The following is a 119286-nucleotide window of genomic DNA, read 5'->3' on the forward strand; positions in this document are numbered from 1 at the left end:
GTATCCCACGAATTAAAACAGACCCCCTGCTTAGTATCTCCCTTGACTGAGTCCTGGCCCCAGGACTGTAAGTCACCTTGGAATGCACAAGATATCGTACCCCTGTTCTGACAACTGCTCAACCCCACAAGTCTCTCTCTCTCTCTCTCTCTCTCTGTTTCACACACACACACACACCCCCCCCATGGCCTCCTGTGTTGTATTATTTCCATGTGATTCTAAGTCCCAGCCTCACAGATTACACCAGAATGGGTAATTTAATGATATCAACAGAGATAAATAATTAAAATTTTAAAGACTTAAATAAAATAAAATGCATAATATTCTTAGAATATTTTAACACATTTTGATTCTCATTTATTATTGTGGAATGAATAAAAAATTTGTTTTCAATATATATTGACATTTACAATATGGCAAAATTAGATTTCAATTAAGGTGGGAAAGTGCGTATTTTTGAATGGCTATCTCTCTGGGAGAATATGAAATTGGTCCCCTCACTCTGACATCGTACAAAAAACAGGGGTATTACATGCACCTTCAATGTAAGAGTAACCAATGAATTTTACATGGACATCTAGAGAACCACATATACAATTTAAAGGTGGCAAAACCATCTCCAATAAAGTAAGGACCTCGGAAGCAAAGATAGATATATTTAAATAAAATTAAAAATTGTTATATTAAAAAACTCCTCCAAATTTAATTGAGAAATAATGATCTGTAGAAATATTTTGAAATGCTGAAAACTTCAGAAAAATGGGCAAATAGTATATGGGCATATAATAATAATAGGCAAATGAAAATGGTGACCAACTATGTAAAGTTTGCTGAAACTGAGCAATAGTTTAAGAAAGCAAGGAATGCCTTTCACACCCATCAGCCTGGGAAAAAGTCTTAAAGAGCAGTCATACTGGTTGGAACTTTTAAACTAGTAGCAAAAGCTGTGCTCTAATTTTACTGGCAGAAACAGAAAGTGTTAACAAGATTGGAAAACCACCCAAAGACAGCTATAAATAAATACAAATAACTTTATTCTTTAACCTAGGTTTTCTCAGTCTTAATACTATTGATTTCCTGGACTAGATCATTTTCTGTTGCATGCTCCGTCCTGTGTATTGAAGGATGTTTACAGCATCCGTGGTCGCCACTCATCCAACACCAGCATGGAGGCAAAAATGTCCCTGGGCACTGCTTAGTGTGTCCCCTGGGGGAAAACTCCTCCCTGATTAGAACCACAGATTGAATTTAAGAATCTCAACATATGTTTCTAGCATTGACTTAACAGCAATTTAACAGTAAATAATAGGAAAGACAATCAAAAGTGAGAATAGCACAGTTACACTGTAAAATATGTAACCATTGAAATAAAAACGGTTAATTAATCAAGCAGATGAACAAACAACAAACTCTTGCCTCTGGGCTGAGATGAACTGGCCCTCAGGTAATGATAGGTAAATGTTCTTGGCTTCCTTCCTCTCTGACCTTCTCACGCAGTCAAGTGGGTTACTGGACTTCCCTGGATGGGAACTCGGAGAGGAAGGTCTCTGAGAGGGGAGTCTGGATTCTTCCCTGGATGGCTGATGATGGAGACTAAGGCTCTGTCCTCAGACAAGACAGCAGGAAAGGATGAAACATCAGTCCCCTAGCCAGAATTAGGAGAACCAACCAACCAACGAAAAATCAGATCTGTGCCCCTTCCAGCCCAAGTTTACACCGGCTGAGAGACTGTAGACGTAGAGATATTTATAGCTCCTTACATCTGCTCATTAGGCACATTTCTTTCTTGTGTTTTCAACCTCTAAGACATAACTCCCTTGTGGGAAACTCTTCTGGAAAGAAGAAAATTTTTTCTAATGATTCTCTGCTCACAAGAGACCAGGGTAAGGTAAAATGAATCCAGGTCTTTACTCATTTTACTCCTTCCCCACGAAATTGCCTCCCCTTCAGGTCTCTACATCTCCTATCACCCAGTCTCAACTCTGAAGTAGAGTTTTCCCCAAGTCTAAGACTGAGGAACCTGTCTGGATTAGGTCTCTTGTATCTTCAAAGTATTGACTTGTGGTGGGGACACAGGCCCTGCACGTCTAGACAATTTTTATTCTTCTTTTTAAACAAGAGAATTGAGTTCTTTTGATAATAAATCTTGGGCACCGCATGCATTGTCAGTGTGAAACTTTTGCCATAACAAATAAGAAATTAGGAATTTTATACTTATGTCTCTGGTTTAGAGCTGTCATTTAGTCCTTCATTATTAAATGTTTGTTTACATTTATCAAGAGATATATTTAGGTGTTTTTTGTACCAAAACATGGGCTTCACACCTCATAGGGCTCATTTGTTTTACTTTTTATAAACGTCTTATCCATGAGGAAGTACCTTCAGGAACTCCATTATCCATTGTAGGAATGGGGCTTCAAGAGGTCTAGTGATTTACCCAAAGTTAGTACCTGAGAACACGATGGGCTTTGATTGCATTCTCTCAAGATGCTTCTAGTTCTCAAAATGGAAGCCACTGGTTTTGAAACAGAAATGTTTTTTCCCCCAAGAATGCCTGGCTTATCTAAAGCAATGCTGCCTATAATCCGCAGGAAGCACCCACAACAATTATCTGCCCAAATGTCGACAGTAAAGGGCGAGGAAACCTATTCTACACCAACATTTCTTCCACTTCAGTGTCTCTGTGGCTCAACAAAAATCCTACCACAAACGCAGAGTCTGAATCAGCGGTTCTTGGTGAGCCGAGAGGTTCTGTATTTCTAACAAGCCCCTGGGTGATATGGATGCTGCAGGTCCTTGTCTGTGGACCACTGTGAGCAGCAAGGCTGGATCCTGTGATAGAGTTAGGGGCAGGTGGTTAAGGTCTTCTGCACCAAACACCTCCTTTGCATAGAAGTTTCAAGGACAAGCATATTCGTTAATTCCAGAGGCTCTGGTAAATCCTGTGTTTAGTTCTTTGTATGACAGTCCTTGAATGACACAAAATCAAACATACCTGAGAAAGATTTTTGTAACAGACAGAATAGGTCCTCCAACATACGAACCTCAACCACCAGAATATGTTACTTTTATTTGAAACCAGGGAGGGTTAAGATAGCAGCTTGAACAGGGTTGCTAATCAGCTGACTTTTAGATAAGAATATTAGCCATGATTATCTAAGTGGCACTAAAGTAACCACAGCAGTCCTCTACCTGCTGATGAGGGACACGAAAGATTTGGTGTTAGAGAGATTTTGAAGATGGAAAGAGGACCAGGAGCCAAGGTATGCAGAAATACAGTTGGAAATTGGAAAGGAAATAGATTCTCTCATGAGTTTTTTGGGAAAATTCAGCCCAGCACACATCACTTTACAAGTTGAGGTGAAACTGGTACATGACATAATTTTAGTTTCAGGTGTAACGCAAATGACTTCAATCATTGTGCACACTCCAAGGTATAGAGGCATGCTGGAGCACAGTAGAGGGAGGGTGTGAGGAGAGTACCCACCTTCCAAGGTATCTGGAAATATTTACAGTCAGCGCACTGATGTGTGTTCACTTAGAAGCCTGCCCCTGAGGCTGCAGGGATGATGATAAGGGTATAAGCCTATTTCACTGGAAAACTGAGCTTCTGGGTCTGTTATGTCTTGCTGTGCCCTGAAGGTGGTCGCTGTTTAAGAACTCTTCCTCCTTTGGTTATAGTCCTGTGGGGCCTCTGAACAGAAGCCCCACTGTCGTACTGAGCCAGGTGATGTAAGGTTGGACCTGGACCTGCACGCAGCTGCGAAAATCAAGAGGGCAGACGAAGGGCGTAAGCGCCTTTGTGGGAGGTACCAGCAAGCTGGAGCGAGGCAGAGGAGAGTGCAAAGACTGCACCCAGCAATCCCCGTTCCCTGAGATCACCTCCTTAGGCCTTTAGGAGGAACACGCCAGACCAGAAGCCTGCCCCTCAGGCCAGCGCTCCTGGACAAGCAAACAGGCCTCTTCTGTTCACGAAGACTGGAGTGTGATTCAGTCTGCTGCCCGTGCAGTGCCCTGGGGATGGGAGTCTGGAAACAACTGTTTTTCTGATTTTTGTGATCCAGTTAGGAATGCCAGTCCCCCTGGCCTCCAGCATAGGGATCCACAGGGTGTCCCCTGGACTGCCGCCAGATAAGCTGGTGCACCTGATGTGTGCAAAGCTCCCCTATTGTTTTCAAATATTCATGTTTTTTGCTTGTATCCTCTCCAATGTTCTCTCAAGTTTTCTTTCTACATGAAAGATAGACCCTTAAGTGCATCAGTGTGTGTACACATGTAGTTATGAGTATGCTGATGTGAAGGAAATGTGTATGCAGATAAGCACACACATGTGAATGCACACAGCTTTACATCTGAACGTTTTCTCTGGATTCTCATTTCTATTATTTCTTGCAGCGTTCCTCGGGAGTTGTGTTCATTATTCCACATTACCTACAAAACAAGGATTGAGGTTCAGGGAGATTAAAGTTTCCACAATTACATTAAGAAGCCTTTAGGGTTATTGTGCACTTTCTTGAATTATACACAGATGGGAACATGCAGTATGGAGTGTAATTTTTGTACAGTTCATTTGATTCATCATTTCAAAATGTGCAGTGTATAGTGTGTAATTATTTTCCAGTGAATCACTTTGAAGTCTAAGGGTGCATTGGTCAGAGTAGGATCTAGAACACAGCTGATTCACACTGAGCAGTGACAGGAGATATCTCTTCTACCTGAGGAGAAAGAAAAATGTTATAGAAATAGTCGAAGCAAATTAAAGGAATTCTAACTTGGCACTCTTTTTCTGTAAAATAGAAGATGAACCTAGACAGAGAAATAGAGTAAACGGATCACAGTGGATCAAGTGGGAAGGGCACCTGCCACGCACATCACGGATGAGCCTTAGAGAAACAATGTAGGGTTTCATAGCTGAGTGTCCACTCGTTAGGAGCTCAGCGGAGCTCAGAACTACTCCCCACCTTGCAATCTCATTTGGAAATAAAGGCATCATATTAAATCATTTGCTTTTAGGATGACTTGCTAAGCAGAAATAGCTAACTGATACAAAAACCAAAGTGAACAGAATGAGGACAGTCATAAGCACCACTGATTATTTTTGGCATCTCTTCCTTCATTTGGAAAGAGCTTTCATGGTCACTCTGTTGGTTGAGTTCTTTCAGACAGATGTGTTTGAAAGCTCTCATTGGGGTTCACTTCCAGGTAAACAGAAGAGGTCGAAGGACATGCATGTTTGTGCAGAAAAATTGGCGATTCTGATTTACATGACTAGACAGGAATTCAAGGTCTCTTTGATCGTGAGCATTAACAGAGCTGTTTAATGTAAGATAAATGTAATGATCATTCACCATCCCGCTCCTGGTTATGACAAAAGTGTAGAAAGGGGGCTACACTTCCATTAGAGCAATGAAAGGAGTCATGTTATAGGTAGCAGTGGAAGTTTTCAAGCAGACACAGGAAGATAATTCAATAAAAAATGGAAAAAGACAATTTTTCACTAATATGTATGAAGCTCTCCTTACACATGGACATCTATCCTCCATCCTCCAGTAAATATACAGCATGGAAAATCAATATTTGGCATAGTAATACAATGTATCAGTTACAATTTAGCTTCATGTTGAAGGTTATCTGTGATTCTAAGGTCATCTTAGGTCAATCTATTTATTAAAGTTTGTCACTTAATGGGGACTCCTCTTGCAGACGTGTATCTGATAATCATTTTGAGAGTGGGTAAGGCAGGCATTGTGGACACTAAGCTAAGAAAGACCACGATCCCAATGAGGAGGATAAGAACTAATGATCCCCTGTAAATCACACCAGTATGTTACAGTCCAAACTGTGAGAAAGAGCAGTTAAGGTAGTGACATACAAAGGAATATTGGACATAGTAGTGAAAATAGTGCCTCAGATTTTCCTCTGGTATAAAATTACACAGATTGCCTCAGTCTTCAAATATATCGAGTTTTTAAAAAATAGGATTACTACAACTCAACGGTTCTTTTCAAAAACTAATGAAAAAAATATTTGGTATGACCTATGTGATTTGAGAAGTTATTGTTAAAAAAAGAAATCCATGTTGTCACATTAGGTAAATAGGAGTGTCCAAATATTTCTGATACATTGTTGAAGTAAATTTGGGAAAGTAGGAATAAAACAAGGAGAAGCCGTTGGGTGTCAGAGGCAGCAGAAGGCTTACTAAAGAGAGTCACGTAAACTGAAGAGAGAAGTTACAGTCACAGAAATGGAAATTCCAGGAATTTAATTTATTTAAAAAGAGAGCAAGTTCTGCTTCCACTGTCTGATCAAATAGTCACAATTGCCATCTCTGCGGCTTTGACCTATTCAGTCACGGGTTTTCCATCCCTTTGGTGACGATTGGCCCTTATACAGTTCCCTTCACAAACAGCGCTTTCAGAGCTCTCTTCATGTCTTTATTCCTCAGACTGTAGATGAAGGGGTTCAGCATGGGTGTGACCACGGTGTACATCACTGAGGCTGTTGCACTTGAGTGTGCGCTGTGGGAAGCAGCAGAGCTAAGGTACACTCCTAGCATCGTGCAATAAAATAAGGAGACAACGGAGAGGTGAGACGCACAGGTGGAAAATGCTTTATACTTCCCCTGAGCTGATGAGATCCCACGTATGCAAGAAACTATTTTAGAGTAAGAGTACATGATACCAGCAAAAGGACCACCACCCAGCAGGACAGCTGCAAAGTACATCAGTATGTTATTGAGAAAGGTGTCAGAACAGGCAAGTCGGACCATATGATTGAGTTCACAGAAAAAGTGTGGGATTTCCAAGTTTGTGCAGAAGGACAGTCGCAACATCATCAAGCTTTGCAAAGAGGAATGCAGGATATTTATGATCCAGGACAGGAGAACCAGCAGTCCACAGAGCCGGGGGTTCATGATGACCATGTAGTGCAGGGGGTGACAGATGGCCACAAACCGGTCACAGGCCATCACGGTCAGGAGGAAGATGTCCAGCACTGCAAAGAGTATGAGAAAATAAATCTGAGTGATGCAGCCTTCATAGGTGATGACTTTGCTCTGGGTCTGGATGTTCCACAGCATCTTTGGGATGGTGGTGGAGGTGAAACAGATGTCTACAAAGGACAGGTTGGAGAGGAAGAAGTACATGGGTGTGTGGAGGTGAAAGTTTGAAGTGATGGCCAAGATGATGAGCAAGTTTCCAAACACAGTGATCAGGTACATGGAGAGGAAAAGCCCAAATATTATGGGCTGCAGTTCTGTTTTCTCTGAAAATCCAAGAAGTAGAAATTCTGAAAGTCGTGTAACATTGCCTGGTTTCATGTGGTAGAGGTGACTTCTAGGAAAGAGGAAAATAACATGACTAATTTTCACAGCCATGTGCTTTACTCACATGTTTGAAATGCTATGACTTATATTTTGCAGTTGTGAAATTAAATGAAATATTTTGTGTATGAATATCATCTACTTTAGGAGATTCCCCTTTGTCATCGCTGATACAACATTTTTGTCCCAATCAACTCTTTCCCTAAGGGGTAATGTATTCTATAGTTTTCATTAGAAAAGTTTCATGCATTTCAGGAATATAAACTGAGGCAGTGTAGGCAATTAAGTTATTGCTGAAAAACAAAATAGGGCCCTACCATTCAATGGTGGAGAAAGAAAATATAAGCAAATAAGAAAATCATAACATTTTATTTAGTGACAGATAGTATGTAGAAAGGGTAAGGCAAGTATAAAGGAGAAGGTGAACAGGGCATTCTATTTTTCTTGGATATCCAGGCAAGACCTGCAAACAAGGTGACATTTGAACAGTGACAACAAGCAAGAGCGGGAGGGAGACGCAGGTTATGTGAGGAAGTGTATGCCTGCCAGAGGCAGTGCCAGTGCAAAGGCCTTGAGGAAGGTGCTTGTTTCAAATGCTCAAGTCAAAAAAAAAAAGTGAAGCCAGTCACAAGGTGAATGAACATGAGAAAGAGTGATGAGAGGTAATACCACACGTGCTGAGGCGGGAAGTGGCCTCTGTACTACTGCTGAAACCCAAGGCACAGGGATTTCCATGTCCTTACTAAATCTTACAGTTTATTAATATTGTTGCAAAGGTGTCCCATGAATTGAAACAGACCCCCTGCTTAGCACCTCCCTTGATTGAGTTCTGGCCTGGGGGTTGTTAGAGTCGCCTTGGAAAATACGAGACCTGTTACCCCTGTTCTGAGAACTGCTCACACCCCACAAGTAACAAATACACACAGAGCACAGTATGGCTTCCTGCACTGTGTTACTTCCATGTCCTTCTCAGCCCCAGCCTTACTGATCACACCAGGAATGCATAAACCCAAGTGGACTCAATCAATGATCTTCCCCCTGTGTAATGTAGAAAAGGTTCCCGGAAATCCCAATTCTTAAGCATCCCTTGGACAAGTAAAACTGGGGCTCTAAATGAGATGGCCTTTTTCTGGTGTGTATTAAAACAAACATTTAAAAAATCTGCTCAGTATATTGGGGTTGGGAGGAGAGGGAGAGAGAGAGAATAAGAGAGAGAGAGAGAGAGGAGGAATGATGTGGGGAATAAAGATCTAATAAGCTCAATTGGTCCCTGAGAGGCTGTAAGGAAGAGGAATCTCCCCTGATTCTGGCAGCTTTCCAACCCTGATTACGTTTGCTTTATGTCCAACAAAGATAATAAAAGAACAAAAAGAAGTTTGTCCAACAGACAAAAGTAGTGGTATTTTTACGGTGTCAAACACCTTACATAATGTACATCCAAGAGAGAATGAACGGAGGGATAAATCAACACTTTCCGAAAGAAAATATATAACATGTAACAAAAGTTGGGCATTTCTGGTATCAAGCAATAGAAGACTTTTCCCCTGTGCCTATCCCATAGTTATTTAACCAATTAGTTTTTATATGGTCCAGTAGGGGATGAAGTTGGCCTCTTTGTCACTTTTCTGATGTGAAGTCTTTCCTTCGTTGCTCTTGGGCTCTGGGTTTTAATCTCTTTTTGGACAAACCCACACTCTAATCCTGGTTCTGGACTTCGCACAACATGCATAGCTCTCCCCAGACCATGCCCTATAAATCCTGTCTACACCATGAGAATTCTGCGTTTTTATGCTGAATCCCTTTCTTCATATGGTTATGCCTGAAAACGTCATGCCATAACACATTTATTTCATTGTACTCTGTCCTCATTATCAGGCTGCATGTTCCAGAAGGGCAGGGGCTTCACCTGCTTTGATCACTGTCGTAGTTTTCACAAACGTGTGTGAATACATGTGCACTTATACAAAAACTCATCTAAGAGTAGGAAAAGTTATAAAATTAAAGACAAGAATAATGACAACAGGTTAAAATGAGTAGCTTCAAAAACTGTAGTGAGCAAAACTGAATGAAGAATCAAACACAAACTCAAATATAATATAAAAATAACAATTTAATTATATCAACATGAATTCATATTTAGCTTAGTCAAGACCTTGACATAAGATAAGATAGCATGTAATGTACCTGGAACTTTCTGGTACATAGCAGGTGTTCTATTTTTGCTGTTGTTGTTGAATGATCAGGAATTAGGTCACAGTAGATATGAACTTTTACCAGATGGCAAAGTGTGTTTCCATTTAATTGGAAAAGTCTGGATTGTTTAAAAAACCTGGCATAAACGGTTATTTGTCTGGAAGACAAATTGGTCTCTTTGTTTACCCATCTTACAAAAAAACCGGGGTAATACAACATCAGTGTAAGAGTAACCAACAAGCAACACATTTTAGATGAATGTCTAGAACACAATGTATACAATTTACAGGTGGCAAAACAATCTCCAATAAAGCAAGAAACTCAGAGGTAGGAAGATAGATATATTTAAATAAAATTTTTTAATTTTACTGTCAGAAAATATCCTCCAAGATCAATTGGGAAGCAATGATTTGTAGAAATCTTTTGAAATGCTGAATATTGTAGAAAAATGGGCAAATAATATATGGGCATATAATAACAATAGGCAAATTAATACAGCGATCAAATATGTAAAGTTTGTGGAAACTGAGCAGTAGTTTAAGAAAACAAGAAACATCTTTCACATTCATAAGCCTGGAGGAAAAAAGACTTAAAGAGCTGTCACACTGGTTGGGGTTGGAAACTTCAAACTGATAGCAAAAGCTGTACCCTAATTTTGCTGGCAGAAACATAATATGTTACAAGACTGGAAAACAACTTGAATATATTGTTATTGCTATAAATATTACAAATAATTGTATTCTTTAACCCAGGTTTTCAGTCTCAGTACTATTGACATTCTGGGCTGGATGATTCTCTGTTGTGCGGTCTGTCCTGTGCACTGAATGATGTTTACAGCACCCTAGACCTCCACCCACCCCTCTCCAGTCTGACAGTCAAAATGTCTCTGAACATTGCTCAGTGTCTTCTAGGGGAAAAACCCCTCACCTTCCCCATTTGAACCACAGTTGGAACTTAAAATCTCAACATATTTTTCTAGCATTGTTGTAATAGCGATTTAATGATAGCGAATATGAAAGATCATCAAACGTGTGAGTAGCACAGCCACACTGTGAAATATTATGTGGCCCCTGATAGAAATACATTAATTAGTTAATCAAGCAAACTAACAAAAACAGCAATGTCTTGCCTCTGGGCTAAGTTGAATTGGTTTCCATTCTCTCACCTTCTTATGCACGGTCAGCTGGGTTGTTGGACTCACCTGGATGGGAATTCTGAGAGGGAGGTCTCCATGTGGGGGTCTGAATTCTTCCCTAAACGGTGGATGATGGATTAATACCTTCTCCCCAGACAAGACAGCAGGAAGGAGTGAAGTCCCCCAGACAGAGTTAGGACTCCAAAGAAAGAAAGAAAAAAGAAGACCCTTCCAGCCCAATATTACTCACACCGAGAGACTGCAGATGTGGAGATGTTTATAGCTCCCTCTATCTGCTCATTAGCACATTTCTCTCTTGTTATTTCAACTTCTAAGCACACAATCCCCCTGTGGAAAATTGTTTTGGAAGGAAGGAAATTTTTCCTAATGATTCTCTATTCACAAGGGGCAAGGGTAGAAGTCAAGTGAATCTAGTTCTCTTTTGTTTTTTTCATTCCTTCCTGGCCAAATTGCCTCCCTCCTAGATCTTTAAATCACCTAGCACCTTATCTCAGCTCTGAGTTAGTCCAAGTCTAAGACTGAGGAAAACTCTGGATTAGGTCTCTTGTATCATCAAAGCATTGACTTGTAGTGGGGACACAGCCCTTGAATCTCCAGAAAATTTCTGTTCAACAAGGGGGATAACTGAGTTCTTTCAGCAATAAACCCTGGGCATTACATGCATTATTTTCATGAGGATTTTGCCAAAACATTTAAGAACTTAATACCAATAAGTACATACAGTATTGCTGTCTATTTCTCCCTTTTGCTCTGGGAATAGCTGGCTTATATATTCAGTTGCTTTTATGCTGGATGCATATATATTTTTAAATCCTGTTTTTGGATTGACCCTTTTTACCATTATGTAAAGCCATTCTTTGTCTTTTATTACAGTCTTTGTCTTCAAGGCTACTTATTGTGATGTGATATACCTACTCCAGCTTTCTTGTTGTTTCCATTTGCATGGAAAAAATTCTTCCATTCATTTACTTTCAGTCTGTGTGTCCTCATATCAAAAGTGAGTCTCTTGGAGGAAGTACATAGATGGGACTTTTTATAAAAAGTCCGTTTAGCCAATCTGTTTCTTTTGCTGGGAGAATTTAGTCCATTTACGTATAAAGTAATGATTGTTAGGTATGTGCTAATTGCCATTTTGTTACTTGTTTCATTGTAGTTCCTCTCTGCTCCTTTCTTCTTCTTTTGCTTTCTTCTCTTGTGGTTTGATGACTTTCTTTATTGTTATGCTTAGAATCCTTGTTCATTATCTTTTCTATATCTACTATAGGTTTTTGCTTGGGGCTACCATGAAGCTTACATATAACACTCTATAATTGTAATAGTCTATTTTATGTTGTTAACAACTGAAGTTTGAACACATTCTAAAACTCCACATTTTTACTCTTCTCACACATTTATTTTGTTTATCCTTTAATTATTATAGTTAGTTATTTTTACTACTTTAGCTTTTACCATTTGTACTGGCTTATATGTAGTTTATCCACCACCTTATTATATATTTACCTTTACCAGTGAGACTTACACTTTCACGTGTCATATGCCTTCTGGGCTGGGGTGGGGCAAGAGCATATGGTGGTGGGGCAAACCCACCTGCAGCAGGGCTGTGGATGGGCACACGAGTAGGGCAAGCCCACTGACTTCAGAGGGGCTGCAGGGTTGTCTGAACCAGGGAGGGCCTCCGGCTGCATCAGGGTCATGGAAGAGCATGTAAGCCTTCTGGCTCCGGTGGGGCTGTGATGAAGTCCAGAGCCAGGCCAAGTTTGATGGCTGTTGTGGGCCTGTGGATAGTCATGGGTGAGGGATCTCTGCAGCTTGCAGGGTCATGGGAGAGGCAAGCCCATGAGCTGGGCAAGCCCAGTGGCCATAGCATTGACGTGAGAGAGTGTGGGAATGGGGCAAACTCTCCAGTTGTAGTGTGACACAGGAGATTGCAAGGGTGGAGCCAGCCAGCTGGCTGCACAAGGATGTGGGGAAGCATGGGGGTAGGGCACTGCCATGTCTACTAGCAAGGTAGAGGGAGTGTAGTCATGGCACCTGCCAGTGGCAGTACTAGTAAGGTGACTGGAGAGCATGAAAATGATGCCTGCCAGTCTGTGCCTCTGCACCCAGAGAAACCACTGCAGGCCCAGCAAGTGCTTTAATTAGATAATGAGTCTCCTTAATGTGGGGTCTAGGCACTTTTCAAATTGCTGTTTTTGTGCCAGGTCCTGGGATGAGTGAATCTGTGCATGAGCTCTTTAAGAGAAAACTTTACCTTCCTCACTGACTTTTGGGTCTCCTGGACTTAAGTCTTACTGGTTTTCAAAGTTGATTTTGATAACTTGTCTCTCTGGTGCAGGTCCCAAGGGTTGGTATGCTTGATGTAAGACACAAACCAATTGTCCCTTAGGGGAAATCTCTGTCGATGTGATACCCTACCCATTTGTGGGCCACCAATGCCAGGGGTGGAGTTTTTAGAGAGACCACTTCTCTGTTTCTCCTATCACTTTGATGTGGCCATTTTATCCTTTGTTGTAGAAGAGATGTTCAGATAGCTTTCAGGTTTGTTTTTTTTTTTTGAGAGGAAATTTGAGGTTCCCTTCTAGGTAACTAGGAGATGTGGAAGGACATGGGTTTGTGCAGAAAAACTGTAATCCATGTATCATTCCCTGGTTCCAAGTGGTAGAAGCAACTATCAGGAAACAAAAAAATAACATGACGAGTTTATCAAAAAATTGGCATTGCAAACATCGTTGAAAGTCTACAATTGGTATTTTGCATTCAAAAAATTAATATCCATAATTTTTGTATGGAAACTTCCCCTGTAAGTGATCCCCTGTGCCGTCTCTGAATAGGAATTCCTATTCCACCTTCAGCATTCCCCCAAGTGATCATGTATTGTACACTTTCAATGAGGAATTGTGTCATGCATTGGGGAATATAAACTGAGGACTGATCGACTTCCAGACAAAGAGTATAGGGTGCTGAGAGACAACAGTTCCTATAGTCCAATGATGGAGAAAGAATATAAGCAAATGAAAAACCATACAAATTTTCAGATGGTGACAGATGCTGTGAAGAAAAAGTAATCAGTTATAAAGAAGAGAGTTAATGGGCTTATTATTTTTTATTGGGTGTTCAGGTAGAATGGCAAACATTTGAACAGAGGTTTCAAGGAAGAGAGGGCAGGACACACTACCTGGGGGAAGTGTGTGCTGGTCAGAGGGAATGGCCACTCGTTTCAGAAGATCAAGGCTCGGAAGGAAGCTGTTGTGTCCAGTGGAAAGTGCAAGAGGGAGGATGGTGATAGATAGTGTCAGAGAAGTCTGGTTCCATGTAGAGGAGTGTCTGCCAAAAGAGAGGAAGAAGCATGACTGAATCAGCTACCAACAGGAATTCCAGAAGTGTGGTCACCTTTAGCTTGACCCAATGTATTGATGAGACAATGCGTTTGTTTAACGGACTTTTCTCTTCTGCCAATTTGGGATTTCCAAATGCAGCCGTCTTCTCTTGTATTGCCACCATTCGCTGTAAAACCTACACATAAAAACTAATTTTGTCCCCCAAGCAGACCTCATTTTTTTCAACAGCCCTGACACCTGATCAGCCAGTCTCTCATGTGTACTTTCTTTTTTCCAATGGAGAAGCAAACTTTATTAATAGATTAATTAAATGTAATATATACAACACTACAAAGATTTCAGATGAGTCCATTATGTTTTGCCTAATCTACTATGATATAATGCTAATACTACATTTTGCAATTTTACAATTATTTTTTATTTTTTATTGAAGTGTAGTTGATTTACAATGTTAGTTTCATGTGTACAGCAAATTGATCCAGTTATACATATACATACATATATATTTTTTAAAGATTCTTTTCCATTACAGCTCATTACAAGAGATTGAATATAGTTCCCTGTGCTACATAGTAGGTCCTTGTTGTTTATCTATTTTATATAGAGTAATGTGTGTATATGTACTTTTAATTACTATTGTGACATATCTTTTAAATTATTTTTGTACTTTTCCTTTAAATACCTTTGTAATAGTTTTAAAATAAAAATAAATATTATTATCTTAATAAAAATGATGCCTCTATGTATATCCATAAGTTATGAGAATATCATGATATTGTCTACACACTTGATTAATTTAAAAGTATTGTGGACAAATCATCAGAGACGAAATTGAATCATCAACCACATTTACCTCCAGGAAAGGCACGGTGCTACATTTTGAATCTTAAAAGTCTATTTGCAGTGCATTAATATAATACATGACATATAATACAATAGCAGCTACACAACAAAAGTCAACTCCATAAGATGAGTGGAATCTGTATACCAAGTTTATAGAGAAAGAACCAAAAACCTACATATGAAGAACCAAACGCCTTAAAGTTTTATTTTTCTGTCATGAGGAAAACACTCAAGAGGCACGTGTAAATTAGAGCATGCAGAAATTGAACTACTGAGTCCCACATTTTACCACCTAACATCAGACTTGACATGGCAGGAGGATACTTGGTGGAGAAGGCTTCAAAATACTTACACCTGACTCTAATACTGGACCATAGCATTGGTACTCAAAGAATGGCTCACAGACCAACCTGCAGAATCAGTATTAACTGGGAGCTCGTTATCAATGCAGAATCTCTGGGCCCATGTTAGATCTCTTATGGCAGAATCTGCCTCTGAACAAGATTCCCAAGTGATTCCTATGAATCTCCTATTGACGTTGGAGTTGTCATGATTTGTTTGTCATCTCCTCACTGTTGACAATTGTGCTGGGTAATTCTTTGTGGTGGGGACCACCCTGCGCATGGCAGGATGTTGACTGACATCCCTGGCTCAATTCGCTGGGTGGCAGTAACACCAGTTGTGACAACCAAAAGTTTCTCTAGACAGTGTCAATATTCTTTGAAGGCAGATCATCCCATTTGAGACTCACTGGCCTAGAGCATGAGAACTGGAAAACTTGAAGGAGTTCCCATCAAAGCCAGTCCCTTTCTCAGTTCAAAACTTATGGCAGATCACCTAACCCTTCTGAGCCCTGATTCTGCAAATGTAAAGTGAGATTCATAGTAGTACTGACCACGCAGAATGGATTTTTATAAAAAATAAAATAAGACAATCCGAATAAAATTCTAATCTCAGTTCATGGTGCATAAAAAGATCTAGATTTATCTTATAATTAAGCTTTTTAAAAAAGAGAATGAATAAATGACAGCTCTAAATTAGAGTTACAAGCATGAATCTCCTAAGTGATTTGTCAGAAGTCACATGAAGCCAAGGAATATGTATATATATTTTGTAGCAAACAAACACACCTTCTCTCTCTTGTTCAAGTAGGTTCACCAATGTTATGGGGTATCAGGAGCTATACTCCCTGGAGAAAGACAATAATTTGGAAGACCATGGAACCTAATCAAGACAGGTTCCTCAGCTGCAGATAGGAGAAAATATTAACTCAAGGTCAGGACAAAGTGCAAGACTTGTGAATGGCAGGCGAGTTCATTAGAAGAAGTAATAGAAACTGGATTCTCCTGACTTCTATCCTGGTCTCCTGGGAACAGAATAAAGCAGGAAAAATTGTCTTTGTTTCCAGTGTCCCACAGGGAAGTGATGCACTCAGGGGTGAGAGTAGCAACGGAAATTTTGCCTAATGAGCAGACATGGAAAGTGGTAAATATCTCCCCTGCTGCAGTCTCTCAGGCTGGACTATCTTGGGCTGAACAGGACCTGGTTGTTGTGTTTTGGGGTCCTAAATCTGACTGAGGGACCAATGCTTCACTCCTTCCTTCTGACCTACCTGGGAACAGAGCTTCAGTCTACATCATCAACCACCCACAGAGGAACTCAGATATCTGCACAGAGATTTCCCACACATAGACCCCATCCAGGTGAGTCTGAGAGTTCAACAGGTACTTCAGAAAAGATTCAGAGAGAACGGAAGTGGCAAACTCTTATCTGAAGTCACCTCTGAGCCTAATCAATCTGCCCCAGACCCAAGATATTTGCCATATTTGTTGGTCAAGGTTACTAATGAACATACAGTTCATTTGTTTAATATGTTAAAAAGAGAAGTGTCTGTTGGACTCTGCAATGCCAGGGTCGTTGTTGACAATTAAGTGATGGGAATGGAAGCCCAGTTGAATGAAAATGAGAAAGGAATTGGAAGTGTAAAGTGTTTCCCGTAAAATTAGAACCTATTAGAGGAGTTCTGCAGTTAAGGGGAGTAAGAAAATAGAGTACTGGACTTGGAGGCATGTGCAGTGACCTAAAGGCATTTTTTTCCCCCAACTTTTTAGGAAGGGATGTATTTAAGCATGTTCTGTATCTATCAGAAAGACCCAGACTCATGGAGGTCGATACTAACATGCAAGTGTTCTTGAGACATACATTTCACAGTATCTTCTCTCACCTTGGGTATTCATATGAAAAAACTGTATTTAATATGCAAAATGGATATGCTAAGGAGATTTACTTTGTAACTCTTCATTACCCAAGAGGCAGGGAAGCAATGGAGACATTTTCCAGGTAGAAGAAAAAAAAAATCAGCCAAATCTCATCACCAGTGACAATCATTCACTTAGTAACATGAAAACACTATGCTACGTTTTTCACATATATTGACTAAATTTGTCTGCCAACCTAGGAAGATGGATATCACTAACCCCACTATTTGAGTACGGATATTAACATTTACAATGGATCTGTAGTCTCACTAAATTCAAACAGCTAATATATGGTAGATCTGAGATTCAAAAATTGGTTTTATGATTCAAAAGTATTTTTGTATTTAAGATCATTTACAAAAGTCTTTTACCATTTACATTTTAAAGTCTCATCTGTTTTTGTACATTGTATATTTTCTGTTGTTAATTTTTCTAACATAATGATGTCTAATAATTTCTAATAATTTTCTAACAATAATTGTTAGTTTTTCTGGTGCCATGTTCAACCAGTAAGATGTCTTGATTTTGTAAAGAAATGGCTCCTTTCTCCTTCAATAAATTGTTTTAGGCAGCTCTATTAAGTATTCTGGGCGTCAAGGAGATATAACTGAGGTTGGACTCCAGCCAGAACCAGTGGAGCTTTCTCCTCATCGCAATTTCTCAGGTACCACCTGAGCTTATTAGATCTTGTTTTGTAGATGGAGGGGTTCAGCATGGGGGGGACCATGTATGTAACACCCAGGCCGTCAGACTTCTAGAGGGTGAAGTGCCTGCAGAAATGAGGTAGACATACTCCAAGTCCTGTGCACTGTAACAAGGCAGCCACCAAGAGATGTGACCCACAGCTGGACCTTGTTTTCCTCCACATATCCTTTTCTTTCTTGTCTCTCTAATTTTTTTGACTGGTTTTTTTTTCCAGTTTATTTTTTAATACAGGGCACAAAATGGTCATATTAAAATGAAGCTTCACAGGAGGCTTACCAACTTGAATTTGGGTTTCTACATTCTCTAGGATAAAAACAATTTGATGTTGGCAACTTGCCTGGTATCATTCCTTTCCTAATGCTTGTGGCTGGAAGTGAGAAGAGCCAGGGAATAACAAGCCCTGTAAGTCATAATGTGCTGTACGTGTGTGTGTGTGTGTGTGTGTGTATGTGTGTGTACATGCATGTGTGTGTGTGTGTGTTGTGGGGAATAAGCAGTTCTCTGGGCAGTGGTACTAAGTTTACATACTCCAAAATGTGACCCTTAAAAGGCAGACACCGTGATGTTAACCAACATAAGGAAATAAAGATAGGGCCCATTTCTATTCACAGGAATCATTTAAAACAAAATAAAAAATGTGAAAAGAACGACACGTGAGTGAGGGACTCCCTGTGTCTTGAAGGTTCAGCCGCAGCAGGGAGGCCACCTTGCTCTTCAACCCTCTCTGACACCGTCTCTCCTCACTCTTCCTCTTGCTCGTTCCCATGGACACGTTGGTTTCCTTTGGAGTCTTGAATATTTGAAACAAGTTCCATCCTCAGGACCTTTGCACTGAGTCTTCCCCCAACAGGGCGCACTCGTCCCCCAGATAACCTAGTGTCTCCCGCTTTGTCTTCTGTCAGATCTCTGTTCAAATTTCTCCTTGTTTTCAGGTCTTCCTGAACCTCCAGTAAAATATAAAGGCTCCAGTAGCTCTATTTCATACCTACTTGTATTTTCATAGCACCTGTCACCTTAAGACCTGGTATATGGTTTTTATTTGCTAATTTATATTCTTTCTTCATCATTGGATTGCAAAGAGTTTTGTTGTCAGCATCCCACACTTCTACTGTAGAAGGTGGTCAGTACTCAACATAAATCCCCAAAATGCATGAAAGAATTTTGCTTTAAAAGTGTGTCATACATGACCTCTTGGGGGAAACGCTGAGTGTCAGACAGGAATTTATAGTCATGGACATCACAGAAGATTCCGTATGACTGAAAAATATAATTCACAGCCTTTCACTAGGTGAATGCCCACATGTGTAGAAATTAATCAGGTAATTTTTTTCTTTCCTGGTAGTGATCACCACCACATGGTACCAAGCAATGGTACAGGGATTTCACTATTTCTTCTTCTGGGATTTTCAGAGGAGCCAGCATTGCAGCCCCTCATATTTGGGCTTTTCCTCTCCATGTACCTGATCACTGTGTTTGGAAACCTGCTCATCTTCCTGGCCATCAGCTCTGACTCCCACCTCCACACCCCCATGTACTTCTTCCTCTCCAACCTGTCCTTTGTAGACATCTGTTTCACGTCCACCACCATCCCAAAGATGCTGTGGAACATCCAGACCCAGAGCAAGTTTATAACATATGAAGGCTGCATCAGCCAGATATACTTTTTAGTACTCTTTGCAGGACTGGATGACTTCCTTCTGACAGTAATGGCCTTTGACCGCTTTGTGGCCATCTGCCGCCCCCTGCACTACACAGTCCTCATGAACCCCAGGCTCTGTGGGCTGCTGGTTCTGATGTCCTGGACGATGAGTGCCCTGAATTCTTTGGTACATACTTTAATGATGTTGCGGCTGTCCTGTAGAGTCCTGGAGATCCCCCACTTTTCCTGTGAACTCAATCAGGTGGTCCGGGGTTCCTGTTCTGACAATTTCCTTAATTATGTGACTGTGTATGTTGTATCTGGGCTGCTGGGTGGTGGTCCATTTGCTGGAATACTTTACTCTTACTCTAAGATAGTTTCCTCCATACGAAGAATCTCATCAGCTCAGGGGAAGTATAAAGCGTTTTCCACCTGTGTGTCTCACCTCTCCGCGGTTGCCTTATTTTATTGTACAGCCCTAGGAGTGTACCTTAGCCCTGCTGATTCCCACAGCTCGTATTCAGGTGTAACAGCCTCAGTGATGTACAATGTGGTCACACCCATGCTGAATCCCTTCATCTACAGTCTACGGAATAAAGACATAAAGGGGGCTCTGAAAAGATTCATTGGGCTTTAAAAGGGCCAACTCTTCTGGGGCAAAGTTGTGCTCATGATTGCAGGGCTCAAATAAATGGAGACAAGTTATTCTTTGAATATATTGTGGGTGTAAAATTTGCTCTTTCTATGATTTACTGAAATTTCTATTTCTTTGACTTCAACTTCTCTCTACACAATTTACAAGATTTCTGCTCTAATATAGACATTTTTTTCCATTTGTGCCATTTTCTTGCTTTCACACATTTCCTCCCAAACTTATATGAGAAATATTTGCAAATTCTCTTTTATTTCTTGGGTCTCTGTGGATTTCTTAAGAATAGTATCATCTCAAATGACATATATCATTCCAAGTTTTTCTTTTATCTTGCTAAAAAATTAGTCATAAGTTGTATTACTCATATGGAATAAACTCTACTTGGCAACTTCTCTATGCAGTTTAGGTAACTCACTTCATTAGGCTTTTCTCCTGTCATATATAGACAGTTATTTTTCCCCCCTATTTTCACAAAGTTTTTCCAAAGATCATTTAAGATAAATTTGGATAATTCCCTTTTTTTCCATAGGACTACATGCCTTTCTCAAGAATAATTTATTTTCAAGTGACATATATTACCCCAATTGTTTTCCCTTTGTTTATTGAAAGAAGAGTCATGAGCTATATTACTCATATGAATAAAAACTGCATTGACAACTTAGGCAACTATATTAAATACTGCTTGTGTCCCATCCATATCACCTTGATTCCTATCATTTCTGACTGTTTCCAGTCCAATTTCCAACTGCCAGATCCTGGGTCTCTTTACCTGAGGGATTTAAGTGGTCAGTGCAACCCTCTCTATTCACCTGCATGGTTATCTGAGAGTTATAGAGAAATAATAGTAAACCTAGCAATATCAGTTCTCTGTTCTCATAGTAGCCAATTCACACTTGACTTTTAGATATTCTTTAAGATTTTTACCCAAAACTTTGCCTGATAAATGTCAGCAATACCTTCTTCCCCTGATCTTCCCCCAGGCAAGCTCTGCCCCACAGCCTTGTCTCTTACTGGAATCTACTGACTTTCCTTAGATTTCAGAATAATAGGTTGATCTGTGACCTCAGCTCTCCAATGGATTTGAGAAAATATATCATTTTGTAGAATACTCATCTTTTCCTGTGCTGGTGGAATGGAAGTACATTCCAGATTTTTACATTCCAGGCTGAGAACCTGAAATTTACAACCCTCTCTAACCTTTTTGGGGGAGAGAAAAAGAAAATGTGAATGAGGATTTCTTTAATGTCTAATAGAAGGTATAGTACAAGTAACTTCTCAGGATCCAAATTGATTTGATTTCTGAATTTTGGAAAGCAACTCAGGAACAATTTGAGTTCAGAGAACAAGATATGCACATAATTCTTTTATTATAATTCTATAAATTAGTAATCAAATCAGTGGAACATAGGTGAGAGTACCAATATTTATATTTTAGAATATTTTTAAAGCCTCAGGCTTTAATTTCTATTTTGGAGATTTTATCCCACATGCATATCTCCTGGGAATACATACTTGAACAAATCAGTATCCTGCAGTGTCCATTTAGCTGGTAGATAAATATTAACTTTTATTAAATATCATGTAAAGGGATGTAGTAGTCAGCTTTGCTGTGGTAACAAGTAACTCCCCAAGTCACAGTGTCTTAAAATAATGAAAGTTATTTATGATCACATTAGACACATGCTGCAAGATGTCTACGGCTCTGTCCCAACTGTGCTAGACCACATGCACGTCTTCATCTGGGAGCCACGCCAATGGAACAGCTCCTATGTGAGAGGTACCCATGCTCATAAGAGAGGGGAAAAGTAAGAGAAAGGGTAGAATCTCACAAAGCCTCTTACAGCTTCTTCTTAGGCATTGAGCTTGTCAAGTCTGCCCACATTCTATCCACCAAAGCTTGTCACATGTTCAAGTTCAAAGCCAAGCAGTGAGGTCATGACTCCTCCCACTTGAGGCACAGTCAAGACTCAAAGCAATGGCCGAGGATGTACAGTCCTCCTAAGAGAAGGAGGGACAGAACAAGAATTGTGAAAAATAAATTCTAATTTGGGGCAGAAACAAACACACAAGCATTTCATACTTTTGTTGACATCAAACGTTTATGAATTATATGTTATAGACTAGAAACAGAGGAAGATAAGAAGAATTGAAAGAAACTATGATTCACTGAGAAACAGCAATTCTACACATTCCAGAGTAATCATAGAAACACAGTAAAAATAGCTCAAAAGAGTCTAAAAATTCTTACTCAAGTGATAGAGAGCCACCATAAGGGGTCGGAGTTTACGTCCCTTCATAGATTAGAACACAGAATCGTGGCCTCTCAAGCACTTTGCTCCCCTGGGTGGGGTCCTGGGAGGAGATCTTCAATATCAAATCTCACTGTCTCCCAGGATCAGGTAATCCCGGACTCACTTCCTATTCCAAGAGATTCTCTGGAGTCCCAATGAGCTTAGTAAATGTGGAACTCACACATAGTTGTAATAACTGCTATGGAGTGAGCATCTATCACTGCAAAGTAACTTCCTATGAGCTCTAAATATGATCTATTTCTCACCCCAGCTCCCTACATGGTATTTCCCCAGTGGTAGATGTGGAAACAAAGGAAAAAAAAGTTTTATTTCCTATCAAGAGGGAAATACTCTTAAGACGCACTTGTAACCTTGTGAATGCAGAAACTGAATGACTGGGTCCCACATTTGACCACCTTACATCAGACCTGAGGTGGAAATGAAGATTCTTAATGGATAAGACTTAAAAATACCCATATCTGACTCTAACACTGGGTACAGTCTTGACACAGTGTGGTTCACAGAGCAGGACCTGCAACATCAACAACATATGAGAGTTTCTTACAAACCCAGAACCTCTAGGTCACCCTAGTCCTGCCAAATCAGAAACTATTTAAACAAGATCCCCTAGTGATTTAAACACACCTTGATGTTGGGAGAAGTGCTTGTTTAGGATAGTGTTTCTCAACCTCACCACTACTGACATTTGTGCTGAATAAGTCCTTGTGGTGGGGGCTGTCCTGGGCTTTGTAGTTTGCTGAATTGCATCCTGACCTCAACTGGGGAATATCAGTAGCACTTTCCCAGATATGACTGTCAAAAATTTCTCCAGATATTGCCAAGTGTTCTCTGGAGGCAAAATCATCTCTGATTGAGAATCACTAGCTTAGACCGTGAGAACTAAAAATATCCTTTGTACTATATGAAACACATCCCTTACTCAGTTCATATTTTGGGCCAATCACCTAACACTTCTGAACCACAATTCTGCAAACTTAGAATGAGGCTAATATTTGTACAGTCCACAAAGGACAGAATTTTAGAAAAAAATGAATGAGACAATACATATAAAAATTCTAAGTTCAACCCAAGGTACATTAAAAGATCTAAATGTATCCCTTATAATTACCAAATGTTTAATAAATAAAGGACTAAATACCAGCTCTTCACTTGTATTAAAAGAATGAAAATTTTAATTGATGTTCAAAAGCATTATGAAACCAAGAATTATTTTACCCATGGCTTTATAGCAAAAGAACACAGATTACTCCCTTACTGAAGGAGAAATAGCAATTTTCTGGAGGTATCAGAAGCTATATTTTCATCACAAGTCAGTGCCTTTGACAGTCAAGGGACCTAGTCAAGATGGCTTCACTTCCTCAGGATTAGATTTGGAGAAATCTTTGACTCAAGGCTATAAAAAGTTTCAATATTAGACCTCTGGAAGCCAGGACAGTTCATGGAGTAGTAATGAGAATTGGATACACATGACTTCTAGCCTGGTCTCTTAGGAACAAAGAGAACAAACCTGGTCTCTCCAGCGTATCAGCTGGAAATTTTCTATTCTGTCCAGACAAGTTCCCCTGGGGAAATGGTGTATTCAGGGGTTGTAGTAATCTTGGAAAATGTGTTAATGAGCACATGTAGTGAGTAGATACAGCCAATATATGGAGCTGTAAATATCTCCACTGCTGCAGTTCCTGAGCAGTTCAACCTTGAGTGGAAGGGGAGCCGTTTTTTATTTGGACTCCTAAGTCTGGCCCAGGGACCCATGCATCATTTCCTCCTTCTCCCTTGGCTGGGGACAGAGCTTCAGTCTCCATCATCAACCATCCAGGGAGGAGCCTGGGCTTCCACACAAAGGCCTTCCTCTCAGACTTCCCATCTCGGTGAGTGCAAGAGCCCAACAGACACTGCAGGAGAATGTCAGAAAGGATGAAACCCAAGAACATTTAGCTGAGGCCACCCAAAGACCTAAACAGCTGGACCAGAGCCTCATGTTTGTTTGCTTGATTGGCTAATAATTTACAATCAACTTATTCCATATGTTAGAAAGAGAAGTGTCTATTGGATTCAGCAATACAACGATTATTGTTGACAACTAAGTGATGGGAACAAAAATACAGTTGGAGGAGATTCAAGAAGAAAAGAGACTTAGTGATGTCAGTAAAATTTGAACGTTTCCAAGGAGCTTTGCAGTTTGGGGGAGTAGGGTAACAGACTATGCGATGAGGAAGGATTTGCAGTGACGTGAGGACATTTTGCTTATTTATTTTTAGCTTTTAAGGTGAGGTATATTTGAGCATGTTCTGTATTCATTACAAAGATCCAGATCAGTGGAGGTAGCTACTCACTTGTGACTACAGTTTGTGAGTTTCTACACGTTTCACAGAATCTCTCACACTGATTATTCACTCGAAAAAAAAATGCATTTAATATGCCAACAGGCAGAAAGTAAAGGGCTTTACTTTGCAATTATTTTATTACCTAGGAGACTGAATATATTTTTTATCTTGTTAGCTATTGCAAACTGTCTATGCATGTTCTTTGCTTTATGTACTAGCTTCTGCATTTTTAAACTTTCTTTTTTGTATCATTTCCTTTACAATTATTTCATGTTCAGCTCAGAGAGCAAAGGTTAGGAACTACACTCCAACATGTGAGAGAAGGGGAGAATGAGATATATTTGTAATACTGTGACAAGTCTTCTATGCTGAAAATACAGACACACACAGCTTCTCTCTCCCCACTCTTCCCCTCTCCCACATAGGGGTGCCAGGCACCACTTCTGTGCCACCGTTTCACCCAACACTGCTCTAAGCTGCAACCACTTCCTCTTCTCCAAATTCCCTATTCCAGTCTCTCTTTATTCTTGTTTCTTATTGCATTCTTTCAAACAAAGAATAACAACTTTTAAAAGAAGTTTGCTATTCATTATTTAAATATTTTATGCATGTATACTGTCTCTGTTAGGTTGAGTGAGAGTTTATACATTTTGAGTGGTCAAATCTGTCTGTTGGCCACATTTTATTCTCCCTCCCATTGTTTTTCAAACGTTAAAAACTTCTTCTGCATCCTTAGCAGTAATAAACCACCTTTTATATGCATTGCCATTGTATTTCACATGTTTTTTCTTACTGCCACCTTTTGCCTTTTGTGATTAGATCTATTTTATTTTTTAATGAAGTATAGTTAATTTACAATATTGTGTTTGAGTCAAGTGTACAGCAAAGTGATTCGGCTTTATATATACATATTCTTTTTTAATCTTTTTAAACCTTTTTTCTATTATTTTCCATTATAGTTTATTACAAGATATTGAATATAGCTCCCTGTGCTATACAGCTAATCCTTCTTGTTTGCTTATTTTATATATAGCAGTGTGCGTCTGTTAATCTATGTTCCTAATTTATCCCTCCCCTATCTTTCCCCTTTGTTAACTATAGTTTGTTTATATGTCTGTGAGTCTGTTTCTGTTTTGTAAATAAGTTCATTTGTACTACTTTTTGACTCCACATATAAGTATTATCATGTAATATTTGTCTTTCTCCCTCTGACTTGCTCCACTTAGTATGGTAATTTCTAGGTCCATCCACGATTCTGCAAATGGCATTATTTCATTCTTTTTGATGGCAGAGTAATATTCCATTATATATTATATATACATATATCACATTTCCTTTATTCATATATCAATGGACATTTAGGTTGCTTCCAGGTCTTAGCTTTATAAATAGTGATGCTGTGAACATTGGGGTGCATGTAACTTTTTGAATTAGCATTCATCTTTTCCAAATATATGCCCAGGAGTGGGATTGCTAGATCATGTGGTAACTCTTGGTTTTTACAAGGATCTTCCACACTGTTTTCCATAGTGGCTGCATCCATTTCCATTCCCACCAACAGTGTAGCAGGGGTCCTTTTTCTCCACACCCTCTCCAGCATTTATTATTTGTAGCCTTTTTAATGATGGCCATTCTGAGCAGTGTGAGGTGATATCTCATTGCAGTTTGGGGTTGCAATTCTCTTATAATTAGTGATGCTGAGCATCTTTTCACATGCCTGTTAGCCATGATTAGGTCTATTTTTAAAAAACAATAATTTGCTGCCATCTTGTGGAATACATGCTTTTGAATTCAACTAAAGTTTACTTATATCTTTTTCATAAGCATTTTTGAATCCATTTGTCCTTGTATAGATTAAAATTATAATTTTTGATACCACTTCCTGTACTATGTTTTAAATTACATTTTCTAATTTTTAAGTTTTACCCATTTCTTTTATATTTAAAGCCTGTGTTAATGTGACTATGGTTATTTTATGTTTTTCTTTCAAGTTCATCGTATTGTTTTATTCTGTTCTGTTTAATAAAGTTGCTTTGAATTCACTATATTTAATCTAGCTTTATTTTCCTTGCTATTCTTTTTATTTTATAAATTCCATTTTCTAAAAAAAACCGTTTCTGTATGAAAGCAAACCATTATGAAAACACAGAAGAAACAAAGCAGGTAAGGTCCCTGCCCATTTGAATCTCACATTTTCACGGAGAGAAGAAGAATAAAATAAAATAAATGCAAGTATGACAAAATGTCCTCAGGTATAAATCAAATGAGTAAGGGGTAGGTTTTTGTGGGGTGTTTATTAATTTATGGAGTGTATTGTGGGGAGGCCTTCGCACATGGGACAAGAATCAGAAACAGAAGCAGTTTCTATTTTTCTTTACAATATTAAAATGTATGTTAGCAAAGATGGGTGGATTTTCAAATAAAATGCGGCTTCCACACACACACACACACACAAAGTGCCTAGTGGATTGTCAAACAAAGAGCAAAGCTCAAAGCCCAAGAAAGATGCTGCATAAGAAAAGTGACAGAAGGAACATCGCATCCAGTACTGGACCATATGAAAACAACTGAAGTTAAATACATAGGAATAAATATGGAATAAAAATTCCATCAGGGGGCTGATGTGGATACTGTAAAGAGGCAAGTGGAGGAGGGGACGTGCTGTCTGCGTGTGGCCCCCTGAGTCCGAGGCCACTTCGGCATCCACGCTGTTGACTGTTCTCTCTGCAACCTGCCTCTTCTGTTGAACTCAATGTATATTGCTTTACCCTTAGCTGGAATGAGCCTTTATAAAAAGTATTCTTGCATTTACTACAGTGGATAAGAAACGTTTTAGAATGTGTCCGAGAGTAAAATATGCCCTTTATGTGTGATCAAGCACGTGTGCACAGGCAAGCAAGAAATCCACACGCATGCATGTGCACTCACACATACACACACGCACACACTACACACACACACACGGATACACACACACAGCTGAATGAAGAGAACCAAAAAAAAAACCCTTATATGTGCAATACATCCTTATATTTCCCTTTCTGTTTAATTTATTCTGTTCTATTTTATTCTTGAAACCATAGTTTGACCCTCTAAGAAATCTGAATCTCAGAATATGGAAAACATTCCTCCAGCATGTCTTCCATACCTATGTAAGCGTTTCCCTGCTTTTTGTTCTCTCATCAGCAGCAATTTCTGTGAGAACACACTTTTTCATTCCTTTATGCAATATACGTTCATTCAGCTACTGTTCCCAAATAAACTAAGTTTGAGGGTTGAGGGGTATGTATTGACACCTGCCTCAAGGCACTCACAGTCAAGCAAGGGAGAATATGGAATTAAACAACGTAAATGTGTCATGCTTTTTCTCTTTTGCATAAAATGCTTTTTTGCTGCTTTGCGATTCTGGGAATCATGGGGCTATCACTGGGGTTGGAATGCAGCCAGAACCAAGGAAGACTGATCTTCATCACAAACTCTAGGGACTCCCAGAGTTATTAAATCTTTTTCCCCTACGTATCCTTTCCCCCTTCTCTCTGTTTTTTTTTTTCAACTGATCCTTTGTTTTTCTTTAGATACTGGATATTAAATGGTCATATTAAAAAGGAGCTCTGTGTTTACATGTCCAGGAGAGACTTAACAACTAGAATTTAGGTACTATTTCTACATTTTTAGGGGAAAGATAATCTAATGTTGATAGCTTGCCAGGTAATAGCATTGTTTTCCTAATTATTGTGACTGAGGGTGAGAAAAGCCTGGTAGTAGCATGGCCCCAGGGTTTCATAGTGTGTGTGTGTGTGTGTGTGTGTGTGTGTTTGTGCACGCGAGCGCTGTGGAGCATGAGCAGTTCTCAAGGCAGGGAGGAGATACGTGAGCCCGTATTCTCCAATATGAGAACCTTAAAATACAGGTGCTAGAATATTAACCAACGTATAAAAACATGGAGGTGGCCCATTTCTAATCATAGGATTTCTTGCACACAAAACTATTAAAGTGCAAGGAACAACATGTGGACGTTGACTCCCTGTGACTTGAAGTTTAGCTTTAGCAGGGAGGACACTTTGTTCCTCCAAATTCTCTGACACCAGCTAGCATCACTGTCCCTCTTGCACATTCCCCTGGACACACTGGCTTACTTTTGAGCCTTGATTTTCTGAAACGAAGACCTTCTCAGAGTCCTTGCCTTGGCTGTTCCCTCTGTTCAGCACACACTTCCCCCAGATAACCTGATGTGTCCCACCCTCTCTTCCATGAGGTCTCTATTCAAATGTTAGCCAGTCTACCTAATGACCAAGTTAAAAATAACGCCCCCATTAACTGTCTTCTTATTTCCCATTTCTTTTCTTCATAGCTCCTGTTACCATTTGATAATTCGTATGATTTTTTCCTATTATCCTTTCTCCATCATTGAACTATAGTAACGATTGTCTCTCAGCACAGTATACTCTTTGCCTAGAGGTTGTTCAGATCCCAATTTATATTCTTCAAATTTGTGACATAACTTCTCATTAAAAATGTAGAATGCATGACCACTTGGACAAAAGGTTGAACGTGGGACAGGAATTCCAATTCAGAGATGGCACAAGGATCTCTTGAAGGCGAAAGTTCCATACAAAATTTACAAGTATTGGTTGTTTGGTTGAAAAATATAAATTGTAGACTTTTGATTACGTTTGTAATGCCAATTTTTGGGAAAAATTGTCATACTACTTTTTGTTTCCTGGTAGTCACCTCCACCACATTGGAACCAGGAAATGATACATGGATTTCAGAATTTCTTCTTCTGGGAATTTCACAGGACCCAGAACTGCAGCCCCTCATACTGGGGCTTTTCCTCTCCATGTACCTGATCACAGTGTTTGGAAACCTGCTCATCATCCTGGCCATCAGCTCAGACTCCCACCTCCACACCCCCATGTACTTCTTCCTCTCCAACCTGTCCTTTGTAGACATCTGTTTCACCTCCACCACCATCCCAAAGATGCTGTGGAACATCCAGACCCAGAGCAAAGTCATCACCTATGAAGGCTGCATCACACAGATCTACTTTTTCTTACTCTTTGCTGCACTGGAAAACTTTCTTCTTGCTGTAATGGCCTATGACCGCTTCGTGGCCATCTGCCGCCCCCTGCACTACACAGTCCTCATGAACCCCAGGCTCTGTGGACTGCTGGTTCTGGTGTCCTGGATGATGAGTGTCCTGAATTCCTTGTTACAAAGCTTAATGGTATTGTGGCTGTCCTTCTGTATGGAACTGGAAATCCCCCACTTTTTCTGTGAAATCAATCAGGTGGTTTGGCTTTCTTGTTCTGACACTTTTCTTAATGACATGGTGATGAATCTTGCAGCTGGGATGCTGGGCGGTGCTTCCCTCTCTGGGATCCTTTACTCTTACTCTAAGATAGTTTCCTCCATACAGGGAATCTCTTCAGCTCGGGGGAAGTATAAAGCATTTTCCACCTGTGCATCTCACCTCTCAGTTGTCTCCTTGTTTTACTGTACAGTGTTAGGAGTGTACCTTAGCTCTGCTGGAACCCACAGCTCACAGTCAAGTGCAACCGCCTCAGTGATGTACACCGTGGTCACCCCCACGCTGAACCCCTTCATCTACAGTCTGAGGAACAAAGACATAAAGAGGGCTCTGAAAAGAATCATCAGGGTGCCAGTTATGTAAAGGTCAATTTTCCTGGGACTGAGGAAGTACCAATGATGGCAGGGTGCAAAGCCTCAGAGCCAGAGATTGCTTTTCTTTGATCAGATCGTTGAAGTAGAAGTTGCTCCTGTTTCCTCACTGGAATTCCCATTTCTTTGAATTCAACTCCTCTACACGATTTAAGTGACTCACTTTATTATGGTTCTGTTCTATCTGATAGGTAGTGTTTCCTTTGTCCATATTTGTACATTCCCAAAGTTTTTCCCAAGCTTGAATCAGAAACATTTGAAAATGTCTATATCTTACATTGGTCAACTTGGATTTCGTAAGAATAACTTCTTCTCAAATGACGTATCATGCCAAGTAATTTCCCCCTAGTTTTCCTAAAGGAATAATTATGAATTGTATTACTGATGTGGGGGAAAAAACTACACTCATCAATTAAGCTTATTTATATAATTTCATGGTAAAAGAAAATATGAATAGATTTTACTTTAGTCCACGATTTTTTTCATTTGTGTCATTTTGTGTTATTCAAGGACCCTTACACAAAAGAAACAAACACAGAGTTTACCACTGCCTCTGGAATGAGTGAATGCACTATTCCTTCAAACTTGCACGCAAAGACAGTCTTTGGTGCAGAAGACCTAAAACTGTCTACAACCAACTTTCACAGGATCACAGCCTTGCTACTCAAAGAGTGGTCCACACTCCAGGACCTGCAGCATCCATATCACCCAGGGGCTTGTCAAACACGCAGAATCTCTGGGCTCACCTAGACCTGCTGAGTCAGGTTCTGCACTTGTAGTCGATTGTCGTTGCTTTGCAGGTTCACTGAAGTTACAGAACAGTTGGTCTAGAATAAGTTTTCCCGCCCTTTACTGTTGACATTTGGGGCAGGATTGTTATTTTGGGGTGCTTTCTAAGGCTTTTAGATGTTTAGCAGTATCCCTTCGACATTGCCGAACATCCCAGGGGGAAATAATCCTTTCTGGTTGAAAACCTGGAGTTTGAAAACACAGGCACCCTGACAGATTTACAATCAAGGCCCACCACGCACTCAGATAATTACTTTGGGCTCCAAGCCCCTTTCTACACTTGAGAATGGTGTTCCTGAAAGTACTTCCTCATGGATAAGACATTTATAAATATTAAATCAAACACTCCCTTAAAGGTAGCAAGCTCAGGTTTTAGTACATAAAAATATGTAAATATATCTCTTCTCCCAACAAACATTTTATAATGAGGGGCTGAATGACTGATCTGATCTAGAGATGTAAGTATTTGTTATGGCAAAAGTCTCATAAAGACAATGCATTTAGTGCCCAAGGTTTATTATCAAAAGAACTCAGTTCTCCTCCTTGTGAAAAGGAGAATAGAGACTTTCCGGAGATTCAGGGGCTGTGTCCCCACCATAAAGCAAAGCTTGGAGATACAAGAGACCTAATCCAGACAGATTCTTCAGTCTTAGACTTGGAGTAAACTCTAACTCAGAGCTGAGGTGCTAGGTGATTTAGAGACATAAGAGGGAGGCGGTTTCATGGAAAAGGAGTAAAAATAATAAAACTAGATTCATTTGACTTCTACCCTGGTCCCTTGTGGATACAGAATCATTAGGAAAAACTTCCTTCCTTCTAGAACAATTTCCCACAGGGAAATTTTGTGCCTAGAGGTTGAAATAACAAGAGATAAATGTGCCTAATGAGCAGATATAGGAAGCTATGAATATCTCTGTGTCTGCAGTCTTCCAGCCTGTGTAAACTTGGGCTGGAAAGGCATGGTTTTTTTTCTTTGTTTGTTCGGAGTCCTAACTTTGTCTAGGGGACTAAGCTTCATTCCTTCCTGCTGTCTTGTCAGGGGAAAGGGCTTTAGTCTCCAACATCAGCCATCTAGGGAAGAATTCAGACTCCCCCACAGAGACCTTCCTCTCAGAATTCCCATCCAGGTGAGTCCAACAACGCAGTTGACTGTGCATGAGATCAGAGAGAATGGAAGCCAGTTCAGCTTAGCCCAGAGGCAAGAGATTGCTGTCTTTGTTTGCTTGATGAATTAATTGATGTGTTTATTTCAGTGGTTACGTAATTTACCAGTGTGTCTGTGCTAGTCACACTTTTGATGGCCTTTCATATTCTTTATCATTAAATTGCTATTATGTCAATGCTAGAAATATATGTTGAGATTGCTACACTCAAACTGTTGTTCCTGTCAGGGGCAGTTCCCCGCCCAGGGGACACACTGAGCAATGCCCAGGGGCATTTTTGGTTGTCACACTAGAGAAGGGTGGGTGGAAACCACGGATGCTGTAAACCTCCTTCAACGCACAGGAAAGAGCACGCAACAGAGAATGATCTGGAGCAGAAAATTGTCAGTGCTGAGACTGAGAAACCCTGGGGTAAAGAATATCATTATCTGTAATATTTATAGCTATCTTCAGGTTGTTTTCCAATCTTGTAACACTTTGTGTTTCTGGCAGCAAAAAAAAGAATACAGCTTTCAGAACCAGTTTAAAAGTTCCAGCTGCAACCAGTATGACAAATCTTTGTCTTTTTCAGAGGCCGATGGGTGTGAAAGATAGTTCTTGTTTTCCTAAACTATCTCTCAGTTTCAGCAAACTTTGCATATTTGATCACTGTTTGGCTTTGCCTATTATTATTATTATTATTAATTATATGCTTTTATACTATTTGCCCATTTTTTCCTACAGTTTTTGGCATTTCATAAGATTTCTACAGATCATTGTTTCTCAATGGACTTTTGGTGGTTGTACATAGTACCTCTGTTGTTTCATACGATGTCTGTCAATTTTATATACTTCTAGATAGATGGCCATTTATGCCATGTTTTGTTTAACAATCCAACCTTTTTCCCAACTAAGCTGAAATACAACCTTACCGTATGGTAAATGTCCATATACACTGAGACCTAATTTTGTGTGGTCAGTTCTATCCGTTGGTCATATTGGGTCCTCTCCCACTACATTTTAAACATGGGAAGTTTATCTGCACCCTTATTAGTAGTAATATCCTTTTATATGTATTGTGTTCTTATTTCACATCTGTGTTTCCTTATTGCTAACTTTTTGCCTTTTGTGGTTAGATCTGATTTTTTTAAATTGAAGTATAGTTGACTTACTTACTATATTGTGTTAGTTTCAGGTGTATAGCAAAATGACTCAGTTATACATATATATTCTTTTCCAGATTCTTTTCCATTATAGATCTTTTTTTTTAAATAGCAATCATCTTGTCCCCTCTTGTGGGAGACATTCTTTTGCGTTTAACTAACTATGGTCTCTTTTTCATTGGAATCCACTTATGTTTATATAGGTAGAAGGTATAACTTGAGATACTGCTTCTTTGGTTTTTCAAAAAGTAAATTTTTATTTTTTCATTTTTAGCTCTTTGCCATTTTACTCTTTAATTAGTTACCTGTGTTGATGTGATTAAAATTTTATTTTACATGTTTTATTTCCTTAAACAGTCTTAGTTTTTATTAAATGTCATTTAGTACAATCATTTGACTCCACTGGGCTTATTTTTATTTCCCTTATCATTTTTTAATGAATTCTTATTTCTCTACATTTTTTCCCGTATAAATGCCCATATTTTGAAATAACAAAAATGAGGAAAATGTGGGGTCTCTCTTTTGGGGATCTTAAATCATAATGGAAAAGGGCAAGTACAATAAAATAAATGTGTATATTTCCCTGTGCTATACAGTGTAATCTTGTTTATCTTGACACAACATTGTAAAATGATAATAAATCAATAAAAAATGTTAAAAAAATAAATAAAATAAATGCACGAAGGTGACATACTGTCTTCAGAGACAAATTATGTAATACTATGAAGTTTCATAGCCTGTGTAGGTTTTATGGCGTATGGTCTGGGGAGGCCATTGCATGTTGGACAAGGAACAGAACCAGGTCTAAAGTGTACCCATCGGATGTGTCAAAAAAGAAATCAAAAGCCAAAGCTTCAGAATAACACAGAAAAGAGTTCCCCAAAGGAAAATGAGAAAAGGGCCGGCACAGCCGCCATCGCACCGCAGTATAACACCTGTGGTCAAGCAAACATGGATGGCTACGGGAACAGCCATTAGACCAGGGCACAAGGTGGATTCTGTGATGAGGCAAGGGGCGCAATAAAGGCTCAGTCCGTGCGTGGTCCCATGAGTCTGAGGTTCTCCCTGCAGCCTGGCCCTTCTGTCGGGCCCCTCATTCGTGTTCTTTTCCCTCATTAGCAGGACCTCCCTTTTTAAATTGTTCTTGCCTTTACTGCAGTGGATTCTAAATGTTTTTTGACTATGTATCAAATCCATGCCTTATTTTGTCGTCCAGCAGGCTTGCACACAGAAATACAAACATACGCGCATATGTGCACAACTGAACCCAGAGAACCAGGAAACGATTTTGTACGTTACCCTTACTACGTATGATGTGCCCTGAGTTTTCCTGTTGTGCCCTATTGATTCTACTCTATTGAATTCTTACAAACCATATTCTGAAAGTCTAATGGGTCCCAATCTCAGAATATGGAAAACATTCCTCTGGCATACCCAATGTTAGGACTGTTGGCTCTTCGTACCTAAGGGTCTGCATCTGTGGGTTCACCCAGCTGCAGATCAAAAATATTCCAAAATTCCAGCAAGTTCCAAGAAGCAAAATTTGAATTTGTCATGCAACAGCAGCTATTTATATAGCATTTATATTGCATTAGGTACTATAAGCCATGTGGAGATGACTTGAAGTGTATAGGAGGATGTATGTGGGTTAAATGCAAATACTACACCATTTTATATAAGGGACTTAAGCATCCACAGATTTTGGTATCCACAGGGAGGCCTGGAGCCAACCCCCCATGGATACAGAGGGACAACTGTATTTCCATGCTTCTGTACTTTTCTTTCTTCATTGGCAATTTCTTCTGAAAACATGTTCTCTCATTCCCTCATGCAATGTGCATTTATTTAGCTATGTTTCCAAGTAAACTAAATCTGGGTGGAGGAGTGTGATGAGTATGTGTAAATTGCTACATGCTTCCAGGCATGCACAGTCTGACAATGAAAAAAAAAGATGGACTTAAATAAAAAGTGCACAGTGATAGCCCTTATGTCTAAATTAAGTGCATGAAGAAGTGCCCTTTTTCTGTGGAAATGTTAAGAAAAACAAGAAAGTGTCGTGAAAGAGATGAGTCCTGGCAGTCAGAAAGAGGAGCTACAGATCTGAATATGAAAAAGGGGTAAAATTTTCCAAATAGACCTGTGGGTGAGACTCCAAGCAGAGGGAAGCGGGTGTGTAAAGGCCCTGAACACTGAAGCTGGCAGTCAAGTTCAATGTTTGGAGAACCATGTGTGTGAGGGCAGGGCCGTGTGAGGGGGCAGCTAGCAGGTGGGTCACAGAGAGTCAAGCCTCATGCTTGACGCTAAGGGATTTTGCCTTTGTTCTCTATTAGGAAGTCACGGAGAGGAGGGAATTTTAATTCAGGAAGTTCGTTCAATGATCAGATTTGTAATATAGAAAATTTCTCTGGATCAGTGTGAGTGTAAGTCTAGAGGAGTGCCAGTCAGTGATAGATGGAAGGGACAACCAGGAACAGAAATAAGGCTGTGGAATTGGGGACCAAGAGGTGAAGAAATAGACACTGGAGAGGTAGGAAAAAAATCAGACTCATCTTTTCACCAGCGATGACCATTTACTAACAGGAAGGAACTATACTAAGCTGATTGGGACAGAAATTTCGTATCAGAAGTAGCACAGGGGATCCACTAGAGAAAATCAGATCCATACAACAAATATTAAAATTAATTTATTGACTGCAAAGTATGTGTTGTAACATTTTGAATATGTGAGTAAAGCAAGTTTGTCTGAATATTAATCATTTTATTTCCTTCTCCCCTGACAGTCACCTCCACCACATGGAACCAGGCAATGATACATGGATTTCAGAATTTCTGCTTCTAGGATTTTCACAGGACCCAGAACAGCAGCCCCTCATATTTGGGCTTTTTCTTTCCATGTACCTGGTCACCGTGTTTGGAAATCTGCTCATCATCTTGGCCGTCATCTCGGACTCCCACCTCCACACCCCCATGTACTTCTTCCTTTCCAACCTGTCCATGGTAGACATCTGTTTCACCTCCACCACCATCCCAAAGATGCTGGTGAATATACAGACTCAGAGCAAAGCCATAACCTATGCAGGCTGCATCACCCAGATGTGCTTTTTCATAATATTTTCAGGGTTAGACATCTATCTCCTGGCAGTGATGGCCTATGACCGGTTTGTGGCCATCTGCCACCCCCTGCACTACACGGTCATCATGAACCCCCGGCTCTGTGGACTCTTGCTTTTGGTGTCCTGGCTCACAAGTGTCTTGCATTCCTTGTTACAAAGTTTAATGGTGCTGCGACTGTCCTTCTGCACAGACGTGGAAATCCCTCACTTTTTCTGTGAACTCAATCAGATGGTCCAACTTGCCTGCTCTGACACCTTTCTTAATAACGTAGTGATATATTTTATGGCTATGCTTCTGGCTGGTGTTCCCCTCTCTGGGATCCTTTACTCTTACTCTAAGATAGTTTCCTCCATATGTGCAATCTCATCAGCTCAGGGGAAGTACAAAGCATTTTCCACCTGTGCATCTCACCTCTCAGTTGTCTCCTTATTTTTTTGTACAGTCCTTGGCGTGTACCTTAGCTCTGCTGGAACCCATAGCTCACACTCAAGTGCAACAGCCTCAGTGATGTACACCGTGGTCACCCCCATGCTTAACCCCTTCATCTACAGTCTGAGGAATAAAGACATTAAAAGTGCTCTGAAGAGATTCTTTGGGATGGCAGCTATAAAAGGGACTGTTCTCCAGGCACTGAGGAAGTGTCAGATACTACAGGGCTCAAAGCCCCAAGGTCAGGCGTTGTGATTCTTTAACCAGATTGTGGAAGTAGAACTTACTCCTCTTATTTATTTCCTGGAACTTTCCTTTAAATTCTCTATACAGTGTAGTTACTTACTTTATTAAGCTTTCTTCTCTCTCAGATATCCAACAGAATTTCTGTTCATTTCCTTTCTTCTTGTTTTTTTTCCCCCTAATTTATTGCTAGCATTTAATATGAAAAAATTGGAAATTCCCATTTATCATGTAACTGTTTGGATTGCTTAAGAATAATTTCTTCTCAAATGACAAAATCACCCCATGAAATATGTCCTTACTTTTACTGAAAGAATAGTAATGTTACTGTTCCAACTGAAAAATCTAAACTTGGCAGTTGGGCCATTTTTATAATTTTATAGGAGAGGAAAATCTGAGACCACAGTTTTCCACTTTTGGGGTCTGTCATTCCTTTCTATATCACTTCCTTCACTGGTCCTCCTGGTAACACAGAATGTAACACACTAGTGTGCTTCAAAACGGGCCATTGGGTTGTATTCTCCTAATTAGGATTCTGTTCTCTTATCAGGCTCTGTGTCCACACTGCCTTCCACAGTCACTGGTAAAACTGATTATCAAATGCACGTCTGCCAGTGTCGTCTACACAGAAACACAAATTGGATTAATAGATTGAATAAATATGGCCTTAGAGTCAAAGATGACCTTGAATATGATGGAGTAAATTTTAAATTATACTTTTATTATTCTGCATGACATTTCTTTTAAAGCTTTACATATTCTCATCAAAATATGGAATATAGCTATCAATGCATAAGGGCAAATACTTATTGAGGCAAAAGATTGATTAGCCTGTTTTATGTTTTCTCATTGAATTATTTTACTGTTCCTGGTTGAAAACTTTCAGTGATGCTTACAAATAAAACTTTTTCCATTGTTCTAAATAAAATATCTCATCCATTCTAACTGTTGTCATGAACAAAATGAGCAGTTGAATAAACAATATCATTCATTGTGTATCTCCTATACAAAGGAATTTCTTCAAATTTTATAAAACTGACTCATGAAAGAGCTTGAATTCCTGCCTAATTGTATGATTCAGGATCAACAGGATTTGTACACAAACATGCATGTTCCTGTAAGCTCTCCTGGGAAGACTTTTTAACATAGTTATGTGAAAAAAACTCGAGTAACAGGGTAATCAGAAATGCTGTTTTCCAACTCATAGACATAGAATACAGACTTGTGGTTGCCAGGGGGAGAGGGGTGGGAACGGACAGACTGGGAGTTCAAAATTTGTAGATACTGACAGGCATACATAGAATAGATAAACAAGATTATACTGTATAGCACAGGGAAATACATACAAGATCTTGTGGTAGCTCACGGTGAAAAAGTATGCAACAATGAATATATGTTTATTTCTGTATAACTGAAAAATTGTGCTCTAAACTGTAAATTGACACAACACTGTAAACTGACTATAACTCAATAAAATAAATTTTTTTTTCAAAAATGCTGTTTTCCACTGTCAGAACACAGTCAAACATAAGAAGCAACAGATTATAATCTTTGGCCTTGATTCTATTCACTTGGTTATTACATTTGATAGCTGGCTGCATAACCAGCCATTCTAAGATAAAATTTATAAAGAACAAGGTGATACAGAAAAAAAATACAATAAAATATTTTAACATAACATATTTATTATCAAATGGGATGGTATAGTGTGGAGCTGTTTGGGAGAATCACTTTACCCTCTAAGCCCCACTTTTGCAAATGTAGAATGGGGTTCATAATGGTGCTGACTACATAGAATGGAATCCTGTAGAAATTAAATAAGACAATCCACACAAGAGTCTAAGCTCAGTCCATGGTGCATAAAAAGACCTTAATACATCTTGTGATCAAATTTTAACTGAAGGAATAAGTGACAGCTCTTAATTTGAGTTAAAAGCATGAAATCTTATCTGCTTTGTCAAAACCATCCTGAAGCCAATGCCTGTAGTACCCAGTGTTTTATAGCAAAGAAACACACCTCTCTCCCTTGATAAAGAAGAGAATACTCACCTTTTAGAGATATTGGGAGGTATTCTCTGTAACAAGTCAACACTTTGGAGGTCCAAGGGACGGACCTAGTCAGTACAAGGTATCAGTCTTAGATGTGGAGAAAACATTATTAACTCAAGTTTGGGATAACGTGAAAGAAGGTTAGTGAGTTCACGGAGAAGGACGAATAAAGACAGGACGTGACCTGACTTCTAATGTGGTTTCTTGGGAACAGAGAATCAACAGCAATAATTTCTTCTGTGTACAGACCAGTGTCCTACAGGGAAATCACAGGCTCGGTGGTGAGCGTAACAATGGAAGAAGTGCCTAACAAGCAGACCTAAGGAGCTATAACTGTCTCCTCTGCTACGGTCCCACAGTGTGTGCGTTTCTGGTGCTGGACAAGACTTTGTTGTTGCTTTTGGAGTCCTTAGTCTGGCTGGGGAACCAATGTTTCACTCCCTCCTGCTGGCCCGTGTGGGAACAGAGCTTCAGTCTCCATTATCGACCATCCAGGGAAGAATTCAGACTTCCACACAGAAGGTTTCATCTCAGAGACCCCATCCAGGTGAGATGCCCTCTGAGAGCTCAGTAAGTACTTGAGGAAAGGATCAGAGAGAAAGGAACCTGAGAATTTTTACCTAAGGCCACCTAAGAGCCAAACCAGCCTGGCCCAGAGCTGAGAGACTGCCATGTTTGTTTGCCAGTTAGACTAGTTGATCTATAATTAATTTAATTAACATGTTAAAAAGAGAAGTGTCTTTTGAACTCAGAAATACAAAGGTCATTGTTTCAACTAAGTGAGGGGAAAGGAAGTCCAGTGTGATGAGAATGAAGAAGGAATGAGAGGCATAAATGGCTTCTAGTAAAATTAAAACGTAGCTGAGGAGTTTTATAGCTAATGGGAGTTATAAACTAGCGTACTAGGTTTGGAGGCATGAGCAGTAAAGTGAGGGCATTTTTTATATGTTTAAGATGGAATGTATTTGAGCATCTTTTTGTCTTTATTAGAAAGACCAAGGGAGGTAGCTATTACTCTGCAACAGCAATTCCTGAAAATATAGTTCACAATTGTCTCACATGTTGGGAATTTGCATGGAAAAAAAAAAGTGCTTAATATGCCCAAAGGGGTATGCTAACAACCTTTGCAGTTGTTTCATTCTCTAGAGGTGAGGAAGCGATGGAGACATCTGAAATGTAGAAGAAAACAATCAGCCTCATCTCATCACCAGTGACAACTATTCACTCCACAGGAAGGAAATACGCTTTACTTTTTACATATATTGATTAAATCTGTTAAACACTTCCCCACAGTGGGTACCACTGTCCTTATTATTTGAATGAAGATATTAATATTTAGAATGGTTCAATTGGCTCCCCGTGGACAAACAGTTAATATGTGGTAGATCCAAGATTCAAAACAATTTTCTGATGACAAAAGATTTGCATTTATTATCATTAAAAAAATCTTTCACCATTTTAATTTTTTGTATATATATGTATTTTTTTTTTACTGAAGTATAGTCAGTTTACAATGTTGTGTCAATTTCTGGTGTACAGCATAATGTTTCAGTCATACATGAACATACATAGATTCGTTTTCATATTATTTTTTAAACTGTTCAATTATTGTACCTTACATAATTTCTGTTGCAAATTAAGAGTCTATTTCCTATGATTAATAATGGGATGTTCAACCAGTAAAGAGTCATAACAAAGTAAAATATAATTTCTTTCTCTTCAGAATAAATTGGGTTTTTTTTTCCTGCTTTATTAGGTATTCTTGGCATCAAGAGGTTATAACTGAGGGATGCCAGAATCAAAATCTTTTATTCTCAACACAGTCTCTTAGGGACCGCCTGAGCATTTTAGATCTTTTTTCCCACTCATGTGTATATCTATGCTGTCTCTGTGTTTTTGAACTACTTTTTATGCTTCCTTAAATCCAGGACACAAATTGGTCATATGAATATGGAGCCCCATGTTTACACGTCCGTGGAAGGCTTAGCAATTGGAATTTGGGTACTATTTCTACATTCTTTTATTTGTTGAGGTAACATCAGTTTAATTTTAATTTTAATTTTTTTAATTTTTAAAAAAGTTTTTTACATTTTTTATTGATTTATTATCATTTTACAATGTTGTGTCAAATTCCAGTGTTCAGCACAATTTTTCATTCATGGACATATACACACTCATTGTCACATCAGTTTATAACAAGTTTCATGAGTACAACATTGTATTTTGACTTTGCTAAAGTGTGCTCAACACCGAAAGGTTAGTTTCCATCTGGTTACAGTTGACCCCTTTAGCCATTTTGCCCTCCTCCTCTTCCCTGTGATAACCTCTACTCTGTTCTGTATCTTAGTGTTTGTTTTTATTTAATTTGATTTGTACATTTATTTCACGTGTTGTGGGTTTTTTTTTAATATTCCACATACAAGTGGAATCATATGGTGTTTGTCTTTCTCCATATGGCTTGTTTCACTTAGTTTAATACTCTCGAGGTCTATCCAGGACAAGTTAAGAGAATACCTAATTACCTTAAGAACAACAAAAAAGACCTTCCTCAAGGCACATATATTAAAACTGTCAGAAGTCAATGAGAAAAAAACATTTAAAAGCAGCCAGGATGGTAACTCACAAAGGAACCCTTAATAGGCTTATTTTATATGTTTTGATGCTACTGTGTCAGGTGCGTATGTACTAATAACTATTATGTTTTCTTGATGAATTGTCTCCTTTACCATTATATAATGTCTCTCCTTGTCTCTTGTTAGTTTTTGGCTTAAAATCTATTTGTCTAATGTAAGTGTGGCTATACCCACGTTCTTCTGGCTGTTTTCTTGGAGTATCATTTTCTATCCCTTCACGTTGAGCCTATTTTTTTGTCTTTAGAGCTGAGTCCCCTGGAGCCAGCATATGGTTAAGTCTTGTTTTTTAATCCATCCAACCACTATGCGTCTTTTAACTGATGAATTTAATCCACTTAAGTGACAATTGATAAATTAGGACTTAGCGCTGCCGTTTTATCTTTTGCTTTCTGATTGCTCTCTATCTCCATTGCTTCACGTTCTTTGTGTTTCTGTCGCCATTTTAGTTTGGTGGTTTTCTAAGATGTTTTCCTTAGTTTCCTCTTTCTTTAGGGTGTATGTCTCTGTTGTAGGTTTATGGTTTATCGTTACCATAAGGTTTGTGTACAATGACTCATAGATAAAATAGTTCTTCAGGTGATAGCATCTTATCTATATATACTCATATGGGTTCCACTCTTTTCCTCTTCCCCTTTGTGTTTTTGTTGTGTCAAATTATCCCTTTTTATGTTGTGAATTTGTTACCAAATTTAAGTAACTATAGTTATTTTTACTAATTTTCCCCTTTAACCTCTGTGCTGTAATTAAGTGTTTAACAACCTATTCTGGAATGGAGTTGCAATTTTCTGATTCTCTCTGTCTGTTTATTACCTTACTTAAATTTTGTATACTTTGTCTTTTTGCTTCTGGCAAAAGAGTTCCTTTCCACATTTCTTGTAAGGCAGGTCTAGTATTAAAGAAATTCTTCAACTTTTGTTTGTCTTGAAAAGCCCTCATTTCTCCTTCATATCTGAATGATAACTTTGATGGATAGAGTATTCTTGGTTGATAGTTTTTACCTTTCAGTATTTTGAGTAGGTCACTCCATTCTCTCCTGGCCTGTAGAGCTTCTGATGAAAAATCTGCTGATAGCCTATGAAGGGTTCCTTTGCAGTTTAGCATCCTTTTCTCCCTGGCTGCCTTTAAATTCCTTTTTTTCTCATTGATTTCTGACAGTTTTAATATACATGTCTTGGCGAAGGTCTTTTTGTCTTAAAGTAATTAGGTGTTCTCTTAACTTCAGGCTTGTATGCCCAGTTCCTTCCACAGGTTTGGGAAGTTCTCAGCTACTGTTTCTTTAAATAAACTCTCTGCTCCCTTCTCCTTCTCTTCTTCTCCGGGGATACTCATGACCTTAATGTTGTCCTTCCTAAAAGAGTTGGAAAGCTCTCGGAGAATTTCCTCACATTTTGGTTTTTTATTTCTCTTTCCTATTCTACCTGTATCATTTCTAGATTCCTATCTTTGAGCTCACTAATTCTCTCTCCCATTTCATCTGCTCTATTTCCAGTGCTTTCTGATGTATTCTATTTATTATTATTATTGAAGTACAGTCAATTACAGTGTGTCAATTTCTGGTGTACAGCACAATGTCCGAGCCATATATATACATACGTACATTCTTTTTCGTATTTTTTCATTAAAGGTTATTACAAGATACTGAACATAGTTCCCTGTGCTATACAGAAGAATTTTTTTCAAAACTTATTTTTATAGGTACTGGCTAACATTTGTAAATCTCAAATTCCCAAATTTATTTCTTTATCTCATTCATTGAGGTTTCCAGCCCCAGAATTTCTGTTTGGTTCTTTTTTAGAGATTCAATCTCCTTGGTAAAGTATTTCTTCTGTTCATTAATTTTATTCCTGAGCTCACTGAACTGCTTTTTTGAGGTCTTTGGTAGCTTACTCAATTTCTTCATCACTGCTATTTGGAATTCAGTTAGATTACAATATTTTGTGACCTTAAGTTTGGTTTCTAGAGAATTGTCACTTTCTTTTTGTGGTGTAGTGTCACTGTGATTCTTGATGGTGCTCAATGGGTTGTGTCTATACTGGCACATTGGAGGTAGGAAACACCTTTCTTCTTTAGGTAGAACTTTTCTTCCCCTTGATTTTAATAATTCAACAGGTTATTAATTGGAGAACTTTTTTTGGTTTTGGTAGGGGGCAATGGCACAAGGTTTTGGTTTATCCTACCTGAGCTGCTTCTGGTTATGTTTGAGAATTGGTACATTCCACCTTGCACTGCCTCTGTCAGAGGTATAGCCAGTGCCCTGGCTGTTCATACTTGTGCTCACAGGGACATTGGTAACTTGCTCCTGCTGGTGTCACTGGCTTTGCCACCAGGGGCACCTTGATGGCAAGAACCTTTGTTGCACCTGTGGTCTCCTGCATCTCAGGCTCTGCCTTTGTGGGGACAGTGTGAAAGCAGGGTGTAGTCTGGGTCACAGGTACCATTTCCATCATGCCTGGGTTTGTCAGGTTCACAGGCACTGCCACTGTGGGCAAGGGGCAGAATCCTGGGAGCATCTGTGACTGGAAGGATAGCCACAGACCCTACTGCCACTGTTTCTTTGTTCCCTGTAGCTTCAGGCACTGCTGCAACTAGAATGCTGGAGTTGTGTGTGCCACCTCCTCTCACCCTGCCTGGTTTTCTGGGACTGCAAGCTTAGCCACAGCAACCAGGGGTTTAGGATCATGGGCATCACATCCACTGTTTCCCCAGTTCTGTCTCCTCTATAACTTCCAGTCTTCCCACCTTTAGATGTACAGATGTGTACATCTGTGGAATTCTCTGGTGTCCTGGTGTGTTGGGCAGAACACCTTTGTTGAGTTATGAAAGTTTTACTGGTTTTAGATTGAAGGGGAGAGACAAAGGGACCATCTCACCCCACTCTTAAAATACAGACACCAGAATGTTAACCAAAAGATGGAGATTTCTACTCACAGCATTTTTTTGGAAACAAAATTAATAAAGTGCAAAGAACAGTATGTGAATGATGTACCCCCTGTGACTTGAAGTTTCCAGCGGTAGCAGAGAAGCCACCTCATTCCTCAACATTCTCTGGCACCATTTCTCATCACACTTTCTTGCTCATTCCCTCACTACACTGGCTTAACTTTCAGTCTTGAATATCTGAAACAAGAGCCCTCCTAAGAGTCTTTTCTCTGGCTCTTTACCCTACAGGGCACATGCTTCCCCTAGACATCTTCATGTCTCAAGCTTTGCCTTCATCTTTTACAGGTCTTCTGAACTCTCTTCTTAACAATAAGAAATAACACGCCCATCCACTGTTTTTCATACATTTTTCCTTCATAACATCGGTCACCATGTGACATGACATATATTTATTTGCTTATATTCTTTCAATATCATTATATAGTTTGGTTTCTGTTCCTCAGCATCCTATACCTTTTGCCTAGGTGATCAGCACTCAACACATATTCCTCAAACACATGAAAGCATTTATCATTGGAACTGTTCAATATATTGTCTCTTGGGGGGAAGTATGAGAGATTTCTCCTCATAATAATCTATGTAGAACCAGCTGAGCATTTTAGATTTTTTTCCCACTCATCTATAGCTTTTCTCTCTAAGAGAATTCCTAGTCAGAGATGTCATGAAAGATCCCTTAAAGGGAATAACCCATACAGAAAAAGTTGATTTCTTGAGTGTAAAATGTAAATTTTAACATTTCAACTGTTGGTAAAATCCGCTTGTGTAAAAGATGCAATTTTTTTTTCATGCCTAGTCATCACCGTCACCACATGGTACCAGGCAACGATACACAAATTTCACAATTTCTTCTTCAGGGATTAGCAAAAGAACCAGCATTGCAGCCCATCATATTTGGGCTTTTCCTCTCCATGTACCTGGTCACCGTGTTTGGAAACCTGCTCATCATCTTGGCCGTCATCTCGGACTCCCACCTCCACACCCCCATGTACTTCTTTCTCTCCAACCTGTCCTTTGTAGACATCTGTTTCACCTCCACCACCATCCCAAAGATGTTAGTAAATATAAAGACCCAGAGCAAAGTCATATCCTATGAAGGCTGCATCAGCCAAATGTATTTTTACATACTCTTTGCAGTGGTGGATGATTTTCTTCTGACTGTGATGGCCTATGACCGCTTCTTGGCCATCTGCTGCCCCCTGCACTACACGATCATCATGAACCTCCGGCTCTGTGGACTGCTGGTGCTGGTCTCTTGGATCATAAGTGGCCTGCATTCCCTGTTAGAAAGCTTACTTGTGCTGCGACTGTCCTTCTGTACAGTCTTAGAAATCTCCCACTTTTTCTGTGAAATCAAACAGGTTATCCAACTTGCCTGCTCTGACACCTTTCTTAACAACATCATGATATATTTTATGGTTATGCTTCTGGCTGTTGTTCCCCTCTCTGGGATCCTTTACTCATACACCAAGATCGTTTCCTCCATATGTGGAATCTCATCAGCTCAGGGGAAGTATAAAGCATTTTCCACCTGTGCATCTCACCTCTCCATTGTCTCCCTATATTATTGTTCAAGCCTAGGACTGTACCTTAGCTCTGCTGGAACCCACAGCTCACAGTCAAGTGCAAGAGCCTCGGTGATGTACACAGTGGTCACCCCCATGTTGAACCCCTTCATCTACAGTCTGAGGAACAAAGACATAAAGAGGGCTCTGAAAAGAGTTGTTCAGATGGCAGTTATAAAAAGGCAAATTGTTGTAGGTCTGACGAAGTACTTTTGAAGAAACACTCAAAGCCTCAGAACAAGAAATTGCTATTCTTTGATCAGATTCTGGGTGTTGAACCTACTCTTTCTATTTATTACCTACAATTTTTATTTCTTTTACTTTAACCCTTTATACAGTTGATGTGACTCATTTGTTGACACTTTCCCCTGCATCTGACTTATAAGTAGTTACCCCTTTGTCCATTCTCCTACTTCCACAAAGTTAGGAAGGAAATACTAGAAAATTTCCATTTATTTTATGGGGCAACATGGATTACTTACAAATAATTTCTTCTCAAATGACATATATTATCCCAAATATTTTTTTCTCTAGGTTCCCTGAGAAAATAGTCATGACTTGTCACACTTGCATGGAAAAAATACAAGTGACAAAAAAGCCCATTTATATAATTTCATTGCATTGAAAATCTGAAACCACAGGTTTTGCTTTGGGCCCATAATTCTTTTCTATTTCACTTCCTTAATTGCTCTTCCTGATAATGTAGACTTTACATTTCACTGTGTTTTATAACTGGTCTCTTGGTTTTATTGTCTTATTCCATTCAGGGCCCACAGTGTCTGCTGTAGTCACTGGCAAAAAGTTGTTATCAAATATATGTCTCCCAGTGGTGTCTACTTGAAAAGACAAATTTGAGTAAATAGATTGACCTAATATCATCTTAGTATCAGAGATGGCTTTAAACATGAAGAAGAAACAAATTAAAACATACATTTTATTAGTATACAAAATATTTCTTTTTTTGCTGTATATTCAACCCTCAACACCAGTGAGGGTTTTTTTTTTGTTTGTTTGTTTGTTTATGTGAAGGATTGGTTGGTGTATTTTATGTTCTGTTATATAATTATCTTCCAGTTTTTGGTTGAATCTAGTGAAACCTACAAATACGACTCTATTGCTCTAGGAAATACCTCCCGTTTTCCAAAGTTTGCCATAAACACAGAACAGTGAATGAACTATATCGAGGTCACCCATACTATATCTCTTTCATGCTCAGGAATCTTTCAGTCTTCATGATCAAAAAATAATTCACAAGAGAGCTTGTATTCCTGCACAGTTATGTGATTCAGGGTCACCATTTTTTTCCGCACACATGTGCAATGTCTTTCCAACCTCTTTAAGTTCCCAGAAACAAACCTTAAATTAGCTACTTGATAATACAGTTACTGAAATAAACTTTAAGGGAAAAATCACGAATGATACCTCCAATATCAGAATAGATGCCAGAAAAAGCAACAGATTATTACAACTGCTTTGTAATATTTTTATTGTTGTTTGCTTTGATTATTGTATCATTTAGCTATTGCTGCATAACAAGTGGTCTTAAATCAAGTGGTTTAACATAATGCTTTTATTATTGTATGAGATTATGTAGGAGGAAGTTATTCTGATCTGTGCTCAGATACTCATGAGTCTGTAGTCAGCTGTCAGTCTGCACATTGTGTTTCTATAGCTTGTCCATGATGTTGTGTCAGAATATATTATACCCTGCCTTGAACCAATTTATGTCAGTTTGCTTTATTTATATGTGTAGGTTAATCTTATATTTTACAAAATATAAGTTTATTAAATGTGAATTGCCTTAATTTTATGCCACTGTTTTTATATTCCATATCTGACATGCTGCTTTCTACCCAATTAGACATGTATCTCCCACTCCCGTTAAACTGTGACTCAGGTAATTGTGCTATGGACCTTACCTTGAATCTTAAATTATTAATTTTTTTCTTTTCATTTATGTATTGCAGTATAATAATATGCAATAAACTGTACATATGAAATGCAAAATTTGCTGAATTAAAGAAGCCATACAAAAATTAAGTATACATATTGCATGAGTTCATTTACATATAATTCAACAAAGTGCACAAGAACTTTAATTGATTTGTTACATTATATGCAGGAATAGCTCGTTTTGTTGTGCTTCACTTCATTTTGATTCCTAGATATTGCATTTCCTACAAATTGAAGGTTCGTGGCAACCTCATGTCCAGCAAATGTATTGGTGCAATTTTTCCAACAGTATTTGCTCTCTTCATGTCTCTTTGTCACATTTTAGTAATTTTCACAATATTTCAGACTTTTAAATTATTTTATGGTGTTATGGTAATCTGTGATCCATGATCTTTGATGTTCCTATTGCAATTATTTGTGGAATCCATGAACCACACCCACATAAGACAGTGAATAAATTATCATGTGTGTTCTCAGTGCTCCACCAACCAGCCATTCCATCAGCCCTCTCCCTCTCTTCAAGTCTCTCTATTCCTTGAGACACAACAATATTGAAATTAGACTAACTCATAACCCTACAATGGCCTCTAGATATTCAAGTAAAAAAAAAAGTTGCACATCTCTCAGATTAAATCAAAAGCTAAAAATAATTAGGCTTACTGAGGAAGTTATGTCACAACCCATGCCCCACTATGAGCCGAGAACCTGCACGGGCCCCTCTTGCTTCAGCACTGCTCCCCTCTGGGGCAAGAGTCCCAGTGCTGGAAGAGAGGAAGCACACACTCAGAGGGAACAGAGCCATTTTGGACCTGACCCTCAGGGCTTCTCCTCCAGCAACTTGACTCCAACCCTATCCCTCAATGGGTTGTGACAGTCACTAAGCAGAAGGGAAGCCCCACCTCACACCTAGCTCCAGCTCTAGCACCTCCATCTTCAGCCCAATTTCCTATCAAGGTGATAAATGCTAGCACACCCTCAGGAAAGACATAACTTGCATCCACATCAAATCTGGCTCTCCACTCAAAGGTACTGCATGCTAGCAGTTTGTATAAAGATGCTTTCACAGAGGACATTCCTTTAAGACTGCAATAGGTAACTGTTTCAAATAAATTCGTAGAGACAGAAGAACTTAAGCAAAATGAGAAGGCAGAGGAATGGGTCTCAATGGAAACACCAGGAGAAAACCTTCTGAAAAAATATATAATGAAACAGAAATAAACAGTTTACCAGGTAAAGAATTCACACATAAAGGAGGCCAAGATGGCAGAGTAGAAGGACTCTCGTAGCTCACCCTCTCCCACAAATGCACCAAGACTCACATCCACAAACCCACTCAGCCAACCAGAGAACCTGCGGAACTCCAACAGAACACTGCCTTCTTCAAAAGACAGAGACACCAAAAATCTGGTAGAAGAAAAGGAAAAAAGAAAGATGAAAAGGCAAAACAGTGAGGGACGGGTCCCGCGGGGAGGGACCGGCAAAGGAGGATGGGTGCTCGTTTGCTGGGTCTCCCCTCTCCAACTGAGAGGCCAGCAGGACGGAGGGGGAGCCTCCAAGGTGCGGATCTGTACAGAGCAGTCCTTGACCAACAGAACTAAGTTAAACGGGCACAGAGGTTCCCCGCAACACCCAGCCCGAGATGCGAGCCAGCAGCTGGGGGCTGGGACAGGCTGTCTGAGCTGAGTGGAGGACTGGGGCAGCTGCACTGAGGCAGCCTGGGGGGACTGCAGGGGGCTGCACAGCGTGGATTAGTGGGTACACAGGGCAGAACAACCTGGGCCCTCCATAAAACAACACGGCTGATGTGCCCTGAGGGGAAGGGTGGGTATACCCCCATCTCTGAAAACCTGAGGAATGTTTTCGGGTGAAGAAAGGAAGGGCTTAGGCACAGCTGCCATATCCTCCTGCGCTTAGCACCCAGGCGTGGGCGGAGGTGAAACCTGAATCCTGCCTAAGGGCTCAGCAGCCTCAAAGGCCAGGTGGAGACTTGTCTACAGCCCTAGGCAGATAGTATCCTTCCCCCCTAGTACCTCAGAGAAATCGCACCGCCAAGACAAACAAGGAGCCGAGTTTTGGCACGGAGCAGGGGCAGGGCTGTTCTGCGGTCTCCCATCAGCCTGCCTAAGGAGCACCAACCTGAGGCGGAGTGGGCAGTGACACAGAGCAGTAGAGCGACCGGCACCGGGAGAGTGCGGGTGGCCACCTGGCTTCCTGGCAGGAACGCAGCACCTGACTGCGGTCCTGGGTTGGGGCATGCTCTGCTCGCCTACCTCACCCAAGAGCAGCATCTGACTGTGGCATCGGGAGGGGGAGTCACCTGCCCATCCACTGCAAAGACGAGCAGCACCTGACCCAGTGTTGGGAGGGGGCACGATCTGCTTGCGGACAGGCACTGGGATTAGCACAGATGAGGGCACCAACAGAGGGCCTCTGGAAACAGCAAGCCGAGTTCATGAAACAGGGCAAAGACAGAAAGACTTCTCATTAAAAGCACACAGTCTCCAGGAGAACAAACCCCCTCCTTTTTTTTTTTAACATTTTTTATTGATTTATAATCATTTTACAATGTTGTGTCAAATTCCAGTGTTCAGCACAATTTTTCAGTCATTCATGGACATATACACACTCATTGTCACATTTTTTCTCTGTGATTTATCATAACATTTTGTGTATATTTCCCTGTGCTATACAGTGTAATCTTGTTTATCTATTCTACAATTTTGAAATCCCAGTCTATCCCTTCCCACCCTCTACCCGCCTGGTAACCACAAGTCTGTATTCTCTGTCCATGAGTCTTTAGATTCCACATATGAGCGATCTCATATGGTATTTTTCTTTCTCTTTCTGGCTCACTTCACTTAGAATGACATTCTCTAGGATCATCCATGTTGCTGCAAATGGCATTATGTTGTCGGGTTTTATGGCTGAGTAGTATTCCATTGTATAAATATATCACCTCTTCTTTATCCAGTCACCTGTTGATGGACATTTAGGATGTTTCCATGTTTTGGCTATTGTAAATAGTGCTGCTATGAACATTGGGGTGCAGGTGTCATCCTGAAGTAGGGTTCCTTCTGGATACAAGCCCAGGAGTGGGATTCCTGGGTCATATGGTAAGTCTATTCCTAGTCTTTTGAGGAATCTCCACACTGTTTTCCATAGTGGCTGCACCAAACTGCATTCCCACCAGCAGTGTAGGAGGGTTCCCCTTTCTCCACAGCCTCTCCAGCATTTGTCACTTGTGGATTTTTGAATGACGGCCATTCTGACTGGTGTGAGGTGATACCTCATTGTAGTTTTGATTTGCATTTCTCTGATAATTAGTGATATTGAGCATTTTTTCATGTGCTTTTTGATCATTTGTATGTCTTCCTTGGAGAATTGCTTGTTTAGGTCTTCTGCCCATTTTTGGATTGGGTTGTTTATTTTTTTCTTATTGAGTCGTATGAGCTGCTTATATATTTTGGAGGTCAAGCCTTTGTCGGTTTCACTTGCAAAAATTTTCTCCCATTCCGTAGGTTTTCTTCTTGTTTTATTTCTGGTTTCCTTTGCTGTGCAGAAGCTTGTAAGTTTCATTAGGTCCCATTTGTTTATTCTTGCTTTTATTTCTTCTAGGAGAAAATTTTTGAAATGTATGTCAGATAATGTTTTGCCTATGTTTTCCTCTAGGAGGTTTATTGTATCTTGTCTTATGTTTAAGTCTTTAATCCATTTTGAGTTGATTTTTGTAATTGGTGTAAGGGTGTGTTCTAGCTTCATTGTTTTACATGCTGCTGTCCAGTTTTCCCAACACCATTTGCTGAAGAGACTGTCTTTATTCCATTGTATATTCTTGCCTCCTTTGTCGAAGATTAGTTGACCAAAGGTTTGTGGGTTCATTTCTGGGCTCTCTATTCTGTTCCCTTGGTCCATATGTCTGTTTTGGTACCAATACCATGCTGTCTTGATGACTGTAGCTCCATAGTATTGTCTGAAGTCTGGGAGAGTTATTCCTCCAGCCTCTTCTACACCTTTTTAAATGCATTATTTGGTCTTTTGCTATAGAGTTGTATGAGTTTTTACATATTTTTGATGTTAACCTCATATAAGATATGTACTTGAAAATATTTTCTCCAAACTGTAGGTTGCCTTTTCATCTTGTTGATGGTTTCCTAGTCCCATTAGTCTATTTTTACTTTTGTTGCATTTGCTTTTGGAGTCAAATCCAAAAAATCATTGTCAAGACTGACAGCAATGAGCTTACACTCTGTGTTTCCTTTTATGAATTTTATGATTTCAGGGTAGCATTATTTTCTAAATTATCAAATTTGGGCTCAAAGAGGTTGAGTGACTGGTCCAAAGCCACACAGTTAATAAGGTGGAAGAACCAAATCCAGATCTAAAACTAAGGAGTTTTTAATCTTCAGCACAATAGAATCATAAAAGGAAACTATAATACTTAAATGATGAAGACGGAAAATTTTATGTGCATTTTACTACAATTTTTAAATCAGGGAAGGAAATTATAGTGTTTTAATATCAAGAAATGCTCTTCATCTACTCATAATAGTCTTAGATAAATATTTATTAGTAATAAAAGAAATACTCAATACACAGAAAAGATGGGCAAAAAATATCCCTAAAATTGTCCAGTAGTCTGAGCAGTAGGCATATTGGTGATTTTCTTTGTTTTCATTTTTTACATTTTCTTTGTTTCCTAAGCATCCATGTGTTATTTAATATTGGGGAAAGTAAACTTTATCAGAGAAAAATAGATGTTTTATTAGTGTCCAGCCCTTCCATGACCCTAGAGGTATCCTAAAGTTTCCTGTGCTCATTTGCACTTGTGTGTCTCATGGAGATTTGCAGACTGGGTGAACATGGAGAAGAGATCCTGCCATTAATGTAACTGGATCCAAGCTCCTTTTGGGGAGGGCACTTGTTAGGTGAGGAATTTCCAAACTTCCTGTCCTCCCATTCCACACACCTCACTCCCAACTATCCCCTACTCAACTCCACTCCCTTCCATCATCCTTGTGGACAGGGCTCCAGACATTGCCATCATCTGAGAAAAAAGGAGGAAGTCCCATTGCCCAGGTCGGGATGAACCTGAATCCTTCAGATGTGTGTCCCTCCTTCTTGGACTTATGTCCTGGTTCTGACACTGTCATCTTGGGCTTGGGGCCTCAGAGGGACATCCTTGAGATCAGAGAAGAAGCTCTTATCTGGGGGAGACCAGTTGCCTACCCTGACTCATCATGGCCTTGGGGGTCCTTTCAAGCTATAAAAGTCTTTGATTTCTTGATTGGAACGTACAAAGGACAAACTCTCCTGTATTTTGACTCACCTTACATCCCTGATTCTTACTACGTTGTTGTTATTCTTAGTCAGTGGTGTCCAGCCCCTGTTCTGTGGTTCCCTGCACTACTCAAAGGAGCCCTGGCTCTTGGGAATCTTTCCTCCTATGCACAGAGAACAGGGAGAGATAAAATGCCAGAAAATACCCCCAGTGACTTGGCTGTGAGCAGTTTTGTCCTGCTTTCTCATTTCACTTCCATGACAGGCTCTGATGAAATGGGATTCCTCCAGGAGTGCAGGTAGCAAGACTCTCCCAAACACATCCTGAGGCATCTTGAAAAGGCCTGACAATGGGAGCTGGTGGAGTGCCTGCTGAGGACTGCAGGATATACTTGAGCTACTCTGAGTAAAGGGGTCAGGGGGTGTGGAAGCCAACAATGGGCAGGAGCCTGACCACCTGGCTCTATCCTCAGTTGTGACTGATGAGTGTTACCCTAGACAGTCGCCCAGCCGTGACTCCCTTCATTTCCTCAGTATCAAGGGTAGCTTGAACGGAGCTCACCCTCAGGTCCCAAGTGATGCAAACAGCACCACAAGGGAGGGTCTTAAACTGATTCAGTGCCTCTGTCTAGCTCAAACAGCCTGCAGAGGGGATGCAGACCTCCTTTCAGCCCATCAGGCACAGCAGAGTGTCTGAATCTAGGTGGCTTCAGACCCAACCAGAGAGCAGAGATGAGCAGAACAGTCAGCAGACTTTCTAGAGTAGCTGGCTCCTGCCAAGACCGGTCTCTGGAGTGCCACCCAGGAGCTGAGTCCTGTCCATTCCTTATGTCAGGGTCAGGATGGAGGCCAGTGTCTCTCTGCCTTGTGGGAACTCATACCTTCGGGAGTGACTCTGTGTCCTGTTATGTTCCAGACATCAAGGCATGTGATTCACACATGACAGTGTCCTGTGGACTATATGCAGATTGTCTGAACACGAAAGGGAGCTACTGCATGTGCAACCCAGGTTACAAGCTTGTTTCTGAGGCAGCATTGTTTAGGAATGAGAGCAAGAACAAGTGTCAAGGTAAGGAGCACCCCATGTATTCCATCTCCTCATCGATGAGGTTTAGGGTCACTTTCTCTAGGCATCAAAGGGCCATCCTGGACACCTACTTGGTGTCCCATCCCTTCGCCAACACCAAGGCTCAGAACCCTCCACAGAGTGCCACTTCTGCAATTTTGGATCATCCCACTTGCCACCTGGCATCATATTTTTGTAAAACAGAGGGATGGTATCCAAATACTTCAGGAGCTCTCAATATCCATCCTCCTGTTTATCACTGGCTGTCAGGATAAGACGTTCCCTTAATTAAGCCCACATGGGATTGGCCATTCCAAGAGCCACCTCAGAGCCCCCTGGCTATGATGGACCCAGGGACCCCTTACAGAAGTGTGGATGAGGGGAGGTTGAAGGGTGGACTGGTCTTCCCCAGTGGGTCTTGTACCTGACCAACAACCACACCTGGAGGAGATGGCTCCTGGCATCCTGACCCGATTGTTTTGCCACTCAGCCTTCATCTATTTCCCAGAGCGAGGCTTCAGCCTGCTTCTGCCCAGGAGTTTCAATTCGTAGGTCTGTGGGTAATTCGAGTGACAAGGACTCAGGAGGATGCTATGTTTGGATGGGCAGGTTGACATGGACCATGCCACGCACACTCAGAGAGCCCAGTGAGTGGAAGAGGCTCCCATCTGGATCAGATGGAGAGAGAAGGTATCACTGGGGACATTTCACCATCCCAAAATTCTACTGAGGAGGTCTGCCAAGGCATGATGTTGACCCAGACCATTTAGGGACAGAAAATGGAAGCTGAGCCCACTCCTCAGGGTCCACAGGTCTATATGGGAGGCCAAGGGCCAAGAAGACACAAATACCTGTATTCCTTGCCCATGAGCACCTGTTCTCCTCTTCAGCCACCCAGCCCACATTCAGGGCTGGCCTTGCTCAGATGTTGATTCTCACTACTTCCTGCCAGTCCAGAGGATGCCTTCCTATGGATCAGAAAAGGCACCCACACTGCCCCAAGGCTAAATGTCTGGAAACAGACCCCACTGTCCACCCCAGTCTGGCCCCCACTGTCCAGGTGTCCCTGGCCTCACTAGCATCATCTTCATTCTCCTAATCCCTTCCTACAAGCCCCTTGAAGGGCCTGGCTCAGGAATGGGTCTTGATCCAGCTCCGTGGAGCTGGAGTCTCAAAGTTAACATGGATGGGAGACCGCTGTTCCACCAGGGTCACCAAGATCCCAAGGAGAGCTCAGGCAGTAAGCAGCCACCCTGGGGGAGTCAGGACAAAGGCTATCCCTGGGAACCAAGAGGGATCTTGCTCAAGAAATGGAGCATATTTTCTGCACTTGGTTCCCAGGAAGCCACACCACGGCCTTTGTCCAAATCCTCAGGCTGGGACACAGGTGGCCGTGATGTCAACACCCTCATGGGAGCTGCCTGCAGGAGCAGCTCAGGGGCTGATAGACTGGGGGGACTCAGGTCACTTCCATCCACAGCTAGACAGCAGAGCATCTAGGCCACCACATTCACCCATAGAAAGTCCACATGAAGAACAAAAGACACTCACCAGCAAGGAGACAACAGGGCCTACTCAAAGCACATTTCTGCTTCTGCCAGAGAACAAAGAACCTGTACATGGGCAAGGGCACAACAATATGAAGACTTTCTCCTTCAAGATTTATTCCCTCCATTGGGAGAGGTTAGAGTTTCTAAAGTTATCTCCCTGTCATCAGCTGTCTGCATATATTGTCCCTGTACTTACAGCAGCAGAGGTTCCAGGAGGGCTATGCCTGTCAGAGGCTGACTCCTCAGGGAGTGCAGGGAGATGGAATCCCCCACGCCCAGTAAAGTGCAGGAGACTTGGTGATGCTTCTGGAAACCAGTGCGAGGCAGCGATGGAGCCACATACTAAGGAGGCAATGGCCATGGGAACGGGGTTGAAACTGGAGTTGGAATCTTCTCTCAACATCTCTGTGTTTCTGCCCCAGAACTCTTGGTGCTGCTGCTGTTGACATTGGGATCTGAAGATCAGAGAGCCAGAGGTGAGTCTATCCAGCCAAACCCATTCGCAACATAAGCTGGGGAGCGCATACTGGGGTCTGAGTCCTCTCACCAGCAATGGGGCATGGGGAAGGAGGCTTATTCTGCAAGTGGGCTCAGAGGCAGTCCTCTGAGGATTAAGAGATAGTTTCTTCCTTCTTAAATGTCCAGGATTTTTGTTCTCCTCTTCAAATGGCAGCCACCCCTTCCTTCCTTCCTCTCCTCTACTTTTGAAACCTTGTCTGGCAGCGAGCCTCCTCCCTTCCTTGGGCCTTCTGAAGTGATCTGTGTCCCCGCAGCCTCAGTCCCAGCAGCCTGTGCCGGGTAGGGTCCTCCTGCAAATTCCAAATGTGTCAGTGCCAACACCCTTCTCCCACTCCAGGATTCAGTTCTTCCTCTGGGTCAATCTTTACCAGCCCCGTGGAGAGTTGTGTTAGTACAGAGGCTTGGGGTGTTGGAAGTGCATACAGAATTTGGGAGGGAGATCATGGGGCATCCAGAGCATCAACTATGCAAGCAGCACAGAAGCATTTTGTCAAGGTTAAGAGAGAGGTTACAGTGCAGGGAAGTATAAGGAAAGTGAACAATCAGGCTTTCATGATCAGCGGGTATTGCTGAGAGCTTACGCAGTGGAGCTGAACTACCTGGGTTCAAAGCCGAGCTCTACAATGGACTGGCTCTCTGTTATTTAGGAAACTGTTTGTCCTCTCTTTGCCTCATTCAGCTTATCTGTAAATTAGGGACAATCGTTGTATCTACCCTACGTGGGTGGTGTTAGATTTTAAATTTTCCTGTGTAAAGAACAAGTAAAGACTAGTACAGAGTGAATTGCCAACAAATGAAAGCTATTATAATTTTTACTGCATTATTATTATTATTATTATTATTACTATTACTATTTGTATGACACAAAGAATGGGAGGAAATATTGAAAGCAAAGGAGGAAAGAAACACCCAGGGCTTGGAAACTCAGGCTCTCTTACTAGCTTGCACCCACAGTGAACTTCTGCTCACTCACCATCATGGTTTCTCACCTCACCCCTCACAGCAAACCCAGGAGACAAGCAGAACTAGCACTGTTTTTATTTTCCACTTCACTCATTTCAGCCACACCCTAAAACCCCCACCTCTGGCAACCACCTGTCTGTTCTCTGAATCTCTGAGTTCTATGTGTTTTTTAGCTTCCACATACAAATAAGATTATACACTATTTCTCTTATGTTTCTGAGTTATTTCACTTAGCATAATGCCCTCAAGGTCCATTTATATTATTGCAAAATGGCAGGATTTGCTTCTCTTTCTTGGCTGAGTTATATTTCATCATATCCATATACCATTTTTTCATCATCTGTTTAGTTATCAGTGGACACTTGGGCTGTTTCCGTATCTTGGCTACCATAAATAATGCTGCAGTGAACATGGAGTACATGTATCTTTTTGACTAATGTTTTTGTCTTCTTCGAATAAATAACTAGAAATGCAATTGCGGGATCACATGATAGTTCTATTTCCCACATTTTAAGGAACCTCCATGCTGTTTTCCGTAGTGGCTAAACCAATTCACATTTCCACCAGCTGTGCACAAGAGTTCCCTTTTCTGCACATCTTCGCCAGCACTTGTTAGATCTTGTCTTTTCTGATGGCAGCAATTCTAACAGATGTGAGGTTACATCTCGTTGTGGCTTTGATTTGCATTTCTCTGATGATTTGTGGTGTTGAGCATCTTTTCATGTGTCTGCTGGGCATTTGCATGCCTACTTTAGGAAAATGTCTATACAGATCCTCTAAACATTTTTTAATCAAATTATTTGTGTTTTCCACTATTGAGCTGTATCAGTTCTTTATATATGCATTGTTGACCATTTATAAGATACGTAATTTCCAACCTTTTCTCCAAAATTGCAGGTTGCCTTTTCATTTTGTTGATTGTTTCTGTCCCTGTGCAGAAGCTTTTTAGTTTGATGTAGTCCCATTTGTTTTTTATTTTTTGCCTTTGCTTTTGGAGTCAAATCTGGGAAATCATTGTGAAGTCCGATGTCAAGGAGCTTACTCTCTATTTTCTTCCAGGACTTTTATGGTATAGGGTAGCATCATTTTTTTAAATGATCATCATTGGACACAAAGAGATTGAGTGACTAACCCAAAGTCACACAATTATAAGGTAGTAGATAGTGGGACCTAGATCCAAGTCTAAAACGAAAGGCTGTTTTGTTCTACAACAATATAAGATCATATAGGGAAATTACATTACTCTAAAAAGTTTAATATGGTAAATTTTATGTTATGTGAATTACCTCAAGTTGAAAGTGGTAGGAAATGAAATTATAAGGGTTTTATACCAAGAGATACTCTTCATCTACTCATAATAGTCTTAAATGCATATTAATATGCATCTTAATAAAGGAAACCACTACCAATATGTTTGAAATAAGGAGAAAAAAATATCCCTACAAACTTCCTGAAGTCTCCATAGTAGACTCATTGGTGATTTTCTTTCTTTCCTTTTTCTACATTTTGATTCCTAAATACCCATGTGTTATGTAATATAAGGGAAGATTAAACTTTATCAGGGAAAATAAAGACGCTGTGATTAATGCCCAGCCCATCCATGACCTTAGAGGTATTCCTAGAGGTTGCTTTGTGCGTTCACATGTGTGTGTCTCATGGAGATTTGGAAACTATTGAACGCAGAGAGGAGATCCTGTTGCTAATGGAACTGGATCCCAGGTCCTTCCTGGGAGCACACTTGTCAGGTTGGAGAATTTCCCATCCTCCTGTCTTCCCTTCCTGGCACTCATTTCCAACTACCCCCCATTCAACTCCACCTTATGCCGTCAACCTTTAAGACAGGTCTCTAGCTATTGCCACCATCTGAGCAGAGAGGAGGAAGTCCCAATGCCCAGGTGGGGCCTGAACACGAACCCCTCAGGTGTGCATCCCTCTCTTTCCATTCAGTCCTGGTACTGACACCCATACCTGGGTGTGCGGCCTTAAAAGGAAAATTCAGAGGCGCAGGGAACTCTGATCTAGGGGAGACCAGTCGCCTGCCCTTACACATCATGATGCCCTGAGTCCTTCAGGCACTAAAGTCATTGGTCCCCTGTTTGGAATGTTCACAGTCAAACATTCTGTCCCTTCATATTGATTCATTCTTGTGACCGTCATTCTGATTAAACTGTTGTTTTTAGCAAACAACGTCCAGCCCTCACTTTGCGGTGCCTGAGTTCCTCAGTGGGGATCTGGCTCATGGGCGTCTTTCCTCTCATATTCATAGAACAAGGAGAAATAAGATGCCAGAAAATATCCCCTGAACCCCCCCATAGTGGGGCCACTTCTGGAAGTTCAAAATACCCCCTCTGCCTACCTAGCATCTTATTTTCATAAAATACAAGAGAAGGATGCCATTCAAGAGCCTTTCGGGACTCACAGCAAATTGTGTTCCAAGGCAACAGACATCCTCTTCCCCATTATCACAGACTGTCAGGATGAGACCTTCCCCTACTGGATTCATGTGGATTCAGAATCCCCAGGGTCACTCTCACACCTCACAGACCATGATGGATCTGGGGACCCTGTCCAGAAATGCAGGAGTGAGGAGATTCTAGGGCAAGCCCACCTTCCCAAGAGAACCCTGTGACTGCCAACAGCACTAGCACCCTGACCCACTTCTCAGCTGCTCACCCTATTACCCCGCATGAGGCTCCACCTTGACTCTATTCAATAATTTCAGTTCTCCAGCTTAACAGCAGCTCATCTGGAGGATGTTGTGTTGGATCTGAGCAGGATGACATAGGACCCCCAACATCTACACTTGGAGATTTGGGTAAATGGACGAGGCTCACGTCTGGACCAGATAGCAACAGAGATGGTCTCCAGGACCCACTGCACAAGGACCAACCTTTGCCCAAGGAGGTCAGCCCAGGCCCCATGGGGACCCAGACCTCTGGGGGACAGAAGATGAAGACTAAGCACCACTGGTGGGGGACCACAGGTCTGTATCCCTGGTAGGAGAGCAAGAGGCCAGATTATAGAAATGCCTGCCACCCCTCACCCATCAGTCCCTGCTCTCCTTTCCAGCCAGCCTGGCCTCACCCACCATTGGCTTTCCTTACATGTGGATTCTCACCACTTCCTGCCAGTACAGGGGATGCCTTCCGGGGGATCAAAACAAAGACACACAGAGCTGCCTGGATGGACAGCAGCCCCCACTGTCCTCCTTGACCTGGTGCCATGGTCTGGGTGGTCCTGGTGCCATGGTTTGGGTGGTCCTGGTCTGTCCAGCATCATCCCTGCCCATGCTCTGGAGCTTCATCCCTAGAGAATCTGGCTCAGGTTCATCTTAGTCCATTTTCATCAACTTTGATGTGTCAGACTTTGTAGGAATGGAGAGCACTACCTTGACAGGGTTGTCAGGATTCCAAGTAGAATCTAGCCAGTGTGCAGCTACCCTGGAGAGTTAGGACTAAGGCCATTACTGGGAGCAAAGATGAGTCCTGGCCAGGAAATGCAGAATTTGCCCTGCACTCAGCTTCCAAGATGGCCCACTATGTCCTTCCTCCAAATGCTCAGGATGGGACACGGGTAGTAAGATATCACCAGCCTGCCTGGGAGCTGCCCAGGGAGACTGAGTGCATCCAGGCTGGCAGACAGGTAGGATCTGGGCTGATTCCATGCACATTTGGACAAGAGAGCATCTACGCCGTATTCACCGATAGGAATAAGGTTAACTTATTCCTTAATCCTTATCTTCTTATTCACTCCACGTGAATAAGAAAAGACATCCACACACCAGGGAGGAAACTGTGAGGCCTTCAAAAGCCTTTAAGTCAAAGTAGGATCCCTGAATAAAGCAAAGACAATCTGAAAAAGTAGAAGACTTGACCTGACCCCAGACCCTGCCCATACACACACACACAAACACACACACACACACACACATGCGCGCGCGCGCGCGCGCGCACGCTCATATCTAATGAACTACTATCTTGTTCACTGCAGCGATCTCCTTCCCCACCTGGATGGCACCGCTTGGAATCAAAAGCAAGGTGAGTGGCCCAGCAGAAACCAGGAGGCAAGAAATCCCTCTGTGAAGCCCATCCATTGCCCCCAGGGTCCTCCACACTTGCATGAAGCTCTCTGACCCCCTCATCTCCTTCTCCCCAGACACTCTCCAGCTTCTTTAACAGAGTCAAGGTTCTGAGTGAAAACTTCAAGTCATCCTCTGTTCAGAACACAATTCAGGTAAGGGCAGGACCCAGGGGAGGCAAGGTAGCGGCATCCCATAGAAGCCCAGGGAAGATTTAGTCTGGGAGAAGACAGAGTCCCAACACAATGGCGCACTGCTCCAAGGACCCGCCTCTCTCAGGGTGTGGGGGAAGAGCGGACAATCAGGAATTTGTATTCACTGTTAGACAGCCATGTGCACCTACTAACATTTCCTCTTGCTGTTCCTGGATATTGAGTTTATGTCATCCTTGACATTGATGAATAGGGTTGACCTCTGAGTGGCTGGATTCCAGGGGCAAAAACCACTCAGGGAATCCCATCTGTTACCACATTTATCACCCAAACAGTCCCTTGGCTCTATTCTCTCCGACTGAGTGGGTAACCTCTCATGCAGCCTCTCAAGGGCATGGGCTACTGGGCCTGTGTCCTCATCCCCCCAGGACCTCATACAGGAGGTGGATGACATGCTGGAGACCCCTGGAGCCCTGCGAACCCTGCCCCGATCAGAGCAGCGTTTTGTGGGCTCTAACCTGCTCTTTGGCCTGGAGGATGTGCTAAGAGGGCTGAGTAAGGCCCTGCACAATGGGTCATTGACCTTCAGTTCATCTTCAGGCACAGACAAGTACCTGGGACTTCCCTGCAGGCTTTTTCTCTTCCCCTTCTGAGTTCTATCTTCTCCCAACCTCACTGGAGTCAAGTGATCAGGCTTGTGTATCCTGTTACTCTAATAAGTAAAAATAAGAGTTTTTTTTAAAATGAATTATGCTACGTGAAGTAGTCAGACAAAAACAAATACCACATTATCTCACTTGTATGTGGAATTAAAAGAAAACAAACACCAAACTCTTCGATACAGAGAACAGATTGGTGGTTACCAGAAACCAGGACGAAAGTCCAGGAAATGATGAAAGGGGTCCAAAGGTACAAACTTCCAGTTATAAAATAAATAAGTCATGGAGATGTAATGTACAGTATGGCAAATATAGTCAGTAATACTGTAGTGCATATTTTAAGTTACTATGAATGTAATCTTAAAAGTTCTTATTATAAATAAAACCTGTGTGAAGTAGGGTGCTGTATTCCTTCTTTTGCTTGTGGATAGCCAGATGTCCCAGCACCATCAATTGAAAAGATTATTTATCTCCCCTGTTGAAGGATCTTGACACTCCTTTTTGAAAATCAATTGACCATGAATGTATCGATTTACTTCTGGACTCAATTCTATCTTGTCTAAATGTCTATTCTTATGACAGTACCATGCTGTTTTAATACTGTAGATTGGTAGTAAGTTTGGAAATCAGAAACTATATCTCCTCCATGTTTGTATTTCATTTTCAAAATTGGTTTGGGTATCTGGGCCACTTGTAATTCCCTGTGAATTTTAGGATTAGCTTTCCATTTCTGGAAAAAAATTAGTTAAATCATGTCAGAATATTGATGTGGACTACACGGCATCTATAGATCACTTTGGGAACTATTGCCATTTTAACAATATTAAGTCTTCCAATCCATGAACATGGGATGTCTCATGATGTATTTAGGGTTTTTAATTTCAACAATCTTTTGTAGTTTTCAATGTGTAAGTCTTGAAATTCCTTGGATAAAGTTTTTCCTAATATTTTGTTGAATATTTGCATATCTATGTTCATAATAGATATTGGTCTATAGGTTTTCTATCTTGTGATGTCTTTATCTTGTTTTGTTTTTAGGATAGTGATGTCCTCATAGAATTATTTACATGATGTTCCTTTCTCTCCTATTCTGTGGAGGCGTTTACCAAGAATTAGTGCTAATTCTTCCATAAATGGCTGGGAGAATTCTCCAGAGAAGCCATCTGTCCTCTGCTTTTCATTTTGGGAAGTTTTTTGATACTGAAATAATCTACTTACCTGTTACCAGATTGTTCTGATTTTCTATTTTCTTAAGTCACTTTTGGTATTTTGTGTGTCTCTCGGAATTTCCCCATTTCATCTAAGTTGCCTAACATGTTGTATAATTGCTCATAATGCTCTATTATAATCCTTTGTAAATTCAAATGATATGTATGTGTACCATTATTATCTGTACCAAATGTTTTTACTTATAACAAATAATATTATTTGTATATTATATATTATGAAATATATAAGGTATTTATATATTTATACATATTATATAATATAAAAATACCTTTATTTTCATGTATATAAATAATATATTATGTCAAGCTCTGCAGGTACAATTACTAATCTAACTCCCTTATATAACCCCCACGACTCTTAGAACTGTCCCTGGAGGTGTTGGAGGAAGGAAACAGGAATATCACCTTGATTCAGAATCAGATAAAGATGATGCTGACCTGGGATACAGTGCATGAATCTAATGACTCAGGTAATGGTTCAGGCAGGGAAAAGGTCACTGAGGCCTCACAGTAGGAAAAGATGCCCAAAATGTGACAAATAGAAAATTAAAGTTTAAAGGGAACTGAGGGGTGTGGTGGGGCCACAGGAAAGAGTTCATCTAAAGAAGGGATCATGTTGGCACCCAAGATGTCAACCTTGTCCTTGTCCCACAGGCCCTGTTGTGGCGGGCCTTGTCTCCACACCAGGGATGGGAAAGTTGCTGGAAGAAGTCCCCCTGGCCCTGGATGAGACACACAAGGGTTTGCTGCAGGAACTCCCCTCCGTCCTGTTGTCAGATGTCATCTCCGCCTTTATCAGCGACAATAATACCCAGAACCTCAGCTCCCCAGTCACCTCTGTTTTCCAACATGTGAGTCCTGGAGGGGTGGAGCTGTGGGTATGGGGGAGGACTGAGTACTGCTCACAGTGTTGGGGTTCGGGGTAGCTCCCCATGGGTGCATCATCTATCCCAGAAAGCCCTTGCACACAAGCCAGCTTGGGTCAGCATTTCTGAGCATCAGATCTACCAGCTCACACCTACTTCCTGTTCCTATAGTCAGTGATCCCTGGGCCAAGGCAGAAAGTGTTCTGTGTCTCCTGGGAGCGTGGCCAGAATGGAAATGGTCATTGGGCCACCAAAGGCTGCAGGACGGTGGGCACCAGAGACAACAGCACCACCTGCCAATGCACCCACCTCAGCGCCTTTGCCGTCCTCATGGCCCACTAAGCAGTGCAGGTGAGAGCCGTCAAAGGGGCTGCCTTCAACGTCTACTGCCGTGTAACTAATCCTCACATCTGTAACACCTGGGAAAAAACCACAGATTTATTGTCTTGCAGTTCCTGCAGGTCGGCAATATGACATGGCATAGCTGGGATGTCTGCTCGGGGTCTTACAAAGCTGAAATCATTATGTCAGCCAGGACTATATTCTCTTCTGGGGCTTGGGGACTCTCCTCTAAGCTCCCTGATTTCTGGCAGAATTCAGTTCCTTGTGGTGGTAGGTCTGAGGTCTCTTTTTCTTGCTACCAGGCAGCATGGGACAAGGCTCAACTCCTATGGCCACCTGCATTCTTTTCACGTGGGCCTCTCCTGGGCCCTCTCATGGTGTGTCATTGTTCTTACCTGGAGACCAGCAGGAGAAACTCCCTCACATCAAAACTCTCAAACTTTGATACTGTTTTCCAAGAAAACCCCAAATGTTTTAAAAGCTTGCCTGATTAAGTCAGACCCACCCAGGATAAACTTTCTTAAACTCAGTTAATGCGGGACGTGAATTCCATCTGCAAAATCCCTTCACAGCAGCACTTAAATTGGCATTTGACTTTAAACTTGGAAGTCGTTATGGGTACCCCACAGGATGGGGATATGGTTGTCAATGAGAATCCTGCTTACCACAGGGGCTGCAGCAGGGAAGATTTAGTGATGGTGGAAGTCAGAGGGAACCAGGGAAGCCAATGAGTACAGATGAGTCAGAAGCTATCTTTGTCTCTTCCCCTGCTTAGGTGAGGTGCTTACTTTCCCTGGTTCACCAAAACCAAAAAATCTCCGATGACCTTTAATAAAGCGGAATTTACTGAAATAAAAGTAGCACTCACATGAAAGTAAGCATGAAAAGGATCATAGCACAACGGTCAGAACTCATAGGAGACCCCAGAGCTTGCAGAACATTCCAAGTCCATGCTTCCTCCAGCCATGTCACTAGATATCACAATAGTCATACTTTTATTTACATACTGTTTTACATTTATTGAAGAGTTAAAATATTTGAGTTTTAAATTGCAACAGAACAGGAGACAAAACAGGAGCTCCATCTTACTCCTAATTGCAGACACCCAGTCCCTTTTGCTTCAGCACTCAAAGTTGTTAGTTTCTCCTGCACATTTCTACAGACATTTTATATCTCTATAAAAATAATGCATGTATTTCTTATGCAAATCAAAACTACAATGAGGTATCACCTCACACCAGTCAGAATGGCCGTCATTCAAAAATCCACAAGTGACAAATGCTGGAGAGGCTGTGGAGAAAGGGGAACCCTCCTACGCTGCTGGTGGGAATGCAGTTTGGTGCAGCCACTGTGGAAAACAGTGTGGAGATTCCTCAAAAGACTAGGAACAGACTTACCATATGACCCAGGAATCCCACTCCTGGGCTTGTATCCAGAAGGAAATCTACTTCAGGATGACACCTGCACCCCAATGTTCATAGCAGCACTATTTACAATAGCCAAAACATGGAAACAACCTAAATGTCCATCAACAGGTGACTGGATAAAGAAGATGTGGTATATTTATACAATGGAATACTACTCAGCCATAAAAACCGACAACATAACGCCATTTGCAGCAACATGGATGATCCTAGAGAATGTCATTCTAAGTGAAGTAAGCCAGAAAGAGAAAGAGAAATACCATATGAGATCGCTCATATGTGGAATCTAAAAAACAAAAACAAACAAAAACAAAGCATAAATACAGGACAGAAATAGACTCATGGACAGAGAATACAGACTTGTGGTTACCGGGATGGGGGGCGGGGTAGAGGGTGGGAAGGGATAGACTGGGATTTCAAAATTGTAGAATAGATAAACAAGATTACACTGTATAGCACAGGGAAATATACACAAAATGTTATGATAAATCACAGAGAAAAAAATGTGACAATGAGTGTGTATATGTCCATGAATGACTGAAAAATTGTGCTGAACACTGGAATTTGACACAACACTGTAAAATGATTATGAATCAATAAAAAATGTGAAAAAAATGCATGTATTTCTTCATTGGTCCTCCTTTTTTCACACACCTAAGAGAATATTCTCTTCCGGTCTACAAAGAAGAGCTCCATTATTTTTTTGGCCACATTTAATTTCATTGTGTGAATGTGCTATACATTCCATACCAAGTCCTGTCATAGTGGGCACTTTTGTTAGATTGTTTGCTGTTACAAATCATGTTGCAACTGTTTACATTTAGCTCATTATTCTCGTGTTTGAATATGCAGTTAGGATGGAGATTGGTTCACATTCATAACTGCGTTTTTCAACATTGTGTGGTCACACCTGTGAACATTGTCACAGGTATTATGTAAAGGTGTGTGGTTCCCCACACCCTCACCACAAGGTTATTATCAAGTTTTTGGATGTTTACCCATCTGAGAGGTAAATAATAGTATCTACAAAAATTTTGTGTCTTTTTTAATTTTTAGTGGAATGGAACATCTTTATTTAGGAGTCATTAGTATTTCCATCCCTGGGAACAATTTGTTCACATCCTTGGTGTATATGTCTGTTGGCTTGTTGATATATTTCTTATGGATCTCGAGGAGCTCTTTATATATTTTATTCATGAAATCAAAGATTCTCAAAATTTACAATGCATCAAAGTCATCTGGAGGGCTTGTTATTTATTTCTAACATTTCATTCCTAAACAAAATCAAACTGACAGACATGTTGCAAAAACAAAAAAAGTGCTAATGATACCCAGTTGCTCTTTCTTCAGGTGCACCTACTTTGAATATTTTTACCTCCATTTACTTTATTGTTTTCATTTCTCTCTCTCCCTCCTACCCTCTGTCCCTGCTGGTTACATTGAAATAGAATTGATGGGTATTTTTTTTTCTCCATATATTTAAGATTATTTGCAAAAAGAGGCAGGGAAATATGAATTTAAAGCTACCACCATTGTCAAAGTATAGTAGTTTTGTTCCTTTAACCAAGGGTCCAGTTCTCAATCTGAAAAGATAGTGACCAATCAGGAACAGGTATGCAGGGATGAGGTGAGTGGAGTCCGTGGTGGGGAGTTGATACCTGGACATTGAGTCTCCAGATACAGACTCTGTCTGCAGTATCACATGATGGGTATGGAGGATGGTGCTCAAGTGGAGATTCATGCCTATGTGAACCTCTCATGGTAACACATAAGCTTAGTCATTCCCAAAAGTTTAAAGGAAAATAAACCCCGGTGAGTTCTAGGGCTTGATCTTGACTAAGGACTCTCCTTAGCCTCCAATTCTTCCAAGGCCAGAATTAATCATTCAGATCCCATAAAATTCTAACATTCACAACCTGGAGAAAGTTATCCATAAACATCACAAATTTACCTTATTCCTCCATTTCTGAATTTTCTACACCAAAAAGTAAAAATTAAAATGTTGGAAAGGTCATTACCCCAGAGCAGGAAAGTGTGACTGTGGTCTCCTCTTTGCTGGGTCCCAGGAGGAGGATCCTGCGCTGGCTGTGATCACCTACGTGGGACTGAGCCTCTCTCTGCTGTGCCTCCTCCTGGCGGCCCTCACCTTCCTGCTGTGCAAAGCCATCCGGAACACCAGTACCTCGCTCCACCTGCAGCTCTCGATCTGCCTCTTCCTGGCCCACCTGCTCTTCCTCACAGCCATCGACCAAACCCAGCCCGAGGTACTAATACTTTCTCAAAAGGCCCCCTGCCCTGCCCCAGGGGATGCTGAGTTCATGAAGCCATGCTGCTTTGGACACTTTAATAAGAGGGCCCTGGGTTCCAGTTAGATAGGTAAGTAGCCAATTTCACATTGACCAACACAAATAGAAGACAAACCCTCTCTTAACTCCTTCATATACAGCAGCGTTTTCCCCAGTGGCAAAGTATAGGGGAGGTCCCGGTGCTGTGCTCCACCCTGACAGCCCCTCCTGGTGACACCTCCCTCCTTCCTCAGGTGCTGTGCGCCATCATAGCCGGCGCCTTACACTATCTCTACCTGGCCGCCTTCACCTGGATGCGCTGGAGGGCCTGCACCTCTTCCTCACTGCACGCAACCTGACGGTGGTCAACTACTCCGGTGTGAACAGATTCATGAAGTGGTTGATGTTCCATGTGGGCTATGGAGTCCTGGCTGTGATTGTGGCCATTTCTGCAGCATCCAGACCTCATCTATATGGAACACCCACCCGGTAAAAGCAAATTTTCACTGTCCTTATCTTCTCTAGCATGACCATGGTCATCACAGAACCCATGTAACCCTTTAACTTCACCAGAATATGATAGGCAGAGAAAAACTCAGTAACCACTGCCAAGACACATTCCTGGTTCATGACTGTATTCATTGATGCAACTGCTTTTCAGTCTTTAGGATTTCTTTTAAATGTTAATTATGTATTATATTAACAAATATATGTTTATGTAATGTTAATTAGACATTTTATTAATAATCATACACTAATCTCTCTTAATGATACATTAATAATTACAAATTAATATATAGGGAGGGAGGGTGTAGCTCAGTGGTAGAGTGCATGCCTAGCATGCACAAGGTTCTAGATTCAATCCCCAGGACCTCCATTAAATAAATAAACCTAATTACCTCCACATCCCCCCCAAAATTTTTTAAATTAATATATGATTAAATTAATGAGGTGATTGTTTTTGATCCTTTACAGTTAATTACTTTAAATATTATATATAAATGACTGTAATACTTACTATTAATAGTATCTCATGTATGAGTAAATTTATATTAATACCATATTCATTCTATTAATATCATATTCATTGCTTTAATTAACTTCCAATTATGCAAGATAAATAAGACCAGGAGATCTAGTACAGAGCATAGTGCCTATAACTAATAATGTTGTATTGTATACTTAAAATTTGCTGAGATGTTAGATCTTATGTGAAGTATTCTTATCAAAAAAAGCGATAATAATAATAACAATAATAAAGGAGAAGAAAAAAAACTTTGGGGATGAGGGATATGTTTATTTATCTTTATCCACAAAGGCCAATATATTCTTGGATCTCCTTCCATTTCTCTCAGATGCTGGCTCCAGACAGACAAAGGATTTATATGGAGCTTTCTTGGCCCCGTCTGCACCATCTTCTCTGTGAGTAACAGATAGCATCAGAGCATCCTTCCCAGCCAACTAAGTGTCAACCAAAGAGCAGGGGTATAAGGAGGGTTATGGGCAGGGTGATCAGTTTTTCTAGTTTGCTCAGGAATAAGGGGGCTCCCAGGATGCAAGAATTTCTGTTCTAAAACCAGGATTGGGGTGGGGGGTCCTGAGATATGGGCCTTTCTATGTTAAAACATGGAAATTCCAATGCAAGCTGGGACAAGTAGGTCACCCTGGTTACAGAACAAGAATGTCCCTGAGTTACTGGGAGTTTGGTCAGATTTTCTATGACTGTTGTGAAATACAAAACCTTCCTACCTAGTTGGTGGGTGAGGTGTTGTGTGAGCCAAGAGGAGGGTTTAGCTGATGTGAATGTATTCAATATGCCTTCTGGTGTTTCTGCAGATTAATCTAGCTATCTTCCTGGTAACCTTCTGGATTGTGAAAAACAAGCTCTCCTCACTCAGCAGTGATGTGTCCACTCTCCAGAACACTAGGTGAGATGGATCAGAGATACAGGTTGCCCCAGACACAAAGTGTGGTCCCGGAGCAAGGCCGTACAGTTCCAGGCTCCTGTTAAGGATAACACAGAGATTCTAAGGGGACCTGAGGAGAGATATGCAGCCACCCACCTTGGGAGGCAGCTCAGATGCTGTGATTTGCTACTGACACCCACGTCAAAAACATTCCATTTGTCCATAACCCAAGAACAAAACTACCTCAGCTACAGAAAGAATTGACTTTGTTCTGATTTTTTTTTGAAAGATTACTTCTGTGGCCCTATGAGAGATGTCCTGAGCACATTTACATCTTTATAAACCACTGAGGAAATTACATAACTGACCCAGAACTCAGCATGCACTTTCATGCCCACAATTTTGTCTATGCACCTTCCTCTATTCTTACCCACTCTTCCTCCTGGTGAAATCAAGTTTTTTACCCATATACTACATCTTCTAAGAGGCAAGGGATGTCCTTTGCCTTCCTCAACTTTTCAGAGAATGAATTGTTTCTATTCTGGGCAAGGCATGCTCTGGGTCAGTTCATGGAAGGGAAAAAGATAGGAGGGACAGGGGCAGAGGTACCTCACACTTCACAAATATAATAATTAACCATTTGGTTTTTGTCTTTCCACAAGACTGTAAGGTCGGGGAAAACAGAAATCTTCCTGTTATTTTTAATGGCAGGCCAGGCACACAATCAGGTGCACAGAATATCTCAGTAATGTCAGTTGATTGAAATTGGGGATATTCATACAACATCATAATAGTACTAAAACCCACATTATGAAGCGTCACTACCAAGTGGAGTCCAATTCAAAATGCCATCCTGGAACTAAACAGCATTTCTTTTAGAAAACCAATGACTATAAAGATCAGAGTGGCCACAACTCAGTCAGAGGCATCCACAGAGAAGAGAAGAAATGGCCTTGATTGCGTTGCTTGGGGTGCATCAGAAGCCTCATTTCTCCTTCTGCCCAGGATGCTGACATTTAAAGCAACAGCTCAGCTCTTCATCTTGGGCTGCCCATGGTGTCTGGGAATCCTGCAGGTGGGACCAGCTGCCCACATCATGGCCTACCTCTTCACCATCCTCAACAACCTGCAGGGGGTCTCCATCTTCCTGGTGTACTGCCTCCTCAGCCAGCAGGTACCACGGTCTGACTCCCACTCAGGACTCGTCCCATCCTCACTCCTCTCACTGATCTGACCCAGAGCATTTGCCTCTACAGGTCCGAGAGCAATACAGGAAGTGGTTCAAAGGGATCGAGAAAACCAAAGATGAGTCTGAGGTGTACACACTCTCCAGCAAGACCATGTCTGATCTCTCTAAACACAGTGTGGTAAGATCATGCATCGCTCCCAGAGCATTTTGCTAACTGATCCATTGAGCAGCACATGCCTGTCACACTGGACAACTGGGTGTAAAGCAGGTGATACCCTACAATGGCTCACACTGTTTTACACCTAGACTCGCCCAAGGCATTTCTCTGTCATGAAAGGTGGTCTTCCTCTACTTCTGCTCATTGTGTTTCTATGCTCACCTTGAGTCTTGTACAGATCCACTTATTCCTCACCTGGGCAGAGTGCTCATTTTGTGTAACATGGTGCATGTGCTTTTTCATTTTACTTGGTGAGAAAATACAAAACACTTAACAGAGGCAGAGAATGGTCCTATTGTAGGTTCAATAAGCAGAAACTAATGATCTCAAGCAGTGAGGCACAAGCTCCTCAGAGTCACAGGACCAACCTTTAATCCATGTCATTCCATGCTATCCCTCTATATAAAGAAGAGGAAATACATGGTTTACATCATCATAAAAGGAAAGTGAAATAAGGATTGAGTTAGTTTAGAGAATTTCCTTAAAAGGATGCAGTCATTCTGGGTATTTGCAACACACACAATCAATGCAGAACCAAGCAGGAGAATCACAGGGTGCATAGGAGAGATCCTGGCAATGTGAATCATACCAAGCATTTGTATTTTCCAGCTTACAAAAACTTTTCTCATATTTTTTGTTCATGTGTTCTTCATATCAGCACTTGGAGGTAAGTATTATTATGTTCCTATTTGATAGCTGAAAGAAAAGTGAGATCTATGGGGTCTACATGAATTGTGCAAGGACTTCAGCAGATTCTTTCCTCCCATCACTCATGAGCCCAGCACCCTGCCTGTCAAGCCTTCTGCATTTTCCTCATCCACTTGCTATTCCAACCTCTACACCTGCCTCTTCCAAAAATATTCACTCCTTGAATATCCCTTCCTTCTAACTCTTTCCTTGTCCCAGGAGATGTTCCTACCAACTTCTTCACAGAGAAAATCAACTCAGCAGGATGAAACAAGGTTAACTTTCTGTTTGCAAAAATGCCAGTCATTTGGCATCTGGTTCATTCTCTCCTCTCTCATCTTATTACCACAGAGAGACAAAATGTGCTTGCTACCCTTTAAGACTAATCCCTGCACCTACATTTGATTCCCAATACTCTTGATTTCCCAATTACTTAACCTTTTACATATCTTCTTTGGGGAAATATCAGTTCAAATCCTTTCCCTATTTGTATTGATTCATTTTATTTTTATTGCTAAGTTATACAAATTCTATATTCGGAATACATATTCTTGCCAGATACATGATTTGTAAGTCATTTCTCCCATTCCAGGAGTTGACATTTTATTTTCTTGGTAGTGTTCTTTGATGCACAAGCATTTGTAATTTTGGAGAAGTCCTGTTCTCTATTTTTTGTTTCAATTCTTGTGGACCCCTTGAAGTCCCTAAACTCTAAGATGTGCTTATCAATTTCTGAGGAAAAAAATTACCTGAGATACTGATAAGGATTGTATTGAATCTGTTGGTCACTTTGGGGAATACCACCATTTAACTATATGGTCCTCCAATCCATGAACATGGGCTGTTATTCCATTTCCTTAGGTTTCGTTGGATGTCTTTTGACAGTTTTTCATACTTAGTGTAAAAGTCTTGCACTTTTTAACACAGTATCATTTTTTACACATTCCTTCTCAGGATAATTAAATTAATAGCTAAACCAGATGACCTTGCAGCCCAGATGATGAGGAAAATTCTGAAATATCATCATTGGTGAAAAAGTCTTTTTTTTTTAAGTTTTTAAAAATACTTCTTCACATTTATCACAAGTAGCTCATCATGGGACCATTGTGGAAGGAAGTGTGCAGGAATGTTTGACATCCAGTTGCTGGAGAATTTTGGTTTTCTGATCCATGTGGTAATGCTCACCTCACTATCAGCATTGCCAAGGAGCTGTGATCCAGGTCCCCAGTTGCCTGGGGTTATATCATCCGCTTCATCTTCTTTTTTGACAAAGAAATTCCTCAAGGTGAAGATATATAAAAAGAAGATCGAGTCACAGAGGACCATCTTAAAATACCATAAAAAGAAAGGACGGTCAAATACCTGCATGTAAGGTAAACAACTAATACAGTTTCTCAAGATTTTCCTGGTTTATGTCCTCGGAAACACCTGAATTACTAGCAAATTAGGACAGTTGGTCTCCATAAATATGTGCTTCAACTTCTTCACTCTCTATTTCTAACGATTACTAACCCGTTCATTAGAAAAATATATTCTATTACTTACCATGTGTTGCACTCAGATTAAGACAGATCCAGGTTCTGATTTCACAGAGCTTACACATAAAAAAAAATGCTTTCTCAGTTAGAGTAAAACCAGAACCCTGTAAATAAAGTCTCTACATCCTTACATTCTATGAGCTGAGCTGGGTAAAACAGTGTGTATTGCTACTGCATTTTTTTAGGTTTTATTTATGTATATAACATATTATCTCATCCTCAGCATATGATCTAAGCAAGATCTAAATCCAGTAGATTTCAGAAATGTCCTATGGACTCCCACTGACCACATTTGTATCACTCTGAACAAAATGGAAAATAACTGTAAATAACCATAACATATTACATTTAAAATATCCGTAAGTCCACAGTGATACTTAAAATATTGGCCAATAAACATAGAAGAAATGATAGAATTAAACAGTCATAATTTTTCAATATCCAGTAAATGGCCACTAAAAGCACTGGTGAACAGGCTAGTCCCACAGTGCCAAAGAATCTTCTAAGACATTACTGATTAATTCCAGGGCCAAAGTGTGCATTTACAATATGCAGATCAGACAGCCGCCAAAGAACTAAAGATCAAGCTTAACATTATCAATAGTGGTCAGCCTGACATCATGTATCTCCTGCTAAGACGTGAAGTTACAACATTCCATTTGTGCTAAATAAAGAATTTTTGGCAAATTGGCCTAACCTAAATCTCACCCATCCGTTACAACAAAGGTTGGCAAACTATAACCTGCAGGCCAAATTCAGGAAGCTGCCTGCTCTTGTAAACAAACTCTTATTATTGCTTCATAGCCACACCCATTCAGTAAGCCCTTGCCCATGGCTGCTTTCAGGCTACAGTGTCAAGCTGAGTGCTTGTGGAAGAGACTGCAAGGCCACAAAGACAGGAATGGTTACCACTTGGCCCTTTCTGGAAAACGCTTACTGCCACTTGTTCTTTCACACCTGACCTTCAGGATACTTGAAAAACAAGGGAAAGAAGCACAAGTTAAATGACATCATGAGCAAACAATCAGGCAAATCCAGAACACGGGGGAGATGACAAGCGAGTTGTCCTGGACTCTTCTATCACTGTAAAAAGTGACTAAGTCTACTCTAGATCAAGGTGACAAAAGTGACAGAACAAATTCAATGCCAATTTTAGTAGGACTCTGGTTCAGATATACACCTATGAAAATATTTGAGAGACAATTGGATACTTTGAACATGTCACAGATATTTAAACTTAGTATGAAATTGTTGATTTTCTTGGCCATGGCAATAGTATTGTAGTTACGTAGAGCATATTCCTTAAATTCTTCAATGCTTGATGATGACGTATTGAAGAATGAAGTGCTACATTGTGACCACTGAAAATTAAGTATTAGCAGGAAAACGTACGTGTGTGTGTGTGTGTGTGTGTGTATACATTGAGAAAGTTTTTTAATGTGGCACTATGATAATAATTGTTGACTCTAGATACAGGCTGTATGTTTTTATTGTTTACTTGTTCCAGATTCTCTCCACGTATCCATGTTTAAAAATTATAAATAAAAGCTATTGTAAAATGAAATAAATATATTATTTGTTAATGCATTAATTATATATATATATATATATATACATACACATATACACACACATATACACTCATGAACTTTTGGATGTACAGAAAATGCCTTTTTTCTACACAAAACCAACTTTGAAAATAGATACCTTATAAATATATGAATTTGTATGGCTATATGGTGATGGATTTAAATCTAAAATTTTTAAATGAAACAAAATTATTAAAATCTTAGAAGAAAATAAAGGGGATTTCCACTTCCTCCAGGGAACTAGAAAGTGTAAACAAGTATCACCCACAACCTAAGAGTAAGAATATCAACACAAACTACAAAATCATTCATTTTCTTGGACCCGTAGGGAGCTGTGGTAACAAACAGCAAAGTAGACTCAAGTCTAAGAAAAGACAGGACCATCCGTGGAGAGACCATCAGGAACACTGGCTCATAAGTGGCAAAGCCCAGAAAACAATGATCTGGCGGCTACAAAAATGATTAAGAGGAATTCATCAATTTTTTAAATTAATTGCTAAGGGTCAAGTGTGGAAAGTCACAAGAATATAAAATCTCTGAGGGAGTGGCAAGAATGTGAAGAGAACCTCTCAGAGATGCAGCCCCAGTGGGCAGATCTACAACTGAAAATAGAACAATAAGAAAAAAAAAAATCCCTGGCATGATCACCCAGCAACAACCACAAGATAACAAGGTAACACTAGAATAAAGTGGAGCTCAGGGTGCAGGGAATCTTAATTACACAGGCTCAAGTTTCTTCAGGAACAGCCAAGTAAAACAATGCAGAGTGCACAGTCGTGAGCTGATTCTTATGATAATAAGACACTGTGTACTCTATAGCTACAAAGTCAAGAACCTAAATTTGGACACAGTAGTTAAAGATTTGGTCATCTCTTTTATAATATCTGAGAGATTTTTACAAGAACATATTATTACACATGTGATTAAAAGGTTACAAGTTCTGCTTTGAGTTCATAAGAAAGAATACACACCTAATTCTTTTTTTTTAACATTTTTTATTGATTTATAATCATTTTACAATGTTGTGTCAAATTCCAGTGTTCAGCACAATTTTTCAGTCATTCATGGACATATACACACTCATTGTCACATTTTTTTCTCTGTGATTTATCATAACATTTTGTGTATATTTCCCTGTGCTATACAGTGTAATCTTGTTTATCTATTCTACAATTTTGAAATCCCAGTCTATCCCTTCCCACCCTCTACCCCCCTGGTCTAATTCTTAATAGATAAGATTTCTGCTGAGTGCACTGGATTGGAACAGGGCTCAAGGAGACATCTAGCAGAATCTCTCATTGTGGTGGGTTATTTAAAATTACAACAGAAGCACTGAGTGTGTACTTCACAATAAATTGTATAAAGAATAAAAGATGTCTTCTGCAATGTTTGGATAAATAATTCCGGTGTTCTCAGGATCTACTCATTTTTGTTTTGACATGGAGATCAAAGTGAAATAAAGGAAAAATTACAATGCTCACATTTATAAGGAGGAGCAGTAGTCTGGGAACACAGGCAGCTCTGGGGCACAGCTGCCCCAGGCCTTATATGTGTGATTGCAGGGAGCCACAGCTCTCACCCAGTGTGAGGGCCATGATGCTGTGGGTGGAGATGGAACCATACGATAGGAGTCTACAGAAGCTCACTCTCTCCCTGGCCCTTAAGGATAATTCTCTCCTAAGCCATTCAGCTTCTCCTGCCTCCCAACACTGAAGCCCTGTATTCTGGAGTTGACCATGGGCCTTATTTTCTGCACATGAGAAGAATAGCTCAAGTCTTTCACAGGCAGGTCTGGGGTCTTTACCCTCCTCCATTCTCAATATCAAGTCCCTGTATCTATCAAATCATTAATCTGCATCCACTTCAAATTGGAAATTCTCCTTTAAAACTAAAATATTTACCAATAAGGAGCAGTCAAACAAACCAGAGTTTGACTACAATAGGAAAATATATAGTTCTAGGGGAAAAACCCAAAGGAATATGTACTTTAAAAGGAGTGTTTTCATGTGTATAGCGCTAGTCACAGAATCCTACACATGGTTTGATACCAGATTTTTTTAATATATTGATGCATAAATGCATGAAGATAAACATTTTAAGAAGTTAATGGGTACATAACAAAGTGTAAATCATCAGTACTCTTGTAAACGAGAAAAAAAATCCACGCCCACATATGCCTGTGTATTGGAGGAGTCAGCTGTGGGTTAGGGAAATTGTTTCCTCTTTTGCTGCAAACACTCATTGCTTAAGTGTTTTCACAAAGAATATTCATATTTTGTGATTTGAAAAAGAAAAACAAAATTCTAAGATGTTACAAGGCAAAAAGAATGAAACCCACATAAGTGGGTATCTATCCACTTCTCACTTGGAAGTGTTCACCTCTAGAGGGAACTTCCTGTCTGAATTGTGGGGGCAATTTACACTTTTTGGTGTGTTTGTATTTTCTATACCGTTACTCTGCTTGCTATGTCTCCCCCTGGAAACCACTTTTCTCCACAAGGTATACAAGATCCTTTGGAGCAGGGTACAGAGAAAGCATAAACCAAACTTAGTCACCCCCAAATATGAATATGCTATCTTCACTTCATGGCTTGAAAATGTGTAGCTACTTCCTGAAGCAGACAGTATTCAGGACTTTTCTCGACGCACAAACCCCCTGAACACGGTTCCTCCCCAAAACACCACAAAACAATGTCCCAAGCAGTAATCCCAGACTCACCTCCCACCACACCCTTATTGTGTTTCAGAGATGGGAAATTCAGTTTGTACTGACTTCAGCTGAAGCACTGCTCAGCCTTTGCTGTTTACTCACCTAAGACACATCATTTGGAAATGCACAGAAATATTGCAACACTATATTGTGTAACAGGAACCAACATAGTCTTGTAGGTCAAATATACTTCAAAAACAAACTATAGGAAGATTAGGTTTGTTGTTACCAGAGGCAGAGGGTGGGAGGAGGGAGAATCGGATGAAAGTGGTTAAAAGGTATAACTTCCACTTATAAGATAAATAAGTTTTAGGGTTGTGATGTTTACATGATAAATATCTTTAATACTGCCGTATGTTACGTAGGAAATTTATTAAGAGAGCAAATCCTAAGAGTTCTCATCACAAGGAAAAACAATTTTCTAATTCTTTAATTTTGTATCTCTATGAGGAGATAGATGTTTACAAAACTCATTGTGATAACAATTTAATGATGCATGTAAGTAAAATTATTATGCTATACACAACTATATATGGTGCTGTATGTCAATTTTATCTCAATAAAATTAATAGAAAAAATCTTAATGAAGTATAGTTTATTTATAATATTATATTAGTTTCAGGTGTTCAACAGTGATTCAATCTTTTTATAGATTATACTTCATTTAAAGTTATTACAAAATATTGGTTATATTCACTGTGCTATACATTAAATCCTTGTATCTTATTTATTCCATGCCCCCTTAATCCTCTCCCCGCTTCTTGCCCCTCCTACCAGCCCTCTAGCCACTGGTGGCCACTAATTTGCCCTCTGTATTCATGAGTCTGTTTCTCTTTTGTTGTATTCATTTATTGATTTCCCTTTTTAGATTACACATACATGTGATAACATACACTATTTTTCTTTCTCTATCTGGCTTACTTCACTAAGCATAGTACTCTTCAGGTCCATCCATGTTGCTGCAAATGGCAAATTTTCATTCTTTGTTATGGCTGAGTAATATTCCCGCACATATATTTAACACATCTTCTTTATCCAGGGATACTTAAGTTGCTTCCTTATCTTGGTTACTGCAAGTATGCTACTGTGAACATTGGGGTGCATCTATCTTTCTGCATTAGTGTTTTCATATTCTTCAGATACATACCCAGGAGTGGAATGGCTGAATCATATAGTAGTTCTATTTTCACTCTTTCAGGAAACTCCATACTGTTTTCCATAGCAGAAGATATGTCACTTGAAATATCTTCTCCCACTCAATATGGCCTTTTTGTTTTGTCAATAGTTTCCTTCCCTGTGCAAAAGCTTTTTAGTATTATGTAGTTCCATTTATTTAATTTTTCTTCTGTTTCCCTTGCCTAAAGAGACATATTCAAAAAATATTGCTAAGACATGTCAAAGAGTGTATTGCCTATATTTCTTCTAGGAGATTTATGGTTTTTGATCTTACATTTAGGTCTTTAATCCATTTTGAGGTTTTTTGTATATGATGTGAGAAAAGTTCTACTTTAATTCTTGGACATGTAGTTGTCCAGTTATCACTCACCACTTACTGAAGAAACTGTCTTTCCTGATTGTGTATTTTTGCCTCCTTTGTAGTGTGTGGGTTTATTTCTGGGCTCTCTATTCTGTTCCATTGCTCTGTGTGTCTGTTTTTGTGCCAGTATCATCTGTTTTGATCAATTTAGCTTTGTAACATAGTCTGAAGTCAGAGACTGTGACACCTTCAGCTTTGTTCTTTTTTCTCAAGATTGTTTTGGCTATTTGGGTCTCTTGTGGTTCCACACAAATTTTAGAATTTTGTCTAGTTGTGTGAAAAATGTCATAGGTATCTTAATAAGGATTGCTTTAAATCTATAGATTACTTTGGTCATTTTAATACTATTGGTTCTTCTAATCCAAGAGCACAAGATATCTTCTCATTTCTTTTAATCATCTTTAAATTTTATTGGCACACAGCCAAGCCATGCCCACCCACTGATGTTTTGTCCATGCCTGCTTCTTTGCAACAACCACAGAGCTGAGTCATTGTGACCAAGACTGTATGGCCTACAAAGCTGAAAATATTTCCTGTCTGGGCCATTTCAGATGGTTCCCTAACTGCTGGCACAGCACGTGAATGATCTCAGAGAACAGACCTCATTCTCTTCCATTACGAGAGCCACATTCAGGAACTGTACGCTTGACTCAAATGTCCAGCAAAATGTCAAATATGCAACTTCTATATCAAAATGTTTACAGTTAGGAGGCAACCCAAATGTTCACTAATAGGAAGTGAACATGGTACAGTCCTGCTAGGCAACATCCGCAGTTGTGTGTAAGTTATATGTGACAGATAAACTCCAAATTATATACATAATATGAACCCATTGCTGTATCATGCATGGATATATATGTACATATATATAATGACTAGAAGGATAGAAATAAAATTACAGACAGCAGATACCTATACAAAGAATGACTTGGTGTGTGTGTCTGTGAATGAGAGTTGGCTCAGAAATGGGATGTGAGAAGAAGCTAGATTTCTATAGATGTTAAATGATTTACAAGAAAAAACGTTATATATTTCTTGTGCAATTAAAAATAAAAACAATAAGTCATTAATTTACTAAAAAGAAATAAAGAGACCCATGAATGTGGAGAATTACTTTTGCCTATGACTACTGATACTCATATCCTGACTTTTATGATTCTCACCCATAAAGGATGGCTTCATCTCTGGGTTTTGAGAACAAGAAAATAATATTTCCCAGACTTTATTTTACTCAAATCTCGCTCCACAAAAACAACAATCCTCCAAAGTACAAATATTTTTGTGGGGAAGTGATGTCACTTTCTCGTCTTAAAGCTTCAGATCACTTTGTAAGGCAGGCGGCATAAAGTCAAACTCCTTCTCTTTTTCCCAGTATATTGAGATTCCTTCCAAATACCACTCCAAGCAGACCTTCCAAGTTCATCTCTCACCAACCCCCTTTTAGGCATTATTTCAGTATGGTAGCATTTTTTGAGCATTGGTCTTTAAGTGTATCTACAACTGGGAACACATCTTGGCTCAGATACTTACTAGCTATATGACCATGGGCAAATTAAGTTCATGTCCTTAAGTCTCATTTTCTTGATCTCTCAAATGGGTATAAAAAGAGTACTTTGCTCATAGAGTTGTTTAATGTATGAAATAATCTACTTGGTCATTTAATAAATAACAATTGAGCTCTTATCATGAGTCAGGCACTATGCTTGACACGAGATATCCAATGGGGAGGTAAAATGGACATAGTTCTTACTGCTGTGGAGCCAGAAATCTGGTGAAAGAGAAATCTGAATTGGCAATTGCACAATAAATGGACCTCAGTAATAATTGAGGAGAGTATGATGAATAAAATACGCACAATTTTAAAAATTCTTTCCAAAATACAATCCTTGAGATATTGGCAGTGCTAAGTAAAAAAGAAGGAAGACGAGGAGGAGGAGAAGAGGAAGAAGAAGAGGAGGAGGAAGAAGAAGAAGAAGGAGGAGGAGGAGGAGGAGGACAAGGAGAAGAAGAAGAAAAGAAGAAGAAGAAGAAGAAGAAGAAGAAGAAGAAGAAGAAGAAGAAGAAGAAGAAGAAGAAGAAGAAGAAGAAGAAGAAGAAGAAGAAGAAGAAGAAGAAGAAGAAGAAGAAGAAGAAGAAGAAGAAGAAGAAGAAGAAGAAGAAGAAGAAGAAGAAAGAAGAAGAAAGAAGAAGAAGAAGAAGAAGAAGAAGAAGAAGAAGAAGAAGAAGAAGAAGAAGAAGGAGAAGGAGAAGGAGAAGGAGAAGGAGAAGGAGGAGAGGAAGAAGCTGAGAGTCAAGTTAAACATAAATGGGACAACAGACATCATATATTGCAAAATTCATGATACTGTCAGAGGAGTGCCTGAAATTGGAGAACATTTACTTAATTCAAAGGGTTTCACACTCCCAGTGGTTAGTTCTCAGGCAGCGGTAGTTGTCATTAGTGGACACCTCTTGGGCCAGCTCCAAGCCATACTCTTTGGATTCAGAACAACAAGCAACGGATGAAAATCAAATGTACCTCAATGGATAAGTGTCAAGTGTACACATCTGAATGTGGATGACAAAAACGTCCCCAAAATGGGAGAGAGAGAGAGACAAAGAGAAAAATGCACATCAAGTTAACCAAGATTTTTTTCAGTGTGCGATTCCTGGCATTTAGTTTTTCCAGATGTTTTCAAATATTCTGCATTTTCCCTGCATTTCCTTCAAAATCAGAAAAACACCCAGTGTTTCCTCTGAATAAGGAATCAATATTGTATGAAACAAGCAGTGGTTGCGCAAAGACGTTATATGGCACACCTGCCCATGAATGAGGGAGCAGAGACAAGAGCAGTGGGCACAGTGCTCCTTTTCCTTCTCTTTTCTTGGAAAAGCTTCTAAGACTGGTCCCTTCACCTGGGTCCTCCAAGTTTTTCCCACTTCTCGCTACTTCTCAGTCCCTTTCTCCACACGCTCCCTACTCTGTCCTGAAGCCATCACACTATTTTCTTAATTTTACCTTCCTAATCCTGCCTAAGTCTGCAGTCACCCAGCCTGTCCAAAACTCTCTTGCCCATCCCCTCATTGCCCCATTTAATCTCCCATTCTAATCTCCCTGGTCCACTTATTTTCACCAATCCCAGGATCACCCCTGTCCTCAGCTGCCAAAGAGCACTGAGAACACTCTGACTCCATCCAAATGCCCATCTCCTATTTCCCTCCCTGGTCCCACATATCTGCCCAACCTTGCCCATTCTCTCCACACTCTTTCATATCCCCATTCCAGCAGCAGCCTCTCAGCCCCTCACCTGGCCCCCTGATCCCTACTAGGTAACCAGCCCTTCAAGCCCTCCTCTGTCTCCCCAAGACACTCTACTCCATATCAAAGCTATCACAATTCCTCCCCCAAATCCTTGCCCCTTTCCATACTTCATGACCTTCTTTTACAACACATTCCAGTTTCTCATATTTCACCTCAGCCTTCAGGCCCAGACTGGAATCTACAGTTTTTCTCCCTGAAAGCTCCATGAAGACAGGACCTGTGTCTCTCTTGATCTCTCCCTTGGATATGGTGAGTAATCAATATTTTTGAGTGAGCAAATAATTAAACCCATAGAAAACAGAATAAAGGAATTTAAAAATCCGGACTATGGTGTGAGCACCCTCATGCTGTTGGATGTTTTTCATACGAAAATCCCTTGAGGCTGGTTTTCCTGCTCATAGAGTTTCAGCATCTGGAAGAGTCTTTGTAGGAAGGAGAGGCTTCAGCAAAGGGCTTTACCCAACATGGTAGAAGAATTGAACCACAGCTGGCCTTTGATACGTCGAAAGTTTTCTGAGCACACTGTGGGGCACAGAAGAAGTCCAGGTTTTGCAGGAATTGAGTAGCAAACATGTCCACCGTGACATCACTCACATTGCTCACATGATGAATTTCTTGAAAAACACGTGACAAAGTCTTTTTTCTCTCTTAATAGCGCAAAGAATAACACTTCAGATTTCCTATGGGATAAGAGGACATAGTTCAAAATATCTCTTTTAATTAATCTGGAAATACAATATTTTAAAAATGATATATAAGACTATAGAAAGATAACCTAGAAATTTTCCTTTGAAAAAAGAAATAAGAAATTTAAGAAGCTTTTAATCACAAAATTTCCTTGCCAGACTGACTTGTCAGGGAAAGATCAAAAGACCATATCAGACTGCATTTTGGCAGCCCCTGGTCTTTCTCAGAAGTCCTATCTCCCTCCATTTCCTAAACTCCCAAGTTACAGAATATAAGAGCAACTAAATGTACTACAAAATATTATCTATCTGTTTCAAAACATATGTCCTGATCCCTCTGCTTCAGAATTTGTGAAGTGTTGCTTTCTGCATGGAGTCAGTCATAAAAGAGGGCAGGTGGAAAATTATAAAAGGTTGGAATTGTTATCTACTGTTAATCACCTTGGATGTAAAGGAAGAAGCATTAAATTCTTTTCCCCCCTATACTTACCATCCCCCATCTGAGTTATTTATTTCTAGGTCTACAGGAAGCTCAGGGTAATTCGCATGCTTATCTCTACTCAAGAAGCTTACAAATGTTGTGTAACTTCACATGCTTATCTCTACTCAAGAAGCTTACAAATGTTGTGCTTATAAATTACAATGTACCAGTAACTTTCAGGTTCCAAACTTGTGCCACAGGATGAACGTGGTATCATGCAGACTGAGGGGGATGGGGTTGGATTAGGGTAAAGACTGCAAGCCTTATACTGGAAGACTGTGTTGAGGAAGACTTTGAAACACCAAAGGTGTCAAGCACTCCCCTAGATCTCAGAGAAGTCAGAGGCAAAGAAACATTCATGGCCATCATTTGTATCTAGATGATGACTGAATCTAAGGAATGAATATCATTGCCTGGGAGGGAAGAAAGGGAACTGAAGTTGTTCTGGAACCAATCCATTGGACAGAGCTACAAAGGAGACAAAGAGTGAAAAGCAAGAGAGAATGGAAGATAGACACAGCATCTAGAGGGGATAAGGATGGATTGTTTCATGAGAAAGGAATGATCAACAATCAGAAGTTTCTGAAAGAAATTTTTGGGGAATGGAGATCATTGTCAGTCTAAGAGACATTTGCTTTGGTGGAATGATGGGGGAAAGAAGCCGTATGTGCATGGGTGGAAGGAGTGAGTTTAAGGCAAGGAAATGGACACAAAAAGGAAAGTCAACTCTTGGCTGGTAACTACAAGAAGGCCAAGTAGTACATGTTTGTAAGATAGAAGAGAACTATGGGAAGAATACTGTTGAGATGAGGGAAGGAAGGAGGAAGGGGAGAGAGAGAGAGAGAGAGAAGGAGAGGGAGAATGTGTGAACAATAATGTAAAGGCCATTGATAAGGCATGAATGATGGGATCCAAAGTGCAGGTGGAAGCACTGTCTTCAGAGAGAGGGAAAGTTGTGTCAATGATACAACGTGGAGAGGATGCAGGCTGATGTTTGCTACGGTTTGATGGCATGGAGTTCACAAAGTGTAATGGTGGTAACTTTGATTTTTCTCTGTGCAATAGGTGGTGAGAACATTTCTCAGAAAGAGGGAGGATACAGAAGACTCAGTGGTAGAACCGGTGGTTATGGAGGTTGGGTGGACGAGGTAATGAGAGAAAATGCAGGCAACAAAGTAGGCTCCTTTAAATTGGAAGGTAGACTCAAGGGATTTAAATAGCAGATGAAAGAAGTGAGAAAACATAGGTAAAAGGAGTTTGTAAGTCTAAACCAGTAAGCGTTGGTTCTCAGTAATCATTGTCATGAGTTATCCCATGTCATTACCGCTTTTCCTTACCAGTTTTGCAGTGGGTAGAGGATACCAAAAATATCAGGTAGCCTTGTTAAGAAAGTCTAAAATACCAGCTAGTACATTTCTGTTTAGTGCATAAATAAGTACATAATCTTCCCCCAGTTTTGCATTTTTGAGGGGTGCAGCTGAGTGAATGTGAGATAAAGGGAGGTGTAGAGAAAAAGGATCAGATAATGTGGCTCTGAGTAGAATGTGCATCACCACTTCAGATCATTGATTCTTGCTTATTGAGTTAACCATGCACGGCACACAGCAGGTGTTCAATAAGAGTGTTGATACATGAGTCAACTTGGGCACAGTTCCCTAAGGAGTGAGAGCAAAATAAAATGTTAAACAAACTTTTAAACTGAGTCCATGGCCAATGGTTAATGAGTCAAGGAGTAAACTAAGTGTGAGACACCCTAGGACATCACCTGCTTTACATCCAGTTGTTCAGTGTGATAGGCATGTGCTGCCCAAGGGGATCAGTTACCGAAGTGCTCCGGGGGCAATCCATGATCTTACCCCACTGCGTCTGCAGGCATCAGACGTGTCCCCACTGGATAGCATGTATTTCTCAGACTCAGCTTTGGTTTTCTTGCTCCCTTTAAACCACTTCCTCCATTGCTCCCGGACCTGCAAAGGCAAAACCCGCTCTGGGTCAGCTCACTGACAGGACTGAGGATAGAAAGAGTCCTCAGTGGGAATCAGACCATGGTACCTGCTGGCTGAGGAGGCAGTACACCAGGAAGATGAAGACGCCCTGCAGGCTGTTGATGATGGTGAAGAGGTAGGCCATGACGTGGGCAGCTGGTCCCACCTGCAGGATTCCCAGACACCACGTGCAGCCCAAGATGAAGAGCTGAGCTGTTGCTTTAAATGTCAGCATCCTGGGTAGGAGGATAAAGGAAATTCACGATGTGCCCAGAGCAACACAGTCAAGCCAAACTCATCTTCACCCCATGGACGCTCCTTCCTTCCCCTGTTGGCAATGAGTTCTCAGACTGAGTTGTGATCAGCTTTGGTCTTTACTGTTAATGATTCTCCACAGTAGAAATGTCATTCAGGTCCAGAATGGCATCTTAATTTGGACTGAAGAGGGTAATGACACTTCATAATGTAAGTTGCAGAAATTTTATGATGCTCCCTAATTTCGTTCAACCAACATTACTAAAGAGGTACCATGTATCATTCCCTGTGCTGGGGTCCAGGTATTAAAAATAACAAAGGTGAGATTTCTATTGTCATAAAGCTCACCGTCCATTCAATTGACTAATACAACTGAACAGAAACATGCAAAATTTGGAAAGGATGATAGAAACATGAAAGAAATAGCACCAAATATGCACAAGGCTTCCTGGAGCAAAGGATGCCCAAGCCTCCTAGAAGACTGGACATTCACTAGGATTTTTTTCCCCAGAGAAAGAACGGAAGAGGGGTGAGAAAGAGCCTAAATTGAGGGTAGGGTGTGAACATGTACTGGATTGTGGGAGCGGTCACAGATTTTTCTAAGTACTTCACGGGAACATAATTGTTCTTTGTGTTTTTGCCATGAGACTGCTGACGAAAGTCCAAAGAATATTTATCAACTAATGTCAATTCTTCCTGTTGCTGAGGGAGTCACAAGCTGGGATGAGAAATGGACACAGCATACCACTGAATCAGAACTGGCTGCCATAGGACAGCTGCCTCTGTTTTACTCCAGGTCCCCTCAGAAGACCCTGAGAAGGGACATGGGGAAATGCTCAGGCACACAGCTTTGCTCTCGGGACCACACATCTGCAGACTTGTCAGCCTCTTCTCCATCTTACCTTGTGTTCTGGAGGGTGGACACATCACTGTTGAGGGAAGAGAGTTTGCTTTTCAAAATCCAGAGAGTCATCAGAAAGAGAGCTAAATTGACCTTCAGGAAACCACAAAATGTTTATTGAATAAAAGTTCAATCCATTATCCAGCCTGTCCAACATCAATTCCATACTGAAGTAGTTTCCATGTCTAGTAATAGTGTTTGAGTGTGTAGTTTTAGGAACAGTCTTAGAAAACCAACCCAAACCCATAACAGCCCGGAAACATTCCTGCTCCTGCCCCCCTCCCCCAACCCTGCTTATAATTCTGCTCTTCTGATGACCCTCAGATGAGCGTTAAGGACGCTTTGATTTCATCACTCACAGAGAAGATGGCACAGACTGGTCCAAGGAAACCCCATTTAAATCCCTTTTCTGAGTGGAGCCAGCAGCTGAGCAAGGGAGAGAATGAAAAATAGCCCTTAGGGAACTTGAACAATTATGTTAATTCATTCATTCATCAACAAATATTGAGTGTCTCTTCTGTCACAGGGTCTGTGGTTGGCTCTGAAGATACAGTGGTGAAGAGAGTAAACACAGTCTTAAGCCCCACAAATCTCACGTCATTACGAGACACAACTGGAAACACAGTGACGGCAAAAAAAAAGGGAGGGCAGAGGCCATGAGAATGTATCCTCGAATGGCATGCTTAGTTTTGATTAGAGAAGATTCCCAAAGGAAATTATATTTTAGCTGAGATATGAACAATGTGTGCATGTTACTGAGACAAACAGTGTTGAAGCAGGGAAGATGTCTGTAAATGTGTTAGTTTTTGAGAGTCCTGTGAACCTAAAATATCTTCAAGGACTTTTCTTGCACTATTCAGTTTAATTTCCTTTTTAACAGCAGCAAAACCCCTCCACTGAGTTTTTGGGGTTTGTTTTTAATTTTATGGATTTACTGAGATACACATCACATACCAAGAAATTCACCCATTAAAATTGTACAGTTCAGCAATCTTTAGTATATTCAGAGAGCTGTGCAACCATCACCAAAATCTAACTTTAAAACATTTTCACCTCTTCAGAAAGAAACTTCTTTTAGATTAGCAGTCACTCCTCATTCCTATTTCCATACACCTAACCCCCAGCCTTAGCCCCAGGACACCGTTAATCTACTTTCTGTCTCTATGGATTTGCCTATTCTGGATATTTCACATAAATGAAATCATACAATATGTGGTCTTCTGTGACTGGATTCTTTCACTTAACATAATGTTTTTAAGGTTCATCCATGTTGTAGCATGTCGTTACAGCTAAAAAATATTTTTAATGGCTGAACAATATTCCATTGTATGGCTAGGCTACATTTTGTTTGTTTCCAGTTTGGGGCTATTTTGAATAATGCTGTTGTGAGTATTCATGTAAGTTTCTGTGTGGACATATATTTTCATCTATTTTGGGCATATACCTAAGAGTGGAATTGCTGGGTCATGTGGTAGCTGTATGTTAAACCTCTTGAGAAACTGTCAAACTGTTTTCTACAAGTGGCTGCAATTTCATTCCAACCAGCAATGTCTGGGCATTCTAATATTCCCACATCCTTTCAAACACTTTTTATTGTCAGTCTTTTTTATTTTAATCATTTAATCAAATGGATGCTAAGTGATATCTCATTTTGTGGCTTTTAATTTGCATTTTCCTAATGACTAACTATGTTGAGAATCCCTTCATTCATGTATTGGTCATTTACATATGCTTGGGAAGATGTCTATTCAAATCTTTTGTCCATTTGTGTATGACGTTATTTGTCGTTTCTTGTTGAGCTACTCAATTAAATTTTAACCACAGTCAAAAGCAGAAGTTCTCTTATTGAGTAACGGTAACTGAGCCATAAAGAGCTTATGTCTATTGCTCAAAGTTTGAAGGATAGACAGTGACAAAATTCACTTGATCCAACATTAGGGGAAAGTAGAGAGTGAAGCAAGACATTTCAGGACAACGGAGAGTGCAGTGAGACATTTCAGGACAATACAGTACACAATGAGGAAGATGTAAGCAAGAAGGAAATTAAGTGCCCAAGAAGGACACCTGGAAATGGTACAGCTGAACATAAACTTTAATGGCATGTTATGGTTAAGAGTGCAAATTCTGGGAGATTGACTTCCCGAATGGAAGAGTGAGGATGTTGATAAATGTGCTCTCCTCCTAAAATGACAAACATACAAGCAAAACAGCTAAAACCAACCATTTCAAAATCCTGGCAATGACCCAAAGCCACAGAACAAACTAAAAATAGTTAATCCAAGGGAAACTATGGAGCCTCAATAACTGGGAAGGAAGGAATCTGTGATATTATAACTTGGAGCCATTTCCACTCCTTCTCTCCCCAGTTTAGTGCTACAGCAACCAAAAGTTGGTAGCACTGCGGACAAGAAAGAGATCTGACTATTTTGTGAGCTCCGTTAAAAGCATCACCATCCCCAGAGCACAGTCAATATTTTTTCCAATCCTTTAGCTCTCTTTAGGAATTCTTTATTCTCCAGATTTGGTGGCAATTTGATTCGACTGAGAGCTCTGAAAGTGAGGACCAATGAGCCTACCCTTAGGGAGGGCATTACTGAAACAACAGCAAACTATTGTCACATCTCTGGCTGCACAAAAAGCTGTAGTTTCAGGTGGAGTCACCAAGAACTTGTTGGGTCTCATAGGCATAGAATGCAGACTTGTGGTTGCCAGGAGGGAGGTGGGTGGGAAGGGACAGGATGGGAGTTTGAAATTTGTAGATACTAACACATATGTACAGAATAGATAAACAAGTTTATACTGTATAGCACAGAGGGAAGTATACACAAGATCTTGTGGTAGCTCATGGTGAAAAAGAATGTGAAAATGAATATGCATACATTCATGTATGACTGAAAAATTGTGCTGTACACTAGAAATTGACACAACATTGTAAACTGACTATAACTCAATAAAATTTAAAAAAAAAATTTTTTTAAAAGAACTTGTCTGGGAATTTAGAAGGAAATACTGAAGAACCAAAGGATCACAGGGAATTTTGAAAATCTCTGAAATAGTTCCGGAAATCTAAGGATGCACAAACATGTGCCCATGCTCAGGGAAACCCTGCGGGGAAAATAAGGAGAAGTTTCTCATCTCTGGATGACCTTGAGAATTTGTAGAATCAGGAATCAAAAGTGCAGATGGTTACATAAACTTCCTGAAGTTTGACGGTGTGCTTTCTCACACAGATAGCTTTGTAAAAGAGTGCAAAGCAGATAAGCAAGGCATAAGATCAACAAAGAAATAGAATACTTAACACAATAACTGAGGAGATCTAACAGATCTAACAGATTTTTGTTGCTGTAACAACAAAAACAGACACCTATGGAATATTCCACTCAAAAACAGAAAAATGCACATTCTTCCCAAGTGCATGAGAAACATTCTTTAGGATAGGACAGAGCATTAAAAGAGGCCTCAATAAAATTAAAAGGACTGAAATCATACAAACTAGTTTTTCTAACCACAAATGAATAAAATTACAGGTTCACAACTGAAGAAGATTTGTGAATTTTATAAATGTGTAGAAATTAAAGATTCTCCTAAGCAACCAGTCGGAATGGTCAACTGATTTTCAACAAGGATGCTAAGACAATTCAATGAGGTAAAAGAATTTTCAACACATGATGTTGGAAAAACTAGGTGTCCACATGCAAAAGAACGAAATTAGGCCCCCTGCCTCACACCATGCACAAAAATCAACTCAACAGCTATCATAGCCATAATTGTAATACCTACAAGTATAAAGCTTCTAAAAGAAAAAAACTGGAGTATTTGTGCCCTTGGGTTAGGCAATGGTTTCTTATATATGGCATCCTAAGCATTAGCAAAAAAAAAACAAAAAAACCAAACAGACGGAGAGGGAGAAGGAGGAGAAGGAGAAGGAGAAAGGGAAGGGGAAGAAGAAGAGGAAGAGGAAGGGGATGAGGAAAGGGAAGAAGAAGGGGAAGACGAAGGGGAAGAAGAAGGGGAAGGAGAAGGGGAAGGGAAAGAAGAAGGGGAAGAGGAAGGGGAAGAGGAAAGGGAAGAAGAAGGGGAAGACGAAGGGGAAGACGAAGGGGAAGAAGGGGAAGGAGAAGGGGAAGGGGGAGAAGAGAAGGAGAAGGAGGAGGAGGAGGAAAGAAGGAGAAGAAGAAGACAGATAAATTTTGAATTTTGATAAATATGTGAATTTTATACTATGTGAAATATATTTCAATAAAAATGTAAAAATATTAACCTAATATTAAAAGCTGAAAACAAAAGGGTACAAGCTAAGGAACTTGAGTCCCGGAATTTGAGTTGAATCCCAGCTTGGCTACTTTCTAGCTGTGCACTGTGGATATTTACTTAAACTATTTGTGCTTCACTTTACTCATCTGCAAAACGGGGCAAATCACAGTATCGACTTCATGGTATTGATGTGAAGTTTAATTGAATCAACACGTGTAAAAATGGTAACAAGAGTGCCTGGCACAAAGTACCATGTAAATCTTAACTAGAATACAATCTATTACTTTGATCACTTAAATTGGCTCTATTATAAGTGAAAAATTGGAACATCCTATAGAATTAGGATAAAGAAGAAGGTTAGATTTTTCTACATGATGTCCTAAATATTTCTTTTGATTTCATCTTTGCTATTTGAAGGACACAGATTGAAGATGTTCTTCTTAATTATTGTCATCTTCCACCAGAAAGATGCCCTGGGGATTGTAACTTAGCATCTCTCTATATATTATGCTCTGGCATAATCAAATGCTGTTCGTTCTGTAATACCACGGTCATGCTGAAGAAGGTAAAGACAGTGAAAATTTGCTTTTACCGGGTGGGTGTTCCATATAGATGAGGTCTGGATGCTGCAGAAATGGCCACAATCACAGCCGGGACTCCGTAGCCCACAGGGAACATAAACCACTTCATGAACCTGTTCACACCGGAGTAGTTGACCACCGTCAGGTTGCGCGCAGTGAGGAAGAGGTGCAGGCCCTCCAGCAGCATCCAGGTGAAGGCGGCCAGGTAGAGGTAGTGTAAGGCGCCGGCTACGATGGCGCACAGCACCTGGGGAAGGAGGGAGGTGTCACCAGGAGGGGCTGTCAGGGTGAAGCACAGACCCGGGACCTCTCCTATACTCTGCCACTGGGGAAAACGCTGGTGTATATGAAGGAGTTGTCAATGGAGTTCTGTTAGTTAAATGAGAAATTGGCTACTTACCCATCTACCCTTACCTGGAACTCAAGGCATTTTATTAAGGTGTCCAAGGCAGCATGGCTTCATGAACTCAGCATCCTCTAGGGAAGGGCAAAGCAAGGGGTCTTTTGAGACAGTATAAGTACCTTGATCTGAGTTTGGTCAATGGCTGTGAGGAAGAGAAGGTGGGCCAAGAAGAGGCACAGCGAGAGCTGCAGGTGGAGCGAGGTGCTGGTGTTCCGGATGGCTTTGCACAGCAGGAAGGTGAGGGCCGCCAGGAGGAGGCACAGCAGAGAGAGGCTCAGTCCCACGTAGGTGATCACAGCCAGTGCAGGATCCTCCTCCTGGGACCCAGCAAAGAGGAGACCACAGTCACACTTTCCTGCTCTGGGGTAATGACCCTTCCACCATTTTTATTTTTACTTTTTGGTGTAGAAAAATCAGAAATGGAAGAGCAAGATAAATCTGTGATGTTTATGGATAACTTTCTCCAGGTTGTGAATGTTAGAATTTTATGGGATCTGAATGATTAATTCTGATCTTGGAAGAACTGGAGACTGAAGAGAATCCTTAGTCAAGATCAAGCCCTAGAACTCAGCAGAGTTTATTTTCCTTTAAACTTTTGGGTATGACTAAACTTATGTGTTACCATGAGAGGTTCACATAGGCATCAATCTCCATTTGAACACCATCCTCCACCCCCATCATGTGATGCTGCAGACAGAGCCTGTACCTGGAGACTCAATGTCAAGCTATCAACGCCCTATCACGGACTCCACCCACCTCATCCCTGCAATACCTGTTCCTGGTTAGTCTCTAATCCTTACAGATTTAGAACTGGACTGGGTTAAAGAAGGAAAACCTCTACACTTCAACAGTGGTGGTAGCTTTAAATTCACATTCCCCTGCCTCTTTTTGCAAACAGTCCGAAATTTATGGAGAGAATGAAAAAAAAGTAAACAACGATGAATTCCATTTCCATGTAACTAGCGGAGAGAGAGAGAGAAGGAGAGAAAAAGAAATGCAAACATTAAGGAAAATAGAGGTAAGTACTCAAAGTAAGTGCATCTGGATAAAGAGCAATTGAATAGTATGTACGCTGTTTTCAATCTGCAACATACCCATAAGTTTGAATTTTTTCTGAATGAAATGTTAAAAAATAAATAGCAAGCCATGCAGATAATTCTGATGCATACTAAATCTTGAGAATCTTTGCTGTAACAACAAAAACCTAATTTCTCTACTGTCTAAATAGTCCTCCCAAATCTGTTAAAAAGTGCGTCACCAAGCCAATAGAAAATGGACCAAGAATGTGAACAAATTGTTTCCAGACATAGAAATACTAATGGCTCTTAAATAAAAATCTTCGTTTCCCCTCATAATAAGAAAAACACAAAACATTTCCTGGATATATTGACCTACCAGATGAGTAAAGATCCAGAAATTGGATAATACCTTGCAGTGAGGGTGTGAGGGATCACACACTTTCATATAATGCTGGAGCGTTCAGAGATGCAGCCTCTATAAGTTGGGAAATAGAAATATTTCTACCAACACATAATTCTGATTTTGACCCAGTATACATCCTAACTGAATGCTGAAATACAAGAATAATGAATTATATGTAAGTCCTTGCAACGTTCTTCATATTAGCAAATGATCAGAAACAAAACGCCCACTATGGGGAGACTTGATGTGTAATTTATGGCTTATTCACGTGAGAGAAGGCAAAGTGGCCATAAAAATGATGGAAGAATATCTTTGTGGATAAAAATAGAATGATGTCTCACGCATAATAAATAAATAACCCAAAATGTACAGCTGTGAAAAATGGCACTGCATGAGGGAAAAAAGCAGGGAAGGGGATCAAGGACAAATGCATGCATTTGTTTACAGATATAAAATACCCATAGGAAAATGTAGAGGAAACTGACATTGGTTGCCTGAAGCAAAAAGAAATAGCATCTGGGGTTAGGGGTAAAATGGAGAACTATCAATGTTTCCTATATTAGTCTGTTTGAATTGAAAAACACAAATATTTAAACTTTTCAATCAATATAAAACAGTGTAGAAATAAAACTATGAACGCTGTGTTATCTAGTGACCAGCAGGAGGAAACATGGCCTTGGGGGAATTGTTCAAACTGCTGGGGGCTCCTATGATCCAGCCATTTGGCTAGGATCCTTCTCATGCTTACTTTCATGTGGGCGCTCAGAGTAAGTATCTGTTAGCAAAGGCACCTGGATGAATCTCTGGTTTTGATGATCCAGAGAAAATAACCAGCTCACGCGACCAGGGGCGGAAGCAAAGATGGCTCCCAACCCACCTGGACTCACTGGCTCCCCCAGCCCGCTCTGACCTCTGGCATCACTGAATCTTCCATTCTGCAGAACCCCAAGCACCCATGTCCTGAAGGCCCCTATGGTAAGCAGAATTCTAATTTGGCAACCCTGTCCCTACCCCAGCTTCTTCCAGACTTTCAAACAAATGCCAGTCTAGGTGCTGCTGTGAAGAGCTTTTGCTCATGGCTTTCAAGACCCCCATCACTTGACTTTAAGAGAGGGAGTTTATCTTAGGTGGCCTGACCGAATCAGGTGAGCCCATAAAAGATCTGAGCTATTCTTGTAGAAAAAGATCCAAAGTTTGAGAGAGTTTTGACGAAAGGGAGCTTCTCCTGCTGGTCTCCAACAGGAAGGGTGATACATTTTGAGAGGGCCCAGGAGAGAGCCACGTGAGAAGGAATGCAGGCAGCCCCTAGGAGCTGAGCCTGGTCCCCTGTTGTCTGACCACAAGAAAAAGAGATCTCAAACCTACCACTGCAAGGAACTGAATTCTGCCAAAAAGCAGGGAGCTTAGAGGAGGACCCCAAGCCTCAGATGAAAGACTTGTAAAACCCTGAACAAACAACCTATCTACAGCATGCCTGTTTCTTGACTTGAAGAAACTGTGAGATAATAAATTTGGGGGCTATTTTTTAGCTGCTACACGTGCAGGAATACGTTACGTGGCAGTAGACGTTGAAGGCAGCCCCTTTGACGGCTCTCACCTGCACTGCGTAGTGGGCCATGAGGACGGCAAAGGCGCTGAGGTGGGTGCATTGGCAGGTGGTGCTGTTGTCTCTGGTGTCCACCGTCCTGCAGCCTTTGGTGGCCCAATGACCATTTCCATTCTGGCCACGCTGCCAGAAGACACAGAACACTTCCTGCCTTGGCCCAGGGATCACTGACTATAGGAACAGGAAGTAGGTGTGAGCTAGTGGTTCTGATGCCCAGAAATGCTGACCCAAAGCTGGCTCATGGAGGGTCCCCTTGGGATATGATGCAGCCATGGGAGAGCCCCCCTGAAGCCCAAGGCTGTGTGTACTACTCAGTCCTCTCCCACACCCACAGCTCCATCCCACCAGGACTCACATGTTGGAAGACAAAGGTGACTGGGGAGCTGAGGTCCTGGGTGTTCTTGTTGCTGATAAAGGCGGAGATGACATCTGACAACAGGATGGGGTGGATTTCCTGCAGCAAATCCTTGTGTGCCTCATGCAGAGCTGCCTGTTTCTCTGTATCCAGGACGAGGGGGGCCTCAGCCAGCAACTTGCCCATCCCTGGAGTGGAGATAAGTCCCACCACTGCAGGACCTGCAGGACGAGGGTAAGGTTGACATATTGCAATACCCAACAGGACTCCCTCTTCTTCAGATGGACTCTTTCCTTTTGACCCACCATATCCCACACTTCGCCTTAAACTTCAGTTCTTTATTTGTCACATCTTTGGGAATCTTGTCCCACTGTGAAGTCTCGGTGACCTTCTCCCTATCTCAGCCATTACCTGAGTCACCGGATTCGTGCACTGTATCCCAGGTCAGCATCATCTTTGTCTGATTCTGAATCAAGGTGATACTCCTGTCTCCTTGCTCCTGCACCTCCAGGGACAGTGCTGTGAGTTGTGGGAGTTAGATTAGTAACTGTGACTGTAGCTGCTGCACTCATGATACCACTATAGTGCCATTTTATAGAACATCTGTTTAATTACATTGTGACCATTATTGAAATATCTCCCTCTATAATATCATTCAGATAATTTTAAATGATGATATAATGACAGTTAAAGCTGGTTCAATCACAGTTTTACAAGCTTATTTAGCAAGAGTGAAAATAGAATATTATTACAAGTAGCTAAAATGATAAGCTGTGTCGTAGTGCTTAAGGCTTCTGTCACTGTTGGTAATAAGCATATAGTATGTTATAGTACAAATGATGCCATTATTTTATATAAATTATAATATTACACATAATATTTGGTACACATAATAATGGTACATGTATATGTATGAAACCAAGCAGGACCCTGCGGCCACCCCTCCACCACAAAGTACAAAGCCTCTCCACTTCCTCTGCCTCTTGTTTGTAAAAAAACTGAAGCTTCCCAAGCCTCCCTGAGCCACAGAAGAGCCCAAGCAGTCAACGGGCAAAACAGTCTCAGAATCTTTCAGTATCTGATGCACATTCCTGAGTTGTTTTGTTGCAGCAAAGTGTGTTACAGCTGAGTGTTATAGCTCAGCTGTGACAGCAACCGGGATCTGGGCGAGAAACCAAGCAGCAATCGGAGAGTTGGAGAACTCAGGTTTATTACGCCAGTGGGCCCAAAGGAGTTAACACTCTAAGCTCTGGACCCCGTCTGTAGGTTTACACAGCCTTTTATAGGCTACCAGTCTAGACTTTGCAACATTTTGCAATATCATATGCAAATAAGGTATAACAAAGGTGACTAGTTAGGAACAAGCTTTGTAGAAATGAACCAATCAGGAGTGAGGGAAATGGACCAATCATGAGTTAGCTCAAGGAACCAACAGAATCCTAGGAGTAAGTTGCACTTTCCTAGAAGTAAGCCATTTTAGAGTTTAAAAAGTGAGACAATGCCGTTGGGCCAGGGAACCAAATGGTGCTGGCAGGACGATGGTGGCCCTGCCTGGGGGTCCTGCCGTCTTTTTCATGGGGCTTCCCAACTCAGTTTTACAGACACTATCACTGCCACCAGAGGGGAAGAGATAACTGCACGATGGCCAGACTGCAGCCATGACGTAAGCTGCTCCATCTATGGCTAGTACAATTCCAAGAACTGGCCTCAAGAGATTGGGATTAACATAATTTCTCATAATAATCTCTATCTTTGTGAGCATCAAAATAATTGTAGCTTGCTCTGCCCGTCTGTGTAAGGGGGTAGCTAAAATTTTCAGCAAACAGATTCTACAGACCCATGTCGACATCTTCCACTCAAAGATATATGGTGCCCTATGTCAGCATGAAGAAGTTACAGAAGATGACCTTCGCTTCTAACCTTATAGAATGGAATGATGTCTAACAGTAGGGATTTGTAAGCAGCCATTTTTCCCCTTTCCTGTTTGCCTATTTCTGTTCCACTTAAACCTTAATTATAAAAATGAGATCACTAGATAACATTTAACCTAACTCCTGAATCATACTCTACTGAATGCACACAATATCTTGCCTAGCTTGTTGATTCTTTCCCTGGATTAAAAGAAGTAGGAATAAAGAATTAAGTAGCTTAGGAATGACTACCTCTCTGCACCCAGGATCCCCCTTAGCAATCCTGCAGGCAGACCACACGGACGAGACAACATCTGAAGGAAAGTAATGAGGAGTTAACCAACCTGCACACAATGGGAACTGATGCAGAACTTGACCTGCAGCCTTAATGATTCATTGAGACCCTTTCCCCTTTTCCCCTTTAAAAACGATCATGGCTGAGCAGAATCTTGGGAGTTGCTTTTGGGATACAAGTCTGACTTCTCCCCAGATTGCTGGCCTTCTGATTAAAGCAAACTGTCCTTTCTACCAACACTTGCCTCTAGAGTATTGGCTTTCAAGCAGGGAGCATCGAGACCTGAGCTGGGTAACATGTATACTGTCTGAATTTACAAAGAATTATTAGAATCTATGAGCAAATTAGATAACTGCAGTGTAAGCCCTGGCTGTTTGTTCGTTTGTTTTGTAACGCTAGTGCTTGACTTAAGCTTTCTTTGCCCAGGCATCCATGTCAAAGAGGCACCCACTTCAAAGACAATAAACACATTGCCAGCCAGGGGACTAGGTAAAGAGCCAAGCCACTTCCTCCTACTGAAGCTCCTTTATTTTAGAGATCTTCACTGATTTCAATAACTGACCATTTCAGCTACTTGTTTTTATCTCTTCCCACACTTTATTTTAACATTTTTCATTGATTTATAACCATTTTAAAATGTTGTGTCAAATCCCAGTGTAACGTCCCACACTTTAAATTCCGGCTCTTATGTTTTAAATTCACCAGCAAAGGGTGAGCCCAAATCCTAGGTCCCCACCAACCACTTCAGTAAAAGCAGAACCCCAAGCCCATGTGCTCTCTCTCTTTTCTCTTTGTGACTTCACTGTGTGGCCCCAAGTGAACTGTGTCATTTCCAGGTCTTATAAGTAATAAAACTTTATTTTCTTCAAAGTTTCCTGATAGTTATTGCTGAAGGGCACCTTATCATCACAATAAGAAGTGTAACTGAGAAAGAGCCTATGGGGCCTTCCCAGGACACCCCTTCCGGCCATGTCATCTGTTTCAGTTCCTCTCTGAAGTACTTAGATAACAGTATCTGATGCACATTCCCTGTGTTGTTTTGCAGATGCTAGAACCCCCAGCAAATTGAGGAAGTTAGGTACCTGATGACTAAGCGCACAGTAGACCTCAGACCTACTGGGGACTGAGAATGGATATGACAATCACCCTGCTACCTCACCATCAGCCCATCAGAGATTTGTGCAAGAGCTGGTAACATACCCTGAGAATTCCCTCCCTCACTTTGTCTTTAAAAAAATGCCTTCCTGGAGCCCACTGGGCAGTTCAGGTGTTTTGAGCACTAGCTGCCCTGATCTCCTTGCCTGGCACCTTATAATAAACACTACACTTTCCTTTACCACAAGCTGATGTCAGTAGACTGGCTTTACTAGGGGAGGGGAAGCAGACCCAAGTCTCGTTCAGTAACGGAAACGCAAGGGCCAGTCCTGCCACAACACTGGTTATTGATAGGCTGAGACCAGCACAAAACAATAACCTAGATGAAATAGACAAATTGCCACAGCCACACACACTACACAAGTAACTGAAGAAGAAGGAGAAAGTCTGAAGAGATCTACAACTAGTAAGAAGATTGAATGGGAAATCAAAACTTCCCAACATGAAAAGCCCAGATCAGAATGCTACCAACCATTTACGGAAGAATTGACACAAATTCTTCCGTAAACTCTTTCAAAAAATAGAACAGGAAGAAGCACTTCCTAAATAGTTCTATGAGGCCACTGTTAACCGGAAAACAAAACCATAGACCAACATCTCTTGTGAACATAGACGCAAAGATCTTCAACAAAACATTAAGAGCAAATGTATCCAAGGAGGCTCAAGACTTCTACACAGAAAACTACAAGAGATTCTTGAAAGAAAGTTAAAACCCTAAATTAATGGAAAGACATCCTGAGTTTATGGATGGGAAGATAATGTTTTTAAGATGGCAATATTCCCCAAAGTGATATACAGATTCAGTGCAATACTAACAATATTCCAGCAGCATTATATTATTTTTTGCAGAAATGGGAAGGTTCACCTTAAAATTCATCTGGCATTATAAGACACCCAAATACTCAATCCTGAAAATGAAAAAGATAGTTGGAGTAGACACCTTCCTGATTTCAAAACTTACTACTAACCTACAGTATTCAAAACAGTATGGTAATGGCATAAAGATAGATATATAGACCAACAAAATAGAATTGAAAGCCCAGAAATACACCCATACATCTATGGTCAATTGATTTTTAACAAGAGGTGCCAAGACCCCTCAACACGCAAAGAATAGTTTCTTCCATAAATGATGCTCAGACATCTGGCTATCCACACAGGGAAAAAAAGGAAGTTGGACCCCTACCTCACACAATACACAAAAATTACCTCAAAATGGGCCAAAGATACACATTTAAAAGCTAAAACTAGAACAGTTAGGAGAAAACATAGAGGTAAATCTTCATGGTCTTTGCTTTGGAGCTGGATTCTTAGATGTGACCAAAAAAAAGCAATAAAAGAAACAATAGATAATATGGACTTCATCAAAATGGAAACATCCGTTCACTAAAGTGAAAAGACTATGAAGAAAGTGAGAAGGCAATCTATATCATGGGAGAACATGTTTGCAAGTCACATATCTCACGGGGTCTACTGTTAGAATATACAAGAAACCCTTACAGCCCAACAACCAAATGCCAAAAAATAGAGTTTAAAAATAGGCAAAGGATCTGACTAGACATTTCACCAAAAAAGATACACAAATGTTTAACAATGCCCCGAAAAGATGTTAAGCACCTCTAGTCACTAGGGAACCTCAGATCAAACCACAATAAGGTATCACCTGACATACACTAGAACAGCTATAATGAAAACAAAACCAAATGGAAGTAACGAGTGTTGCTGAGGATGGAAAATGGAAAAATGGCCACTTTGGGAAAATAATTTTGTAGCTTCTCAAAAAGCTGATCATGGAACTACCATATCACTCAGCAATTCCACTCCCAGGTATGTACCCCCCAAGAACTGAAACCAGTTATTCAAACCAATACCTGTACACCAGTATTCATAGTAGCACTGCTCACAACAGTCAACAGGGGGCAACAACCTAAACGTCCATCCGTGGATGAATGCATATTCACACACAGTGGATTATTACTCAGCCATAGAAAGGAGTGAAATACTGAGACGTGCTACAACATGAAATAGCCTCAAATACATTATGCTAAATGAAAGAAACTAGACCATCAGGTCCCGTATTATATGATCCTATTTAAACAAGATATCCAGAATGGCAAATTCATAGAGACAGAAAACAGATAAAGGTTGCGAGGGGCTACAGGAAAGGTGCAGAGCACGCTTTTGGGATGATGAATATATTTTAGAAACAGAGGTGAGGATTGTACAAATCTGTGAACGTATTAAAGGCCATCGAATTTTATATGCTGGTTAAAATGGTGAATTTCTATTAACATGAAATTTACCTCAATAAGACAAATCATGCTTAAATACCAAGTAACACTAAATTAATGTTCTTCCAAGTTTAATAATTTGCTTTCTTTTGAAGCTGTTTGTAATTTATTTTAAATTCTTTATTATTTCATCTGCTGATACTTCATTTTACAATGAAAATGTGTGTTACTTACAGTTTTTTCATTTCTTTTTAAACTTTTTTTACTCTCTTTTTTCACTGAAGTATAAGTGACCTAGAATATTACATTATTCTGTGTACAACATAAAACATTCAAGTGTTAACAAAACAATGAATGATTCAATATTATTATACATTACAAATTGATCACAACAAGTCTAGTTACCATCTGTCTCCATACAATATTGTTCACTATGCTGCCTGTACTGTAATTACATCCCTTTGACCTATTTATTTTATAACTGGAAGTCTGCACCTCTTAATCCACTTCACATATTTTGCCCTTAACTTTTTATTTTAATTTGTTTATGAGATTAGCACTAAGATGCCGGCATGATCACTTGGCTCTAGTGGGATTGGAAGGGGAATGAGGCAGGGGAGGGACTGAGCAGGAGCCTGGGGGCAGTCCCAGGTACTTACCTGGACCTGTAGGTGAACTGAAGGTCAGTGGCCCATTGGGCAGGGCTTTGCTCAGCCCTCTCAGGACATCCTCCAGGCCAAAGAGCAGGTTAGTGGCCACCAAGTGCTGCTCTGATCGGGGCAGGGTTTCTAGATCCCTAGGGCTCTCCAGCAGATCACCCTCCTCCTGGATGAGGTCCTGGGAGGGGAAAGGCAGGGACAGAGAGCCAGTAGGCCATGCGCCAGAGACGCTGCATGAAGGCATTACCCACTCAGCCACAGAAAACAGAGCCAAGAGACTGGGTAATACAGGTGGTAGCAGGTGGGATTCCCTGGGTGGTCTTTGCCCCTGGAATCCAGCCACTCAGAGTTCAACCCTGTTCATCAATGTCAAGGATGACATAAACTAGGAATATATGCAGGAATAGCAAGAGGAAAGGTCATTAGTTGGTGCAAGTGGGTGTCTACCAGTGAGTACAAATTCCTGCTTCTCCACTCTTCCCACCCACCCTCGGAGAGGCGGGTCCTCGGAACAGTGCGCCATTGGGTTGGGATCTGTCTCTTCCCAGACCAAAGCTTCCCCAGACCTCTATGCGATGCTTCCACCTTGCCTCATCTGGGTCCTGCCCTTACCTGAATAGTGTTCTGCACAGAGGCTGGACTGAAGTTTTCGCTCAGATCCTGAATTCTTTTAAAGAAGTGGGAGAGCCTCTGGGGAGAAGGAACACGAGGGAGTCAGGGAGCCTCAGACGTGGGTGGGAGAGCTTGGGAGAAATGCGGGGTGGGAGAGGGTGCAGAAGAATTTCCTGCCTCCAGGTCCCGCTGGGGCCACTCACCTGGCTCTTGATTCCAGGGGGTGCGGTCCAGGTGGCGAAGATCTCTGCAGGGGAGAGGACAGCGGTTCATTGGTTGTGAGAGCGTCTGTGTTTGTTGTGGGCGGGGTCTCGGGTCAGGTGAGGACAGGTACCTTCACAGACGGTCGTCACTTGCTTATCTTGGAATCCGGCTTTGGGCAACCAGCCTCGGCGGCAGTGGCACGTGTATGAACCCACCGTGTTGCTGCAGATGGTGGAGCTGTGGCACTGATGCTGCCCGGAGCTGCACTCGTCCACATCTGGGAACACGAAGAAGGGGGTCAGGCTCTGTCCCAGCCCTGATGAGGCCCCTCTGCTCTCTGTGCCCCAACTCCCTTTTCCCATATGAGCGTCCCCTCAGCACTGAGGAGGGGATGGCACCTGTGACCGCACATCACTGAGTGGTGGACACAGTTCTGACACAAAGCAGGTGAGCCCTGTACAGGGTTGTGAAACTACTGAAATTTCTTCATCCCAGTTAGTAATTAGTTGCTGCCTGGGTTTCCCGGGAGCCTTCCCCTTGGTACCCCGGCTCCTTCCCCAGGACCCCTCAGATCTTTTCACATTAAGCCTCAAAAGAACGCCTGGCACAGCAGGGCCCCCCAGCGTGCAATCTGCTTGGTTTGTGTGGGGCCGCTGAACGCGTGATCGGATGTTTTGAGTGCGGGTCTCCAGGAGTGTAGAATCTGGGCTCTGAACCTTCACAGATGGTGTCGTTTGGGCCGTTGGGGGACCCGGGAATCGGCTTCCAGCCGAGGCGGCAGCGGCACTCATATCTGCCCACGAAGTTGAGGCAGTGGGTGGAGTTGTGGCATGGGTTTGGTCCCAAAGTACATTCATTCACATCTGAGGACAAAGCCAGAGGGTCAGGCGTCCCGTCCACTTCTCACTGTACCCTATTCTTGCTGCCTGGCACCAAGGACCCCATCGTGACTGCATGTGCCATCACCTGGTGACCTTCAACTTCACCTTCCAAGCACCTTATGGTGACCTCCCTGCAAGATGAGTGTGGGTCCCCAGTTTACAGGCGTTAAAAACAGGAAGGAAACTGAGTCAGGGGGCTGGATTTCCTGACCAAGGACCCTTGACTGCCCCGTCCTGACCCTGGACAAAGGTTCCCCTTCCAGGAACAGGAATTGACAGCTTCCTCTGTTCAAATGTGACAGATGAGGAAGGGGTGAGGTCTAGGGGGTGCTGACAAGGGCTCCACAAGGGAACCCCAGGCCCAGAAGGCTCTGCCGTCTCCATGGCCTACAGTGGGAGCTTTCAGGGAGGCAAATCCTTGGGCAGGGCCTTGGCATTGCAGGAACCTGGGGGTCTCCTTCTCCCTCCTCCCTGGGCTCCAGGAACTGCCTCGGCTCCTTTCCCAGCTCTAGTCCGGCCTCAGAGTCTTCCTGGGGCCTCTACCTTTGCACGGCTCCGGGCCCTCTGGGTTGAGCTCCAAGCCAGGCGGGCACTGGCAGGTGTAGCTGCCCTCGGTGTTGATGCAGATGCTGCGGCCTTTACAGATTAGGGATTTCCGCTGACATTCGTCCACGTCTGCAAGGGGAAGGAGAGGGTGATGGATGCCTGCGACTGCAGACGGCCTTCCAGGGTCAGGGGTCCACCATGTTTCCTGGCATGGAAGCATCTGGAAGTCCTCCCTCTCACTTCCCCAGTGGGTGAATGCCTTTTCTAATTCACATGCAGGCATCCTATGGGTGAGCATGGTGGCCCAGACATTCTGTTGTCCCGATGTGACCAGAAGTGGCCCAAGTCCTCCTCATCTGCCAACTCTACCAACTCTGGCTCCCTCAGCCTCCCTGGGCAGCTCCCAGCTGGAAGGGGAACATCACAGCTGCCTGTGTCCCAGCCTGTGGACTCCGACAGAGGCCTGGGTGGGCCTTCCTGGGAACTGAGTGCAGAGGAAATGCTGTGGTCCATTGTCCTGACTCCCCCAGGGCAGGTGCTGCCAGCTGAGCTCTCCTTGGAATCCTCATGACCCTGGCGGGACAGTGCTCTCCCATCCACGCTAACTCTGAGGCTCCAGCTCCATGGAGCTCCAACTCCAGCTCCAAGACCCACCCCTGAGCCAGGCCCCTCAAGGACGAGGCTTTTGTGCAGTGACACAGAAAATGAGGATGATGCCAGAGAGGCCAGGGCCACATGGACAGTGGGCCCCAGGCCATGCTGCACAGTACAGCTGATGTCCATCCAGGCAGCCTTGGGCTGTGAAGGTGCCTTTTTCTGATTCTCATGAAGTCATCCATCCCCTGAACTGGCAGGAACCAGTAAGAGTCCCCATCTGAGCAAGGCTGGCGGGGGCGAGGGCTGGGTGGCCGGAGCAGGGAGCAGGTGCTGATGGACGAGGGGTGGCAGGCGTTTCTGCCATCTTGGGCCTTGGCCTCCCACCGGGGACATGGACCTGTGGGCCCTGCTGAGTGGGGCTTAGCCTCCATCTTCCGCCCCAAGTGGTTTGTGTCATCATGGGGCCTGGGGTGATCATCTCAGGGTCCCAGGGCCCACCATAGCATGGGGGGTCTGAGAGGCTCCCGTGGGGCAGGTCTCATCCCAGCAGTCACTGACGATGGTGAAGAGGACAGATACGGTTCTGGAACACACGGTGCTGTGAGCTTGTTTAGTATCTTGAATGTTATCCTCTCTTTTGCTTTATGCACGTAAGATGCCAAATGGGCAGGGGGGATATTCCAAACATTTGGAAGTGACCCTCTGAAGAAGGTTCTGAGCCTTGGGCCAAGGTTCAGAGATGGTTGGGAGACTAAGTAGGTGCACAGGACAGCCCTCTGATGCCTGGAGAAAGTGGGGCGAGGAGCTGAGGGAGCAGCTGGGGACTCCTGCCTGTAGCAGACCCCACCCCACAGCCAGAATATGGGTGGACGCATCCTCCGGTGCCATAAGGGCTGGAATGCCGAGGTGGGGGTGCACAGTCCAGCTGAGCCCGTCACAGAACTAGGTCTTTAGGTGGCAGATCTTGATCCAAACTGGCAGGCTGCTCTCTCCCTGTCACCCACCTCACTTGTTCATACACATCTCTGCAGGGGCTCACAACAGGGGTGGGTGGCATCCCTAGTCCAGACACACTGAGTGGGATCCATGACCATCATATGCGGTTGTGCAAGTTGCTCACTGCACAAGGGGCAAGTCGGGTTGAAAACCAGCTCACTCTCCATTCCCCAAACACACGGTGTTCACCTGGAGAGGAGGGATCTTTTCCCAATTGACAGGAAGGCTCTGGCCAGGCCACATGTTTCAAGACAACATCCACCCACAGAGGCACCTATGTACCAACGGTGCCGCCACACAGATGCAGGTCCCCTCTTCCCTCCCACCAGGGGGGTTCGGCTGCCCTCCCTCTGCAAGGGCAGGAGGGAACTGGCTGGGACCAAGGTCGTGGGCTCTTCTCTCTGCAGCAGGGTGGGTCTGAGGACCTTCCTCACATCCTCTGGACCCTGGCCTCAGCCTCCTCTTCACCTCCCACTTTCGCTCTGCTCTCCTCCCAGGCCGCAGGTTTCTGCTATAACCCCCCTCTCTGGATGAGCTGTGGCCTCCATCTGCCATTGCGGATGCCTTCCCCTACCCGCCTGCTCCCCCTGGAAAGGGGGTAAAGCCTGATGATGTGTGGAGGCCAGACAACTCCTGTGTCCCTGCTCAGGGGTTGGACCAGGACAGCTGCCCTCTGAGCACCCTCCCTGGGGCACAGCCCCCAGGAATGCCCATCCTGGAGAAGGTGCATTAGATCATATGATCATAAGTTAAAAACCCAACAGCCACCACTCTTTTGTGCTTTATGATCTCATATAACTTCCCAACAATTCTGTGAAGTAAGAAACACTGTCACCCTCTTTTTACCGATGGGTAAACTGAGGCACAGAGAGGTGAAGTAACTTGTCAAAGATCAAACAGTTAACAAAAGGCAAAGCTACTTCTGTTTTTATACGTAAAACTTAGGGACTCTTTAAAAAGAAAACATAAAATCACAATGATATTCTCACACCTAGCATGTTATTAGTGATTTCTGAATAAGTATGATGGCCAGTCAGGTGTCAGCTGGCAAAGTCAGGATTTGGGCCCTTGGCTCACGCCACCCTGCCTCTCTGTGCAGGTGGGACAGGCACAGGTACACCTGTCCCAGCTCAGACCTGGGCGCTACACCTGTAACCTAGGCCCCGCCTCTCAGATGCTGCAGGAATGACTCTGCATTTGGGCGACCCCAGACCTCACGGATGGAGAGGTGGAACACACAGGGTCATTCTTACCTCGACATGTGTTCTCGCTCTCATTCCTGAATGTTGGTGCCCCAGAAACAAGCGCATATCCTGGGATGCACGTGCAGTAGTAGCTCCCTTCTGTGTTCTTGCAGTCTGCCGATTGTCCACAGGACACTGTCAAGGGTGGTCTGCACTCATTGATGTCTGGAACACAACAGGGCAAAAGGTCACCTTCCAAAGGCATGAGTTCCCTCAAGGCAGAGATCCCCATCCCCTACGTGACTCCTCAGCATTGGGCCTGATGCTTAATCAGTGTTGTTTTGGAAAGAATTAGACTCCCAGGCAAAACTGCAGAGCCTGGGCTGCACCTGGAGCAAGCCATTCCTGAAGCTGTGAAATCTGCTCTTCTTGGCCCTCTGGATTTGGACACAGTGGGAAGTGCTGAAGTCGGGGGTGGTGGAAGCTCTGAAGCCCCCTCCCCAGTTCTGCAAGGACAAACTGAGGCACAGACTCATGGGGACTCAGCTCCTCTCTCCCCAGGGAGCCATGCTTATTCACCTCTTATCTCTCCACTTTCATAGTTTTCCTTCCTCCTTTTTCTGTCCTTGATGACAATTCTGAGGACAAAGGGTGAGGTCCCCAACCAATACCCATGTCCCCCACGGTCACTGCGTTGTACCCCACAAGCTCTGCAGGTCTTTCCACCACCCCCGAGCCTCTGTACCATCACAACTCTCCAAGAGGCTGGTGAAGATCTCTGAACCAGATGAAGAACTGAATCCCGGAAGGCAGCGACAGGAGGTACCGTCGACACATGAGGAGTTCGGAGGGCACCACCGAGCACAGGCTGCGGGGGCAGATGTGGGGAAGGGGACCATGGTCAGAAGGCCCAGGGAATGAAGTAAACCAGCTGCCAGCTGGGGGTCCAAGAGCAGAGGAAGGGAGGGAGAGGAGAGATGACTGGCATTAAAAGAGAAAGAGCTCAGAACACCCTGGGCATTTGGGGGAAGAAGAAACAGCTTCTGTTATTTCCAGCAAACCATTTCTGAACCTCACTTGCAAAATAAGCCTCCTTTCCCCCCTCGTTGGTGAGAGAACCCTGCCCCTGGCATGCAGTCTCCATCTTCCATCACAAACGGGGCCGGCTGGCAGACGCACCTGTCGAGTTCTGGGCTGCGGGTCCCAATGGCAACAGCAGCAGCACCAAGAGTCCTGGGGCAGAAAGACAGAGAGATGGCGAAGACAGGAACGTGGAGCTCCAGTTTCAGCCCCTTTCTGCGTGGCCCCTGACTCCTAGGGAGGTAGCTCTGGTCCTGCAGCCCACCGCCTTCCAGCGGCATCCCCAGGTTTCCTGCACTTCTCACAGAATCCAGGACTCCACCTTTCCCTTTCATCTCCAGGGACTCCCCAAGGAATCAGTCACTGACGGGCACAGCCCTCTTGCAACCTCGGGTGCTACACATAAGAGGACAGAATGTACACAGACAGATGATGACAGGGACACAGCTTAGGAACTCCAGCTTTTCCCCGTGGAGAGAATAAATCTTAAAGGAGAAAGTTCTCAGACTCGTGTGCTTTGCCCATCCTCAGGTTCATTGCTCTCTGGCAATGGCAGAAATCTGCTTTGAGGATTTCTCTCCAGGATCACCCCTCCTGTTTAAGGTACACGTTTCAGGGCATGCAAGAAGAGCATGGGTATTGGAGTCTAACAGCCCAAAGTCTGAGCCCCATCTCCCAGTGATGTCAGCAGGGCATGGAACCCTAGAAACGAGAGACAGGGAGCTGCGGACAGGTGAGGTGAGAGAACTAAGGCACCTACAGGAAGAGCCACCATCCCCTGGTCAAGTGGCCTCTCCAGGCACAGTGCGCATGGCTTCTGTGGTTCCTCCCAAATGAGCCCCTGGCCCTCCTATAGTGCACTGAGGGCACAGACCTTCGGCTTGGTCTCCAGGTCCGGTCCTGAGAAATGAGTCAGTGATAGCAGTAGGCTTTGTGGGATGAAGCCACTGTGGGTGTAAAGGGATGAAATCTACCCTCCAGGCAATGACCAGTCCACCCATCCATGTGAGCTGATGAACGCTGTGAAAATTTTCTCAGATCTGTCTGACTTTACAAGATCTTCCTTCTCAGGCAAAGGCAAAAACGAACTCCTCTCACAGGCTGTACCGCCATTTCACTACTATGTGAGGCGACAGAGGCTCCTGGTGGAGAACTTGGAGTAAGGCACACCCAAGTCTGCATCCAAACATCCACCTGGTGGCCGTGAGGCTTTGGGAACGCCACCAAGCCCTTGGACTACAATTTCCGCCAATGCAAATGAGGAAATCATAGTAGTATGAGCTTTGTCATGGTTGTAGATGAGTGAAGACTAAGAAGGGGTCAGCACAGTGCCTGGCATACAGGAAACAGACAGCAGCATGTCTGCTAAAGGGAAAGAAAGAGTAAAAGAAGAAAACGAAGAGCAAGGTTTCTTTCCTGTTCCTCCAGCATCTTCCTGTTACCTGAGACACACCTGTGTCTGGGTCAGACTCCAGGGCCAGGCAGAATGACATGGTCACCTTGGCTCTCTCAGGGCTCAGAGTCCCAGATGTCTTCTCCTCCCTCTTTGCCCATGAAGTGTTCCTTTCCTCTTAGAGCTCTATCCAGCGGTAGAGAGAGCCGGGCTCCAGGGCCAGAGTGCCTGAGTCCAAAACCCAGCTTGGAGCAGGCCCTGGGGGAAGTTGTTCAGGCATCCCATCTCTCAGATGCCCCATCAAGGATGCCCACTTCCATTTTCTAAAGTGTGGCACCCAAAGAAGGATCAAATGAGTCCCATGTGTCTGAACAAAATCATTTAGTCTTCTGAGTATATAAGATATGTGCACAGCTACAAGTGTGAACATCCTGGAGAAACTAACTTAGCTCTCCAACTGCCTACAGCATTTCATACATCAGACCCTCCAAACTATGCCCAGCTTTAGAAAAATCACATTTCACAAGTTAGATGGTAAGAAATGTGGCTATTCTCATAAAAGCAAGGAAACAAATTACAACCAATGAGAAGAACATATAAGGAACACCTAAACTGCTAGGTCACCGGTATTATCCTAAGCATTGAAGGAAATAAAGACTAATCGGAAATAAGCGGACCTCACTGGCACTGGTTTTCACTAAGACACTGTTAACTCCAAATCGTTCCATGACCTATACAAAGCCTAAGAGCAAAAAACAGTGCTTTTCTTAGTGCATCAAAATTATTAGACAATCTGGCTATGAACTCTTTAAAAAACGAATAGTATGGTTAGGGTGATAATTAATTTTATGTATCAATTTGGCTAGGCCACGGTACCCAGATATTTGGTCAAATACTAGTCTACATGTTGCTGTGAAGGTGTTTAGATGAGTTAACATTTAAGTCAGTAGACTTTAAATAAAGCACATTACACTTCATAATTTGGGTGGGCCTCGCTCAATCAGTTGAAGACCTTAAAGGGAAAAAATTGACTTCCTCCAAAGAAGAGAAAATTTTGCTTCCGGTGGCCCTTGGACTTGAGATGCAACAACAAGTCATCCCTGGGTTTCCAGCCTGTCTGCCTGCCCTACATATTTCAGACTTTCTAACCTCCATAATCTCATGAACCAGCTCCTTAAATAAATCCCTTTCCCTCCCTCCATCTATACATCCTATTGGTTCTATTTCTCTAGAGAACCTGGACTAACACAGGTGGTAAAAATGAGAAATCTGTTAAGTCCCCCAGTTTCCCTAGGAATAAGTTTCACCAACTTTCTCTTTGACAACTTAATACAACAGAGTTAATGCCCTTCTTAAAATTTCTCCCCTACTCTCCCTTACAGAGATAGTGGGAAAACCAGAAATACAGCAAGAGCCAGAAGTGAAGCAAAAAACAGAGGAAATTCCCGACTGGATAAATAGTCCCCGATAGCTTTACTTGTCTACCACCACTGTTACAATTCTACCGACCTGGCAGCAAACCTAGATACCGGTTTCTCATGGTGCAGAGAGCAGCAAGGCCAGCCACTGAAGACGTCTGATCTTGATCTGTGTGTGTTGAGAAAGGGTTCTAGTTTTTAGTATGACTCATGCCTTAAATTAGCTGGCAGGAAACAGGTTGGTCTGGGTTCTTTCTTCCCTAATCTGCATGAGGATTACTTCTCTGAAACTTCTAACTTTAAGTTGTTGCTTAGCATTACTAGCATCTGTACTGAAAGCCTCCTAGAGAGGGGTTTTTATGTCTTTTTGTTATAGAAAGTCCTTCTACATCAAACATGAAGAATTCGTCTACTGGGCTGTTTGCCCCTGTGAGGACCTTGGTTCATGAACAGACTCTCGTATTTACTGTCTATTAACAGGCTTCTTTCTTTTTAAGTTTTTATTTTGAAATAAATATAGATCTAGAGGAAGTTGCAAAACAATACCAAGAGGTCCTGCATAACTTTCACCCATTTTTCCACAAAGGTTACTTTTTTATGTAATGATAGTCCAGAATCTAAACCAAGAAACTAGCACTGGCGCAGTGTGTGTGTGTAGTTCCATGTCATTTTATCACACGTGCAGGTGCCTGTAACTGTCACTGCAATCAAGGTACATAAATATTCCATCACCACGAAGATCTCTCTCATGCTACCCCATCACCTCTCGACCCTGGCAGGTCTAAAACTAAGGTTTTCATTCTTCCCCAATACTCATCATAGTCTTTGATTCATATTTGTTGTCAAAAAAGAAAATAATCTTGCTACATTTTGTTTTGTTTTGGTCTATCTGTTTTTCTTTTTTTTTAATTGAAGTACAGTCGATTATGATGTGTCAGTCTCTGGTGTATAACACAACGCCCTTTTTAAAGATGGGAAAAACATGTCCCTCAAATTTTCCAGGAGCCTGTGTGCTGGAATTATGGTGATTTTCTGTATTTGTATCTGTTTGCTTGGTTGTTTTCTAGGTGGCCATGTATATTAGTCTGCTAGGGCTGCCACAACAAAATAGGATGTGGACTGAGTAGCTTAAACAACAGAAATTTGTTTTCTCGCAGTTCCGGAGGCTGGATGTCCGAGATCAAGGTGCTGGCAGGGTTGGCCTCTGATGGGAGCGCTCTCCCAGCTTGTGGGTGGCCACCTTCTCACTGTGTCCACACGTGACCCTTTTTTCTGTATATGGAGAGAGAGCTCACTGGTGTCCTCTGGTTCTAAAGCTTAAGCTCTTCACTCTACATCTCGTGGCCATGACAATGCCACAGCCCTATTCCCTTTAATGTTCCTTTGGCCCCTTGACAAACGGCTTCTGTGCTGCTCCCTAACCCTACGGATTCCTCACAATCCCTAATGTGCCCCTCCACCACCCACAAGCCTCTGGGGCTTTACAACCCACCATTTGATCGATAAAGATCTCCCCAGATGGAGATATGAATCCAAGATAACAGCGACAGGCAGAGGCACCAAAACATGTGGAGTAAAAAGTGCACCTCCTAACACGGAACACCGTGGGGATGGAGACCTTGGTCAGAAGCCCCGAGGAACAGGGTGGGAAGGGATAAATTGGGAGTTTGAGATTTGCAGGTACTAACTGCTATATATAAAATAGATAAACAACAAGTTTATACTGTAGAGCACAGGGAACTATATTCAGTATCTTGTAGTAACTTATACTGAAAAAGGATAGGAAAATGTGTGTGTGTGTATATATATATATATTCATGTGTGGCTGAAGCATTATGCTGTACGCCAGAAATTAATGCAACATTGTAAACTGACTATACTTCAATAAAAATACATTTTAAAAAGAAGCCACAAGGAATGGAGGAAGCTAGCTGCCAGCCCAGGACCAGAAAATGGAGGAACGGAGGGATGGCTGCTATCAAAAGACAAAGAGCTCAGGAAACTCTGGGAATTGGGGGAGAAAGAAAGCATTTCTCTTAACCCCAAAGGAAGTGTTTCTGGGGCTTTTAATTTGCAGAATAAGCCTCCTCTCCACTACACTCCGTTGATGAAGGAACCCAGACCCCAGTGGGCACTCCCCAGCTTCCATCACTAATGGGGCTGGCTGGGCAGACTCACCTCCAGGGTTCAGGGCTGCAACTCCCTGTGGCAACAGCAGCAGCATGGAGTGTACTGGGGCAGAAAGACAGAGGTGACAGAAAGGAGGATAGAGCTCCAGTTTCACCCTCTGTCCCCAAGGCCACTGCCTCCCTGCCTTTCCACTAGGTGAGTCTGGTCCTGCAGCCCACAGGTTTCCAGCAGAGTCCTGGAGGCTCCCCTGCACCAGCCTCCTGCACTTTGCATAGAACTGTAGACAGAGCTTTCCCCTCCAGCTCCCAGGATCCCCAGGGAATCAGTCACCAACAGGCACGACCCTCTTCGAACCTCATGTCTACAGTTAAGTCAGAATATAGGCAGGCAGCTGACAACAGGGACACATCTTGGAAACTTCAGTCTCTCCCAGTCGATGGGATACATGTTAAGGGAGAAAGTCTTCAGACTGGTGGGCCTTTGTCCCTATCCAGACAATAGATGGCAGATGTCTGCCTTCCCTTCAGGAATTTCTCTCGCAGAATTAATCCTCTACCTATTCCAGGGCATACAAGTGGAGAGCGGGTTTTGAAGTAAGACAGCCCAAGATTTCAATCCTAGCTCCTCCGCTGGCTGACTGTACGACTTCAGTCACTTAACCTTTTGAATCTCAGTTTGCTCAACTGTATAATGGGTACTATATTAATGAAAATACAATGAAGTAATTATATAGGGATACTGTCAGGGTTCATCGAGATGTTAAATGAAAGTGCTAAGTAGAAAAAGAAAAGGAAGAAGCAGTCCTTCCCTTTTCTCTCTACAATTTTTTCCCTGACCTGAGGCACCCCTAACTCTGAGTCGTATTCAAGGATATGGCCATAAATGCCTTTCTTGGCCTGGGCCTCCTAAGGACAAGATTCTTGCCCTTTTACTGATTCCCATTCTCCCCAGGAAGCCTTCTTCCCTTTCCCCACGTGGCACAGCATGACGTTCAAGTGGGGGAAACTCCACAACAAGATGGCCTGAGTTCAGTCCCCAGCTCTGACAATTTTTAGCCATGACATTGGGCAAGCCCCAGTATCTTCATCTGCAAGACGGGAATTATAAGAGCCCTTACTTGCAAGGCATTTGTGAGTCCATGACTGTAAAGATGGAGAAGAGGGCTTGGCACCTAGTAAGCGCTTAATAAATGTTAGGCTATGGTAACACCTCCCTGAGTTTCCTTATTATCAGACAGGACAGTGCAACTCGAGTAAATTTTCCTCACTATTACATTTCTCTTGTGGAACTTTACTATTTTATTCAGAAAAATAAGAATCAGAAAAAATAAATAAATGAGTAAATGGGGGGAATAACATTTAATTCCACACTTTCGATCTTTGGAACTCATTTAACCTATTCAAAACTGGTCATTCCTTAAAAATACTTCTCTTGATTATGCTTCCCTCCCACCATACACACACATATGTGCGCACGCACACACACACACACACAGTACTACTCTGTCCCCTTCCCTTTGTTGACAGATGTCTAAAAGGCAGCATCCAAGGTGAGTACCTGCATTTCATCACTTCCTACTCATTCCTGGGCACTACCTATGAAGATGTGGTGTCCAGAGTCAGAAGTGGAGGCTGAATCTGTGTCATCCAGGCCCAGGTGAGTGTCTCAGGTGTTCCTAGCCAATAGCATCACTGTCAATAGGCTGATACTGACAAAATACCTGCCAATAAGCATGTGAGTGAGCTTGGAAATGAATCCTTCCCCAGTCAAACCTTGAGATGAGACCACAGCTGCAGCCAACAGCTTGACCGAGGCTTGGTGAATTTTTATGTGCGTGTAAACCTGTGTAACCAAACAATCAAGACGTAAAACATTTCCAGTACCCCAGAAAGTTTCCTCTACATCTTCCCAGTTGATAATTCCCCAAGGCAGGCACTATCCAGTCTTCTCTCACACTGATTATTTTTTCCTGTTCTTAAAGATTCCCAAATAGTTTGACGTGGTCTATACAGGTGGTTATAATTGTACCTTCCTGGGAGAAATGGTAAATACCTACTCTTTATGGTGCAGAGGCAAGCAAAGTCAGCTGGGGAGAACTTTCTACTTTTGATTTTAAGTTAAAAAATTTCCTATTCAAATAAACCACATGAGAATTCCTATGTGTGGGCTCCCTAGATAAACTGACAGGAAATATCTTGCAAGGGGTGCTTTCTTCTTCACATTTTATTATCAGATCCACAGTTCTGCTTTTTATTCTTGGCATTACCAGTAACAGTACAGCCAGCCTACTTGCTGGTGATTCAGATTTCCTATCAATAAGGAAGCAAAAAACGTGATTATGCCCTGCCCCCAGAAAGGAAGTTTTCTGATTAACTGCTGTCGGTAGTTTTAAGTGAGTAGGTCACAGGATCCAGGTCAAAGTTCGCAATAACTTGCGTGTGTGTAAGAAGTACATGTACATGTACGCATGCGCTAGGAGCATGAGTCAGTACAATGAACAATACGCATGCAAGGGCATAATAAAAGGACAAGTGCTTATGCCTGAGTGTGCGTGCCACTCGCTTGTACTGCAATAAAGTGCTGTTTTGCTCCATGTGGGCTCCTCAAGCCTTCTTCCAGTTGGGCAGCTCACCTCCTCGAATCCCTCTTCAGCCTCCCCACGGCTGACACTCACTAAAGGATTCCTACAACTTCGTAAAATGAGCAGCATCAATCTACTGGTCATTCAATGAGGAAATGTGTCTGATATCACAAAACTGGTGACTGGCAGGGCCAAGAATCAGATTCTAGGCTGTTTACTGGCAAAGCCTGTGCTCTTTCTACTAAATTGCTCTTGTTTAACTAGTATAACTAGAATGGATGCAAAGAGAAAAAGGAAATGGAAAGAAAAATAACTTGAGAACATAGCTCAGTGCCTGGCAACACATAGGGATGGGCATCAAATGTGAGCTTTATGGCATTGTTTGTAAGATGAAACCTGAGGAATGGATAGGCAATAGGCACCATGGGCTAAGGGATAAGACGATGGAGCATCTCAGAGGTGGATTTTCTTTCAGATAAGTAACTGGGATCACATGACTACAATCCTTCAGGGCCAGGCTAGGGAATTTGAACTTTATTCTGAAAGCAGTAGAGGGCCATGTAGGAATCTTAGGGGAAGGATGTTTGGCCAACCAGAATCTGTGGGAAGTGTGTGTCTGGGAGGAGGTAAGTTGGAGGTCAGCACAAGCCCAAGATCCCTCTACACTGGGGACCAAGACTCTAGCTGGCATTCACCTCTGCAATACAGAAACTCCCTGGGAAGTCTATTCCTACACAGAAACCAAACAGGCATCCAAACACCACAGAAAAAAAGGGCTTCTCTGTTAAGCTGCCAACACTGAGGCGATCAGAAGAGCATCACCCACAACCCCCGATTCACTGGGTATGGCTGTCAAGCAACAAACGTAGGAGAATCAGTCTCAACCTGTCCCCTTCTGAGGAGTCATGGAATTGCAGGAGTTTGAAACAGAAGTCGGATATCTCCGGAATCCCCAACCCGGCAGTCCTGGAGTCTGGAACCAGAACCGGAAGTTCAAAGGGGCTGTGATTCTGCCTAGGTTGGAATCTATCAACCCCGGGATTTAGGAGACCAGAGAGCAGGTCGGGTAGACATGGATTGGGATTCCTGAGGTCTGAGCATGTCTGATGGCCAGCCTGTAGTGTGTTTGTTTGGTTGGCTGGTTGGTTGGTTGGTTGGTTGGTTGTTTTCAGCCTGTAGTGTTTTGGGGAATCAGAGCAATTGGAGTTAAAGTGTGGAAGGACAAAAAAAAAAAAGTGAATTTGAAGTGATCAGGTGACCAACAGACTCTGAGGAACCAGGAGGCAAAGCCTTAAGCAGACTGACCCTGGAATCCACCTTCTTCCAGTGAAGGGCATGGTCTCCTCCTGAAGTATACCACTGTGAGAAATACAGAACTCCAAATCCAGGGCTGTTCCCAGAGCCTGCACTGAGTAGAAGTGGTATAAAATCCCTGTGATGAATCCATTTGCTGCTTGCACTCCTCTCACCTCAACTCCCCTCTGCCACCCACTCATGCTTTTTATCCAATGAAGATGACTTTTAGATGGCTATCTAAACCAGAACCAGAACCAAGGTCTCATGCTTTTTATCTAATGAGGATGGCTTTTAGATGACTTCACCAAATCCAATAACATGGATCAACCAATGGCTTTTCCTGATTAGCAAAGTTTTGCACTTTCACTGAAAAAAAAAGGAATAAACATAACAGCAAAACAGGAGTCTCAAACATTACCTAAAACCCTGCTTATTTTGGCTACCACCTGGTGCGTACTTTTCCAGCATGCTCAACTTACCCTTTAGTTCATATTCCAGAAGCACCCCTCTTGGGACAAGGTTTCCTTTGAAGGTTTGACAAGGCGATTAGTCTTCTCAGGTAGTCTTTGATACTCACACACACTCCTTTTGCCCTGTCCAGAGTCTAAGAGTACAGCCTCAGGCTGACCCAAATGCCTAAGAACTGCTTCTTATTAAATTTTCCATGGATGCCAGGCACTGTGCTCTCTTCATTCTGAGTAGAGACTGCTGAGCAGTGGTGAATTTCAGAGGCAGTGGCTTTGATTCCTTGTGGCTGAGAGGAAGCAGATCACAGGAATCTACAACCTAATCGGCTAGGAGATCATACATGCTCCACCTAGGAGCATGTGCTACAATATGAATTCATGTAGACGTTATAGCATCTGAAAAGCTTGTTTTCTGCCCTGTATAGTGCTAGGCTTAAAGGAAGTCACACTGAATGAGCTCCATGTGGTCTCTGATCTCAGGGAACTTACAGAAAAGAGGAAAAGAAAGTCCGATAAGCAATTCCTGGAAGTAGTGTGTTTTAGGAAGTAAAGAACCCCAATACTATACAGCTACAGTCATCAAGACAGCATGGTATTGGTACAAAAACAGACATATAGACCAATGGAACAGAACAGAGAGCCCAGAAATGAACCCACAAACTTTTGGTCAACTAATCTTCGACAAAGGAGACAAGAATATACAATAGAATAAAGACAGTCTCTTCAGCAAATGGTGCTGGGAAAACTGGACAGCAGCATGTAAATCAATGAAGCTAGAACACTCCCTTACACCATACAGAAAAATAAACTCAAAATGTATCAAAGACTTAAACATAAGACAAGATACAATAAACCTCCTAGAAGAAAACATAGGCAAAACACTATCTCACATACATCTCAAAAATGTTCTCCTAGGGCAGTCTACTCAAGCAGCAGAAACAAAAGCAAGAATAAACAAATGGGACCTAATTAAACTTACAAGCTTCTGCACAGCAAAGGAAACCATGAACAAAACAAAACAACCAGCTACGGAATGGGAGAAAATTTTTGCAAAAGATGAAACTGACAAAGGCTTGATCTCCAGAATATATAAGCAGCTCATATGACTTAATAAGAAATAAACAAACAATCCAATCCAAAAATGGGCAGAAGACCTAAACAAACAATTCTCCAAGGAAGAAATACAAATGATCAATA

At 41.7% G+C, this 119286-nt stretch overlaps 7 protein-coding genes and 1 long non-coding RNA gene across 12 annotated transcripts; 5 read left to right on the forward strand and 3 right to left on the reverse strand.

Moving 5' to 3' along the window:
- Positions 1–6004: 6004 nt before the first annotated feature.
- Positions 6005–7348, reverse strand: LOC102529831 (olfactory receptor-like protein OLF4). The gene is made up of 2 exons (XM_072946997.1): positions 6404–7348; positions 6005–6037 (listed from the first exon to the last, which is right to left on the reverse strand). The coding sequence occupies exons 1-2, from the start codon at positions 7316–7318 to the stop codon at positions 6005–6007; spliced, it is 948 nt and encodes a 315-aa protein (XP_072803098.1). The 5' UTR covers positions 7319–7348.
- A 10013-nt stretch (positions 7349–17361) lies between these two features.
- LOC107034957 (olfactory receptor 7A5-like) lies at positions 17362–20090 on the forward strand. 2 transcript variants are annotated; one of them, XM_072946998.1, is made up of 2 exons: positions 17362–17372; positions 19181–20090. In XM_072946998.1, exons 1-2 carry the CDS (start codon positions 17362–17364, stop codon positions 20088–20090), a joined length of 921 nt encoding a protein of 306 aa, XP_072803099.1. The 2 variants fall into 2 exon arrangements, with proteins under 2 accessions (XP_072803099.1, XP_015106721.1); XM_015251235.2 differs by lacking the exon at positions 17362–17372 and having other exon boundaries at positions 19152–20090.
- Positions 20091–24193: 4103 nt separating this feature from the next.
- Positions 24194–37315, forward strand: LOC107034956 (olfactory receptor 7A17-like). The gene is made up of 2 exons (XM_072948205.1): positions 24194–24285; positions 36298–37315. The coding sequence occupies exon 2, from the start codon at positions 36311–36313 to the stop codon at positions 37313–37315; it is 1005 nt and encodes a 334-aa protein (XP_072804306.1). The 5' UTR covers positions 24194–24285; positions 36298–36310.
- LOC116285074 (olfactory receptor 7A17-like) lies at positions 29458–30415 on the forward strand. The gene has a single exon (XM_072946999.1). It carries the CDS (start codon positions 29582–29584, stop codon positions 30413–30415), a length of 834 nt encoding a protein of 277 aa, XP_072803100.1. The 5' UTR covers positions 29458–29581.
- An 8419-nt stretch (positions 37316–45734) lies between the features above and the next one.
- LOC102529288 (olfactory receptor-like protein OLF4) lies at positions 45735–46703 on the forward strand. Its single transcript, XM_015251206.2, has one exon. The coding sequence runs from the start codon at positions 45735–45737 to the stop codon at positions 46701–46703; it is 969 nt and encodes a 322-aa protein (XP_015106692.2).
- A 6819-nt stretch (positions 46704–53522) lies between these two features.
- On the forward strand, positions 53523–72160 carry LOC102529008 (adhesion G protein-coupled receptor E2). Its single transcript, XM_072948206.1, is given in 16 exon segments — positions 53523–53805; positions 54634–54786; positions 56756–56809; positions 60538–60719; positions 61971–62048; positions 62474–62653; positions 64298–64403; positions 64588–64784; positions 64971–65150; positions 68632–68829; positions 69105–69165; positions 69168–69339; positions 70206–70272; positions 70687–70778; positions 71763–71931; positions 72014–72160. Coding segments are annotated over 16 exon segments (2319 nt in total).
- A 1253-nt stretch (positions 72161–73413) lies between these two features.
- Positions 73414–75114, reverse strand: LOC140688359 (uncharacterized). Its single transcript, XR_012062997.1, has 3 exons — positions 75086–75114; positions 74396–74444; positions 73414–74176 (listed from the first exon to the last, which is right to left on the reverse strand). It is a non-coding gene; the product is annotated as an uncharacterized lncRNA (long non-coding RNA).
- Positions 75115–79314: 4200 nt separating this feature from the next.
- LOC102528746 (adhesion G protein-coupled receptor E2) lies at positions 79315–111790 on the reverse strand. Of its 4 annotated transcripts, XM_072947505.1 has the most exons (20): positions 111707–111790; positions 108904–108957; positions 108470–108592; positions 107794–107949; positions 104945–105076; positions 104237–104383; positions 103651–103797; positions 103520–103563; positions 103317–103394; positions 102705–102882; positions 96866–96973; positions 96455–96675; positions 96091–96270; positions 93191–93388; positions 92680–92915; positions 88193–88259; positions 87835–87926; positions 86745–86913; positions 86549–86659; positions 79315–84205 (listed from the first exon to the last, which is right to left on the reverse strand). In XM_072947505.1, exons 1-20 carry the CDS (start codon positions 111735–111737, stop codon positions 84197–84199), a joined length of 2481 nt encoding a protein of 826 aa, XP_072803606.1. In that variant the 5' UTR covers positions 111738–111790; the 3' UTR covers positions 79315–84196. The 4 variants fall into 4 exon arrangements, with proteins under 4 accessions (XP_072803606.1, XP_072803607.1, XP_072803608.1 ...); XM_072947506.1 differs by lacking the exon at positions 104945–105076; XM_072947507.1 differs by lacking the exon at positions 96091–96270.
- Between the last annotated feature and the right edge of the window lie 7496 nt (positions 111791–119286).

Source organism: Vicugna pacos, chromosome 22 (assembly GCF_048564905.1).
Source record: "Vicugna pacos chromosome 22, VicPac4, whole genome shotgun sequence".
NCBI lineage: Eukaryota > Metazoa > Chordata > Mammalia > Artiodactyla > Camelidae > Vicugna > Vicugna pacos.

Excerpts from the sequence above, each read along its gene's own strand:
- LOC102529831 (XM_072946997.1), bottom strand. The coding sequence starts at position 7,318 with ATGAAACCAGGCAATGTTACACGACTTTCAGAATTTCTACTTCTTGGA. Across the intron at positions 6,038-6,403 it reads GAGCTCTGAAAGCGCTGTTT|GTCATACCAAATATTTTTTT; the intron begins GTGAAGGGAACT and ends CAAATCACATAG.
- LOC116285074 (XM_072946999.1), top strand. The coding sequence starts at position 29,582 with ATGTACCTGATCACAGTGTTTGGAAACCTGCTCATCATCCTGGCCATC.
- LOC107034956 (XM_072948205.1), top strand. The coding sequence starts at position 36,311 with ATGGAACCAGGCAATGATACATGGATTTCAGAATTTCTGCTTCTAGGA.
- LOC102529288 (XM_015251206.2), top strand. The coding sequence starts at position 45,735 with ATGGTACCAGGCAACGATACACAAATTTCACAATTTCTTCTTCAGGGA.
- LOC102528746 (XM_072947505.1), bottom strand. The coding sequence starts at position 111,737 with ATGAGAAACCGGTATCTAGGTTTGCTGCCAG. Across the intron at positions 103,798-104,236 it reads AAACGACACCATCTGTGAAG|ATGTGGACGAGTGCAGCTCC; the intron begins GTTCAGAGCCCA and ends TCGTGTTCCCAG. Across the intron at positions 86,914-87,834 it reads TCCACCCTCCAGAACACAAG|GATGCTGACATTTAAAGCAA; the intron begins GTAAGATGGAGA and ends CCTCCTACCCAG.